The 144,179-nt window shown below is 43.1% G+C and overlaps 1 protein-coding gene and 1 long non-coding RNA gene across 7 annotated transcripts; both read right to left on the bottom strand.

The window, feature by feature from the left end:
- Positions 1 to 3,752: 3,752 nt before the first annotated feature.
- Positions 3,753 to 116,477, bottom strand: LOC311432740 (tumor protein D52-like). 6 transcript variants are annotated; one of them, XM_084511216.1, is made up of 8 exons: positions 97,932 to 98,131; positions 92,966 to 93,081; positions 91,177 to 91,325; positions 90,255 to 90,356; positions 89,264 to 89,290; positions 85,006 to 85,047; positions 83,593 to 83,641; positions 81,070 to 82,487 (listed from the first exon to the last, which is right to left on the bottom strand). In XM_084511216.1, exons 1-8 carry the CDS (start codon positions 98,053 to 98,055, stop codon positions 82,371 to 82,373), a joined length of 726 nt encoding a protein of 241 aa, XP_084367342.1. In that variant the 5' UTR covers positions 98,056 to 98,131; the 3' UTR covers positions 81,070 to 82,370. The 6 variants fall into 6 exon arrangements, with proteins under 6 accessions (XP_084367343.1, XP_084367342.1, XP_084367344.1 ...); XM_084511217.1 differs by lacking the exons at positions 81,070 to 82,487; positions 85,006 to 85,047; positions 89,264 to 89,290 and adding exons at positions 3,753 to 4,045; positions 63,421 to 63,602 and having other exon boundaries at positions 97,932 to 98,260; XM_084511218.1 differs by lacking the exon at positions 89,264 to 89,290 and having other exon boundaries at positions 97,932 to 98,260.
- Positions 78,400 to 79,446, bottom strand: LOC311433094. Its single transcript, XR_014690562.1, has 2 exons — positions 79,201 to 79,446; positions 78,400 to 78,890 (listed from the first exon to the last, which is right to left on the bottom strand). It is a non-coding gene; the product is annotated as an uncharacterized lncRNA (long non-coding RNA).
- Positions 116,478 to 144,179: the final 27,702 nt, after the last annotated feature.

Here is a 144,179-nt window from a genome sequence, read left to right on the forward strand (position 1 = left end):
TTTTGGAAAAAAAAAAATAAGGCCTTCAAAACAAAACCTAAATAACAAAGAAGCCAAAGTAATGCTTCATCTAAAAACCTAACTGGCTCTAATTCAGTGTTTATGGAAGCTAACTTTGCTTATACATACATCTATGAAAACAGAAAGCACTGCATTCAGGTGTTGCATCTGGGGGGAGCAAGAAGGGGATGTGGGCTAGGGTGAAGCTCACGGGCACTTCAGTTACAGCTCTAGGAAGTGTCTGGTTAGCTAAACGTGTGGAAACATTTGGAGTTATGTATAAGTGAACACCTGTACCTGCCCACAGCTGCTTGCTGCTAAATCACAGAGCAGCCGTGGCCTGGGTAGAGATGTGGAGGCTGAGAAGGCAGCCAGCCCTTCCCTGCTGAGGATGGATTTCATGCTCTTCTCTGAGCATTGCGCATCACATCCCTGGGTGTCAATTTTACACTACACCAAGGGTGAATTACTACTGTTGCAATTTGCCATGGTTATCCAGATGTGTCATTTTGGAAATGCATGCATGATACAAAGCTGTATCTGATAGAGAGGAATGGAGAATTGAATCTCTTTAATGAAGCAGGGTCTGTGTTTTGACCCAAGAATTTTCAGAGGAAAAAAACAAACCTTAAAAACTTCTGAAAATCAAGACTCTTATAGGAAGCTCTTTTTCAGAAGCTCTGAAAAACAGATCAAGGAGAAAAGACTGAGATCTGCTAACACCACATGTCTTCACAGCTGCATATCCCAAAAAAGAAGTTTAGTAGTTATCTTTGATCATCTGATCAGTCCTTCAGAGCAAGTCAAAATTACTACTTTAAATGTAAACACAATGTGGTCTGTAGAAAAATTCCTGATCTTGGCGGTCACATGAACTCTGCTTTTACCAGCCTCAAAAAAGAATTCTCAGCAGAATTATGTATTTATACCTACAGCTACATGACCTTAAAGCCTCAGTACATTGAATCAGCAGCATTAATTTGGTTAATATTGGTAATACATTTAGTATACTTGAGATGAGTATTCAAAGCAGGACTCCTGAGCCAGGCACGATGCCATAGAAGCTGTTGGGGTGGCTGTTACCCTTCCTTTTAGCTAGTAGAAATGACGATCCTCATACATGAAATCATAACAATCTCCAAACAAAAACTCAGATTCATGCAAGTACCCGAGCAAAGGTACATGTGAGGCCACTCAGGAATCCGAACTATGCAGATGAAGAGACTTGACTGAGCATTGATGAAGAAGAATAGGTTGTACACATGCTTGAGTGCATTTAGAAACAGTAAAAGCAAAGAGCAGGAGCAAAAAGACCATGCAGAAAGAGGGAACCCTTGGAGATAGGTAGCAGCTAGCACAAAGGGGGCTGTATTTGATGTCATTCTTCTGTGGGAATGACACTAGAAATACCTGTTTGCATTATCCATTCTTACTCTGATAAAAGATTTGAGTGAACATTGAAAATAGTCTTCTAGTCTTCTACAAGACACAGGAACATGCGACTATGCCTTCGTGGTTGTTCTGTAATAACCAACACTGCTGGTTCCTTATGTTGTATTAAGGACGCGTAGTCTACACATGTTCTTGGCATATATAGGTATAACAAATACAGAGCAATACGAACAGTCCACAACAAAGATATTTTATGATTCCCAGCTCTGTCATTGTAATTCTTCATTTGGGAGTTGTACAGAACTGAGGTGATGTGTAAGGGGATAGGCTACCCCACTAGTGTTTAAAAGCCACTTCTCTAAGGACTATCTGGAGGAAGATTTGACAAATTCAGTATCTGACACACTGTTGTGAAAGAAATCTTAACATCATAGCATGCCCCCCACCCCCAAAACAAACACATTTATTTCCTCCTAAATTGCTCTTGTTTAGGGTTGATCAAGCATATAAGGTGGGTCACCTTACAGGATTTCTCTTTGATATTTCAAATCCTTTCTGGCTCCTCTAAAAGGCCTTCTTTCCCTACTTCAGTAGCACCGTAACTCTTTACCTGGAGGTAAAAACCCAATTAATGAAATTCATGTTCAAACTCCCCTAAGTAAGATCACTGAGATGAACGAGCAATAAAGCCACAAAATCAGCTCATATTGCCTACTTCCTCTCTTGCTTGGATCCCTACTTATTTCAGAAATACAACTTCAGTTTGCAAAACTATAAAAACAACCTGTGAAAACATGTCCATTCCCTTCAGAATGATTACACATTTTCCATGTGATTCCTCCTTAGTATTTTGGGCAAATAAATACCTTATATTAAAACATTCTTCTTGACAGATCATGCATGAGATGTGTTTGGGAGACTGTAGCAGCAGATGTCTGCGCTACAACTATTTCTTGGTATTACAAACAGGCAAAGGAAGGAGTTCTGTGGTTTTCTTTTGTCAAGTTTTTCTTTTCGGGTAGGGGGATAAGGAAAATTCAAACTGCTGCGTGACAGGGGCTGTGGTCCTATGTAAAAAAAACTTCGCTTTCCATTTTTCTTCAGTATCTTTTCAAATGAAAGAATAAAAGACAAACTTTATAGAAAGAGAAATGACAAAGATTTTGGAAAAGATCTCCAAACAGACTAAAGCTTTTGCATCCTGAATTTTGTTGACCATAAGGGTACTTGTAGAGATTGGGAGGCAAATCTGACCCACAAGCCAGCTACAATTTAACAGAATGGCTCACGGTTCCTGCTTTCTGATGCCATCTCATCCAAATATCCCTCAGATCCAGACAAGGAAAGGGGTTTAGGGACCTGTTCTCCCCTCTTCCCACATGTGACTGAAACACCAACATACCCAGCCATGAGACACAGAAGGAGCTACACCATCCTTTAGTGCCTCCATCTGTTCATGTGGCAAGCTCCAGCAGAAAGATGAAGTGTCTGTGGATTTGAGTAATACATGGTAAAGCCAGTGTGCATTTTGCAAAATTCTTAGATACAGCTAGAAAGGCATTATCACTAGACTTATGCTGCAGTCAAACAAGGTGTGCCACCTTAATAATTCTCATTTTATTCCTACCTTTTGGCAAAATATATTACAGTTAAACAGTTTTTTTTGTCATTCAGTGGGATAAATAGCAAACCTTCCCTCAACACATCTACGAAACACTATATATAGATCACAAATGACTGTGCAGAATTCAGACTTGCATACACCAGAAACTAAAAATGCTCTCAGATATCAAATACACCATAGCATGGTTCTTTGCTTGTACATTCAAATATATTTACCTTAATTATATTTACAGAAGTCTAAGGCCTGCACTTGCCCTACTACATTGAAACAGGTCGTAGCCTTTTTTTTTTTAATTAAATTAATAACCAGAGAAAATTTACTAACGTGCATTGGAAATAGGAGCTCAAATTAAAGGAATGAAAAATCTCTATTACTTAATGCAGATGGAGATAAAAGCATGATGTATTAGAACAGAGATTCTAGACCAATATCTCCATTAAACGGTCTGCACTGTAACTTGGAAATGAGAAACCCTTATTGCCTTTCTGCATGAAGCATTGTACTGGAAGGAACACTGCAACAAAAAGCTTTGGACTTCCTCCATGGAAGTAAACTGCCTTAGATCGACATGCCTTGGGGATGGGAAGACTAACTCAGGAATTCTTTAAGCCAGAATTTGGAAACACTCAACTATTATTACCTGGAGAAGCTTAGTTAACCTTCCACATTTAATTACAAAGGCAAATGGCTAGAAAGATGGGTGAATAAAAAAAAAAAAAAAGGTAAGAAGCAAATATGATGTGCTTATTGTCTTTTATTGATCTCACTATTTACATAACCAACCAGAAAAAAAAAACTTTTCATTTCCTTCCTGAGGGAACATTTCATTTGTTTAATTTGTCCTAGAGCACAAAATGTATTTATTTATATGAAATTTACTCCTTTTGCTTTGTTTGCTTGCTTTCCAGAAGCCCTAAAAGGACAGCATCAGCTTCCAGCAAAGTTGTATCAGTTGTTGCGCCCAAGAACCTAGATGTGAGCTCAAGGTCCAGCAGTTTCAGGCGTACTCGAGTTCCTTTCTGGTATTTGCTGTGAAGAAAAGGGGAGAAGGAGAAAAAGGTAAGTTTTGTTAAGCAACAGTCTTACATCTTCTAATCTTCTATGGCTGTTCTCCTGTCTGCAGACTGAAGTAGCAGCCCCATAAAAAACGTGTTGTAATGGAACTTAAGACTGAAATATAACACATCAGCACTAAAAGACTGAACTTTGGATACAAAAACATACTAAATTCTGAGTTTCCCCAAAACATTAGTGTTTAGTTTTACATCTTTTTAAAACCATTTACTGTCATGCATATGGTATTCTTCAAACGTTACTTGCCATTGAAACAGCTTCCAACAAAAGGAAAGTACTAGACAGACAAGTACTAGACAGAAAAGCTTTACACACTCAGAAGATTGAGAAACTGAATTGATATATGTTAATAACCCTGTGCAAGAATCTGCTGGGACACACTCTGTAGTACTGCAGAGCCAATCTTTGTTGATGTAATCCCATCCAAGGAAGAGCAGATAACACCAGATCCCAGTGAAGGGTAGTTATTGTATAGGAAACTGTTTGTGTCTTCCATAAGGATGTTTTACTGTATCATCTGGCATCATACACATGATTATCTGCTTGGCAACACGTCATTAAAGAGAAGGACAAGCCATTATTAGATCACTGGTGACATTGCTATTATCAAAGAAGCATAACGCCAGCTGACTGGTTTATATTCCCAACTCCGGGCCTCAGGCAAGATAACTTTTTTTGTCTTATGACCTCCTCCAAAGTGAGGTAGTATCTGCAAGTTTTTTACCATGTATTATTAAAAAGAAACCCCAGAATTGCTGTACAACACTTGTAACGAAACATTCTTCCTACAGCTTTGGGTTTTATTGTTCTATTCTTTTTTAATTTCTTTTGCCCTTTACGTCATACATGTAGAATCATAGAATATCTTGAGTTGGAAGGGACCCACAAGGATCATCAAGTCCAACTCCTGGCTCTACACAGGACAACCCCAAAATCAGACTCTATGTCTGATAGCGTTGTCCAAATGCTTCATGAACTCCAGCAGGCTCAGTGCTGTGACCACTGCCCTGGGGAGCCTGTCCCAGTGCCCGACCACCCTCTGGGTGCAGAACCTTTCCCTAACCCCCAGCCTGACCCTCCCCTGTCCCAGCTCCATGCCGTCCCCTCAGGTCCTGTCGCTGTCCCCAGAGAGCAGAGCTCAGCGCCTGCCCCTCCACTCCCCTCGTGAGGGAGCTGCAGGCCGCCATGAGGCCTCCCCTCAGCCTGCTCTGCTCTGGGCTGGACAAACCGAGGGACCAAGATGCTAGATTGACTATGTTTTTTGGTGTTTTTTTTTTCATTTTCTGACTATTCTATCTTACATTATTTTGCTTAATCCTATGTAAAATACTCAGTTATGTTATAAACAGCAAAGGAAGATCATTTGATAACTCTAAGCAAGTAGCTACACAGGATACTTCAGTGAGCGAGAGAGAGTTTCTGAAACCCAGTCCCGATTAATCCTGTGATGGTCTTCATGAATCAACACAGTGGAAATCCCAAACACTTTCTTAAAAACATGAAATTGAAAACATTTATCTGCCCAAAATATGAAGAAAAATGCTGCAGCGAAGAGTATGTCACAGGTACTAAAACCAGAGAAAAGCTTATGGGGGTTGTTAGCCCAATAGCTGGAAACAATCGGTTCTGCTCCTTTTCTGTGTTTGCATTTCAAAAGAGCACAGTTACACAACTGATGATAATAATTCATGAAAGCTGACACGTGACTTTTAAGAATAATAATACAAAGGCAAAACAAAATTAAAAGACAATGTGCAAGACATTAAATATGGAAGGCATCTGTTGGGATTTGTTAGTATTACTTAAAAGAGAAAGTTCCCCAAAGAAGTCAGGATGTTTTGACATAAGGTGAATGAAGAGGAAAGCTACTCACTGCTTCCAGCAGCCAATGCTGAAGAACCTTAAATGATACCTACTGGCTAGTGACTTTTAGCCATTTGGGCAAATGGGAGAAATATACAGAAAATTCTCTAGTGTGAATCCAAACTTTACCTTCTTTGATAGCTGCTGGCTAGCTGGGTTGCCTTAGCATGATCTTTGACATATCTTTGTCTTTGACATAGATTACCAGACTTTTCTGCCTTTATTTATGAGTGTAAGGAATGGATGGGGCATGAGAGAAGACCAATTAATATATATATATATATTTATATATATATAAATATATATATAATATATAATATATATTTTATTTTTTTTGAGAGAAGTCAAAAGAAAAAGCAGAGAAGAAAATCTGAGAGGGAGAAATGGGCTATGGAAACAGAAAAGAGAGGGAGCAGACAGCTTGTAACAATACAAAAAGGAGGCTTAGGAAAATACGAGGGAGGGAATAAATGGTAAAGCAGGTGACAAGAAAATATTGAAAACAGTGTAAGAAAATAGACCAGAAATGAAGGAAACTGTATACAGAGGAGAGCTGCAGAAGAGAAAAAATCATTGAAAAATAAAGACTGCTATAATGCCTGAGTAACACCGAATTTAGAGCCGTAACCTACAACGTTCTGTGCTATTTTGAAAAAATGAAATGTTTTCAACCTAATAAAATTTAATACTAGAACTAGTGGGCTTGTGACAAGCATTAAAGACCAGTTGCCTCTCTCCTTCTTCCTCCCCACCTTCTACAGGAAAAACAGCTCTCCAATGATGTAAAGCAGAATGCTGCTGTGAAATCTCTCTTCAGAGTCCAACACTCTTCTATGCAATATTGAACTCAACGAGATTTAAATGGAATTAGATGTCCTGTCTATATGTGAATATGTAGAATGGAGAAGATACTGAGTTATTTGCAACTGAAATACAAAATATTACTTTCATCACACAACAGCTCCTTTTGGGGTCTGGCTGCTTGACTATAAGGGTAAGTGTTGCCCATGTGAATAGAAGAAACTATTTTTTTCTTATCAAACATCTAAAAGTGCTAGTCAGAATGAAGGAAGCCAATGAGAGAAATCTGCAAAACCTGTTCTTCTCACAATTAATAAATTAGATATAATTTAGAATTTTATATATTAGAAATAATTTAATAATAAATTATTGATCTCAAGCATGACTCCCCCCATTTGAGCATTATGAAGACTTTCTTGTAGTTTGCAGGGGACTGTGTAGTTTGCTGGGGACTTTGCTCAAGTTTCCAGACATTAGCATATATTTGTAATGCAAAATCCAAGGAATGGTATTTTTGTAGGAAGCACCACAATCTTAAATGTTGCTTCAGTAACTCAAAATGATTCCAGATAACTTTAATCATGCGTAACTCAATTACTAAAGAAAGTTTTCCAGTCACAGCACATCTGCTTACAGAGATCCTGAAGAACATCACTTTAAGGAGCTGACACAACTGCCAATTTGTGTGAATATAAACATTTGGTTTTGTGACAGATGTTCCCTAGAGCTAAAACACTTTAGAATAAACGAGAAGTGGAAGATGTAGGAAAAGTAGAAACACGAATACAACTTGCAGTGGTGGTCTATCCACCACATTTAGAGCAATATGAAATGATAGGTTGCTCTACGCATAGTAATCATGTTCTATCCACAAAGGTATTTATCCTTAAAACAGACAAAATTATCCTATGTTTAAAGCAGAGCTTTAAGCAGGACCCAGAAACAAAGCAGGCATTTTATTATTTTCAGAATGTCTTAGGAGACACAGAACACTAGTGGGAAAGGAAAGAAAGTATCTACTGCATTTTGCAAAAGGACTTGCTTTATTTTTAAATAACAATGCTGGTATTCAACATCATCCTATCTCATGACCATCAGCAGGAACCATTAACCTTCCCCCAACCCCCAAGCATGGTGTTTGTCAAGGGTGCACACACATTTCTTCTACCACTTCCTACTGGCAGGTAAGAGCACTAAACTCACTTTGAAGCAAACAAAAATAGTTTGGTTGACAAGGCGTAGGAATATTCTAAAAACTTAAAAAAATATTTTTAACTTTTAAAAATATTTTACAGGTAGAGTCAAATCTTTCTCCACTTCTACAGACCTTATTTATAAAACAGTCAGCAGAAGGGAGTAGCAGAATTGAATTCATGGAGGTAAGGCACCTGGGATAGATATTTCATTCAAACTCGATATTCTACAACATTTCTACACATAACACACATCCTCGTGAGAAAGCATTTCTCCTCTCTCCTTCCTCCTAACTGGCAATATCCCAGAGCACAGGTGGTCTCTGAATCCCCTTGCTATCAATTATGCTTTATCAACATCCTAACCACCTAGGAGCAGTAGCCCAATTTTATTGCACAGACATCCTTGAAAATATAAACAGACACTGGGACCTTGCAGCCAATTTTTTCTTTTCACTAATTCATCATTTCCTAACAAGAGCTATAATTTCTAACTCTGGGAATGCCAGTTGTGGTTGGAGGGACCCAGCCTTGGAGGTGGAAACCCAGCACTGCTGCTGCCAAGCCATGACCCCATACAGGGTCAGTAGAGATGTGGGCACCCACTGGAGCACCTGCCAGAAACTTTCGACTGAATTTAAGCCAAGGATCAATGGGCTACAAAAAGCTTTCTGTCATATGAACAATTACTCACAGGCTTCTCTCCATCTGTCCTCAAGTGGGCAAACTGCAGGGGACAATGGCACACCTCTTCTCAAGTGTCCATTTCCACAAGATGGCTTACAGCTAAGTTGGAGGCAACCCAAATAATTGTTTCAGTGCTCTTTGCATCATTTGGACTGTTGTGGAGAATTTGAGAAGACGCAAAACAAAAATCTGTTTTCTTCTTTGAACCACAAGTCTATACAGCCACACATCACCAACGTATTACAGTACGTAGGAGCACAGAGAAAACATACAGTACAGCTTTGTGAACACTACTTAAAGAAACTTTAAAAGCAAATAAAAAAAATAAAGTTCCATTAAAATTCCATTAAATGTAGGGCCTTTTATCTTTGCTTTTTTTTTTTTTCCTCTTGAACATACAATAAATACAGTATACACTTCCAAACCGAAGCAACATGGAAGCTTTCTTCTGACTGACTACATCCCTTTTATTGCCATCTGTTCTTTACCCTAATCCTTTCACTTCTGCACTGAAGCTTTACATCTCGTAAAATCTTAATAAATTAAATGAAACATCACCAAACCCACAAAACTCTACAGTCAAGATTTTCAACTTGTATTTTTTACAAAGTAAGCCATTTTAATATGTCCCCTTAAAACATATGTATAAACAACAACAGCAAGAAATAAGACGATGCATTTTTACATAATGAGATTGGAAAGGGGGAATATGGAATGACATATTTCAGCTCTTGCTAACTTTCAAGAAGGCTGGGGGAAAATGTTCATTTTAAAAATTATAAGTCATTTCAGGCTCCAGCAAAAGGTTTACCAAAGGAGTTAACTTAGAAAGCAATGAGCATGTAAAAATGAGGAGGCTATAACTAAAAATGTTTTTTGATCCTAATTATACCATTTGCTACCATGAAAATGGGACACTAGCTTTGCAGGTGTGCAATTTCACATGTCAAGGAAGCATCCTCATTACTAAATGGCATGAAGAATTTTATTCAAACTCTAAATTACAGGTGCAAACATTAAAGCGTTTTGTCAAACTATCCAATGTTTAATGCTGCATGTGATCACAAATTAGCAAGCAGTCCTTTTTCTATTAAAACTACACAAGTTATTATTTTAAAGTTCAAAGTAATAAACCTTTCATTTTGGGGGACAGTGCTTCAAAAAGAATAAAATTGCAGAAATTTTTGAGCCTCACCAGGTCTTGCCTAGTATTTCTCACTCATTTTAAAAATTCACTCACACATATCCTCTATTTCATATCATAAAAATACAGGGCTGCAGTTTTGAAAGACAAAAGGAGTATGTTAGCTTATATTCCTTCTATTTCATTACTGTTTTTCCATTTTCACTGTGTTTGTTTTTTTTGGAACAGTAAGTAGTGAAATTCAAAGATAAATCCAGGGCATGCTACAACCATCCTCACCCACCGTTCGTTCCTCCACACCATCCATCCGACCCCTTGTAAGCCTGCCCCTCTGAAGGGAACAGGAAGGCAGCTATAAAACCTGGTTTTGCATTCCTATGCTAAGGGCACGATTAAAAGAAATTTAATTCGATTATTTTACATTTTTGCATTTTGCATCTTTTTTTCTTTTTTTTTTAAACATCTCCCAACACATTCCAATGACGGCTTTCCAAAACGGAAATCAAAGGAATCTCTAAATTATCTTCTACACAAAATATATTAATATAAAACACTCCAAGACAGAGCTAGAGTTGAACCACAGCGCTCCCAAAGAATGCTATAAGAAGCTTTAAAATCTTTCATTTTCATACTATCAGAACTTCAAAATGTGTTTTCAGATCTATTAGTCAAGAGGTTTTGTTTCTGTGACCTTCAAGTTCATCAAGTCCAACTACCACCTAACACTACCAAGCCCACCACTAAACCACGACCATGTCTCTCAATGCCACATCTCTTAAATTCCTCCAGGGATGGGCACTCCACCACTCCCCCGGGCAGCATGTTCCAATGCAAAAACCACCCTTTCTGTGATTTTTTTTTTTCCTGATATCCAATTTAAACCTCCCTGGTGCAACTTGAGGCCATTTTCTTGCAACCTATCACTTGCCACCTGAGAAAAGCGACCACCACCCTCCTCACTGCAAAACAAAATTCTTGTTCAGAAATATGAATGAAACAAAAATTACCAAACTGCTTGCAAGGCAAAGGCAGCACAGTTTTACAGAGCAACTTACAGCTTGGTACAGTGGCTTGTTGGGGCAAAGAGGTCCCAAATTAACTTCATATGTATGCACAAAGTTGCAGAAAGTGAATGTAGAGAGGTAGTATGAGCTCTGCCCTGAGCAGAGCACGAGATGGTACAATACCACTGTATGGTATCTTGCTGCCTACCTTTCCTTAAGGGCTACTAAAGACAGGAACATGTAGAAAACTAAATAACCACTTACAGATCTTGACCTGTTAAGTTATTAGAAAGATTGAAGATTTCCTTTACTGAAGGAAAATACTGGTATTAAAACATACTTAAATCTATCTGGGAAAAATACATATAACTGCAGGAAACTGAGGTCAAACAAATGCAAACTAGAATCACTACTTTATCAATAATATTGACTAAATACATGGGGAAAACAAAAATAAAAACAAGCAAAAAAAAACACACAAAACAAGGAAGCTATTCAGCCCCTGATGGCTTCAGCCAACGAGATGCCAAAACAAATGCTTTACTTCGGTTCAGGGCAACCTGCTGAAATGTAACATCTTGTGATGCAGTGAAGTCCAGAGAGATAACCTGAGGGTCTCCTTTGGCTTAAATTCCATTCACATGTGATTCATCATCACAACAGCCAGTCATTCAAAAGAAGGATGGACTCTCAACATAGGATTTTCAAAGCATCCCTGTTTTCTTCAAATAAACATTTCACAAAAATGTTCCGAGGTTGCTGCAGATATTCCGTCTGAAAATACAACCTTTCTTCCTGTGATTCACCAGCCCACTGCCACTTCATGTGTTTGTTTTTTTTTTTCCCAGTCTTTGTTTTCAACTTTCCTTGAACTAAGCGAGAAAGCATGCCCTCATTTCTACTGAACGTTTACTTTTTTGTGACACCTGATTAGTATTTTACCAGAATATTTTTGCTTCACGTGTCAGGATAAACGTGTCAAAACCATCCTTTTACAAGGGAAAAAGCTATATGCTGATGTATATACACATATACACTCTGCTAGATAAAAGGATCTCATGTTCTTGGCAACATTTACTACAATACTGTAAACCTGTATGAAACCATCAGCTCAGACAAGTCACTGTCACCTTGTGGTTTTGAACAACAGCATGTAAGTAGAGCCTGAAGCAAGCACTGTCAAATCAACAAGTGCTTTATGTACCTGAGGAAGTTCACAGGCAAACCCCATTTTGTTCTGGTCACTGCCAAGCAAAAACTTGAAGTGAACACCAGAAAAAAAAGTTTGGGGATAATAGCTAGATCCTGAGGTGTGAAAAACATTCTGGAGCACCTGCCAGTATTCCTGGCCACCAGCTCTACCTCTGCAAGGTAGAGCTTGCAGAAACATTCACAAGCACACTACAGTCACTGCAGGGTCTTGAAATTACTAGCAATTAGTATAGATAATTACCAAACAGACTGGCAAAAACAGCAGAATGTGGGGGTACCACTTATCATTAGTGGTGAAGTGTTATCTCCATTTATGCACACGGAGCTGCCCAAAACCATGGCGCGTTGGTCAAGCCCTGAATATCTTCACCCTGTGGGACTCAAAGTTCAGGGACCTTGTCGCCCTTCCCTGGGTTTCCACTGGCTATTGAGGCACCTGGTAACCAAATGGAAACGGCACAGACATAGGTGAATGGACAAGAAAATTTCCAAGCACTGACAGCTAAAAGAAGGTAAATGCAAAGCCCGACAAAAATTATTTTGTGATTATCACGGAAAAGCCCTGAGCAAACCGCAGTGAACTGCTATTGCAATGATACCAATCATCAATGTTTTTAAAATAGCAAAACCAGTAAAAAATGCCAAATATTCACTCAGAATGGTGACAAACTTCCAAAACGTAACATGCATGCCTTTGATTCAGACAAGAACCAAAGCACACAATGTTTACAAGAACTGACAATTTTTTTTCCTTGGTATTTTTTGTTACAGACTGCAAAAATGAGTTTGCATTAACTAAAACTTTTGGGGCCGGATGATTCCATTTTTAGAGCAAGAATCCAAATACTAATCTCTATTTTCAAATGCACTTCATATCACACCAAAGATGAATGCTATAACCTTTTCTCTATGGCACAGTGAGGTACGCTTTGACAAATGAAACCTGCAAAACGTGGCTCCTGTCATTTCTCAGAATGTCTATCAGATATGGATATGGCATCACAACCAGTAATTTATGCCAGTTACTTTGTCAGTCTACACTGTAAAACTTATCCTTTAACTTGAGAGCAAATGTCACTCCAAGGGAAGTGAACAAAAGAAATCCAAGTCCTTAACCCAGATTGTTTTATTTTTTCTCCTGTTTAAACTAGGCAATGAACTACTTTGATAAAAATATTGCTTCATGAGGTACAAAATGCTAAAAAATAAAGATTATGATATACTCCGACTTCTAATAGATTTACCTAGTTATACTACAAAACAGTTCAAAAAGCATAGCCCTTCATGCTTATGGGCACCAGAAGCCTGGCAAACTGCTCAGAAGATGAAAGAATAAAAAAAAAAGTACTGATGTGAAGCCTGCGCTAGCAGATACTCTTCTGTCCATCACGTTCCTAGTCCCAGCCCATTTATCCAGCGAATCTCACTCTCCTCTTGGTTTCTTACCCAATCACAGCCTTTTCTTTCACCACTACCAACTAAATTCAATCCTCTTTTTTTTTTTTTCCCTGCAATTTCTCAAATCTCTCACTCAGCCAATGCCAGTCCCCTTGCACCAGCAATCCTGACAGGTCTCTCGCAGGGGATTAAAAATAGCAGGCTTTGATAATCCAGACACAGCTTTTATGAAAATTCAGACCCCACCGTTTCCCCCGCTTACTGTCTGAGTGTGTCATTACTGCATGGGAACAATGACAATGCATTTAAAATCTTGCTGAACCTTGGTGCTCAACCCTCGAGCCTTGTACAGCTTGGAGAAGCTGTCACGCAGGAAAAGCATCAGCAAGACAGGATGATTCACGTACTGTCAGCAGGTCTTTGCAGGCACGTCTTTTAAGTCTGCTCTGATGCTCCCATCTGGGCTGATAGTAAGTACTTCCATGTCCTTTCTTTGTCTTCAAACCCCATCATAGCCATAATCTAGATTTATTCTTTTACTGGGAGAGGCTGGACGCAGGAGATGGGTGGGGAGGTTACAATGGCAGGGAGTGCTGGCATATCCAGACAGACAGAAAATGGAGCTGCTGAACAGCTGACAGAGATAGCTGAATTTCCAGCTGCACGTGAATCCAAGCAAGAGATGAGAAAGGAACTAAAGAAGGGGGAAGGTCAGATACAAATGGCTTTGGGGTCTCTAGGAAGGGAAGATAACACACTGGGAGGAAAGAGTGGGGTCTGGAGGAGGTGCAGTTTTAGGCATACAGCTTTGGAGAATTTGGGTGAGGATTTTGGAGAATCGTGGGATGGTAACAATTGCTGTGGAAGAACTGGATGGACTTAGCACATGGTTCCCATTTATCTATCAACTACGGCCACACGCTGAGGACTGCTCCTTGCCAAAGGATTGCTGGAAAGTACCAGTCTGTCCCCTCAACCTCCCATGCCTTTCCCCAGTTCTCCTTGTGGCTGTTGGTACCTGCAAAATGCCCCTACCCATAACAACTGCCCTCTGTCAAAGGTCCAGTCCAACACAAAAGCTGGTCTGTAAAATGCAGCACATGCAGATCGCCCAGGCAACTGCAAGGCACTCAGAGAAGAAGGAATCAAAGATTTTAGCGATGAATATCGGACAGTATCAACAGCATGCTCAAAGTCTGACAAAGTTAAAAGCAGGTAAAACGGGATCTTGCAGGGGAAAAGCACCACTCTAACAACAGATTATAAACCTTACTGTTTTCAGGGCACACAGGTCATCTTGGAGCATCCCTGAGTGTGTAAATCTTGAATATATACCTGCATTTAAATACCAGGGAACAGGATCCACATTTAAAGGTACGTCAGACAACACTGTTAAAAGTTTCCATTACTTGTTAGTGTCCCTTTAATCTGAATGTGTGAAGAACAATCTCAGCTGCCTATGTTATGAATAAACAATACAGACTAACACAGAACAGACTTTTTGATGAAAAAGAGGTCATGGTGCTCCTGCAAAAGGGACATTTTCAGATTCCGTCAGGAACATTTCTTTGCATGCTACCACTTGCATTATTCATTCAAATGGCTTTCAAAGTTCATAAAAGCCTATTCAAAGACAACATGAAAATCTTGCTGGGGAGCTGCACCTTAAAAATACAAATGGTTTGACACTGTCAGTTCAATTTTCAAGAACTCGCAAGGAAGAGTGTGAAGCATGGGGCAAAATTACTCACAAGGCTGGCTTCTCTGCAGAATGCCATCCAGCTATCGTTGTGCAAACCCTGTATTTGATTCCCTTTCTGCTAAAAGTAACAAATATTAGAGATATTAGCTGGAGATGGACAGTTTTGTAAAAGGTATATTCAGATATTTTTTTTAAAGTGTTTCACACATTTGTGAATAGGAAAACACACAAAGAATATCTGGGAAGGATCCTGTGGGTCCAGGCAAGGAGCTGAGGTGAGGCAGCAAGCCACTGACCGGCTGTGTATGGTGATGTCAGGAGTGAGCACAGACTGCTGCAGGCAGCTTTCAGAAATACTGAAAGGAGGAAAAAGCTGTAAGGAACAGCAGGAAACAAGGTATTACCCGACATGATCAAGATATTAGAAATAACAAAGATCATCCTAATGCTGTGATGCACTCAGAATCTTCTTTAAGAACAGTAAGAAGTGGGTGTATTCAGGGCAGTAGAGCTGCACCCAGTATGTGGAGACCACCTTGAAATGGACCAGTAACACCTGCCATGAGATGGTATAAGGAGAACCATCTTCCCAATCTACTTGCTTGGCTTAGGCATTCTCTAATAACCACTCACGAGTCTTCTGTCACTTATTGGTCAACAGAGAAACACCGATGAATTCTCATTAAATGCAATATACGAACATGAACTCTAGCTGGGAAAAGAAGTAACAAAATAGGCTTTTTTTTTTTTTTTTAATAACTGTGGAAAGATCCACAGAAAATTAAATCATTTCATCTTTCTCTACAGTGAGGAAATTAGAGATAGTTTAAAATACCTGGGCAAAAAGGGAAAAGTAGAGATTCTGTCATTAGAAGAACACATTGAGAAGCAAAATTATTAACGGGTATCATACAGAGTCAGATAACCTTATCCTCCATAGTAGTGCCTCCAAACTCTTCCTAGAAGCAGCTTTCTCAAGGAATTTTTCATCTACAAACCCACTTTCTTGGGCCATTTTGGAATGGAGCCATACATCATTTTCCCCATCTACCTCATTCGTGTGATCTTTCAACTGGATCTGCTTGAGCAGGCCTTTCCAACCAAAAGGTACTTACTGGATCGGTTTAGTGCTGTCAACCAGAATGGTTGAAGTCATGACAAAATCCGGGCATATTCCAGGAATGGAGATAAAAAATGACATGATGTGGACAGAAGGAACTTAATCTATACCCCAGCTGACAGGTCTGTGCCCCTCTTGCTCAGTACCACCAACAACAGAAGAGCTTTTGGTTGGCAATGGCATCAACTGCTCCCGATGGAGGATGGAGTTCTCTGATGGGCTGTAGCACAAGCAACAATTTGAAAAGGCTATTTCCTTTTCAGTATGAAAGCTCAAGCAAACACTTAATGCTATTAGCTTTGTATTTTAAACCATTTTCTTAGAACCATTACATAGAGAATCCAGAGTAGAAGTCCTAAAAATGACATAAAGAGAAGGCATGCATAGTTTTAGCTCTTCACACAATTAAAATTAAGAGCTGAAAGTACTACAGCTCTACCTGTAGAGTCAGACCACTTTTGTTGGATCATCAAATCAGGCTGCTAAGACTACCAGTACATGGCTGGGACAAACCTCGTGACCACCCAAACCATGCCAACCATACCTTGTGAGACTGCTTGCCAAGGAGAGAGTGTTATTAGCCAGGCTTGGCTCAAACAATTCACTGCCCACAAAGCTACTTTAATGTACTGTCTCTACTGGAAAAAGAAAAAAAAAAAAAAACACACACAGTAATCCAACAATACATTGCGATACTTTCCCATCACTGCAGCAGTTCCCACCACAGGCAACACTTTGTCTCCAACAAAGAAGCCTCACATTCTGTGTCTGCAAAAAAACCTATCCATACTGTAGGGATGCCAAGAGGAACATCTGTGTGCTCAGAACTACACAAAACTGGCTTTTTGTGTGCGTGTGTGTGTGTGCGTGTGTGTGTGTGCCCGTGTGAAAGAGCCGGGGGTGGGGAGCCTGCAGACAATAGCTCGTGTGACTGCCTGGTAAGGAAATGCTCTTTCATTCCCTTCCTCCTTCCTTTAATTTATTTTTTAATCTGAACAAGGGAGTCAAACAACCACAGCAGCTATCAACTACTTCTCCAAGCCCAGGGAAAAGGGTTAAGTTTTTCCCACATTGCTGCTTTTAACCTAGACTTATTCTCCCCATAAAGGATTTCATTAACTCCTAAGCATATATTATCTAATTTTCACCAAATAATCTGAGGATTCCGGGTTCACTTTTCCACTTAGCACAAATTATTATGGCTGTAATACCGATCTCATTCATTAAATGCCAAAGTACAGATAGTATAAAATGCCTCCTAGTATACAGATGCATTCCCATAAACAGTGAAATTTAGAAAGATGAAAAAATCAAAGACAACAGAAAGTACATATAGCACTGCCTTTCTGAATGGGGGGGGGCGATCATTTGGAGAGCAGCACGAGAGAATGTGAGCCAGAAACCTGCACTGTAATGAAATTAGAGTTATAAAGCAATGGAAAGCCCGGCATAAGCTGGGTCATTGTAGAATGACCCTCCATGCAGGGCAAAGACCATTGCTTACAGGTGAGCATATTTGTTTCAATAACTAGATGTTTCATCAGCTAGTTAAATAATTCAACAAATCTCTGCTGATGGGCTGAAATACACTGTTTTCTTCTTCTCTTCAGAAGTTGTGCCCCTACTGGTCCTGAGGACTTGAACTTAGACACGTTCAAGTTCCAGGTTACAAGCTAAAATAAGAAGAAAACACAAGTTTTTCAGGAGCTATGTTTACTAATGCCATATCCTCTTCTTTCTCCTGCCTGTTCAACCTGTGTGGTGCAATTTCCAAATGTGATGTCCATCAGTAACCCTGCCTCTTCCATGCCTCAACTTTAATGCCTGCATTGCCTCCTAAACTGGGAGCAAATGGCCCAGGGAATCCATTAGCAGTGACTTACCTGTTTCCCTAAATTTAACCAAGGCTCTGAAATTACAACACCCTCCCTATAGTGAAAATGGACACAGGAGATGTAAATCTGGAGTGGTGCTCAGCCTTCCAATCTGCCTCCGAAATACTCACCTGGCTGGGAATGTGTTCAAGCAGAGCAAGCTCGAGATCCTGTGGCACATCAGACAAAACATATATATTTTTTGCTGCTCATGGCGTGCAGGGTTGCCTCCGTGCACTTTTTCCAGAGATGAAATTGAGTTACAGGAGCTCCTACAACTTGTCTGTGGGCAAGCAGAGAGACCAGCTCCATGAGCTGGGAGAGGCTTCCATGGCATTTTGCTCTGGGTTTGGGCACCAGCTCCAGCACCTCTGCTTTAGGAGAATCGGTACAAGGAGCGCTGAACTTGGCCACACAGACTGAGGTCTAGTGGGGCTCCCACGCTGTGGAAGCTGTCCCAGCACCTTTATTGTGCAGATCCTGATTACTAAACCATGCAGATCTAAACCACTTCTCTGTGGTGCCAAGTAGTTGACTCTCAACATTAGGAGCTCTGAGGGGCATGGCAAGTGCCAAGAAAGGTTTCAGTCAAAACTAGGACTCATTTAGATAAAACACAACTAAATAAGTGAATAAAGTTAGAGCATTTACTTCAGCTTAGTACTGAAAAAAAAATAGTTTCACTTCTTCTACGCGTGAATACGTATTACCAGGGAAAATTAAAAAATAATTTAGTATAATCTCTGTGCATATACAAACAAAGGATTTTAAATCCCATTTTACACTTCTGAGTGAAACTAATTCATTTGAATGGTTATGAAAACAAGGTAAAGGTAGTTCAAGTCAGTCTGATGTAAGAAAGACATACATACATGTTTTAGAGAATTTTCCCACTTTTCTCATTGGTATTACAAAATCCTCAACCCATTTTGACAGTGTGACGGAGCTGCACTTTGAGCAAACAGGCAGAAACACAAAATCCTAAAATATTTGCAAATCAGTGCGCAGAGTCCCCAGAAGTTTTGGTCCACATCACTGATGCGCATAAGCTTACTGATTACTGATGTGCAAAGCAAAGTTGTGGATGTGGTCTACCTAGGCTTCAGTAAGGCTTCTGACACCACCACCTCTGACAACATTCTCCCGAAGAAACTGGCTGCTGAAGGCTTGGATGGGTGTACACTGTGTTGGGTTAAAACTGGCTGGGTGACTGGGCCCAAAGAGTTGTGGTGAATGGAGTTAAACCCGGTTGGAGAAAGGCCGAACAGTAGTGCTGTCCTCCAGGTCTCAGTCCTGAGGCCAGTTCTCTTCAATCTCTTTATCAGTGATCTGGACAAGGAGATTGAATCCACCCTCGGTATGCTTGCAGATGACACCAAGTTGGGTGCAAGTTTTGATCTGCTCGAGGGTAGGAAGGCTCTGCACATGGATCTGTGTAGGCTGGACCGATGGGCCGAAGCCAAATGAATGAAGCTCAACAAGGCCAAGTGCCAGGTCCTGCACCTGGGGCACAACAACCCCAGGCAATGCTACAGGCTGGGCGAAGAGTGGCTGGAAAGCTGCCTGGTGCAAAGGGACTTGGGGGTATTTGTCAATAACTGGCTGAACATGAGCCAGCAGTGTGCTCAGGTGGCCAAGAAGGCCAACAGCATCCTGGCTTGCATAAGAAGCAGTGTGGCCAGCAGGTCTAGGGAAGTGATTGTCCCCCTGTACTCGGCTCTGGTGAGGCTGCACCTCGAGTACTATGTTCAGTTCTGGGCCCCTCGCTACAAGAAGGACATCGAGGTGCTCGAGTATATCTTAGAGGTCTTTTCCAACCTGAATGATTCTATGATTCTGTGGGACTGCACAAACAGTTGTGCTATATGCATGCATGAGTGATTGCTGAGTTGGTGCTAAAACCTTTTTATTTTTAAACTAAGAGCAGATAGAACAAAATAAGGATGTCATATCTCACTGCTGTACATTTTACAACCAGTCCTTGGTAATATGCAAAGCATGTCACAACCTCCTTAATTCATCACTGCAGTGCCTCTGTGGTCCCTCTAGGTCTTGACCTTTCTGCCAAAGCCCTTCTGCCAAACTGCTTCCTACTTCACAAAGTCCACACCTCCTTTGTGTGCAGTAGTTCTGCAAGGGTCTGCGCTGGATCCATCAGAAATTTATTTTCACTGCAGCTCTGAAAGATTATCTGTGAAATCACGGGAACAGACTTAAAGCCCCCTCCACTGTTTTTCTTCTGTTTCCTATCAAACATTTACTCTTATGTCCTTAAAAACATCAAAAAGATATTTCAAGACTCCAAAGATTTAACCTATAAATACACTGTATGATTTTCTACAAAACCAGGAAAAAATTCTGCAGCAAACTGAAATGGAATGTGTGGATTAGTACGCTCACTTTTAGTTTATGACAAATAAGAATGAATTTTGTATTTCAATAGGTTTTGAAGTTTTTCAGGAATAGGAAGCTAGATACATCCTGCCAGTGAATTAGACTCAGAGAGGTGGCATGCAGCAAAACAGAACATTTTTGAAAATATTTGCAAAGAATCTTAAGCACATTCACCCATCACGCTTCCATACACTTCCCTAGGTCACGCACCCCCTTGTTTTCCATTTCTAATCTTTCAGTCTTTCTTTTCCCAAGCTACCCTGAAAACCTGCTTAACTTATCACCCTCACACTCCTAGGAGCTGCTCTCCAGAGAGCTGCCGCGGAGGCTGTGCACGCCGTGGCTCTGTAGCGGTGCATTACTGCAACCACACTGAAGGAGAAGGCTGCATTCATTTGCAATCCTTACTTTTGTCCTGCCTTGTAAATAGCAGGGATCTTGAAGTCTGTGAGGCTAGGACCTCCTGGGTGCACTAACCCAGCATAAATCCAAGCTGCTAAATCCGACCCTTCTCCCTTCACCCAACCTGCTCCTTGTGACAGCACACGCTCGCTGGCTGCCAACCAGGTCAGGGAACTGGATCAGTTTGAAAACTTATCAAAGCACAAAAAGAAAAAAAAAGTCAGTTTTCTTCTGTATCAGCTCTCTGACAGAGCCCCAAAGGCAGCGTGCACAAGCGAGGTGGCAGTGCAAGCAGCTGAGGATAATGCCAACACGGATCCTACCTGCTTCTGTGCACAGCAGAAGACAATGACATAAAAATGTTTTAGACCCATCTCTCCCTCTGTCCACTGTGGAATGAGATCAAGAGGAATCAGCTGGAAAATAAGGCAAAGGACAACGGGCTTTGCAGGTCTATCGTATCAGAGGATTTTCTTTAAAGCAAATCAAAACCAATGGAGAATTCACAATTTATAAGCCAGAATAAAAAGGATACCTGAAATGTTAGAAACTAGTCTCGCAGTAAGGTAGCCTTTGGTTTAAATGCCAACTTTTTGCTCAAGCTTCAGTAATATTAACAAAACAAGAATTGTTTTGTCTCAATCAATGTTCAAATAAGCTCAGTCATTGGAAAGGGAGCTACTTATCACTTCCATCTATCTCTGAATTCAGAGCTTGTGCTTATATTCGTTAGCAAGAGCAGGAGAGGTCCCAAGATTGCTTCTGCACCTTTTACTTCTTAATCTTTCCTTTCTCCCTCTCGTTCAAGAATTTCAGCTCCTACTATTGCTTACATTCTCCCGGAGTACGGTAAAACACAATTAATCACGATAACAAAATGCTATTCTCATTTGTGAGTAAAGCTAATTGTAGCACAGTATTTCTTTTCCATCATCTCAGAAGGTGCCTTGCAGCTTTCCCACAGTATCGAGTTCCCGACACAAGCCAACACACACAGAGTGCCTAGGTGACAATTCATTCCAACCTAAACCACTTTTTCAAACAACCTTCTCCAAACAATGTATTATCTACATTTTAAATGGGGGGTGAAATTCTACCACTCTCTCCATAAAAAAAAGACAGGGAGGCTTATTGTGCTCAACAAAAGATTTAAGGGAAGTATTGACAGTACCAGCAATCTGCAATACTCTTGGGGTGGAAAGAATCGTTCTAGAAATTTTCTCACACTGAGAAAAAGAAAAAAAACTACCCCTTAGTGATTTTTTCTATTAAGATGTTAATCCCATTACAATATTTTATTAACTCTGAAAAAAAGTATTTATGTCTGCATGTTAAACGATCGTGCCCGCAGTAAAATGCTTAACAAGCTGATGGTGTTACAACAAGAAGGAATGATGAAAAAGGAGAAAAATAGGCATTCAGTTAGGCAGACGCAATCAAAGAGGTCAAATTAAGTTTCGCTTATACCTGGGAATAAACTCCGATTACCTGGGTGATAAAACACCCACACAGCCCAGAGCGCGATTCAGCACCACGAAGCAGGAACAGGTTGATGTTGTTACAGGACTGATCTCCAGTACCTGCTCGGCAGTCTGTCACCTGCAGATGCTGAACCTGAGAGCAGGACCCACACACAGCCTGCCTCCTTCCACACAGACCGATGATCAGCTCTGCTCCACTGCCACCATACACCTTCAGCTGAACTCTGCGTGCTTATGAAGCTAGGTGAATAACTAGAAGAAGCACAGAAGAAAGCATGCTGCTGGAGGGGAAGTTATTTAACCCCAGTACTGCTGGATGTGTACGACTGACATGCAAAAAGTTCATTTGGATGAAAACCTTAAAATATAACTTTTTGCTCAGGAATCAGTTTAATACATGAAAAGTCAAGCTATTTATTAAACTTACAGGATTTTAGCAACATACCACACCTACCACTCACTAACACAGCAAACAAACGCAAAGAATGATGTCCTTGCTTCATCAACTGCAGTAAAAATCAGAAAGAAACCGCTGTAGTTTTACAGTTCAGCTAGCACTGCAATTACTGTTAGATAGGGTTTGGAAATTCCTTGGCAGGGGACTTAGGTCTGTGTGTGCACTGGGCTAGCAGTGACCCGAGAGCAGTTTCTGAAAAGAAGTGAAGCAGCAGCAGGATTTCTGACTGTATGCTGGGGATCAGCAGCCAGGCTCACCTCTGCACAGCTGGGGCAGCAGCAACCATAACCTTACGCTGCAAATGGGACAGCTAAGGGGCTGCCCTTTGCTACGTGAACACTTGGTTCCCCGTGTTCCTGTCATGTAATAATAACACAGAGAACAGATTACGCTCCAAATAATTATTTTGGTGTTTTTCTTCCAGCTTTTTAAGGCATAACACTGGTGTTTCGCCCTTACTTAGGAAACCCGATTTGCTTTGCAGGAGAATGGACCAGGGCAGCACTCACTGCATGTTCTGGGAATGTTGTCACAGCTGGCAAGTCAAAGTCCTGCTCCTCCAAACCTTCTGAGAACCAACCAGCTTCTTGATGCAAACAGAACAATTCATAACATTTGCATCATTTCATCCTGCAATATAAAGACTCTGACTATAACCTTCATTTTGTTTTATATTCAAATAAAACAGCTTCTGAAGTAACACTCATCTGAAAATGGTATATAACACTAATATTTTAGTGGAAAAGTGTAAAAATTAATTTATGTTCGTTAAATAATTTACTAGTCAAATTCTTATTTTCTTTCCATCACCTTGTGCCTGGGATGCTGCAAAAGAAATGTTTTACACCAAGCTGTTCTGTGCAGTAATTGTGCAGGTTGAGCAGTAACCTGCAGGTGAGTAGTATTATTTCAAATACAAGTAAGCAAACTGCATCCCCAACAGCACTAAAATAATCAGATTTCTCTGTGTAGCAGTGCAACAGTCTTAAAGATGCCATCCTCCAACACAAGCGTTTGAAGCTGCTCCAATTCCAGTGGCTGGAGTCTGTCACAATAAGTGACAGAAAAAAGTTGCCTCTAAGTCAATATTTTTTCTGCAATTTCAATGTATTACCTGACTTTAAATACTTTTTATGAAATGACTAATTGATACATTCAGCGATAATAAAATACTTTCCTACAGAGGTTCCCTTTCAGGAGTAATCTGTTTTGTGCATGTGTGCACATGCAAGCCGGCAACCAGGAGAGAAACAACAGATTAAAATTAAATTATAATGTGTGTGTAGGCTTGCACCAGATACTGCTGTACAGTGGTAATACTGAATGTTCACACATTCATGTTTTTTTTTTTTGTTTTTTTTTTTTGTTTTCTCTAACATTTTCTAGCTTAAACAGAAAAGGAGGGGGGAAAAAAAAAAACAAAACAAAACAAAACAAAAAAAAAACCACAAAGCTGTAAGTAGCATATTCACTCTTCAGTGAAGAAACACTTTTCCTCAGAGCATGTAAGAGAGAAGCAGGAAATTAGGGGAGAGAAGCTCAGAAGACAAATCACGAGGTTATTTGTTGTTGAATAGTGCAAGAGAATGGTGAGGCAGAAAATGCTGATTTACTCAAGTTACACTTTAGCAAAGCCTGCTACTAAATTGTTTTGGAGATAAGGTGGTGTGATTGACTGCCTCAGCTTCTTCCAACAGTTACCTGGCAAATGCAAAGGAATGAGAGCTACGAAAACGCGCAAAATGAAAATGAGGGAGTAGAACAAGTTTCGAGGTGCTTGCTTTATCAATATTTCGCCCAAATGCTTCCCCCGTCTTGCTCCTAATTATTTCATGGTCATATACAAAAGAAAATGAGCAGATTATTTTGAGATTGAGTTATTGAGTATTTCTCATCCATCCAGGTCACTTAATAAATTATTGGAAAAAAAAGCATTTTATTTGCTGTACGCATAATTATTTATTTCAGGAATTTTGTAGTGATTACTGGCACCTATCGCATTGGAAAGCTGGATTTTCTACTTTCCTTGAAGTGTCTCAGAATCAAGCCTTCTTTATTGACCAGCCACTTTTTAAATGTTTGACCAAATCAGAAGAACCAAAGCTTGGAGGAGACCTCCAGTTCTACCTTTTGCACTAAAGGAGGTCAACCCTGACAAATATTTACCTAACCTGTTTTTAAGAAACTTCTGTGAAGGAAAGGTTTTTTTTAAACAGCCCCTAGGTAAGCCCTCTCCGAGTTTCACCACCCTAACAGCTGAATTTGTTTACCTAATATCTAAGATAAGCGTCTAAGCTAATTGTCTAAACCAAGCCAACTTTTTTTCTTCTTCCTCCAGCAAAGATCAACAGATATGACAATCATTTCATATACTGGAAATGTTTCAAATACATGCACGGAATATTTTCATACAGAAATATTAATAAAAAAAGAATTAAATACAAATACCTTAGGTATTTAGATATTAACAGTTCCTTTAATACTTTGCTAATTTTGGTATTTTTGACAGGAAGGAAAGCTGTAAGGAAGTTAACGTGGGGAAGACAAACTTTCAAAAGCTGAAGATTAAATCTACGGTTCTCCAATATTACCACTTCCATCCCTTCAATATACATTAAAGTTTGGTTCAAGATCAGTGGTTCTACTGCTATAGGAAGCATACCATAGAGCAGAAAATAGAAGCTAACTTTTCTAAATCCCAGCTCAGTTTTCTAATTCCCTTCCTCCCTTGAGAAAATCGGCAATATTACTAGCTGTTAGTCCTGGCTCCAGCAGAAATCACCCTGTGCAAACTCTGTTATCCAACACAAAAATGTATTTGATTCCCTCAGCACAGAACTGCTGACTGGCACGTTAATAAAAGGACTGTGAAATGCAAAACATTCTTATTCATTCTTATCCAGAAGAAATAAACCAAAAAGAAGTCTAGAAATCACCATTTTTTCCTGACTTACTATCCATCCATCCTTCTTCCCTGGGCTGAAGGAAATGAGTTTCTGCTGTCACAGCTCAGGTCTGGGAGAACAGGCAGCAGGGGCTAAAGGGTACTGAAAATACTGAGTGCTCTCTGGGGATGACGATGGCTCAGAGAACCTGATGCATTCAAAGATCCTCACCAGAAGCACCTCTCAAATCTCTGTGCGTGTCCAAACACTTAGCATCTGAGCCCGGTCGTATCAAGCAAGTAGCACCGGGCACCTTGCTGAAGCAGGGCAGGATAACAACGTGGCAAAAAAAAACCACAAAGCAACGTATTTCCGGAAAAGTTTGAAACATTTCTATAATACAGAATGTAAAATAAATAGCAGACTCGAGGAAAAATGATGATGGATAATTCAATTCCAAGCATTCAAAATCTGACAATTTTGAGCAACCAGAAACAGGGATTACAAAATAAAGCGCATGTGGCACTTAGGTAGCATCACCATCGGTTTTGCCTACGTAGTATAAACAGATGTATTCATTTAGCAATTGCTTGCTAATATTGAACTGCACTGAAGAATTGCTTTGCTATGGGAACAACTGCCCCACATCAAAAGAACCTCATTTGTACATCAAAGTAGAAATTATGCTCAATCATAATGCCAAATAATGTCTCTTTGTATTGCCACCTAGAAAACAACATTGGACAAACTTAATTTTTGGCCTGAAGACTTTTGAAAGGAGAAATCTTCACTGTAGCCGAAGAAATGAAAGAACACTTTCGCTCTGCATATTACAAATATCGTTGGAAAGAAGGGAAACTATTTTCAACTGTACCGTGCGAGGGCGTGAAAAAGAGGAAGACTACTTCTTACACGTACTCCAAAACCTCGCAGCAACATCAAAGGAAAGCATGCCACGTTTCTCCAAGAGGTGTTTGTTTATGCTCCTAGAGCAGCTCACGGTGTGTAGGCCTCCGGGGCACAAGGAGGAATACACTTCCATCAGCACCAAGATGCTCTCAGGCTTTCCTATTCACCCTTCAAACACCTTTATTCCACTAGACTTATGTTGAAGCTAGCAATAGACTCAAGAAGTGCACGCTGCTGTGCCACTGAAGTCCGATTTGCCCTCTCACAAAAAATATTAAATACCTTCTTGCTCACTTTCTCTCTGCTGCTTTCCTCTTTCAAGAACAACGCTGGTGTTCCTCTGCAGAGTTTTGCTACTTCACTCAGTGCCGGCCACAAAATGAGGTAGCTTGGTGGTGGGCTTTGTCATTTACCAACGATGGCACAGTTTGGTCACACACAGCACTTCCAGGCCTTTCACTAATCCCTCTTCTTTTCTTCTAAGCCCTTGAGAATTTGACAGGAGGAAGTTTCATACAGACAAGGCCTTCCAAAACCGGTCTGCTGCTGATGACCAGATCAAACACAGCAGAATGGAGCTTTCACTTGTCACAGGCTGCACATACTGCACTGCAAGCTTTCATTCTTCTTCTGTAAGTAAGGGCAGAAGTGAAAGCTCCAGGTTCAAATCCATTTGGGCCTTCACACCCCGCAGATGTGCATTTAACAAAGAGCCACATGTTACAAGCAAGGGTGGCAAGGAGCTACTTTCCATTTCACCTCTATGTGTATGAGAATGGCAAGAAACATTTTTTTTTTGTGAATAAACCCTAACACTAACTGTAAAATTAAAAGATGGTGTTACAAGATTCTAAATTTACTACAAAACTTCAATGCAATTGGCTAAAATTAAGCAATAAAAACATTTCTGCCTAGAAAGAAAAAAAAAAAAAACAAGTCACTCAGTGACTTTGTCACCAGCATAAACCTGTTTAATGCAGAAGGAAAAATGGTAGGGAACTTCAATGTACTCAATTACTTCCATTAATTGTTTATACTTCCTAATGAAATCAAACAGTTTCGCAGCCCTGAGCAATATAGCTTAGAGATGAAAAAGCAGGCCATACCCTCCTTGTTTTGAAGTCTCCCTGCCCTTATTAGCTGCTGCTGGTAGGAAACACCCTTCCTCCAGCTGTAGGGACAGTCGAGCAGCTGCCTTAATAACCAATGCCAACTCTACATATTCATACATAAAAGCAGCTGCCTGCCTGCCCATGCAGCTGAAGGAAAAGTGCTGGAGGCGCAGGCCAGTATCTAATACTGGCACTGATTGCAAAGGCAGCTGCTGGGCTCGTACAGCTGCAGGAAGAGTGCTAGGTATCAAAGTGAGGGGAGAAATGGAAGATGGAATGGCTGGAGCTGTGTAATCATAATTCCCAGAATTTATAATAGATACTTGCATCCTTAATCTCTGATCCCTAGCTGCCCATTTGTGAATCAGGGATAAATATGACTCTCTGCTCACCAGATCCTGAAAAAATGAATTCATTTGTGACTGTGAAGCATATCAGGATAGTGATATCATGCTGATGCCAGGAAGAAATAGGGGATTCTATCCTTGCAAACTATTCCAAGCACAGGAAAGCATAATGAGCAATAAGCAGGACACTTGTTACAGCATAGCTGTTCGTTACATAAATAACATTCATTCTATGCACTAAACAGCATTAGAGACTTAAATAAATGTAAGATGAAAATAAACCATGGATAGGCAACCTAAGCATTCTTCTACTTGTGAGTGCTAGACAGATTCTGTAAACAGTTACGAGGATCTTCCCCTTTTGGTTGTTTTTCAAGTACACATTTGTTCATGAGAAAGGAGTGCATGAATACACAACACATACGTACCAGGGAAACGTGCCTTGGTTTCCCTGTTCTGACTCAGAGGACATATGGAATAGTCTGTAATTCACAACATAAATACTGTAGGCAGTTTGTCGTGCTGCATTTGGAAAAAAGGCATCTCCAGTGATACTCTGCAACTGATGACAAACACCGAACAAGCCATATTCTCCTAAACTAGTAGAGAAATTGCATTAAATTCCTATCTCCAGGGACTTTCACATCCCCTTCCTTGTTGAAAGGGCACCTACAGGGTTAGCAGAACTGACAAGACTCCTGGGGAAAAAGCATGACGAGGTATGTGGAAATGAAAAAGAGATGGAGGTGTCCCAGAACCCCAGGATACGCTGGAGTTAACTTCATTCAGTGTACAGGGCACAAGGAAGGGACAAACCACAGGACAAGCATCAGAACTGGAGGCAAATCATTACATTTGCTTTACAATTTCTATAGGTTTTTGGTAAAGTTTAAAGATCAAATATTGAAAGCAGTATAATAAGAAAGTGACCAAAACTACTTGGCAGACACTTTGTGTCCCAGCCTTGGCTATCTTTTAAACATTATTCCTCAATTTTGCTACACGGTGATTATGAGCACGCCCGCTCTGTAGGCTGCAGCTACAAACAACTCGTGACAGCTTGGTGATGCATCACGTAAGCTGCTTTGGCTCCTCTTGTTATCTGTTGACAGCAGTCTCTTCAGGTCAAGTCCCATACGAGGTGATGGGTTTCTCTCCAGTGCTGACACCACAGCACTTGGGGATGTGCTATCACTGAGCAACGCCGTATTTCATACAAAACATTCCCTTGCCTACATCCCACTCAGGAATAATATTACTGCAGATAAACTGGCACTGATAATATAAACGCTAACAGCTGCATATGAGATGCTAGCAAGCAGATAACCATGCTCACGTGTAGCCACTGTATAAATACTGCGTGGTCAATTCCACCAAGAAGCACTCCCCATGGTAAGCTAGGTATGGTAAGCTACACAGACTAAAAGAGAACATCAGTGGTGTCTTCTCTGAGCTGAACACCAGGCTCTTATTATGACAGCCAACATGCACCAGCACTATGGAAGGGTCCATCATTTGCCCAAAATCACCATGAAGGATCTGGAGACTCTAAGTGTAATTAAGGGCTTTCTTCACTCTTCACTTTAGTTAGGCTTAGACAAAAAAAAAAAAAAAAAAAAAAAGCTAGTCTGTCAGGCTGCCAAGTGAAGTACTCTCTGCTTTCCTACAGAAAGTGTTGAAGACTCTCCATACAATTCCTGCCAGGCAGGTACTGGACTGTCACATCTACAATATCTGAGGCACAACAGGAGGAGTGGCTGATAGGGAACTGGAGGACACACAGGATATGGAAGAAATAAGAACAAAAATCTGCCGCTCATCTCTGAAACAATGACTACCAGCAGAATATGCAGTCCTAAAACTTTAAGGTTTTACCATGTACACAGCCTGGGAGAACAGTTTCGACTTTCTCCATTTTGTTTTCCTGGGGACTGTGGACCATATGCAGAATTGCTACCTTAGCATCCAGCAACGCTTGTTGCTTATGCAAAACACCAGTGAGCGTATCACTCTAGCATATGACTGAGGCATGACAAGGTAATCACCCACTTTTATGCAGCACTCAATATCAAAACATTATATGAACTTATCGGAATTTGTTCTTACAGATCTCAAGCAAGTCAAACACAAATTTAAATACTAATGAAAACATCAGTGTTAAGGTCTTCTTCTCATGATCAAGCAGAGGAGAAGAATCCTGCCTACACTGTCCATTGCAGCACAGCTCTGCAAAGCCAAACAAGCAGAGAGGGGGATGCTGCACTAGCTACTATTCCCTCTTCCATGTGACTGCCAAAAACAGGCCCTGAGAAGCCATAGCAACACTTGTGCCATTTATCAAGTGTTCTTTTTAATTATAATGTGAATCACCAAATTTTAGCCAGGAAAAATACCTTCTCCTGGTTAAAACACAAAAATAATAAATTCAGTTATTCTAGCTCCTGCCAAGAGAGACTCTAGTCATGGGTACCTTACAGTTTCCAGGCTTTATTTTTTTCTTTCATAGAACAGGAAACATAGTTTATTAAAGCAGCAGGATGGTAAGAAACATATTTCATTAATATCTACAACATTGCTCTTGAGGAATCCCAAGATGGCTACAGAAATTAGCAATTCGATATCACAACTTGAAATACATTTAGAGTATGATAGAAATACATCTTATTGATGGTTACTCATACAAACTAGGATACGTATGTGTAACAGACCGTTTCCCCAATAATGTTATCAGTTCTCCATGTGAACCTACAATCTCAAGTAAGAAGAGGCATTGTATTTAACAGTGATGCAAAAAAACAGGCAAGATGGTGCAATTCCTGCTCTGAGAAGCCTATAATTTTATTTTTTAATAAAAGAGTAATCAAGCTTAAAACAGAAGGATGGAAGGATAAGTGAAGATGAGAAACAGGCATCACGTTACTTAGGAGAAATGTTAAAAAATACAGATCTTGATAATTTGGAACTATTTTAAACAAAATAAATACAGTGCAAGATTCGTTGTATGGATTATCCATATCATGAGGAGGTTGTGATCCAAATGGTAAAAAAAAAAAACAAAAGAACAACAACAAAAAAAAACATTACTATGAAAAACAGCCAAAATAAGACAGATAGAAAAAAAAAGGTCAAAGAGACAAGGATACAGAAAACTAAACAATTTTTTTTGCAGCCATGGTAGCTGGCACATTTCCTTGAGGTTCCTATAACCGTGCATCCAACATCAGGTACTTCTGGGTGGGCTGATGCGGCCTAGGCACCCAGCAGGCCTCATGGTAGACCAGCTGGCTCTCCTGAGCCTCCTTTTCTAATCTCCCCGTGGGGAAATGCCTTTGGCAAGGAGCACCAGTCTCTGGGGGTTTGTTGGTGAGGAACTGGTGGCTGCAGGTAAGTCTCCTGCATGGCTGTGCAATGGGATGAGAGTCACCACGTCTCACATCTCGCCCGGCCTGCCCTGCTCCCACCACAGGCCTTGCCTTTGAGCAAGTGAAAAGGTTTTTACGCTTCAAATGCAGTGTGTTTTCTTCCAGAAAGCCCACAAACAAAGGAGGGGACGTCTATACGTTTGGTGCGGTTTTAAAAGCCATTCAGAAAGTAATTGGGTTTTCAGGAAATATTTCAGGGTGCGGCGGAGTCACGATTTACAGTGAGCCGCCGCCGGTCCCAGAGGAGGAGAGGAGGGAGCTAATGCTTTTATCTATAATGAACTTGCCAGACTCGGCTTCTGCTAGCAGCGAGACCGGGGAGGCAGGCGAGCCTTCCTCACACAACGGTACTTGTGTCTTCCCCAGGCTCCTCAAGTTCCTATCAGCTCCCAGTCGGTGGCAGAGAACAACAGCCTATTTGTTCACTTAAGCATACTTTTTCATTAAAGAAGAAATTTTGATTTCGGAGGCCGTCTCAGAAATGATTATATGAAACAAAAGCATCTCTTTAGTTTGGGATTACTACCTATGAAAAATTTAAATTACCCTTCCACATGCCAAAACCGTACAGAATATGATAACACCAGATACAGCACTTGGAGCACAATTCAAATCATCAAAATTAAATCTACATCCATTAAAATGGCACAAGTTTGCTGCAGACTTTAATCTCAAATTAGCTGAATTATAAAAAAAAAAAAAAAGTACTGAAATACACAATCACGAGATCAGAATCAAAGCCTATAAGCCTATGTAAGAAATTATTCATATTTTGGATGCCACCCTTCAGCAGCCCCCCTAATGCATCTTCTCCAGTTCCAACATATGTCTGTGTCTCTGCCTGAGATAATTTCTGATAGCGGGCGAACTAATTAAACATTCTTCAGAAGCCACAGAGCTGAAGTCAGAGCGCGGTGACTAACCACTGCAGCTGTCAGGAGAGGCAGCGCGGGTTCCCATCCTAATCCTGCCCTGACCTCTGCGCCGAGCCTGAGAACCTGTCAGAAAGGTGCTCTCACAGCACAAGACAGCGAGCAGCAGCTGCGTGTGCTCAGCAGGCTGCAGACGGGTTTTCTGGGGGCCTTTTTTTGCCTTTTTGTTTTGTTTTGTTTTAAACTGTCACTCGGCATACATGTAGCACGACACTCACACGTGCACATCCTCGCTCCTGTTGAGCAGGAACTGCCAAGCTCAGCTCTCCATGAGCTCAAAAGCTGCTCAAGCCCAGATGTAGGTGAAAGCCAAGGACCCTAATCAAAAAACACAGGCAGAACACTTGCATCCACCTCACCTTCTGTGCTTCACAGGCCACATGTATTTAAAGGTGTTTCCAAATCCAATTACTTGTAGGTATTTGACAATCTTTATCCTTTTATTTAATTAACAAAAGCATTAAGCTTTTTTTTTTTTTTCACGGGAAAATAAAGAAAATGAATTGGAAAAGTACATGAATAGTGAAAGAAAACAGGAAAAAAGCTAGTTTAATTGTGCTAAAGGAGTCACTAAAACATAACTATGTGGCGGAGTATCTAAGCCATCTTTAATTGGAGAGTGTGAATGTTATTTTTAAGTACAAAGTGGAGTGGAGAGAGAAAGCAAAAATTTTTATTTATTTATTTTTTTATTCTAACTGAGATGCAAGGCATACTTAAGTATAATAGTAACTTACAGCAAAAGTGAGCCAACACAGCAGGAAGTCCTGTAAAATGCCTTTGAATTCGGCATTCCTTCAGACCAACCAACCCCAGCAATTTCAAGTAGGCATGGCCTGTCCATGGAGGCTCAAATTCCTAAATTTACTGGAGGACAGCTATGTCTGTTTGCAGACCAGCAATGGCTGTGGTCTATTGCTATCATACTCTGGCCACCAAGCTGATTCTCTGATCCCTGGTGAGCTCCTCAGAGCAGCCTGATTTTCTAAGAGAGGAATAAACAGGAATCCAAATGTGATCACTGCTCCCAGAAAGCTAATTCTGAAACCAGGAGGCTGGAAAACGCTGTGTGTTTCTTTGGTTTGAGTTACTAGAACACAATTTACAAAATTGCTCAGCATACTAAACAGCTTTATCAGTCTTACTTACAGTTCGCTGCAGGACCTAGTACTATGCACTGCAGAGACCTAACCTCACCAAAAGTATCCAAAAATTGACTTTGCTATCATGATCCCATCTTGCATCACCAATTAAACAACTTGTCAAGTTTCCCTCAGATCAATCCTTGCATATATAAGGGAATAGTGAACAACCCTAAAGGGATTTCAGTCCAACTTTGCCGATTTGACCTGTGTGTTTCCCTGATTCTGTACCAGTAGGACATTTCCCAGTTGGAAAAATCGGTATTTATGTCAGTGAAGAAAAACGTCTCTGTCACAGTTACAAAAGTCACACCTGCACTAAGCTCTCTCATAAAATGTAAAAGAATATATATTGATAGCCATAACTGGATATAGGGGGAAAAAAAGTCATGTCATGACTGATACATAAACATATTTTTATGACTTTTTCTTGCTGACTTTTTCTGAAGTAATTTTTAGACACACAGATTTCTTACTGTTTCTCAAAGGTGCCACTGCTTTGATGACAAAAAGGTTAGATATCCTCTAAAATGTGGGAATTGAGGATAATACTTTGAATTCCACCTTCTCCTCCCTCTCCCATGAGCAGCCTTTTCCTTGTAATTTCTGGGACTCCCAATTTCAAAACAGCCAAAGACTCAATTTACCATCTTTCAGGGTTACAGGAGAGAGCTATCAGGCTCTTAGACAGCATCATCATAGCTTCTCTGGCCATCAAGTTATTTGGGGGGAAACAACATTCACAAGTTCCTCAATAAAAGTTACCATGAGGACGTGAAACCCACCATTCGAACAGCACACTAACTTATAAAGCACAGCACTGCACCCCAAAATCTTTGACTCTTGGACTTAAGAGGTGTTTCAAGATTCTGGGCTTGGGTATACTAAAGATCATCTAGTGGGCAAATTTCTGTTATTTAAGGTATTTTTGCAGAGGAAACACATGGAGTTATTTACTTCCAAATGCAAATTTAGGTCTCCGAGGCACAGACTGTCTCCTGAGGCCTCTCCAGACACATGACAAGAGTGCCTCCTCAAGCAAGAATCACCCGAGGCACACCCTTTTGTTTCAAACACAAACTGCATTACTTCAGCTGGGGCTCCCTCTGTGAAGCAAACTGCACCACCGAGATATGAATTGAAATCTGCAAAAACAGAATTCCATGTGAAATATTACCCCTGGGAACAGGAAACAGAAACAAAGGGTGGATTGCATGTGACAGATGCTAGTCACGCCTCTTACTGCATTGCTGGAATGTGCATGAGTGTGCAGCGACGGGTGCAGGAGATGGGACCTACCCAGGAAAAAATCCCACTGTCCTTGAACTACAGAAGGATGTGGGTAAAACTTTGCTTTTAATACTTAGAGTGCAGTTGGGATCATTAGGCCATATTACTTATCCAATATTCAAAAGTACGGAAACCTTACTGGGATAGGTTTGTGTACTGTGAGTGGCTGAGCCCCTGAATGTTGATGAAACATGGGGCACACTGCTATCAATGGTCCATAAAATACTTACTATAGCTCTGTGTAAAAAGTTCTAGACTTGGGAGCAAAAGTGAGCACAGATGACCTCTGTTAAATAAAGAAATGCTCTTGCCATAAATGAGAATCCTGAGTAAGTATGCAGACTATTTGTTTCCAACTAAGCATTTTTAACAGCCCCATTATTAACTAAATTACAAGCTGCCTTTCTTATGTATCAAAATTTTGACTTTTTTTTTCTTAAACTTAGAAGTTGCCTGATTTACTGATATGAATATTGGAGAAAAATTTTATACTTTTGCCAGCACTTGCCACATAGTTCACGATATATAATTCATTATATATAATTAATACTTTATCGTGATTAAAGTCAGCTAGAAGATAAACTTCAGTGAAATTAAAATTTGTACCTTCAAATCAAGAAAGAAAGAATACCAGAATCCGAGATACTCTGTGAAGGAAATGATTGATTGATAAAATGACATATCTGCTATACTGCCAGCTGGCCCAGGTGTTTGTCTTCACAAAGAGGCCACACCACTGTTCACATAAATATAATCATTTGTTAATTTATAGCTGACAGGTGCCTATTTCAAGCCCCGTTAAAACAAAAGCATTCTTAGTTGCTTCTTAACAGAAATTGTTCTGTCAGCTGCAGAATGCAAAAAGCTAAAATAAACTATTCAGGTAGGTGCTAGCCACACTACTAGATTGCATGTCACCAGCATTAATTGTCAGTTTGACCAGTCAGAAAGTTTTGAGTAGATTTGATATTTCAAGGGGGAAAATAACTGAGGATTTCTGTGAGGAGGCTAGGGGAAAGTATCTGAGGGTTTTTCTTTACAAAGTTTAATCTTCTGAAACCTCACTTTTATTGACTAGGTAATTATATTTTTATCTCCTTTCCTCGTCAAACAATAGCAACTTCTTATTTCATAGCCACACAGAAACAGAGTAGTGTTCTTGTTCTCCATCTGCTGGCACCACAGCAGCAGTTGACCAGGATTTCCACATTACTCACAGTGCTGATAAAGCGGCAAGAAAGAGCAAGGAAACAGATGCAAAGGTTTTATCCCACACTCCTTACTATTAATATTTGATGAAGTTGTGTCTGTAATGAAATGAAAGCAGACATAACAGAACCAGAAATAATCCCAAAACTAATCAGACAGAAAATATGCAGGTGATGACCTGGGCTTTACGACGGCAAAGAATTTGCTGCTTTAATCATACTCACTTCTGAGTGAATTTACTTTAGGCTGGCAATCTGTTAGCAATGCTATTTATTTTTATTTATTACATCGTTCTTTTGATCACCACTGATTTATATAATTGATATCACATTACTGATCTCATAGCTTACATTGTGTCATACCCTGCAGTCTTTCTACTTGACCCAAGCTTTAACTTCAAATTAATCCCCTACACAGCCCCCCCCAAGAGTGGGTATCTAAGCAGTTTCTAATAATCAGCACTGGGAGCCTAAATTCTTTTTAAAAACAAACCCCAAATCTAAAGTTGTATATGTATTTTTCACCTTTGTAAGTAAATGTCCCGTGCCTGTAAGAGCAGTAAAATTAGGTCATTTCACTTGTCAGTGATCTGTAAGGTGCAGTATGATTAAATTTCCAATGGGACCAGTCCAAAGAAACAGTTTCTTCATCTTCCTCAACCAGCCCTGTACCACACAACATCGCTCAAACTCTGCACGAGAATGACCCAGTTGCAAAGGAAACGGTTGCTTTTAAAGAACATTAATAATGATTATTAACATCCTCTTAAGTCTTCACACATCTCATTTCCCACTCGCTGGATTTACCTAAAGTCCTGGTTTCCTTTCCCTTTGCCCATGAGGATAAGTACAGGGTGTATTAGGAAAGAGACACGACCTTTTCTGGATGGCACACCCACAACCCCTCCAGTTTCTATGGGGAATAAGAGGCAGCCCTTAACCTCCTGCCTCAGTTGTCAGTGGGAGACCTAAGAGATGATACAACTGGGATCGGATGGTTTGTTGCAAGGCTAAAAGGAGCAAAACTACAAGCCTGTATCACTCCAATACAGTTTTCTTGAATTTCCAGTTTTCTGAAGGTCCCTGACCTGGAGACCATAAAAGAAGCCACTCCTGCAAAGAACACTACATTAAGTTGTCATGGTGTAAGAAGGATATCATCACCTAGACCAATATAAGGTGGAAGACAGGAAATGAAGAAAAACATGGTTAATTTTCTCAATAAAAGGAAATCATCATTGAAATCCCACAGGAATCTTACCATTGAATCATTTAGGTTGGAAAAAACCTCTAAGACCATCAAGTCCAACCATTAACCTAACACCACCAATATTAATACTGCTATTCGTATACAGTCTCCCCTCAAAATGAATAAAGAGATTGTAACATTTGCTCACAAGACTGTTTACATTAGTAAAAAGTAAAGCTAGCTGCAAAAAGGTGTGTGAGCAGCTCACGGAATAACACAAATGGGACAAGTGCAGCCCAGCGATGTCCGTGTAGAAAGCTGCACCTCTCTGGTTGAGCAATGGAGGTCCTGGTCTGGTCACGTCCACCCTCCGGGTCTGTCTGTTTCATGTGACCCTGTGGCCAGGAGACAACCCTCCTGGGCCAGCCATGCCACCCATCTCGTTGTGACATGGGCCACTACCAATGTTCTGCTCACTGTGACACGGCCACCACATCACCAGGGCTGCTGTAGCACTGAGACACGGCTGTCACCTTCCACCATTCAGGCAAGAAGAAATAGTCACATAATTAAATAATAATAGTAATAGTAATATTCAACTGATAATGCTGGGGAGGGGAATTAAGTAGCTGTAGTAGCAATTTAAAGAACAGCAGCTTGGGAAAGGTTAAAGAAGAATTAAAAGCGGCAGGTCCTGTCCACTTGCCAGTTTTAAAGACTCATGCTGTTGCCTGTTGCTGGGCACTGTGGGCTTGAAGGCAAAGTTCTGGAAGAAAAATGCAAGTCAAGTTGGCTGCAGGTAATATTTCATATCTTTGGTATTAAAGACATCCGTGGGGACATTCAGTGTGAACTGTAGACTCGCATCTTTCTCTCCCTGACACGAACAAGAGATTTTTGCCAGGGACTGTCCTGTGATACACACTTCTTTTGGACACTGGAACAAAACGCATCTCCTTGGTACACTGCAAACTATTACAGCCTCTTCAACTGACAGGACAAGAGGCAATGGGCACAAACTGGAACACAGGAGGCTCCCTCTGAACACCAGGAGAACTTCATTGTGAGGATGACGGAGCCCTGGCACAGGCTGCCCGGAGAGGTTGTGGGGTCTCCTCCTTGGAGATCTTCAGCAGCCACCTGGGTCTCAGGTCATGGGAAGCACCAAGTGGATAAAACTATTCGCTGCTTCTTCTATCACAGGAATAAGTGGGCATTAAAGAAAACTGGCATGACAAGCTAAGAAAAAGTAACCCCCTTTATCACAAAGGCTATGACACTCTGTTGTAAGTTACTCTGGAGGCTAGGTAAGTTGGCAGAAGTTCAAAGAGTGTTTTGCTGGGGCATGGAAATCAGCAGAGGGTGCTGCCTTGAGCTCAGGGAGCCCCTGCAGTCACAAGCTGCTGGACCCTGAAAGGTGATTTGGGAAAGCACTGCTGCATCACTGCCTCGTCCTTAAAGCACTGCCCACTGCTGGCAACTGGGCACTACACGAGGTATTTTTGTCTTACGCAAAATACATGTTTTTACATTCTGGTTTCTGCCACCAGAAGGCTTGGGCAACCACACGGAGAGCCTCTGGGATCCCAGCTCAGCCTCCACGGAGGCTGGAGGGAGAGGGATTCAATGGGAACTGGAGTCCTCAGCCCAAAATCCCTCGCTTTAGCCTCAGTTCCATGCCCTGAAGCCATTTAAAAACAGCTTTAATACCTCAATTATTTTCAAATACCTCCAGATATGAGTCAAATTGTTATGATTTGAGGGAAGCAAAGTTTTTAAAAGCTATCCTTACATTTAAACTGCAATACGTGAAGACCACGTATCTCATTGCTTACCTGAGAGCATAACTCACTGTAAAGGAAAACACAGATGCACTGGCCACTCTCTGTTGTACAAACAAATATGAAAAGTTTTTAAAAAATCATTGGTTTAAAAAAGCTGATGCAAGAAAGTAAGTCTGGATCTAAACTGAAGGTAATTCAGAAAAGAGTTCTTCTTTTTCTTTCCAGGAATGTTATCTTACTTTAGTTTTAATGAAGCTCTTTTTTGCTCGCACAGCCTCTTTCACGTGAGGTAATAAAAACCTAAGCAGTGACTGAAAATCACGTGCTCAACAAAGTGTCATTGCTTTCACGTATTTATACGTATTAAAATGCATGCAACTGGGCCAGCCCTTGTTTTAACATAATTTAATCAAAACCAACAGATCCCACAATAAAAATGTGCCTTTTCTGTCAGTGAATAGCTGTAGGACGGTTTGTCTCATCACCAGGCCTACGAAATGCTCTGAACAAAAGGACGGGCTCCGGGGTTTCTAGGGAGACTGAAGGAGGACAGGAATGATGGAAAGAAGGGAGCTCCATAAATCACCAGTGTGTAAAGGGTGGAAAAAAAAATCAACATTGACCCTCAAAATATTTTCATTTTTGAGTTATCAGGTTAAAAGTAGATGTAGTAGATGCAGAACAGCAGGGAGCTTGAGATGTCACACTGTCCATCCTGCATCCACCTGGGGGGCCAGCTCCATCCACCTAGGGAAGCAAATTCTACGTATCCTTTCATTTAGGCAATGAACCACGCACTGTTACTGATACAATATGGTTCTATAACCAGTTTGGCATTTATTGTGTAACTCCTGCCTTCCTAGGTTGACAAAAACACTGATGTCAAGATTACGACGTGCATGGTTTCTCTTCTGTCCAAAACAACTGTCAAACATCCCCCTTTTATTTTAAATTTTTAAAGAAAATTAAATTCACTTAAAAAAAAAAAAATCATAGGGACTGTTACTCATCTTTTTCCATGTTTTTGCAAGATATAATGGGATAAAGGAAATGATTTAATTTCCTAAAACAAAACAGCTATCACACAGTCAGTGACATTATACCTCTAGAAGTTTACTGACACCAATGACTAGCTGAATGAGTTTCTATTAAAAACAAAAAAAAATGAATTAGATTAAATGTAGCTGGATTTACCTAACTTTTCAAACTCCAGCCTTTGTAATTTTGCTTTCCTTGCTCCAGCTATCAGATTTTAAAATCAGAAAATGCCCTGGACAGGAAAGAATTAATTTTCTTTGTGGACAGGGGCCTGCAGGCCAAGTGCTATATAAAATGCTGTGCAATTACACAACAATGCTGAAGATCAAGTGTTGAATTTTCCACCTCTGAACTCACTTCCCCTTAACATTAACTGAAGTCACCCAATTACAATGTACAGCTACTACACAAAGCACAGCTCTGTGTGAGGGCCAAATCTGCCCAGCTTTCTAAGCTGTGAAGCCTCATTGAAGCTAAAACGGTGCTAAAGTTTTAAATTGTAATACAAAGAGTGTCCATCTGTGTTTGAAGTACTTGAGTTTGGTCTAGAACGATACCATGCACATTTACACCACTAGACAAATTTATTCATTTAGTCTTTGAGCTGCATATAACGCAACACAATGCACAGAGGGACCACCACATTTGGTCATAAAATACAAAACCACAAAGCATACTGCAGAAAGTACACCAGCTCTTTCCCCACAGATGCTTGCTGATGCTAAATGTCCACACTACCTGCAGGATCTCAATTTCTACTTCATTCTTGCAAATTCTTGTGCCCCGTTTTAGCATGTCAAAGGTATGTGGAGATGGCAGAAAGATGGGTTTCTCACTCACCGTTAACTTTTACAAACCCACATAACTACAATTCCACAAAACAAGAAACAAGCCTGATGACCACTGCAATTTAATAGTCTAGCTGATTTGTGCTCATCAGCAATTCAGCTGCCACCATCCCCTGTTCAGCTGAACTGGAAATAAAACACATAATCCAAGAAATAATATCTGAATTGAATAAATTTACATATAAATGTACAAATGCATGCGTATAATTTTCAGACGCAATAATTGTAAATCTAATAATACTCATGCAAATGGTTTCCCTACAATGCATATAATAAAATGGGTAAATCTAGTTCCCAGACATGTACATCTCAAAAGCAAATATTTTTCCAAACACTTTTCTCTTCAAGACATTTTTTAATTCAACCTCATTCATTACCATACTTCACAAGCTAAGGCTCAAATATGAACCTTTCTTTCTGGCTCATGAGAATCACAAACAAAAGAGTATTATTAAAAAGAATGACATTAACCATTGAAAATATCAGTGATATGCATGTGCTATATACCTAATTTCAAGTAATTTAGATGTGGAACTTTTCGTTGTAAATATTCATCAAGCATTCTAACAAATATATTCCAACTGTCTATCTTAATTGATCCTCAACAGTCCTTTCATAAACCAACTGCTCTCAGATAACTGGGTCAAACTGCTATTTTTACAAGCGTGTAAATAAATACAGATTTACACAGACCTGCTACATTCCTTAGAATAAACAGGCATGCATGCAAACTATCTACAATAATACATCTGAGTGTTGACTTTGCTCCTCTATTTAGATCTAAAATAATAGCACAAACATTTGGAAAAGCAGAGCGGATCATTGACTATCCAAATATTTCTCCTACAAAACAAATGCAGAAAATGTAAACACTCGCAGGGCAGAGTATAATTAGCTTGGCTGGAGCTGGATGCATTCAGGACCAGCCTGGTCAGAAGAAAACATTTTCATGCTGAAGGACACCATCCGTTTTCCTGTGTACTTTCTTAGGAAGGAATAACCCGCTTTCGCCTCCATGGGCAGGGAAGAGAGGCTTCCACTACCCATGGGTGTATGTTCCTACTGAAACACCCAAGAGCTGTGCTTATGTCTCAGAGACATAATGCAGGTGGGTCACTCCCTGTATTCCAGTCATGTACCCTGAGTGGGTGAGTCTTCACTGCCTGTTTTTTCACAAGACCCAATATTCTTCACTATCTGTGTCCACCATAAACTGAACGTGATCACCTTCTTCAAGCAGTAAGACCTAAGCTGGTGGCGTTCTCCTACACAGAGAAGGTCCCTGTGCTCTGAAGCAGCCTGCACATTGAAGGATTGCTGTGGAAGCAGGCCCTTTTTCTGCTCTGTGAGGTGGACTTTCTCTGCTGGAAGCTTCCAGCACGTTCCTCTGAAATGATGCATGATCCCAAGTGAAAAGGCACACTTGTGAGGAGGTAGCATAAAACAGGAAATAACCTTCCTAGGGTCATCGTCATCTTATTCCAACAAGTTTTTACTGGTTCACCCTACAGATTAATCATACCTAACTTTTAGACTTCTCTTCATACAACCAAGATCTATGGCTTGTAAGGGCACCTGGGAGACATGCCAGGGCCAACACCAGCACCGGCACTCCGCAGCCACTCAACGGGGAACTGCAGAGCTACAAACCTGAGCAATGCTGGAGCACCAGGTTTCTGTTAGGCACAAAACCCGCTGGGATTAAATGACTATTCAGTACCTAACTAATTAGAAGGGCTTCCACCCTGCTGCGACCTGCAGCAGCAACTCTGACGTGATTTACTGAGTGCTACAGAGTCCCACCAAGGTGACTAGGGTCCACCTGGACTTTTAGAGACGTATAAGCATGTTTTTGATGCACTCTTGTTCCTTATTATTAAATATTAAGGCTAGTAAGGACTATTTTTCCTACTAAGGTTGTGTAGATGCAATCACACCTCAGAAGGAGATGACCTTCAGACCTCCCCAGAATGGATTTTGGCACTGAATTTCCACCAGCATTCAGGGAGAGATGGAAGAGCCTAACTACCTTTTACACCTCTGTAAACTCCTTCAGACTTACAGTACATTTTTCCTCATTTCAAATACAGGTATGAGGCATGCTGACATTCACACAGACCCCAAGAAGAAGACTTACAATTTCTGCTCTACACATTAAAAAAAAAATTGGTTATATATGTGCTTTTCTACACACTTTAGAAACATAACCAGCTTGAGGAGTAGTACTTCCCCTGCTGTCTCTCTGAATATATGTCTATATACACACTGTGTTATCGGGTCAATTTTATCACAAGCCTCTCTCTTTACTTCTCATTGTAAGATCACAGAATCACAGAATCACAGAATTTCCTAGGTTGGAAGAGACCTCAAGGTCATCGAGTCCAACCTCCAACCTAACGCTAACAGCCCTCCACTAAACCATATCCCTAAGCTCTACATCTAAACATCTTTTGAAGACTTCCAGGGATGGTGACTCCACCACTTCCCTGGGCAGCCTGTTCCAGTGCCTCACAACCCTTTCAGTGAAGAAGTTCTTCCTAACATCTAACCTAAAACTCCCCTGGCTCAACTTAAACCCATTCCCCCTCGTCCTGTCACCAGGCACGTGGGAGAACAGGCCAACCCCCACCTCGCTACAGACTCCCTTGAGGTACCTAAAAAGAGCGATAAGGTCACCCCTGAGCCTCCTCTTCTCCAGGCTGAACAAGCCCAGCTCCCTCAGCCGCTCCTCGTAGGACTTGTTCTCCAGGCCCCTCACCAGCTTCGTCGCCCTTCTCTGCACCCGCTCAAGCACCTCGATGTCCTTCTTGTAGCGAGGGGCCCAAAACTGAACACAGTAAGATCCAACAACCAAGTCCTGAAACTATAAATAATTTTACCGTTTGGTTTTAAAAATAACAAGTTTGGTGTTAATTTAACCTGTACGATTCACTTGTCCATGCTGTGACAATATATGCTTAACTGGGCCAGTTTATACTATACATGTATTTTTCCCTCCAAATATTATTGTTGAACTATAAGTAAGTCGCACTCTTGGGAAAACAGTGTAAATTAATAATTCCTACAAATAAATCATCAATCTTATTTTAAAAAATGTGGTAACTCCCAATTGAAAAAGCATCACCACAAATCATCACTGTTTTAAAATTCGTCTCAGCCTCAAACTTCAAATTCTCCCACTTCCCCATTTTAAGGCAAATATTCAGCTCATTCTTGACAGTATGCAACAGAGTTGCTCTGAAGTTTTAACTAACCCCTCCTTTAACTGCAGGCTGCTATGTGCAGCAAGTCGCTGAGAAAGCTACTTTCATTGACAGGTATCTCCCCCACTCCCCGCATCCCCGCATCCTTTCTTTTTAAGGATATAATGGCGAAGCTGGATGGGAAAATGCTCAGCCGCTTTGTTTCAGGTCTGGACAGCATCTTGCTTTCCCACAACAGGTAGGCACAAGCACAGACCGCTGCTGAATGCATGAGACCTTGCCAGAGGCTCCAACCACCAGTGACTGCTGCTGTCTCAGGCGCAGCGTATTTTCTGCTGCCTGTGGCTCTTTGCCAAGCTTTAATTAAGACACTTCAGCTTGTCAGAGTGTTAACCCTCTGCTGCACCTACCTCTTCTCTAGGAGAAACCGAAGCGTAAGCATCCGCCTAGAAATAGCTGAGGAAATTTCACATCATCAGTATTGTGAGGGATCCAAGCCCTCCACATTTTTACATCAAAGATTCTATAAATTAAGATGAATTAACCAGATAGTGGCACTATTATTTTTATCAGTATTTCTTAAATTGAGTATGTCTAAGAGTTCATCCTGCACGGATTTGATGTGTAGTGCTCTGTTTAGTCTCCTCCAAATTAAAAAGGAAGGGTATCAAATTTTCAAGAAGTAGTAATTTCTTTAACAGAATAAAGGAGGAATCGTCTATTGGAAGTTCTTTACTTTCTGAGCAGTATTTTGTTGCATTCTTGAAGGCTGTACAGCAGCAATTTTTTCATTAGGGAACTGAGGAACCAGAACTGCATTTCTGTATTACAAGAGACGAAATGTGAACAACGTTTGCTGATCCATCAATACTATCTATTGGTCGCACGCAATGAACAGCCCCCATGCTGAATGGGGGGAAGCTGTGACAATAGTCAGAGGGGGTAAAAGGAAGCTCGTGTTGAGGCTGACTGGCACAGATTGCAATCTGTATTTTCATGTTCCAAAAGTCTGTTTAATCGCTGCATCCTGCCTATATGCGGAAATCTTCCCTAATGAAAAGCAATGCAAGTCACAATGCGACTGAGAGCTGGAATAAGCTCACCTCATTCTAATAACTGGGGGGAAAAAATAGCTTCACTTGAATGTGAGATGTTTCTGCTTGCAACAAAACCAATACCGACAAGCCAACTGTTTGGATGTTTTTAAAGCTACAGAAACATAGAAAAGTTAGTTAACTGACCGACTACAAGCTGCTCGTAGAATATTACAAGACATCCATAAGGCTGGCTGGATTTAATTACTACAGGGCAATAAAACTGGATTTCACACCGTCTAAATGAGGTAATTTGTGAGCCAACCCCACTCCTCTGCTCTTACTACACATTAGCTCCCACGTTAGGAGAAAGCGAACCATACTCCAAAGCTCCTACTCATCTGAGCTTAGTTGCACAGAATTCTTCTTTCTTTGAAGTTCTCTTCTCCAGACAGTATGTTAACAACTGCAATATCTGATCCTCCCCATTTCTGTGTTTCTGTAAATCAATATCTGAACTCTTCATTTTAACACATCCAGAAAACAACACTTTACATCAACACGCTCATAGCTTTGTCTCAGTATTAGATAATACATTCATTATTAAACTGAAAGTAAATAAGCAACCTAGTGTGTTTTTTTTGTTTGTTTTTTAAGTTAGAAAAAATAATTTCAAATATTTTGTCCTATTCTAGTTTTCCACTGGGATAATCACACTTTTGAACCTGAAAAAAAAAATGCATATAAGAAAACCAGTTAACATTCAGCTTTATTGCAAGTTCACAGAACCACGAATCATTTTCTATAGGCTGTACAAAGACAAATCCTAAAAAGAGCAGTGGTGACAGATTAGCCTTAGTCTATCGGTATTTTCCATTCTTACACTTCACTACCGTACTTTTCACTGTAACCCTCAGGAGCTATTTATCAAAAAAGGGCTGTCCCACATGGTACTATTAGAACTCAAAAGGTATGCCCTCGAATGTATTTTTAGAATGGTTATTTCAGTTTCCATAAAGTTCTTTTGAACTTACAGAGGCAACATGTGCCAAGTTTACTATTGTTTTTACACATAGGTTACGATATCCCGGGGCCCTTTGTTGAAGCAAGCCAAATAATTTATGTTAGAAACCTTTATTTTCCTTATTTTCCTGCTTTGGTTCACACTTCATTCTCCTTGTGAGGAAGGTACACAAATTATGTCCATTTAGATTCTGGCTAGATACGTGTCATATATAAATTGCATATACATGCATCATATTTAGGGCTGACTTTACCAGAAAGTATACCAGTTTCAGAAAGAGTATTATTTATTTCCATTCCAACGCAAAATGAGAGATACCAATAGACAGCAATGTTGCATTGTGAATGAAGTTTCAGATAGCCTAACTTGTGTTGAACTAAAATAGAAGCAGAGACATAAAAAAATTTCATCATTAACTAATCCATTATATAAACAACCGTCTTGAAAAAATCAAGCAGAATTTTTGTAAAAGATGTAATATGTTGTTATCAGCTTTTTGTTTGATACATGCTGCTACCATGAAAGATAAAGGAAAATCTGCCAAGGGTTGATCAGAGACATCTTCTTTCCCTTTTAACATTAAGTATTCCAAGAATTACCACCTCAAAGAAAAAAGAAAACAATCATTACTCATTTCAACTGAAATTCTTTACGCCTATTTCTGTTTTTAATTCTGTAAGCTACTGCTTCTCCAAGAAAATGAATTTGACCAATTAAGTCAAGAAGGATTCTTCATTTTGGGAAAACCTAAAACCCACGTGGAGGTTGTTCTCTGAGAAAAGCGGCCACGATGTTAAATGAGCATTTTGCATGCAACCAGGTGACCAGCTATCTTCTGATCCTCAACCAGGCAATCAGTCTGCAGAGCGTATGTGAGAAGTTTGGATGTACAGGGCATCCAAATTTGAGTACCTGAGTTAAAACTTTGCTCAAGTTTTGCTTACTAGGAAGGGGGAACAAGAAAAACAAACAAACAAACAAAATTAACCAGGAAGCTTTCATTCTCTGCTGGGAATTCTCATCTCAAGGTCTTGACATTTCATATCTGGAGTAAAACATTTTTTTAGTCATAAAGTATTTTAAAGAGTGTACAGCATTTACAGATTTCTATAGGATTAATCTTCATTCTCATTTATGGACTCTACAGATAAGACTGCTGAGGAGAACCCTTTTTTACACAGACTGCATCCTTTAGATAAACATTCTCTGGTCTTTCCTCACAGTACAGAAAACCAGTGGATGCTGAAGAGGATATACACTAAGTATTTTATTTAAGTAAAGAAATGGGTGAATGGTTTAGGAGACAGCTAACCTTCTAAGACTCTAGTATTTTTTATAAAGTTATAAATCTACTGGAGAATGCAAACATAACATTTTCAGCATATTTGGAAAAATTGATCTTAATGTGCTTGAAAAAAAAAAGAATGTATATAGCCTGGGTATATCCTAGAAAAGTCCCAAGGGGCGGCTTATTCCTTTCTACCACAATGAGTACTGAACAGCCACAGAGTAACATAATTTTGCAGATTCAAGCATAATTTAACTGTCTTTTGGTAGTATATGGACTGTCTCTTTCCTTTTTCTAAGATGCTAACGCCGACTCATTTCTGGATACATTTAAATGATTTCTGCTTTTGGCTTTTTCACCATTGCTTCTTGCCTGCCATGTGAATGAATAACCAGCCCGCTGCTCAGGACCAGCAGACATGCCCTTGCAGGAGCGAGTTTCACACTCTGAGTAATTACAGCCCTCCCACACCGATGCAGGACTATAATAGACATCTGCAGCACCTGCCCTCCCTGCGCATCACATTCCACATTGCAACAGCGTTTCTGAGCCATCGCCTGCTAAGGACCTGCAGTAGGATGCAAATGCAAAGAGAAGCAGTGAATCAGTCCTTCCTGCAGGCAGTGCTCAGCTTTGACATGCCACGGAGGAATATCCCTCTCCCGTAATTTTTCTGGTGTGTTATGTAGGGAGCTCTTCCCTCCCAGCAGAAGGGGGGCGGAGGGGAGGAGAGGATGTGTCAGACCAATTTACATGCAAATACTACTACGCATCCGCTCCAAAGCGCATTAAAAGAAAGCAGTTGCCCTAAAATATGGCCAGCAACATTTTATTACCTTTGTATGCTTTACTGCTAGGTTTTGAAATGTTGGCTAGTGATAATAAAGGCTTGTTATCTGGAAATCCTGGCAACCTGGCCTCTAAAGGCCACAGCCATTGTGAGCATCCTGGTAAGAAGAAATCAATTCGTTACCGTGGTTGGTGTTTGCAGAGCTGTTCAGCAGAGGCACTCTTGGAAAACAGACTACTGAAGTATTTTGCAGACTCCTGACATGAAACTGCACAGAGACGTAGAAGGAAGGCAGCAGAAGCACACCAGCAACGGAGACGGGGCTTCTGCCAGCCTATGTGGGGTAAGTGTCTGCCACGGTGCCCTGTCAGCCTTCCTTACAAGCGTGTTTAAGAAGAGCCCTGTGGCACAATGTCATGGAATCACAGAATGGCTTGGGTTGGAGGGGACCCATAAGAATCACCCAGTTCCCCCCCCCGCCATGGGAAGGGACAACTCCCACCAGCCCAGGTTGCCCAAAGCCCCATCCAGCCTGGCCTTGAGCACCTCCAGGGACGGGGCAGCCACAGCTTCTCTGGGCAGCCTGTGCCAGTGCCCCACCACCCTCACAGTATAGAATTTCTTCATAATACCTAATCTAAATCTCCCCTCTTTTAGTTTAAAGCCCTTCCCCCTTGTCCTATCACTACACCCCCTGACACAGAGTCCCTTCCCTGGCTTTCTTCCAGGCCCCCTTTAGGCACTGGCAGGCTGCTGTAAAGTCACCCCAGAGCCTTCTCTTCTCCAGGCTGAACAACCCCAGCTCCCTCAGCCTGACTTCACAGGAGAGGTACTCCAGGCCTCTGATCATCCATGTGGACCTCCTCTGGACCCCCTCGAACCGGTCCATGTCCTTCTTATGCTGCAGGCCCCAGAGCTGAGCACAGTACTGCAGGCAAAGCTGTTAAGATTCATCTGCTTCATATATCCCAGTATAAAACCAAATAAGCAGGACTGAAGTCATTGCTTGCAAAAAGTGTTTCCACTTTGGAATGATTAGCACCAAGATTCAGATTTAATAAGGGTATGAGCAAAGGCTCTACCTCGTGCAGACCACGGTATCGGTAAAGTCATTCATGATACAGTCAGAGTGAAAGAAATGTTCAGCATGTTTTAAGACTTTGAATTGGTTTGAAAACAATATTATTTTTTTAAAAAAGCATTTTAAATTAAACAAATCCATGGACTTCCATGAATGGAATACCAAGAACTTGGTTCATTTTAGCATTAATAACCAAGAAGATAGTACAAGTACTTTTTCTACTGCTTTTTCAATTTTATTTTTTAAGCTCAAAATGCTGGACTCTCGTTATTACCCAATAAGAAAAAAATAAACAGTTATAGAAGAAAGACACAAAATATTAAAAAATAGTGTTGTTAATACCAGAAAATAATTAAATCCTACAAATTGAAAGTTTCATTATGTGTGAGCTCAAGATTTTTTCAAATCTGAAGCCATGACTTTTGCTCTTGGCAAATGAGTTGTGAACGAGTAACCTGAAAGATATGTGAAGACAATCACCATTATTTTAAAATAGCCCAATAATTTTTACGTTTTATATTTACATATGGCTTTATTTAAAGTAGACACGCCTGCTTTGAACACTAGATATAAGACATGTGACTGCATTTGAGCAGGCTGGCACTGAGTACATAAAGTAGGCAAACGTTTGTGCGAGTGCCAAAGTATGCCTGCGAGCCTACCAAGAACCTGATCAATCACAATCCCGAATGGACAATTTTTAGTTCGCTTCAAAGGAGGAAAATCCTCACCTTTCAACTACTGTTAGCGCTACTGCATACCCTAGCACGGAAGTGCTCACAGATCCACAGGCTGGTAAATGAAGCAGGAACACAGAGCACAATTTTTGTAATGAAGACAAACCTTCATATCCAAGTTTGCCCTATGATGAGAGAAGAAAAAAATGGAGAAATAAACTGCTCCATCTTTTTTTTTTTTTTTTTCCAACAGAGTAATTCTGATTTGCTGCAAAACTCTTTTTTTTTTTTTTTTTTTGCCTTTAGCTGAAATCACTGCTGAGCAAATTAGACCTAGCCTAACCACCCCAGCTATGCAGCAGTCCTTCCCACTGGCTTCCTATAATCCACAGACTTAGCTAAACCCATCAGTGAAAATTGGCATGCACACCAGGCCAAAGCTTAGCGTACTGTTAATACATCGTGCGGAAGCAGAGCAATATTTCAAGAACCTCTGCCTTACAGCAATGTGTAACTCAAGCGAAGGAAAGACCCCAAAAGGAATATTGTTTTCTGCCGTGCATCACTGCGGCTTTGTGTCCCCCACAGCACTGGCAGCCGTGGCCAGGCAATGCCCTGCCAAGCAGAGGCTCACCATTTGTTTACGGAGCTCTGTCTGGAGGAAGCAGAGAGCATTTCATTCTCATCTACAGGAACCCTTTCAAAGACAGCTGCCAAGAACAGCCTCGAAGGGCTTCAGGGGGAGAAAACTCTCGTAGTTAGTCGCTGAATAGACCAGACTGGTGCTGGGCGCCTGAAGAGGAGTGAGAGGGAGCAGGCTCTACCCTATCTGAAAAGTTCAAACGTTTTTAGGTAATTTCAAATATATAAAGTCATAGGAAAAAAAGGCCATGAACTCTGTAGGTGGAGGTCAGATCAGCAATCAACTTATAATTACCCTTCAGATTAAGATCTCTACATAAATATTTTAAGTTAATGAGTACAAATTACAAATAAAATAAATTCATATGCTATTAAATTCATATAGCTACACATATTTCCTTACAATGTATGGAAAAGACCTAAATAGTCTGATTGGGACTTAATGTTGTAGAGGGTTATGATGTAAGTATTTTAATTTTTAAAACTGATACTCCATTAGTCCTGGAAGATTTCAGAAGTGTCAAACACGTACACTATGCATTTCAGTAAAGACAGCCTCTGCATAGATTTATACCAACTGTGAAACTGGTTAATAAGATCTCATTATCTTTGGAAGAGCCCACTAATTACTGTGACAATAAAGACTAGAGCAAGAGGTTTCATAAAGAACAAACAAGCAATCCTTCATTCCTCCTTCACTCCTCCTTGTAATATCATTAATAAAGGAAAAATTGCCTAAGCTCTTTTCCACATACACTACTAACAAGAAGTCACCAAACTTTAATAAGTGAGAGGCAATTTTTCATTTCATCCAGTGGTTCTTTCTCCACCTTCAGAGACACATCTCGATTTCTTGGTTAAGTGGGTATATGACCACGCACTGTGACCAAATCACGTGCACTTCTCCATGGTATCAGAGGCTGCCAAGTCTCAATGCAGTTCATTTAAACAACATCTCCAGGATTTTTCAGAACAATTCCTTCAGGACTTAGAGGATATGGTATGTGCTTGGGGGGTAGGGGACTAGTTACTATTTCTTACCCATGCTGGGTGGCTGGATGTTCAGTTCTTTTGATAAAAATGAATACTTCTGAAATGCTAAGCAGGGAAAATGGGAAAATTCCATAAATTCCATCTTGACAACTATCACAAGGGAAAAAGCTTCATTTCTGTTAGGAAAAAAAGTTCCATGACTATCATACTTCAGTGTCCACAAATCACAGGCATGTTCAGCAAGTCCACAAAGCAACAACAACTTGCATCTCCTCTCGGCTGCTGCCATTCCCAGGCTGCCGACAGCACCATGGCAGCAGTGACCACACACAGACTCCAAAACGTATTAAGGCAAGTTTTAACAGCTATGGAGTACTCACAGACTAGTGATACTTTTTTTCTTTTTAATAAATGAATCTTATACTGCATATCTTCCAGCACAGTAGCAATACATGCCTAAGACTTTAAATTTCATCTTGAATATTTAGGAAAATCAGGTAGGCAAAAACAGTGGTAGCAATGCTCTGTCAGAAGCTCTTTACCCAGTAATTGCATCAAGTTGAGTGTTGCTTCACTACTTCTGCTACCTCTGCTTCTTCTACGAAAATATCTGATAAAAAAAATTATAGTCCATTCCCATTCTAGTCCCACACAGATGTATTATTTTTGCCTCTAAATACATTTTTTTTCTTTCTATTTAGACTTCCAGAACTATTTAATATTAGCAAAGAAGTTGAATCCCATACACAGCTTCAAAACACTCAACCTTAGAAGATTTACCTGTCCTATTAGGAATTTATCTGCTTTTGTGTCCAGGCTGGATAATAGCAACTAAATAGGCTGTGAAGGAGCTACATGATGCGTCAGTGGATGACGAGCATCTTTCAGGGATTCCATGTGTAGGAGTAGCTGACAAAGTTAATTTTATCAGACTTTTCAGCTTATTCCTAATGGCAGACAACACCCACTGCTCGCTTTGATGAAACATTCCCCTTATTGCAGTTGACAACAAATACAAATGCATGACCAAAGCATCTATGGCCTGCCTGCTTTCGGTCTGGCAGGCAGATTTTCTATCAAGTTATTATCTTAGAGCTGCAGAACAGCATAGGTTGGAAGACACCTCTGGTCCAACCCCCACTCAAGCAGGGACACCTACAGCTGCTTGCCTAGCACCACATCCAGGCAGCTTTATAACATCTCCAGAGGAGTCTCAGCAGCCTCCTGGGCAACCTGTGCCAGTGCTCCATCATCCTCACAGCACAGAAGGGATTCCTGATGCTCAGACAGATCATCCTGTGATCCCGTTTCAGGCTCCCTTTAGGTACTGGCAGGCTGCTGTAAGGTCTCCCCAGAGCCTTCTCTTCTCCAGGTTGAACGACCCCAACTCCCTCAGTCTGTCTGCATAGGAAAGGTAGAAGATGCTCTATTGCCTTTTTAAAAATGTTGGTTTAATTAGAAATTCCTAGTCTACAGTGTTTAAGGAAAAAAAAAAAGTGATACAAACCCAAAAAGAAACTGGGAGAAAAAAACAAGAAGCCCAACTTTAATTTCATGATTTGTGGAAGGCTTAACTAATGCTGTCTGAACACCCTGAGGTTTGTATATCAGCTGCAGAGCATTCCTCTAGCTGTGCTAATCCCCTTCTCAGACTCTCTGTTCCGAAGGGATGAATAATTACCACTCTTTGGTTTAGAGATATACGATAGCATTAATTTTGCAGAGTGGGATCCATACTATACGAAGCCTTGCAATTCACATTTGGCCCTAACAGTAATTAATTCAATTTCTCAACCTAGCAACTCAACAGCTTCTGTCTTTGGGCAAGTCTGCACCTCTCACCGGACTGCGCCACGAGCTAGTTGAGGCGCAGCTAGCTCCCGAACTGAAACCAAAGGCTGCAGCCGGGCAGCACTGCAGCTGAATTCGTTATGCTAAGGAGAGGGTCGAGGCCTCAGTTACACCTGACCAGTTACACTGCTTCAGCAACCTGGGCTGGTTTGCCCTCGCCTGTGCTATGGGAATGCATCAGTGTGGGCAGAAATTAAGCCAGGAACATCTGGACCTTGCTCTGCTGCGTGGTGGAGCACAGCCCAGCTCCCTGCACCCCCGAGGAGTACAGGACACCTACGTACCTGGCGCGCTGCTACCTCGCCAGCTGCCAGCCTGAGACCCTCAGTCCGACGGGATGGGGAGGGCCAGGGCTTGCACCAGGAATCGCAATCTTCTGCACCTGGGATGGCTGACATTCCTAGAGCCTTATCTGGCTGCTGAGGTAATTGACATTACTACAAGTATTTCAGTCGGGCAGCACTTCCCCACGTGCCAACAGCAAGGCTTTATCGTAGTGTGGAAAAAATAGTTTCCAAACAGATTGCATATAAAGATTTAAGTCACCTACTCTCATGGGTTTCAGAACAAAATACTAGGAACAACCTTAATAATGAGTGTATAATTCTAGTTTCTACAGTTCTTGACATCCAGTATCTGAATTAGGGCAAAAGAGAGAGTTAACCTACCTCGTCTCCTACAGACAGCACTCAAGCCTTCCAATGCAGTAGTAAGTTTCCCAAGCTTTGTTTTCTATCGTGTGTGTGTGCACGTCCACATATGAGAAAATGTGTGGCTTAACGAGTATTTACAGGCCTTGACACTGCCAAAAGAGCCCCAGGCCACCTATAGACTGCTTTGTTCTCCCAAGATGTTTTATACAGCATATTCCATCTCCATTTATCATGATGCCCTGGGAAGGCAGGGCTGGCACAAAGTTTTCACCAGTAAATGCTGCTAGTTTTTTGAGGTTTGCTTTGTGTTTTTTTTTTTTTTTTTCTTGTTTGTTTGTTTCCTCCAAAGGCCATCAAATCTCATAACCCTCTGCTACTCCAAACTGATGACAGAAATGAAAAACAGAGACAAAAAAAGGGATTTGCAGGACAGCATGCACTGCTGTGGCAGTAATCCTGGGTCTATGCTGATGAATTGTACGTGTGATAACCAACACCTGTCCCATGCTATTACTACATTAACCAAACCCCGGAGTATCTATCTGTGATGAAAAATTTACAGTCCAAAAAATGTTTACACGCTTTGGGCTCCAGGAACTCTGGAAGCAGAGTCTTTGTGTATTACAGAACCACAAGAAGCCAACACCTCAATTTGTGGTTGAGAATAACCACTGAAGAACGATCTACAGTGGGTGGCAAAAACAGGCACAATTGTAAAGTAACCAAGCAAATAATAAGCTATGTCCATAGGGGATAAAAATGCTATAATTTCAGCAATGCACACTGCTATAAATAAGTTAGAGGTTATTTGCCGAAGTACACAGCCTGAGTTTGCAATCACATGGCTACTCTGTGAGCATGCTTTTGAAAAGAAAGCTGAAATTGTTCAGCAGCAGACACAGTGGCACCGCATGCATTGTTTGGGCTAGGAGCAACAGCGAATTGCACTATATGGAAGCTTTGTAGAAAAGGGAGTTCGTGCCACCTCCTTGAGTTTAGCTGTCTTAAACATAAACAATAAGGCTTCCTTTTCAAGTCGCAGAAGTGGTATGTGGGAACAGGACGACAAGATCAGTCCTGCTTACCATTTCTCCCTGGAATTCGGGCAAAGTTTGTGACCGAAGGCTGGCTGGAGTGCCAAAAGCCAAGTTTGCTGATGACTGGTGCCAACCACCTTGGTCCTAAGAGAATTTCAACATGACATTCTGGTACTTTTAATCACAGCTAGAGACTGGTTTTCACAGCGTGGAGTCTGGCTGTCTGATGATGTTTTCCATAAAAGATACAACTTGGAAAAGATTCAGGAAAGCGTGTGTGAACTTCATTTTGTACTTCAGCAAGTTTGACCTGGTCGCAATTATTCAATAAGTCAAAAATAAGATGTTCTAAGACCCTTCAAAGTACAGAGGAATTTGTCCCTGCAATAAACAAGTGCTTACTCAATGGGTAGCACAGCTTTGAGGCTGAAGAAGGTGAGGGTGGAGTAGGCAAGTACAAAGACTTTTTGACTTTGGGGAGTTACTTGGTGTTACAAATTTACTAGCAACATGGCACCGATGGGCTTATGGACTTAAACCATTTGAAGTTATAGTTGCAAAAGAAATCACAGTTATCCAATCTTACCAAATCCTCCTTGGCTGTTTACTTACGCCACTATGGGTTTATTGGTTTTGTTGACGCTGTTTTCAATAGGCAAGAAATGTTTTAAAAAAATCTGATCTGATGACAAAATAATAGAGCAATTTGTGTGAATGGTAAGTTCTTGCTGATTACATGCAATGTTAATACGTATTTTAGTAAATCATGCAATTTCTGCTTTCATTATATATAAAAGAGCAAAAATGATTTATTAGTTTTTACAAAAGCATCATTGGAAGGAATACATGTACTGCTACAATACAGCCACCCCTAAAACATGGTAACTGCTTAAAAGCACAAAATAAAACTGCAAATTCTAACAGTTCATTTGGAAAACTCACTGGTAAAGAGGTGAGCAATAATTCATGAACCAAAAAAAAGCTTATTAACATACAATACTGAATATAATAATATAAAACTGCAATTAATGATAAATGAACCAAATTGTATATTTATAATATGCATTAGAAATCAGCATTGGAAAAAAGAATACAGAAAACAAGACTGCAAGGAGCTTAACGTACCAATACAAATAGCAGTATCAGAGCACATGAACGAGGAAATGCCATCAAAAGATTAAGGAAGGACGGAAGATAATTTAGTTCATGTAAGAGAATGGCTGCGCATTTACTTCATCTCATTATAATTTTCCTACAGTGTGCTTACTACTAGAAAAGGCTTGAGAGGAAAAGGCCGATCTGTTGGGAAAAAAAACTATAACCGAAGGAGGGAAGCAGCAAAGGAGGAAGGTACCAATTTAACACCAATGAACTATCAGCAATAAATCATATACATAAATAGAATGAGAAAATGCTGCTAGCATAGTTGCTGTTGTCATTTTCCTCACTTAACACTGGTGGGAGTTTAAAATTTTCCTCAGCAGTCCTAGAGCCTTTTCTATGCCAACGTTACACCATGGAAATAAAAAGTAATTTTGCACATTGATTCAGTAAGGCGTGCGTTTTTTCAGTACCTTCAATATATATTAAGATTGAAAAAAACAGTACTACGTTTCTATGGGTTTTCAGTCCCTTTCAAATGCCTTTCTTTTTCTGCATCTGCAGGAATTTGAAAATTGTACTTGCAAAAGCATCACTCTTATTGTAGCCTTCATACTGCTTGTTAGCAATTTCCTTCTTTCCCCTCGAGAATTACACACCACACATAGATGGCATTTAGCTGGCGACAGATAGTAAAAAGGAAATAGACCACTGTAAAAACAAACATGTAAAACTAAAATCAGCATTGCTGCAGCAAGACTTGCTTCCTTTATACATCACATTACTCTTTTTTTTTTTTTTTTTTTTTTTTTAAGCAGTAGTACCATCAACATTACAAGTTTGACGTGAAAGCTGTACGATTTGCCAAGCTGCCAGAAGGTCATGAATTTCCTGCGTCTCTTTAAATGATGCTGACCTGACTCTGCCCTCCTTTTCCTCTGGAGCATGCCTCTGTGCATCACCTTCATAGCTAGCTATGCAAAGGTTTCACTGGAGATTCCCCAGCCTTACTTTTCTTCTTCTCCATTCATTTTTCCCAACGGCCAGGATGTTTCTAGCTTCTCTCTCCCCTATCCACATGTTCATAGAGCACCTTTGTGATCGTGCACTTATGATTTCCAACAAGTGCCCCCCTTTTCTCATGTTGAAGCCTATCTCATCCTCTCTCTTCACCCCTTACAAAGGCCTGGGGTACGAACCCTCTCCTTTCCTCTCTCCATACCATTCTTACCTTCCAGACAGAAAAAGAGGGAAGTCTAACATCACTGTTTTGAAGCAGAAGAGAAGACATCATCACCCATGCTCAGTGAGACAGGGAACCTTGAGACAAGGTGCATGGAAAAGGCTCAGGTGTTCAACACCTCTTTTGTGCCAAGGTTTTCACCTTAAGGCCTACTCTCGAGTACTGTAAGGGTTAAAATGAACACTTAGAGCAAAAGAAAGGTGCACTGAAAAAGGACAGACAGCATCGCCATGCTTTATTTACAGCGTTTAAAGCAGCACTCCAGACATCTGAAACAAATCTTTACTTTCATAAAAATCTCTTCATTTTTTGGCCTAAATGCACACTGTTTTTTTTATAAGGGAACTGATGACTCAAGCAGCTAGCATCGATCAGAAGGAAAGCAAATGTTTTAATTTTTAAAAAGCCCCTAATGAAGGAAAAGCCACAAAGTATTAAATAGATTAATGAAATTATGTCAACGGGAGTATCTACAAACATTAACAGAACTCAGCTATGAAAATGCTAACTCCTGCCAGTTGTCTGGTCTTTATTTAATTTGAAAGAAAAGAGTTGGAAAGATGATGTCTTTACCACTGCCTCTCTGAACCTTCCCACAGTAATCTTGCACACGACAGTCAGGGAAACAAATGCTCAGTAGGCAAAGGGTGAATTTCCTATACAGTGGCACCTTTCCTTCTGTGAGTGCACACTGGGGGCAAGGCAGATTGCTCTGTACTGTGCTTTATGTCAGGTTCTGGCTGAAAGGGGCAGTAATTGCTCAAGAAGCATACTCACATGGAATGGCAGTGGAGTAGCTAACTCCAAACTCACGCCTAGCTTAATGCACAGTAACTTAAGCTGAACACACAAACTGGAACTAAACCAAACATTGTCTTATTGAAATCCTCCCCCACGCAGATTCCTCTGTGCACCTTTTTGTGAAGAACTTTTTTTTTTTAATCATTTTTAAGAGCTGTTAAAGTTTTGTCTAAGTTAAGACAGCCTCAATAAATGAATTTGCTATAAAACACCCAGACTTACTCTCCTTACCCAGACTCAAAAGATACAGGATTTTTAATCGGATTCCACTCTGCCCTTATCTGTAAAATATTTTAAAAATAGAACAAAAAGTAGAAGAATTTAAAATGTTTCCCAAATAAAATTCACTCTGGCAACCATTCAAACGGCATGAACATTTTGATACAGTTTACCAAAACAACATTAGGTAATGTTTTAGGATGCTCATTAAGCTGTCATGATCTAAATCGCAGCCGGCATCAAATGATTTCTTCCCTTCTCTACTATTTAAGTTTGGCAAATATGCACAGTATAAAAGGTGTCAAGTAAAATTGCCACAGGACATACTGGAAATCCCTGCACCAGCTGCACACCCAAACCTAAAGGAAGTGTCTTTCTGATCCTATAGCCTGATAATACTGGAGTTGCTGGAGGGTTTTAAAGCAGGCTTTGAAAATAAAGCTTCATTACCCTGGCATGGAAAGGTGCAGCTTAATCCTCTCTGGAAGCTGGTCCTACAATCCTGCATTTCAGAAAATTGCTGAAAGCCTTTGTGCTTTGAATGGGAATTGGTCATTAACAGTACAGGTGCAGACCATGTATCAGGCAGTGTCAGCACAACCCCTTCCCACATTTTCTGGTTCTTAAGAATTCCATCTGATAATGGCAGCAGCAGGTTATAACAGCAACTTTTCACCATGGATTAAAGTGTTGCTCATTTGGAGATCGAAGAATGACACTTCATTTCCTCTGCATGTTAAAAGAAAGGGGAAAAAACATCATATTCTTCCTAGAACTGAAAAGTTACTTTACCCTGGCTTTCTTAGAGACCCTTTCTGCCATTCGTACGATCTCTGCATGCTTCACAGAGTTCTGTATAATGTTGTCATAACTCAAAATTAATACAGCATTTAAATCAAAGCATAACAAGAAATGTGTATTTATTAATTAGTCTATGTTTTAAAAGTACAGCACATATTAAGTAAGACCCTGAGATCATAACGGTAATAAGTACTTTTGTCACATGAAGTAAATCCCAGACAGCAACCTGCTGTTGATATTTATAACCAAATACATCCCTGCCTGACGCCTGTGACGTTTCTCCAACAATACCTTTGGTTTCTAAGCTGATTTATGCTTACAATCTCAAAACAATCAATACTGATAAAATATGCTTTTTGCAAACCTATGAAACAGCTTCTGCAAAGACGGTGGGAAGAAAGAAAACAAGCAGCAAAAAAGTAATTCAAATGTTCATTCAGTTTAAATTCCATACCACTACTGTTTTAAGATTTCTTTTACTTACTAGCTTACCTTTTTTGTTTTTAAGGTTGAAAAATTACTTTAGAAGAGCTAACACAAAAATATATTCAGGTAGCTGCTTCAACTTTGCCAAGCTAAGGACTTCTGTTTCTATAGTTACTCCTTCAGCAAAGACAGTGTTAAGGATGAAATCCTGATTGCCATGGGGCAGTAGAACTGCAGGGTCTTTCCCTTGCATGTCCCAAGAAATCACAGCTGTCAGGATCAGGACTTAGCAGGTTAAGAGAACCAGATTTTCGGAGAAGAACCTCAAGCAGGATTTTGTTTTTTTTTTCAAGTAACTTCCAGCACTTTCAAAGATCAAAGAACATTACATAAGAAAAAGCAAACTAAATTATAGTATCAAAGCAAATAGTTGAGTTCTAGTGAGAACTCAAAAAGCATAACAACTAAGAAAGTACCAACAGCACATGTTCTCATGAAGATGCCTCCTTACAGAAATGGCAAGAGAAAGGGTTCTCCCCCATAGCAATTTTGGGTAACTAACATTTTGGGTAAGTTACTGAATGTCTGAAGAGACAATATAGAAAAAGCAAGGATCAGCGTTAGAATACAGATACTAGAATAGCCATGCTCACAAGGCAGACTGCATAAAACTTGTATTAAGTATTTCCATATTTGAAGATTAAATCTGATTCTTTGGTCCTGAATTGATGGCCTTCTAGAAATCATCTGTTTTCTGTAGATTAATGTGCACTTCTTTCTCCTTGGCACAAACAATAAATATTTTGTGAACAAAACAGTAAACAGTCCTACTGATAACATGCCAGTAAGACACAGAGATAATGTCACTTCTGTCAGCAAGGGAATTCACAGAAATAACAGTATCAAAGTCTTATGGCAGTCACCAAAGTAAGTACAGACCTAAACACACATTGCAAATTCTACTGAGTTCTTTTCAAGTTTTGGAAGAAGGTACTGCAGCACTGTTTTGCCCCTTTTTCTGGTGATCTAAAACAGCTATACCCTTCCAAAGGGAGTAACGTCTCATTTCAAGGTGCTTTAACAAGCAATGCACAAGACATTAAGCCTTCACACTTACTAAGAAGCCAGTATATGAAAAGATTATATTTGTTTTTGTAAGGCAAACTTTACTCAGGGAATCAATGAGCTACTGTCTTTACTAAGTACACAGATCAAAGCAATTGTACAAGCAACGACATTTGCTTGCATATTCTTCCCACTACATTTTAATAAGTCATGAGATCCAAACTCAGCAGCACCTAGGTACTATCGATGATATATGCAGCTAAGATAGAAGTTTGCTGGGTTTATTTTTGATTCCACAAGTAATCTGCAAGTTTCACATTATAAATCCCCTTAGAAATGGACTGGAGCTAATATGTTACATGACTCAGCACCTTATGACAAGCTAACAACAAACAACAGAACAAAAGATTGCCCACAACTGTGTTCCTTGAAAAATCCAGATAAATTTTAGGAATTCCAATTACAGAGACATAATGAATTGGAAAAAGGGTGAGATTTATTTCAATTATTTATTTCCTAATAAAAATATTTTTATTTAGAGGATTAGGTCTGTATGGCATTTAAACATTTAAGAGACCATCAACAAGGTCAGGTTCCAAGACTGAACTGATGAGAAACAGGATTTGAATCAATCTCCTACACCTCAATGAATGCTGGGGGGTCCATGGGTCCATCAGTACCAACACTGCCACAACGTTCTCGGTGTTGTGGATATTGCCTGTGCCATCAGGTGAAGTACCTACCAACTTTAGCTCCAAATCTTATTTCATTAAAAATGCCCAGACTCTTTATGTCCCTCTCTCTACTGCCACTCAAAGGCAGGGGACAGGCATGACCAAGCCTTATGTGGATTGACTTGTTTTTATCATTAGGACACACAGCCAAAAAGTTTTATTGGCCTAGATGCTCTCAGGGCCAGGTTTATGCTCCCAGCGTTCAACAGAGAACCCTGAAGCACCCGCTCCTACACATTTCCTTGGGCCTCACTTCCTACACCAGTACCACAGCCTGTGCTGACAGAGCAGAAACACAGCATTAGGAGCAAAAAGAGAGGAGTTAAAAGAAAACCATGGCCAGACCAAAACACCTGTCTACTTGTGAGGTTTTTCAGCAAGACACATTTCATTGAAATACCTTTATTTCCCACACTTCATCTCATTACCCCGCTATTACAGAGCACCAGGACAAACCGAGACACACAGGAGGAAGCAGGGAATGGTGGGCTTAGCACTCACCAGGTAAATAAATTGTGCTAGGGACTTAAAGACAATACGAGAAGTTGCCTGTTCCCCAAACCTGGGACAAGATAATGGGAGCTGCACCCTAAGCAAGGAGCAGCAGGAACACATGCAGCTGTGCTATCCCACAGGCAGAGACAGCTGAGAGTTACAGGTGAGAATCAGAGAGAAGACCAAGACAGAGCCATGGTGGGTATCTGCCATGGACTGTCTGATCAGCCAAATAACGTGCAAACTCCCCAGTATGTCACCTCACGTTCGTATATTTAGAATAGATAGTTCCTGCACAAGAAGGCTTACTGTCTGCACAGGACTAAAGTTCCACATTCACAAAGCTTCCAAGTATTTCAAGAAATAATGCTTGTTTTACCAACTCAGGTAATAACAATTTCCCTTTTCCTAGTGACAAAAGCCCCACCGGTCAGAAGGTGAAACCTACTGCACAAGTGGAAATGAGACAAGAGACAGGGCTCTCCCTTTAGGGAAATTTAAAAAAAAATAAAAATGAAAGCTCCTTCTCACCTGCAGCTGCTGCAAAGCAACTGAGAACTGAAGAAAGCAAGACTCGATCAGTCTGCTTTCCATTCACACATCCTATGCTCTCTCACAAAGAACAGAGGTTTCTCCCATGGAATAAATACTAAGCTCATTTTACAGAGGTAGATGGATTAGGTTTACTACCTTTACTATGAAAAGCTGATGCTTCTCTTACAGTAATAACCTCTTAAACTCAGATCTCCTTATCTGTAATTGAAGCAATATTATAACTAAGTTTCTTTAACTGAAATTCTAACAATCTAGTTACTTGCACGGAACAAACTGAAGAACCTGTTAGCTTTGTTGAATCAAACACACAAAAGTGAAATCATAGACACACATAACGTCATCCTATCACAAAACTATGCAGTCCATTATCAATTTGCTGCCAACATGCACTTCAGCAGAAGAAAAATGCTGTTAACTTGTATATTCAAATGAACACAGAACAGAAAATGCCAGCAAGTTACTTCAGAACTGTAACTGGTGTTCTGTGAACAACCTACATCTCAAAGAAAAGTAACTTCCTTTGGTCTTCATGAATAATGTAGATATCAATAAAGCAAGTTTACAAAGGAATTTGCATACAAAAGAATGATTTCTGAGCTAGACAGATCTGTCTGTGATAAAATGCTGTGCAGAATGAACATATTAACTTCCCTAGTTTAAACCACACAATTCACACAAACTATGAAAGTTCAGCCCTGAAAAATCATCAAGTCAAATTGCTTAGGCTCTTCAGTTCATCATTCCCCTATTTATTTGCTTACCATACCTTTATTACTTACTTTCCATCTACTTCTGGTCTTTTGCACACACAGTGAAACTTGCCACCAAAATCTATGTAAAGGTCGTCTTCTACAATGTGGAATATTTGACCAATGGCAATTTTATCTTTGGCAGGCCCCATCTGAATCAAAGGTGAACGCCTCAGCATGGATGCAAAGGATTCCGACTTGTCTGAAGGAACCTAAAGATAAATAAAGGTACTCATTTCACAAAATATACAATTCGGAGGAGGAAATATATTAAACCTGTAACATACAGAAAGGATTATTGCAAGTAAAGAGTTTATGTATTTCACACATTTTTAGTAGTACTTCTATGGAGTCATTTGTTCTATTCTCCAAGCCAAAACATTTTACACACTGAAAGCAAAGGTTTCATTAACTCAGACAAACATACCCAGTTACATCAAAGTGAGACTCATTCTCATGTGTTTCCTCTGATACACTAAATTTGACCACTTTTTAAGACTGTCACCTTTTAAAGGGGACACACGTTTTGGAAGCAATACGTACCTGAAATCCAAAAGTGAAACCAAGTGTTTTATTGGATGGATGGATAAACAAATTCACAAAAAAAGAGAGCACAAACACACAAAATGAGAGCCTATTAATTTTTCCCTCACCTTTAGTGGTAATTAACTGGAGAGAACAATTACTTCATGCGAGATTTCAGACTATTTTCACGCCGACATAAGAACTAAACAGAACAACACAATGAAGTAATTAATGATTTAGAGATACATTGGCTTCAAAGTAAAAAGCTCTTCTGAAAATTCACTCCACTTTACCATAAAGCCTGGAAGAAGAGAGAAGTAATATTGCTAAGGATTCTCACGGTGAATTGCTATTCTATTACAATAATCCAGTGACTAAGGATGTTCAGCACAGTATGTGATTGTGGTAAGGATACACGGGCACTCTGGATTTTATATCCAGATTTTATCTGGATATATCTGGATTTTATATATTTTGTGACCTTGCAAGCTTGTGACCTTGCAAGGCTCTGCTCGGCACACAGGAACTTGGGGCTGAATTCACAGCATGAAGTTTAACTAAACTACACTGCCCTCAACTGTAAGAAAGCAACCAAAATCTGAAATTTGTAAATAATACATGATAGATTCCTTTTATAGTTACCATGTCCTCAGAACAGAGGCTAGCATTGACTGTTCCTCCCTGGTTTTCCATGACACTGATGAACAGAACTGTGGGAAGCAATCGCATCGTGGATTTTGCACCAGGACTGTGGAAATAGCACCAAGATATTTTTTTTCTTCCTGATTTAAATAACATAATTTCAAATGGTTTAAATCAAAGTATCAAAACCATGCTTTCCTAGACCGCAGAAGAAAGATGTCTCATTTCTGCCAACCAACTATTTACCAAACATGACAGAACCAGGGGGAAACATGTCCCCATTGACTACTGCAAGCAGATGCTGGAAGGCCGTCTGCATTTCGTACCAGCAGGGAATAATGCCATCATTTTCCCTTCGCACACTTGGAAACTTTTACTCTCAGGGAAGTCAAAACAAGGAAAGGTTTTGAATTCCAGATTCGCTGGAATGCACAAACAGCATGGGTTGTTCTGACATGACATAACCTCAGGAATTAAAAGCTAGAGATCTGACACCTGGTCAATTTGATGCCTCAGAACTGGGGAAGTTTAAACGTAGCATCCCAAGGACAAGGACCGAATAAAATGCCTTCTAACACACACATATGCACATGCACGCACGCTTCACAAAAGTAAAGCTGCTGGTGATGGAGAACCACAAACAGAGCAGTGGGATTTCATACAGGAGAACTAATATCAGATAAAGCTTCAAGCACGGGAATTCATAATGCACTCTAAATTCAAATACACAAAAATTAATTGCACGGAATGCATTTCTAAGTGCTGCAAGACCAAATGCAAAACACTGGAAGCAGTAAGAGGAATATTTAAATGGGATCATGGAATCATTACGGTTGGAAAAGCCCTCCAAGATCATCTGGTCCAACCACCACCCTACCACCAATGTCACCCACTAAACCATGTCCCCAAGCACCACGTCCAACCTTTCCTTGAACACCCCCAGGGACGGTGACTCCACCACCTCCCTGGGCAACCTGTCCCAGTGATGACTGCTCTTTCTGAGAAGAAACGTCTCCTCCTTTCCAACCCGAACCTCCCCTGGTGCAGCTTGTGGCCATTCCCTCTAGTCCTATCATTAGTTACCTGTGAAAAGGCCGACCCCTAACTCCCCACACCTTCCTCTCAGGTAGTTGTAGAGAGCAATAAGGTCTCCCCTGAGCCTCCTCTTCTCCAGACTAAATGATGTTCAAGACAGAGAGAAAAATGCAGGACCATAAAGTGGCAGAGATGCTGGCTTTTCAGAACACGGTGTTTCAGAGATCATCCTTCCATTCCAAATACTTCACCTGCTCTGAGAACAAACATCTGACAAAAATCTCTCTAGGGTCCTCCAAAAATTCCTTTCAGTCTTATTAATTTAGGATACCACTCCATAAATTGGTTAACCAATCGGTTTAAACCAAGGTGGCACTGCCATGTGTCACCCTGCCTCCACTCTCCACTCCCTCCCAGACAAAATTCCTGTCTGGGAAAGTGCCCACAAAAGTGTTTTTTTTTTTTTTTTTTTTTTTTTTCCAGAAGACTGGTTCCCATCAGGTCTTTTCCAATGGGGTGGTGCCTGCCCAGGTGCAGGACTTTGCACTTGTTGAACTCCATGAGGTTCCTGTCAGCCCATTTCTCCAGCCTGTCCAGGCCCCTCTGGATGGCAGCACCAACTTTGATGTATCTGCTGCTCCCCTCAGTTTTGTGTCACCTGCACACTTGCTGAAGGATCCCTCTGGTCCTTCGTGGAGGTCACGGATGGAGGAGTTTAACAGGACTGGACCCGGCACTGACCCTGCTTTGTGCCACTGATCAATCACATTCACCTCATTCTTGCTGCTTTCATGCCATGACACAGGCAGCAGCTAAAGCTACCCGAGAGCTGTCGCTTGTGACATTTTAATCTCTGTGTTGTGAAGACGGGTGCACGAACACTGTATGGATTTCCTGTTTTTATCCCCTACAAATGGCCCATTTTAGTTAATAACATCCCTCTCCTTTATCTTTCTGGCAGGAAAAAAATTAGACAGAGTTCTCCCATCTGAAAGCCTGCTTGGGAAGAAATCTCTGTACACAACGCCTGAGCACTATCTTTCCACACCGACAGATGTACTCAATTCTTACTGCAACGGAGATTGAAGTCAGTGAGCTCCGAATGCTAATGTACCAGGAACCCCTTGGCCATCCTTCACTGTGGACAGTTTTCCAAGCAGCCACCAGGATTTTATTTGAATTATATCACTGGTCTGCAAGTCTGCAGGTTTTTTCCATTCAGCTTCCTGCAGAGAAACCTCTCAAGAATATCATGAATATCTAATTCAAGTACACAGGAATCTTCAAAAGACTCCACTGGTTACTGCCATAAAGAACATGAGTGAGGACAGCCAAGAAACAGAGAGTGAGCTAAAGCACAGCATCTTTTCCTTTGCATAACCCACAGGAGCTCTCTTATGAAAGTAACTTATCTAGATTTTTAAAGAGATTTAATGAGTACTTTCCTCCACCATTTCCAAATCTCCTTCACTGCATTCCTCACAGTGCCCCTGCAGAAAAATAGTAAGACAGTTAAGATAACAGGGCAACATACTTTATGAAACCCTCCGTACGTTTTTGATTCTCGATGAGTGCTGGCCGTACAGCTGTGATACATGCAATGCATTGATCACTCACTAGTAGCAGAAGCTGGAGGCCACTAAAAAAGTCCAGAAGCACAAAGGGAACATTCTTCTCAAATACCTCAAGTGCAAAGACTTCTTTTTTTTTTTCTTAAATGCCCAGCCTGTTTGATTTTCCTTCTAATTTTCTAGGGTCGAAAGTTATTCGCAAATATCTGGATGCCTTCCACTCTCTCTGGACATAGGGAAATAATAATAATAGAAAAATGTAGCTCTTTAAATAACAGAATATTCTGCAAGTTGGAAAAGCCATCATGGATTTAAGCCCCAATAAGATCCAACTGAAAGAAGCAACTCCAATGGAGGAAAGCCTATGAACCATACAAGCAGGGTGGTCCTGTCCCACCCACTGAGCAAGACATCTTTAAAACCCTCGCTGTATGCTTTAAGTTTGCTTGCAAAGACAAGTAGCACACATGTTGGAATGTGAGAGATACGGATGCGACATGAAGGAGGGAGATGGGAGATTGGTAATCAGAGGGCTACAATTAGAGGGTGAATGACAGACGAGCATCCAGCAGCATGCAAGGAATGCAACCCTCCACAACCATCAAGGTTGTCCCCGCAGCACTGTCACCCACAGCCTGCAAGGTTTTTCTGCCCAATGTTAGTTACACAAAACATGAAAATGGAAATAATAATTTGGAACAGGGAGCTAGCGAGATGCCACAATAGCTAAAGGCACAACAGCTTGGAGATACCCAAACTTGACTGGGAAAGGCCCTGAGTCGTCTGCCCCAAGTCTGTGCTGCTTGGAGCTAGGGGTCTGAACAGACAGCCTCCCGAGATCTCTTTCAACACACATTATTTTATTCAAGAACCAGACTGAGATCCTGTTATAAAGAATATTAAAATGTATTAAGCTTCCCTCTGATCAGGTATCTATTGACAAGGCACGTGTTTCAACCAGCAACCTAAACAAACTCACTGCTATCTACTAGCCCAGCAAACTTTGCTTTTCCCTACACAGTAACTGCTACGAGTGTGCTGCCTTAATTAGCCATAAGCCTAAATCCCAGGAATTGTTTAACAGTTTTTGAAGGCATTACTGGGGCAACAGATCACAGTGCTTCACAGTTAATTTACTGAATTCCTCTCCAGTGTTTTTTTTTTACTATTTTTTAAATCAAATGAATAACCATTTCTATTTTTTGCCAAAGTGTCATCCCTTTGAAATCCACTTTGCCCAGTAAACAAGGCACAACTAGATATTCATTCAAAAATCACCAGTCTGCAGTTGTTAAAGTATTCAGACAATACGAGCAGTAATTGCAGCCTACAGTCACACAAGACTTCTGGCTTGGACACTAAGTCAAAACCTCATTTTGCACAAAAATATCATCCCGAAGCCACCAGGACTAACTCACACCAATGCTGCCAACGCTTACATCAAGCAGCTAATGGCCTTCCACCCAGAAATAGATAAGCAGCATTAACAAGCGAAACTCAAGAGTTCTCCTGAACCCATCAAAGAACACGCTTTGTTTTCACCACTACTTTTTCCCTACACGCTGAAGCTTTTCTGAGAAATGAGGGTAAAGCCTCGAGAGGAGCACTGCGAGGGCTGCCGTATGGTGACAGCGACTGAACCCTCAACACACAAGCAATCGCAGCTCAAAGTTGTACAGCCCATTTCTCTGGCTGTCACCTTCTTTTTATACATTAAACTATTTGGGCCGAATGCTTACGGTTCATTACTGAGAAGCTCAATGCTTTTTATTCTGGTCCCAGAATATAATCCTCCAGGCTTTTGGCCCCATGCCTTTCACTCATGTCAAAACAAAGGCGTGCAGCTCCGTCTCCTCTCGACCAAATAGTTCAAGTACCTTCTATACCTCCGACCCCGAGCATGTTCGCCACATTGTGCCCAGCAGTAGGCGGTGATTTTAGAGCTTTCTAAAGCAAAAGCTCCGCTACTTGCATTAGCAGAAAGAAAAGCTTAGATAAAACATATTTTAAGAGTCGAAGCTGTCACTAATACTTACTGTCTCTTTCCTTTAAAATAAGTAAGTGCCCAATGTAGATTTCTTAAACACCAACTCAGTCTTGCACTTCCAGGCTGATGCCACCGCAGAGCTATCTGCCACCCTGACAGCACCCCCACGCAGCCTGCAGGGTCCTCCCAGCCTCCTCCCTCCCTCCCCAGCCTTTTTGTCTCCTGCTCCGAAGTAGCTCAGCACTTGGCAAAACACCTCTCGAGGTACACAAAACACCACCAGTAATCGCCTCAATATAGAGCAGTCCCTGAATTATTACACATGCCACTCTCTCAAGGGAGACTGGTGCCTACTTTCCCTTTTTTACATGGCACGAGCTATAGCCCTGCGTACCAGGGGTTCACAGGCTTATTATCAGCACCTACATTATCAGAAAGTTGGAGCAAAATCTTAAAAATACTTATGCTTGTCGTATGCAGTAGATGACTCGCTCCTATTTTGCGTCACTGGAAGAAATCACAAACCTGACTCCAGAGCATCACTCCGGCTTTTTCGTGAACAGCAACGCAAAGTCAGGAATTATCCCCCAGCGTAACATGCATCTTTGCCATCTCCAGTATGCCATTTGAAAAAAAAATACCAACTTAGTTGCTATCTTCTTAATTCCAGCATTAGTTTCAAGTAGTATTGAAGAAGACGTCTTGCATATTGCCAGCTACTCTGCAGTACTCACGCACGGAGAACACACACCATACCCATCAGCCTGATGCTCCACCAACGCATCTGACTACTGTTTGCAGCCTGTTTTGAAACCTGATGTTTAATTCTGCAACATTCAACAAGATAAGTACTAAAATATCAGCTATTATTAACAAAACACGTCATGGATACGGCAGGCATAGATTTACAGCATCATTAAGGCTGGAAAAGACCTCCAGATCATCTGGTCCATCACCCTACTACCAACCTCACCCGCTAAACCATGAAACTACACACACTCAAAAAAAACCAGTATGATTCTTCTTCATACAGCAAACTAGGTCACAAGTTTTAGCTGATATGCAAGTAATTAAACACAACTGCCAGCAAAATTCACCTGGTAAAGTTTACGAGCAGTTGAGCGGGACTCAAAGCTCGAAGTCTCCCTGACAGCATTACCAAAGCCAGCACAAATTCAAGAGGTTGCTCTTTTAAGCTCCACTGTCTGTTTTGCATTTTTTCCCCATTGTAACATATCTGGATGTCCTCTCCTGTTCGTGGTCAGAGGTTTTGTCCTGTTTAAAACAATCACACAAACAGAACAACTTAAGTTCATGCTGTTTGCCAACAGATTCGACTCACAACCCAAACTGGGCAACCGCGAAGACGTGGAAGATCTCTTCAGTTTCCTCAAAACCATAGATTTTTCCATTTTATTCTGTGAAAAGAGATAACGGCAAGCAGCTAGCACATAGCTCTTGATTCTCAAGCCCCTTTATTAGCAACAACTGTAGAAAACAAACAAAAGCAAGATTTGTGTTATTTAATAAAGCCGCTGAAGGCAAACAGTGCCAAGCAGAAAAGAAGGGCCCATGATTCAAAGCAGAAATAAAAGCAGTGATTCAGGGAAAAATCCAAGATTAATGACTGCGAAGTCACAAAGGACAGCTCTGAAAGCAATCGAGGAGAAAACTGGAAACTTCTTTGCTTGAAAGCAAAAAGATCCTAATAAAAAGCTTCACATGATGTGCTTGTGTTGCAAAGACTGTTTCAACGTCCAATTTACAAAAATACTTGCCCATCAGCTTATGCTATGACAACCTGAGTTCTTTAGGGGAAGTGTTTTAGCTGTAAGGATTTTAATATATTCCAGTGTTCATCATTTAAAATCTGCAGGCAAGCTCAAGACCTATCAGTGTAGCTAAAAAGCTCTATCTGGGATCACAACAGATTAGATGCCAAACATTCTTCATTCCGGCTTAAAAGTCTCCTTTGTTCTTCTGAACATGGAAATACGCTCTGGAGACACGGGGACTTGCAGATAAGGGAACAGCAGCAGTTCAGAAAGCCGAGCAATTCCTGCAGACACCACATCCACCACGCTCTGTCCATGCCTGCGCGATGACTTGAGTTCACCCTCAATGGTAGCAAAACCCCGATTAGTTTTAGAATAAACACACACGGTGTCTGTGTACGTTTTTTAAAGGCAAGTTGGTTGAAGAAAACAGGAGAGAGAAGAAAACACAATCATTTTTCAATAAAATATGGAACTACAAAACTGGTATTCAAGACGAGAGCAGTGACTGCTGAAGGCTTTTCCTCCAAAACTTTACAATTCAAAGGAAATACATCTCAGATTTTATGACCAAAAACCAAAAAGGGCAAAGGAAAACAGGTTTTTGTTTTGTTTTTTTGTTTTTTTTTGCCTAGAACAGGATAAAGGAAATTGACTGCTATGTTTTCATTCTTATCTTTATTAAATCTTTATTAACTTTCAAAAACTCACATATTTAGGGCTTTAATTGTCCAGAGGTATTTCCCATCACAAACTTGAAGCTACAAGCATCCCTGAAGAACCACCAAAGAGCAAACCTTCAGTTGTTCCAACCGAAAGAGGAATATCCATACATTTTCCTCAGTACAGAAAAAAAATGTGGTTTCATTTCATAAAGCAAAACAAACAAACCTCTTCAGCCAAGAAGCCTGGAAGTAAAAAGCTGAAATTAGACATTTAAGCATCCCTTGGTGAGAAGCAGTGACTAAGTGCTTTGGCAAAGAGTCATTTAAATTTTGCTGAAGATACTAGGATTTTTGGCAACTAATACAGTGTGCAAGTCTAATACTATTTTGTAAGGAACTCTTCATTAAAACCCTAATATTTTTGTTTTTATTATTTTTAATACTGCAGGATCAGGCTTTAGGCAACACAGCTATGGAAGCCGGGGTATCCCCATATTCACCACTAACCTGACAGTAAAACCTGGCAGTGATCTTGCCACACACAACGTGCAAGGAGGAGTCTCAGAGCCCCTTGTGTGCGCTGGGAGCACACACGAGCTGAAATCTCTGAGAAGACCCTCAAGCCCCCAAGGAACTACTGAGAAAGCATCACCTGCTTGGTAAGGTTTGTGAGCAGCCTGGGCAAAACATTCTGGCAATATTTTACAGCTCAGCTGTAAGCTGGAGAACTCAGAGCTGCTCTCACCTATCCACTTGAAACTGGCTGAGCTGTAAGTCCTGGAAATGAAGTATGCCTTATTTTATTTTTCAATCTAGTCTTAAGTAAACCATAATAATACTGAAAAAAAAAAAAAAAAAGCCTCTAGGTAATGCCATTTGGAAGACTACTTTACGTGGATATCCAAGCTGCCTTCATAAGGCACAAAACACTGCAAGAAATACTGGAACAAACTCTGAGGTTGCGTTCTTACGTGCAAGTATTATGGCTGAGACTTTTTTTTTTTTTTAATTGAAGTCCAATAGTCTCTGGCTGAAACTTCAGAGCTCTATGTCAGTTAGACTAGATGCTCACAGTGATCTTTTCTAGCCTAAAAAAAAAATTGTTTAATCTTCAGTTAAGCAAGTACCCATATACTTTCAACAGTGCAGGTACCATTTTTCCAATCTCTCATGCAAGCAGCAAGATCTCGTGGCGTATGACCCCAAATAAGATCTGCAAGAGCTGCAGCTGCTTCATTGACTCCCACCTCTAAGAGTTGTGACAGGCTAATACACAAAAACATGCACAAAGCTAATTTGAAATGCATGCTATGAGGAAATGACTGATTTCCACTGAAGAATACCTTCACTTTGTGCACTTTACAGTTTCTACTTGCCAACCTTTTTCAACCCCAAAAGAAAAAAGAATACCAAAAGCATCAAGCATCAATTATACTAATAGTACAGTCACATTTTGTAGCGTTATCCAAAAGGGACCAAACACGGTCATAGGAAGTTACAAGTTATTTGCTGTCATACTTGGCAAAGCTCTCTAGGTTTTGCTTTGCAATTCAGTGCACACACAATTTTAAGCCAAATCCCACATACTGAAATTACATTTGGGAAAAAAAATGTTTTAAAATTGCATTTTGATTGGCGATTGGGAAAGGACTACACTTGTATTTTTAAAATAATGAAAGATTCAGCACACACTATTTGAAAGCAGTTGATGTTGGTGTTTAATGTTCAGTCTTTACCTTCTGCTTATCTTTCCATCAAGCTCCGCATTTTGGTACTCACTGCAATGCTGACTGAAGAATATAATCTTATTTTTGCATACAGAATAACTTCTAATTAAAAGCTTTTCAACTGCGCAGAGAAGAGGCATTACATTTGTATGTCAAAATATATTTGTATATATATTGTCCTCGTAATAACGAACAATGTAATATTGTGAACTAAGCAAATTTTTAAAAGAGATGCAAATAACAATTAACCAAATACATGTAGCACTTAACCAGGAAAATACCATGGTGAAAACTACCCTTCTGTCTCTCATAATTACACGTTTCAAGTAGGATCATGCAGACATCAAAAAAAAAAAAAGATCACAGGAATATGATTTGTACGCTGTGCATAATATGCAACAGGTTTTCCTGAGCTGGACTTTAAAAATCAAAACTTCTCTGTTGTCTGGTAAGCTCTTTACATTGCTTTCTGAAGCTTTTATCTGTCTGAAGATGGGTATTTCTTAGACTTATCATCTAGATGTAGCATGAGAACAGTTCTGTAAACTCACGAAACACACTAATTATTTCTTTTGTGAAATGACTCATTACTGATGTCTTACTCTGTGCTGCTAAATCAAACGTAGTAGCTCTGTTCATAAAAGAAATTTAAATGTTCTAATTCAAACTACCCTTGTAAGTCTTGTAAGAAATGCTGCATGCACTAGCACAGTGAGTAAAAAAACTGGAGCCTTCTGACTCCATTATGGCTACACCTGCCCCTTTCCAAAAGTGCCGATGGTATGGTCTGTTTTGCTTAAATCTGGATTTTTTTAGTATACAGAGATGTACATGACTAAAAATTGTATTTATACTTGTTTTCTGTGACTTTAAGCAACTGTGTTGAGGAGGAACAGCATAAAACAACAGAGCACATTTGGTGAGAGGAAAGCCATCACAGCTCTATTTCACAAGGAAATTAAGCATCTACAGCTGCTTTTAGTCCCTTTTTTGAAACTTCTTGTGAGGCAAAACAACTGCCCATTTATAATACCAGAAAGCAGCGAAGACACATTGCTAACACACTGTAACGCTACCGAAACCTCCAAGGTTTACTCCCCAAATCTTATAAATGTACATATAAATCTGCTGCACTGGTTGACTCCACAGCAACTGTGTTGTAAGAAGAAGGTTCTCCAGTTATCTTCACATTTTCATTAGGTATACAGTGCAGAAACTGGAACACAAGACTTCCATAAAGGGTTTCAAATGCAGCTTAAAAATATACTGGTTAGTAGCTGGAAGGATCACGTACTAGGAGTGCTGAGTGAAGAATGTATTTGATAACATAAAATTATATATAATTTGTTTGCAATAAACCTGCCTGGTTTTTTTGGATGTAAATAATATCTGTATGCAATTTAAACAAAGTATATCTATATTTTTCTTCAAGGATTATTTTATAGCAATTTTATAACATTGTGATTGTGTCAATATAAGGTTAAAATATGAAGCCCTCGGAGAACAAACAAATAGGTCAAAAGAGGTGAAGATCATAGCAGAGATGAAAGTTCACTGATGTTCTGCAAAAGGAGAGATGAGTCTCAATGCAGTATCTTCACCAGTAATAGGAAAAGAAGCCAACTCAAACCACTTATAGTTATCTAAATATTTTTACTGCATTTTGTTATATATGGGAAGAGATGGGAAGAAAACGTAAGAACTAGGAGGTGATTCCTATAAGGCCCTGACCCTGCGTGCCCACAGCTCTTCACATTCCTCCCAGCTCTCCCCCAGCTCACATATACTCCTCCCTCGTGCCTGCACCCGCTCCTACATGAGCTAGGATCCACTCTCAAGAGCAACATTCCTCCCTGCGCACATGCTGAGCGCACCCAAAACATCCAACTCTTCAGTTCACTTCTGAAAAGAACTGAAATTCTCATCTCCGAAGAAGGGAAATGCCTAAGCCAGGGTGAGCCCGCTCCATGGGTCACATCACAAAGAGTCATACCAGAGCAGCACGCGCAGTGCTAAGAGAAAACGGTGGTGCCTGAGCCCAGCACCTGCAGCTAGGCTGCTTCAGTCATCACTTAGATAGCAGTCTCAGAGCTATCTAAAGAAGTTCCAGAAGACAACTGCAACCCGTTCCCTAAGTGCTGTGGTCTCAAGGGAGACCACACTCTCAAGGGAGGCTGTAGCGAGGTGGGGGTTGGCCTGTTCTCCCACGTGCCTGGTGACAGGACGAGGGGGAATGGGTTTAAGTTGAGCCAGGGGAGTTTTAGGCTAGATGTTAGGAAGAACTTCTTCACTGAAAGGGTTGTGAGGCACTGGAACAGGCTGCCCAGGGAAGTGGTGGAGTCACCATCCTTGGAAGTCTTCAAAAGACGTTTAGATGTAGAGCTTAGGGATATGGTTTAGTGGAGGGCTGTTAGCGTTAGGTTGGAGGTTGGACTCGATGACCTTGAGGTCTCTTCCAACCTAGAAAATTCTGTGATTCTGTGATTCTGTCTTCTTGCTGAGGAGGGAGCTCTGCACGGTGTTAAGGGCCTTGCCACACAAGTCTGTGCTCCCAGGTCACTGCACCTCTGTGTTCTGCCAAGGACTGTAATGCAAATCAGCCTTTAGAGCAGAGCTGAGAGGATGCTGAGAAGTCTGCACTGTAGCCCTCGTCCTGCATTCAGCCTCAGGAAGCGTTCACAGTGTAGCAGAAGCAGGCATAACCCAAGGCTCTCAAACGCACACACAGCCAGCGCAGGCCTGGAGAAACTCACAGGTAAAGCAAACTCGTTCCAGGTCCCATAAATTCCATGAGGGGCAAGTTGTGCTCTCTGCTAGTCAGCAGCGTCGAGTACTTGAACGCTGGCCAGAAGGTAATCTGCCTGAAACAGTCACCTCTGTATTTTCTGTACAGTGCTATTACATTTGCAATCAAAACAAAAACGTTTTTAAGTTTTTTGTTAAGACTGAAAGCGCACTCCACCCACAGTTTACAGGGGCACTAAGAAACATTATGCTTTAGTGAAAAATGCCCAGAGTAACTATTTTTGTTCTCAAATAACTGCAACTTCAGTAAAACCATCTTCTAGACAATATCCTAGGTGGAAAGATAGATTAAGAAAACTATTTCCCACCAGCAATTGCACTATAAGTAACTCTGGTATTTTTTTTCCAAAACGTCCCGTGTTAGGCATTATTCCAAACTGAGGTTGAGAAGACACTGCATAAGTAGGGCAGGTACGTGTCCTTTGTAAAGAACATCCACCTACCCTTTCTAACAGGGCAGTACATTCATTTAAAACTATTGCTTTTGTGTCTCAGTTTTTAGTCTCTCGCCTTAAATATAAATAGCTAAGACAGCTCTTTATATCATCTGTTACAACACTTGTCTTCTCTTTATGACCATGGATATCTTACTTTTGAAAACAGCAACCAGAAATTTAAATATGTGGATGCCCTCAAATTCCCTAATCCTTTCAGAAAATAGCATCTGGCTGGACAAAAAAAGGACAAACATTTTTGATGGAATAATTCCTAATCTCTTTCAGAAATGAGTTATGATTACGTACTGATACCAATGCCCTGAAAAGTCACCATTTTGTAGATTTCTGATGCTTTTCTTTTGCAGAGATCAAAAACTGCTACAGAGTTCAATCTGCAGCCTGCAGATTAAACTAATTACTTTTCTCTCAGTGATCCTTGTGTTTAGGCATACACGTTAGTATACACTATTGCCTAAGGTTGCAAAATGAGGATTGCGATCCCGTAAGTGAAATTTAAATTGAAACACATCCACAACGAGGATACAATTGGCTCTCTTCAGCATTTCCATACGCATAACGTGTAAGAATTCAAACAGACAGAGAAGACACGATGCACATGCTAAACTTTGTGTGTGAGAGCTGTGGCACCGAGGAGAAGCAACATGAAATCTGTACGCCTCTGCCAAGGTGAAAATATGGAAATAAAGCCTGAACGCTGCAAGGTGACACTCTCAGCGCCGCCCAGTTCAGACGCAGGCCAGCTTCTGCACGGAGCCTGTCCCCGTAAGGCCAACTTTAAAAAAATAGACATAAAAAAGAGCGAGGTTTGCTCTGACCCTGCGCCTCCCCTGGAGCTGCCTGTGCGCGACGCGACCCCCCCCTGCCGGCCGCCGCAGGAGAGGCAGGGGCAGGGGGCCCAGACCCTCTCAGCGCCCCTCCGTCCTTCCCAAAAAAGGGGCTCCCTACCTGGATGCGCGGGTAGCACCCAAAGCATCTCCCCCACTTCTGACAGATTTCCTTACGGGGCTCCACGCAGAGGAGGAGAGCTCCAGGCTTGTCTTTTGGTTTGGTGTTCTAGGCTCGGCACTACATCATCACGAAAATGCAGAAGGAGAAAGCAGTGAGAGGTAAGCCGCCCGCTGTAGGCAAGGTTAACCGGCACGCAGGGTTCCCAGAATATTTTGCTTACCGTGCTGCTAACTTTTAATGACTTAAAGCAACATTTACGCACCTGCTCCATAGATTTCCCTACCTGAAAAATAAAACATGTTACTCTGATACATTACCAGCCAGCAGGGAACAACAGCAGGCAGCTAGGAAGCAAGGTCGGCATCACGCATTTGCTGCTGTGCCCTGAAAAGTTAAGAAGCTACCCAGGGAAAATACCATCATGCTTTTTTAGTTACCTAAAACAACTGCAAATCAGCATGTCCATTTGCCAAGTTTTCTGCCATCCATATAAAATAAACCTTTGCCTGCAAAACTCCACAGCATCCCAAACACCGCGGCACCTGTGCAGCTTCAAAAGTGAGAAGAAAAAAACCCTATACATGAAACCAGTGCAGAAATGCCATTGAATCTGTGTATTTCTTCCTCTATTGAAGCAGAATCACCGAGGACCCAAATTACATCCCTGTGCTGTTACAGCTGCTGTGTCTTGCAAGAGCAGATCCCGTGGATGCACAGCACCCCGGAAAGGGACTGCAGCTGGAGCCACTGCACGCTTTCCTCAGGAGAGGAGCATGTTGCTCCCCTTGAAAGTATTTTCCTAAAAAGACTTCATATGCTTTGAGTATCTTCCATGAGTATCACAGAACTTCATGCTGCGTTACCATCAAGGTTGCACATACCTGCGGGAAGTTTATTTATCCAAAAACACGCTTTCTAGCAATCAAAATAGGTTACAGTTAGTGAGACAGAGAGCTAAGAAACCTGGAAAGAGCCAACAAATAACACTGGGTGTTGGACCCCTTGTGTTCTCCTCCTGTTCCAGTATCCCACCTTGCATACTCGCTCACTCTCATCAAGCATGCTCCCTCTTCTGCATCCTCTTAAAAGAGAAGAGCCGTGAACAACCAGCGGCCACACTGGGGCTCTCTGAGCGCTTTGCTAACTGGGCTCCGAACAGCACAGAAGCAGGCTTGAGGCCGTCTCACTTCAGCTCCTTGTCACGCTCTTAACATCCCTGTGACATCACACAGCACGGCACTGCCCTTCCTCTTCCTCACGTCAGGGTAATTCAGTACAGCGTAGAAAAATCCAGAGCCGTGGTCCAGCTCTTCATTTTGCATTCCTACGCTGAAGTCCAGATTATATTAGGTGTTTATATTTCTACACATGATTACACATAGAAATGACACTGTGAATACCACATAACATTTCAGTTAGTTCAGTATACCTACACAAATTTGAAAGACTTTCTGTAAAGACGTTTTAAAGATTTTCTATAAATATATACAAACAGAAAAAAAAAAAAAAAAAAAAAAAAAAAAAAAAAAAAAAACTATGTTCCTAACTTGTTACTTTAACAGGGCAAAAAAAAAAAAAATCTAACCCCTGAAGCAAAGTTTGCTATATTCTACAGCCAGGTCAGCTGGATCCACTCTTAAAATCTTTTGCAGACTTCTCCCTTGGACAGTACCTGAGCCAGCTCACAGCTTCATCCTAGCACAGCCAGCCTCATTAGTAGGGATATTCAATGGAAAGCAGAATGTTACAACATAATTTGGGCTATCAGCTCCTGGATCCAGTAACTGGCATTTCTGCATTCCCCGCACTGTGTCAGTCCTGCAACGTTAACAAACAGCATTAGCCTCCACATCCTATTGGGCACACTCTAACATTATCCCAGCCACACAGAACTGGAAAAAATACAAAGCAAAGCGCAATGAGGGTGACCAGCAGTATGGAATATCTTCCACGTAAGGAAAAATCAAAGATATTGGGATTTTTCAGCCTGGAGGAGATATTCTGTGATATGTTAATACACATCTACTGCTTCTTCCTGTAACTAGGTGCCTGTTACTGGCCACTATCACAGCTGATACTGGGGGAAAATCAGCGTGACAAAATTCACTGCAACAACCACAGAGGGTGACTTAGCTGCTGCTCACCGTGGATCTCGCCATGCCTGTCTAAAGCACCTCTGCTTCGTGGTGGGGTAAGAGGAGAACAGCAGGCAGGTAAGGGGATGCCAGCTGATTGCCCTCCTGTTGTTGGGATGCGGGGTCTGCTCTCCATCCAACCTCTGTGCTGCTGGGCCTTGCCTGGAACATCACCGCCCCCTGCCACCACTGTGACAGCACCAGGGAACCAGCACCCAGGGAACGGTGGCTGTCCTCCCTCATAACTACCTGTTTAACCCCCATATTGCAACTTCTGCTGCTTTCACATGCGAGTACTTTCACGTAAGTGCTTTCCACTTATTTCTCTCATTCCTGCCCTAATATTTCTGCTGTAAGCCACTAGAGTACCATCCTCAAACGTCTTTGATCCCACCCACTGACGTTTCATCACACTTTTCACCTTCTTTCTGCCAGCTTATAAAACCCCACACGTGGCTTTGCTGCAGACCTGCACCTCCTATGTTAAACCCATGTGTTTCCTACAGAAACAGGACACATTTTTGTGGGAGTATGTTAACGAAAAGCACGAGAACTGCCAACTTTTCTGGAGGATATTCACTACAGAAAGTGAAGGGATGAGAGGTGAGATAGGTGAATGCGAACAGGTAGATCAAATAATCATTATGGTTGGAGAGGCTCTCCAAGATCATCTGGTCCAACCATCCCTTACCACCAGTGTCACCCACTAAACCATGTCCCCAAGCACCACGTCCAACCTCTCCTTGAGCACCCCCAGGGACGGTGACTCCACCACCTCCCTGGGCAACCCGTCCCAGTGCCTGACTGCTCTTTTCGAGCAGAAATGTCTTCTCATTTCCAACCTGAACCTCCCCTGGCACAACTTGAGGCCATTCCCACCCCCCCACACCCCCACCCCACCACCCCTGAGGCGCCCGGGCTCTACCCGCCCCCCGCCAGCAGCCCCGGTCCCGCCCCGCTGCCCAGGGGCGGCCCCTCCCCGCCCTCACCTGCCGCCCTGCCGCCGCCACGGCGCCTCCCGGCCGCCTCCCCGCCTCCTGCCGAGGGGCTGCTCCCTGCCCGGGGGGGTCCTGCCGGGGCCCGTCCTGCCTGAGGCCGCCGCCGCCGCCTCCCCGCCCGGCCGCCGTCAGCAGCCAGTGCCGCGCCGCCCGCCATTGCCGCCAGCCCGGCGCCGCCATCTTGGGCCGCGTGCAGGGCGGGGCGCTGCGCCTGCGCGCGGGGGGCGGTGAGGCGGGGCGGCCGCCATCTTAGGGCGGGGAGCGGCCGCTGCGGGGCGCCCGGCACCGCCCCATGGCGGGCTGAGGTCCCTCAGCAGCACAGAGCCCCGCTATTTTCACATGGAAGTAAATTTATTTTCTTATTTTTAAGTGTAATCCTCTATATTAACAATACATTCCTCACACTTCTGGTTTTTAATTTATTTTTTTATTAAGCTTCTCACAAGGAACTGAGCATATATACATGACAGCTGGCATGCTAATAAAGTTGTCAGGAACTCTTTTATTTTTCTTCCACACCCTCCACAGCAGGGGGAAGTTTCAGGCTTCACGCACCTGTTTCAAACCTGCTTCCAGTTCTAACCGTGGTGATAAAACACATGCCCAAAGCTCTAATCTTGCCCACACCAGGTGCCAGAAACATAGAAAAGACAAGCAATTTGAAGACAACAATCCGATAAAGCAACAGGTAGAGGAACAGACCTTGCCAGAGTGCCGTGCTGCAATGTAACACTCTGCGCAGCAGAGTAAATGGGAGTAGTGGTACATCTTAAGGGGTTCAGGCCCTCAAGACCTACAGAAAAAAACAGCTATTGTAGTATGTAGTAGATCTTTTCCAGTCAGTCTACAGGGGAATGAACATTAGCATTTGACAGCAGCTCTCTCCCACTGCCCAATAGAAGAACCACTTTCATGCTCAGGCCTATTCTTACCATCCCTGCTCTGTTAGTGTCTGACACCTCTGCATCTGAATTAAGATTCGCAACTGATAAGAAGTTCAGAACAAAACGCGATATTGATCACGTTATTGTAACTGAACTAAACCAGCATTAATAGGCATTTTGCTTCCGGAGTCCTCCTAGTTAGATAAGCCAAAGACAAATCAGTAAGTTTTAGATGTCATGTGTTATACTACCAGTATCTTTTGTACAAAAAACAAGCTCTTAATACAGTACATTCCAACAGATCTGTAACTGTGCTACAAGTAACTTGTTTAAAGCCTGTTGAAGTACAAGTCCTTTCTTTAGCTGGGAGTGATCCTCCTAGTCTGGTTCCCATGCAGGCAACACTTAACTGAAATAATCACAAGGGAGTAAAGTTTGGCAGCAAAAGTAGATTCAAAATGATCGAGTTGAACAGTAGTTACAGATTCAGAAGCAATTATGTATCCACAGTGTATGTACAGTATAATTAACTTCTCAGGAGAGTTTTCATTGCTATATTTTAAAGGTTGCCTTCAAATTAGAGATAAGTCCTTTAAATGTTTGAAAGGCATAAAAATTCCCCTTCCCACACAAAACCCCAAACAATGCATTTTAGTTTCAAAAATAATTTGAACCCACAAACAAGCTTGGTATCAGTTAACCTGGTAAAATAGCTACGTGCTAAATAAAAGCACATCTGGTGGAAAGAGCGCAAAGAATGTTAGAAGTGTGCTTAGGTCTTGCTTGCAGCATCTGGCAGTGGGTAGCAGGACAGAGGCAGGAATCTCAGTGGGTCTCCTCCTGTGTCTGTTCTGCAATTGTTTCTGTGGCACTGGCATTGGCAGCAGAGTTCAAAACTTCTCCAAAGTCTCCCCCGGCAGGTTTGTTTCCTCCAACTTTAAACTAGAACATAAAGAGAGCCTCAACATAAAGGTATCTACATAAAACCAGTACCTCTGCACAAAGAAGCTTAACAACTCTTCTCAGCAGAGCAGCTTTTCCAGGACTGAGCTACCCCCACTACATTTTATATTACTTAGAAAATACTTAAATATCACGGACACACCAGCTTCCCTGTGACTTCGAGACACAAAGAATGAAAAAGAATGAAGCAGACCTAATTCTGGGGAGTGTGAAGGCTGACACACACACACACCCTCAGTTACGAACAGTACAGGTATGCCGCCTTTTAAGCCAGTTAGGCTTTGAAAGATTCAGAGTTAAAACTAGCTGCTGTGTTGTTCAACTAGGAGCCTTGAATGGTTTTCAGTCTCACGAGCAGATCTTGAGTTCTTTCATGGAGCCTTGCAGCTATGCTACTTTCTCCAGGCAGTCTGTTCACCTTTTCACTTCTCTCTACAGAAGTTATTTTGTGGTATGGCGTGGCCATTAGTGACAGTGAGCTTGCAGAAATCTAATGATTGTCTAATGCTTGTATGCTTCTCATCAAGCCCAGTGTGCCCCTGAGAACACTGGAGTCTGTATCTAGTTACATGTTTTAGTTATTTTTGAAGTTGGTGTTGTTTTAGGTGGTTTTGTTTGGTTTTGTATTTTTAGGGGGGAGGGGTAGGAAAGAACCTACTAACGGTATTAAGGCTTTTATGAGTAAATTTATTTTTACAAATATTTTCTGCAGAACTAAAGTACAAAGACCTTACATAGTTTAGAAAGAAGCAACCCAATCTGTACTCCTACATATGATACCTGTCCTTAGGAAGGCACAGAAGTAAAAGCCTAGACTGTTTTTGATATAATACTACGTGTGTCATACTATCCACTTGTACAGGTAAGATAGCTGTTGATCCATCTAGTTATGAGCATCCTCCTGTTTTTATTCTGAAATCATTAGGCAGAGAAACCATTTACACAGTATTTCTAAAGACGTCATCTAAGCACCTTCAACGACTTACCAGCAACATAAAAAAACCACACAGGTTACCCAGAGCCCACTTAAGTCTTCTCCATATACACAGCTCCACAGTCACCAAGACTTCTTAGTAATGCTTACCTTTAAGTTCTCAACTTTTTCCTCAAAAGATTTGAATGTAGGAGAATTTCTAGGGACAAAAAGGAACCACAAAATTAAAAGTGTATCCAGTTAGCATATAAATACCAGAAAACAAGCAAGCAGTTGCTTTTTCCAATGTCAACATGCATTTTGTTTATTTGGGGCTTTTCCTTTGTTTTTAATTGCAGCTTAAAAGACTTTACATCTGGATCTCTATTTATAAAATTGAAGAACACTCAAGCTGCAACTTATTCACGTCAATTAGCCATTGCCAGTCTCAGCTATAGGATCCTTCATTAGAAGATGGAAGAGAGCACTAGCAACTTCCCCACACTCGCCCACCCCTCCACACACAGTGATTTCAAACAGGTTTCTGGCTTAAAGGGTTTGTTCAGAAAAGCTTTGTCATCCCTTTTGGATAGCCTACTGTATTACCGCTGAATAAAGCTCGTCAGATTTTTTTTCGCTTGTTGGAGAAAAACAACTTTAATTTAACAGGCTGCGTTTAGATAACAAAGTAGTTCACAGTGACATTTTCTGCTAACGTAAGTTTGAGAGACTCCCCCTTGTTTTTTTAAGTGCTGGAGACAGCTGTGATTACAAACAGTGCGTTCTGCATATGCAGAGCGGGACAGCTCACAGTGTTCAGTGCTGAGGGCCACTGTATTTTTAATACTAGGGTCAAAAGAGTGCCTGTCACTGACACTTGCAAACTTGTGCAGTAGCTTTTACACCTTTTCTGCCTTTATGCAGAATGGAAAATGCTTGCCCTCCATGGATCAAGGCTAAAGGATTCATAGCAGACAAAATATAAGTTACATAAAAATTGAAGAAGTTTTTGTCAACAGGTTAAGCTTCCTTCCCTCCCTTTGCTTGGTGTTTGTGTCAGTCACCCACACCTAGCAGCACTCTTTCATTTAGGAAAGCACACAGTGACATGTATATTTGAAACCAGATTCCCTCAGGAGATGGAGGGACACAGTGCCAAAAAAAGAATGCAAAGAGAAAAGCAAGCAAGCACTACAAGTCAACAAAAAGACTTCTTAGGAAACCGCATTTTCTATTCAGTTCCAAAAGACAGTCCTAAATCAGATGGTGAACTACTGTCTTTCAAACTTGTCAATTACATTTCTAACAGGAAGGTAAAGTGTTACAGTTCTCCAAACATCAGGAAAGTGCACTTAGTCTCATTCCAGATGTCTGATAACCATCACTGTTAAGTAGATTAAGTAGAAATAAAAAGAAATTATCCTACATAGTCAATTTCCTGCACCAATATGAAGTCTTGTTCTTTCTTGGGTTTGTTTGTTGTGTTGTTTTTTTTTGTTTGTTTTTAAATCTGTTAAATTCAATTTTACTTGATCCCACACATGACAATACATATACCCAACAGCTGGATTATGCATACGTTACCTCATAATAGGCATGCTAATTGAATGTTGTATGGAGCGTATACTAAGTTGCCAGCATTAAGAAAAGAGAAAGCAAGAAGTTAGTCGAAATGATAGACAGCAGAAATTGGCTTAGAAAGCTGATTTCCAGACACCATCTTGGGTAAACAGCCAGGCTTATACAGTCTTAAATAAGAACTGCTTCGTTTTGCTTTTTTTTAATTGCTTAGCCATGCACGCATACACATACAACAGAGCAAAAGCTGCAACAATTTTTTCCTTTTTAAAAATATCCAAGTGCCATGCTCATTAGTAAGTACATATTTTTAGCTGAAGTCTGTCTGCTGGTAAGTTTTTTCAAGTGAGACATGCTGCATTTACGGTTTTGACAATATCAAGTAGAAAGCAAACAATCCGGAGTTATCAACCAATCGACCTTCCTACTCAAAGAATTAGTCCAAAGGTCAGAGGGCTCCCACTTCAATTCAGTATAATTTGTATTGATAAGTGTATAAATTCTATCTAGAGAGAGCAGTTACATCAACCTATATCCAACTTCAGGCTTATGGTGGGGGCAGGGAAGAAGCCCTCATTTCAACACTTCTGAAATTCATGGAGGATTTCTGTAACCTACCAGCGTTGCTACACTGGTACTGATTGGTGAGAACACACCTACTCCTAGAAGATGGCTGGAGGTAGGTTAAGGGGCTCCCAAATAACTTCAAAACCATTGGTTTCATACTCTGGGACATCCTTATTTACTCTTGATACAAATTAGCCTTAGTGTTAAATGTTTCTTGTCAGCTACCACAACAGTAAATTAGAAAAAAGTGATGATTTTTCATAATTGTTTGGAATATTGTTTTTTTGATAGGGCTTGATGATGTCTTTCAAGAGAATCCTTTCCACGCTTGCTGGTGTGGGGAGGAATAACAAAAAACCCTCACATTTGATGCACCTCCAAAGCTCAAATTAGTACCTCAGCACAATAGAATATACGTTCACAAAAGCAAAAGTGGTCATTGCATAGGAAGTTCTCAGAGGCTCGATGGCCAAACACAACGATAGGAAGAAAAACACACATGTAAGAAAACTTGCCTTAAGGTTGGAATCCCTTAAAGCAGATGTAGAACTCAAGATTTTGTAGGTACAGTGCACTGGGAGTCAGATTCATTAAGGCCAGCTGCTGTCCTGCTACACGTCAGTAACGTGTGGCCATGCTTTGTTCCTTTACCCTAAACCTCTTTCTGCTGTTTTTCATCTTCACTGATGGTCTGGCTTCCACAAAGTTTTTCAGAGCACACAGAAGATGACTATCTTCAGAAGCATCTTCATATTCCTTTCTCTGCTGTGGATTTCTAGTAATTCTGGTTTCACTGCTCTGCGCCAAGTTTCAGCACAGAACTAGGCTGGTGCTACATAACTCTTTGTGCAGTCACGCTGAGCCACTTCCCTTCACCTGCAAGAAGTGCCTCAGTAGCTGAGGAAGTTTAAGGCTAAAAAGGGTGAAAGTTACCTTCTTTTTTCTCTGTTTACAATCTGCAAACCTGCTTGCACGGAAAAGCAACAAGTATGGTATATTGCAGATCTTCTAACAGGTGCCTAGAGAGCTTTAATCTCAGATCACTTAATAGAAGAACCATTTGCATTCCAGAGTTTACTTCTCATGTGATCCACTTGCACATACTCAGAATGTTTTGTGAAGTGTCACCGTAATGTATAGGTTTGGCACAGAATGGTTTGGTTTGCAGGAGCACTGGGTAATCTTAAACATCACATCATTTGTTCAACGAGTGCGTTCTAAGAAGCAAGATGAAGTCTTGAGAAGCTTTACAAAGATGAGTCAATTTTTCTCTTCCCAATTAACAGAATACCACAAAGCACTCACTCAGCTAGACCTAGAAGCAGGGCAGCTTGAAGATGAGAAGCCCTTTTTTTTTTTTTTTTTTTTTTACAACACCCAGAAGTTAAGACACTAGCTTACCTATGAAAGCAAAACCAACACAGTAAGTTCCTCCCTAATCTTCCATATAGTTTGTATTACATTAAAAGGCTTCTGGTCTATTAGAAATTATTTTTATAATTACTACATTGCCTCACATTTTGAGAATACAGAACCATGACAGAGTCCCTGTCCTGAAAATACGCTTAAGAGCTCATAAGCACTAATGCCTTTTGTTAATAGTCAGGTTTTCAATTGATATGCTGACAAATGATGACATTTTGAAGTCCATGATCACATCACGTTTCCAAAGCAAGCAAAAGTTATTCTACAACCTCAGAACAGGGGAAAGATGAGGATTTCTGCTCCACGGTATGGACGCAGTGCAAGAGGAGCCAAGTGCAGAGTTATGGTAGCTCAGGAAGTTTGGTGAGAGCTGCATCGTGGTACTACTGCTATTTGGCACGTAGTACTCATGTTGCCCACATGAGGATGTCTAGCTAATCAAAACATTCGTATAAAGGAGAATAAAGGTATTAAGAAAAAACTCAGAAGGGACAGAATTTGTTTATAGCACAACAAAAAGCAGAAGAAACACATAAAGAAAGCAACAGCTGCCTGACTTTGCAATACCAGTCCTCCCTGTTTCAATACTTCTCAAGTTCACAGCTCCATTAGCTAGCTGCCTTATTCCTTTTTACAACTGTCTCCAGTCCCATCGCAACAATGAACACCTGCATACGTTTGTGGCATGGAAATAATCCAATCATGTCACTACAGCTAAAAAATCCCTAAGCTAAGACAGCACAAGAGGAAGCCACAATGAAGAAACCACTTTGAAGAAAAATGCACCCCAATATTCAGTACTTGTTCAAGTATCAGACCCATAAATTCGCAGTTCTAGGAAAAGACTTTGACATCTAACGCTTCCTGAAATTCAGGCTTGTGCCATCTTAAAAGTAGACACCGTTTTAGGGGTTACATAACCACAGGACCTGAATTCACTGGTTGAATCCCAGTTGAACATGATCCTCATGAAAGCAAAAAATTAAGTGTTTCTAATCTCCTAAGTGCAATTAAGATCTAGTACAGCACTAATTCCCCTCCCCCCCCCCTTTTTTTTTTTAAATCCATCTGCTCCTGAGTTTATATCCATACCTCGGATTTCCATTGCCATGATTTCCCCAGAGCAGCACACAGACAGTGTGACTCCCCAGGCCCTGTCACTCTTGCTCCCAGCGGCCTCATTTCTGATCATGGCCAGGTCGCTGTTGAATACTCTCTACCTTGAGCAATTAGGACGCTCTTGTTGGGTTGGATATTGAGGTATTAAGTTTTTAAGGCCAGAAGAGAGCTAGGAGTCTGCTCATCCCTGTCAAATAGAGCACTCCAACAGCAGGATGAGAACACCACAGCCTGATGGAAGGAAGGTGAACCCCGTTAGTTAAGCAAGCAGCTGAGCCCTGCATCCCAAAGGCATTTTCAGTCTCCCTCTGTCTTGCTGATGGCTAGAGATGAGATATATTGCAGATGTTCTTATCCTTGAGCAAACTGGGCTCACTGTCTGCCTCCTCTGCAGGCACAGCAGAAGGGGCTAGAGCTCCTAGCTCGCGTTCTAGCAGCCAGATCCCTACATCTCTAGAGATCCTATTACCATCTAAATGGGTACATAATGAGAGAGCACGAAGAAGATGAAGCCAGACAGAGGTGCACACAAGAGGATGAGGCAATAGACAGAAGCTGCTACACAGGAAAGTTATCTACTGAAAACTTCACAGTGAATATTTGCTTAGAGTAAGCAGATAAAAGACACTGCAGCAAAGGTAATTAAAATACTCCACGTCCAGAGATGCTGAAGTAATCAGGTCAAAGATAAGGACTGTTTCCATGAACATGTGAATGCACAAACTACCTCACACTGCACCTGTAGTGATTTGATTAGTCACAATGCTGAACAACTACTGTAATAGACACCAGAAAGGGAAAAAATTTACTCTCTCAAGGCACAAACACTGTACAGACAAAGGAGGAGTTCCGCATGCCATTGACCTCAAAACCATATTCCGCTTCTTTAAAAAAGAAATCCAGAGTCACTTTAACAGATTCCTTTCTTATACAAAAGGGAAACTATTACATATTATCAAGATTTCATGTCCTGGGACAGTTAGCAGATGAACTTGACGAAATGTCATCTGACATTAGAAGAACTGCAGCTTTACATCAACTGACAGCAGAGAAAAAAAAATTACCTTTTACAGACACAACTCATTTAAAGCTTTTAATGGAGACAGTCTGACTACATGCTTAGTTTCAGAAACAGTTCTTGTGCCCACCTTACCTAAAGGAATGTGAAAATGCCTGTAGTCTGCACAATGCCAGAGTAAGCATTAAAGAGAGAAAGGAAGTTCTGATAAATCTGAAGCAAAATAAGTAACTGAAGCTGCACCTCAAAGTTTTTTTTTCACTAGACTTCAACAAGCAAGAAAGAGGTTAATGGCAGCACTTCAAAAATCAATGGTTGATTTTATTACGTTGCTCTCCAATGCAGCAATATTCTGTTCGAATGTGTTTTACTTGTCCAATAATTGAAAAATAAGTTTGATCCACTATTCATAACAAGTTACAAGTGGAGATAAGTTTTATATGTTCCAGCAGTAAAAATGATATAATCAAAGAATTCTAAGCATATGATTAGATTGCACCCAGGAAGAGCTTAGTTTGCACACAGTTAACAGTACATGTAATGATAGAAGTTACCATCAAACTTACCTAATTTGTATGAAAGGGCTGTGTCACTTCACACAGTCAAAATACGCTGTTACATACCAATGTTTAGGAATTAAAATAGTCTGCTAAAAGGTAATAAAATCAAGCCACTGCTGTGAGGTAGAACAGCTTACAAACAAGTAAGGCACCATAAAAGGAATTCACACACACAAAATACAAGAAGTCTTTAACTGTTTTTCAAGTGTGGCATTCCACGAGCTGAGAAAGGGAACAGAAGTGATGGTGCTACTCGCATTGGGCACACAGAGGCAGACAGGGATGCTGCTATCTGCAATCCTATCAGAAAAATTGGAGTGGCAGTGGAGGTAATAGTATATGTTGTGTCTCTTGCATATATAAAACACACCCCACAGAGCTCTTCCACATCAGGGAGGACATACAGGCACATTTTGCAGCAAGTCACTCAGCACTCCTAAGGCATGCCAAGGGTTCTTGGTAGATTAACTTATAGAAGTGCCAAGAATGTTAACAGCATAAATTTGTTTCAGTGATCTGCTTAAATAGAAAAACGCAACTTTTTGTTAAAAACTAAAGACACCTACTTGACATCTTCTAACTTCTTGGTTATGACTGAACCAACAGTTGAAAAAGCAGCCGAAGCCTTCTGACCAGCCTGAGACAGGGTTTCTGATGTTTTCTTGTATCTGTGTTCAAATAAAATTAAGTCTGCAGTTATTTTAACAGAACACATGAGAAACTTTTGGTGTATGTATGTTAAGTTTTATCAAACCCAGAAGCATACTTCAACTTTTGGGAAGAATGGACAAGCTACTTAAGAGACTATTTTGAATCATTGCTGTCTCTTCTGGCTACAGTATCTCCGCCACCTCAGATTTCAGATCAGATTCACCAACATATCTCTACTGCTCCAGCCCCAGAACAGATGCTATCTGCTACTGTAGGGCTTCAAAAAGAGTAAACAGCACAAATACACATTAAGAAATAATGTTATTTTTGGTACCAAGCGTCTGAAGTCTTATCCATAATGGTTTTGTAAATAAACTTCATAGCACAAGATTCTGTATTAAGAGGTACATCCTCACACATTCTAGAAAGTCAGTGACTGCAGAAAATGAAGTTGACTCTACGCCTTAAAGTAGAAGTTTTTGTTTGGCTAGAATATTAACTGTGACTTTGTACTCCTCCTGCATGAGCTCAGTTTACAAAGTTTTCCACAGTAGAAAAGGATACTCTGGCTTGGTACACCTTGATATCTTGGTAATGGTATCTCAGTTCTGTTAGTCAAATGTATTAGAATCTCCCATGTTATGGTTCATTCTTATTTTGCATGAGGTAGTATGACTAGTAGTGGCCTCAATGAGATAAGTCTATGAATTATTTACACAAATCTTAGTGCAACCTAACTTTGTGTTATCAACACATCGTATTTCACAGAAATAGATGATTTAGACACAAGAACTTCTTAGTTTTCATCTCAGACTACCATCATGAAGAGGTACATACGCTGCAGTTGATGTAACATCTTGCCAACTTTTGGTAATGTTCTGCTTTAGTTCCTGTAAGGAGTTAATTCCCAGCTTTCTCTTGATTTCTGCTAGGTGCTTCTCTTTGGCAGCTAGCACTTGTGAGAGTGTCTGGATTTCTTCTTCCACCTATTGCAGCAGAGATGAGAGAATCAAGTCAACAAGTGATCTACACAGCCATTTAACTACGTATATAGGAAAAAACATCTACTAGACACCAGTAATGGAAGGGATAACAGCTTTTTTTTCTTTTAGCATCGCCTCAGAGTTGTTTCTAATTACTGAAGGGGAAATCAAACAGTCTACAACAACAACCAGTTAGTCAGAAATAAGCCTACTTGCAGCTAGCTCTCTTAGTATAATAGGCATAAGCAACTGGGTAGCTCTGAAAGACTGTATAGTTAGATATTACTACCTTTAGACTCCATGGGCCTACATTGAGCTTGAATATTAGTCAAACCTGGGACCACCAAGTCTGCATGCTCTTTCCACATCAGAAGAGATGCTAGCTTACAGACAGTATGAGGAAGCTCAGAGCATGTCTGTTCCACACATGAGTTTTGTCTCCTTTCTTGGCCATAAAAATTCTTCTGTAGCTGAATTCAGCCACAGGAGTGTCCTTCCCAGCGCGTGCTGGGAAGGAGTTGGAGGGGTGGGAATAGTGGCAGACTGAGTGGTTTAAAAAAAATATAACCTGTTCCACAACTAGAAGAAACTACAATGTCTGTGTACTTTCTTATTTACACATATAGTCAATTAAGTCCCTCAGAAACATGGACCAGGTCATAGTCAGAGGCTTACAGCCTACAGAATAGCACTGTAGAACTGTTTGACAGAGGCACTAAGGCAACACGTACAAAGGTAGGCATCCAAGCCTACTTTCTTCATCAAGACTGGACCACCCTACTTCAGGATATCAGGCTGCCTACTCATTTAATCCCCTTTGAGGGAATACCAATACCCTTAATGCACCTTGGGTTTGGATACCTGTATGAAGATCAGCATGACAGCTCAGCAAGACCAGATTCCCCTGCCACCTTCAACTGACCATTTCAACATGGAACAATACTCAGGACTACTAAAAACAAAGCCTGACTGAAAAGCTGTGTGCTTATTTCACAGCTAACCTTGGTATGCCTAACTTTTAAGATTAAACTAATTTCTTTTAGGACCCTAAAGGGAATAAAGTCACAGGGAGCTACAAAGGAAAGAAGTCCACTCAATGAAACTTGACTTTGATGACTTATGAAATGCATTTACCAGGCTTGAATATTTTACTGTCCCTCAACAAGTGCTACTTTAATTGCTCTTAAAACTTCTGCTACTGTCAAGTATAGACAAGAATAGACAAGAATAGTTACACAGTTAGCAATTAGCAAAGTAGTGTACACATGGAGTTTACTACAAAGCATCCTTCATGAGAACAGCTTTAACCACACCATAGCAATAGAGATAACACTTGGTACTGGCTTCTAACCATGTTCTCTGACAGCTTTTTTTTCCCCACCCTTAGGTGAGAAAGGGGTGGACAAGAGTTAGACATCTATAAATTCTGTTTTAAGCTCTGTTTACTACGCACTTTTAGCTTAATTCCCCATATTTATAACTGGAGTTTCTTCCTGACATGTTCCCTTTCTCCTCACACCCCACAACACAGAAGAGTGCAGTACCCAGCTTCACTCAGAATGAATACACATAGCATTATTTGTGTGTTCAGAGACCTGGATTTAATTCTCAAAACCAACTTAAGAACTATTTAAGAGATTTACCTTAGCAAGCTCTCTTCTTAGCTCATCCTGTTCTTCTTCTGAGAGTGTTTCTGCCATACCCACTGTAGCAGCAGCATCCTCTCCAACCTCAGGTATAGAGTCAGTTCTCAGCAGCCCTAGAGGTGAACAAACCATTAAGAGTCAAATCACTGTGCGTTTGCCAGACAACTACATGCTGACATACAGCCCTTTCATGCCAGTGTATAAATAAGACCGATGACAGGATACAAGAGACACACTCCAAGTACTACGGCATACAGGAGACCAGAAGATATCTTACTGTTTCATTCTATCAAGTTGCAATAAAACTCAATATAATTTCAACTTCTGCTGTAGGAGGAGACTGGAAACTTGTTGAGAACAACCTGGCCCACTACTCTGATGAAAACCAAGGCTCAGAGCACATCTCAACCACAGAGCAGTTCATACACATGCTCCGCCCAGGACTTCATATGATTACTGCTCTGAATTGCCCCTGCAGCACCAACTCTGGAGACATTAGAGGTGCTTGGAACCAGAAAAGAAGGCTCACTCCCTCCCTCCCTGCTCTCTAGATCAGAGAAAAGTGTCTGTTCTCAGCAAACTGGGAACTGCCATGGCCACAAGCAAGTTCAGCACCACAAGTGGGGAACTCCTCCCCATATGCAATGCTTGACCTTTCTGCCCCTCATAACTGGAACTGCCATGGCTAGGAAGTCACAGAGAGCCTGGAACTAGAAGTAAAATCCAGCCACAAAAGAACAGCTTAAGACAGATGAGAAGCCCAGAGAAAGTTTAAGACCAAAAGGCCTCCACTGCAGACAAGGTGGTGGAGTGCTGAGAAGGGACTGATGAGGATGTCAGTCAGCTCTTCCACTCCTCCCCTTCCAAATCCAGAAACCAGAACTGTGCCAAGCCCCTCTGTATGAATCTCAAACACCCCTATGACCCTTCCCAGCCTTTGTCTTCACACCTTCATGAAGAGGAGGGAGAACAACATTCTTTGTATCACCACGATGCGCTCAGTTTTAAGAACTCCATTTTGAACTCCAGCAGGCTCGGTGCTGCGACCACCTCCCTGGGGAGCCTGTCCCAGTGCCCGACCACCCTCTGGGTGTAGAACCTTTCCCTAACCCCCAGCCTGACCCTCCCCTGTCCCAGCTCCATGCTGTTCCCTCGGGTCCTGTCGCTGTCCCCAGAGAGCAGAGCTCAGCGCCTGCCCCTCCGCTCCCCTCGTGAGGGAGCTGCAGGCCGCCATGAGGCCTCCCCTCAGCCTGCTCTGCTTGGGGCTGAGCAAACCAAGTAATGCAACAAACAGCAAAAGATTTCCCATTTTGTATCTTTTTAGCTGATATGTAAACACAGTTCACCAAAACGAGGGAATCCTGTACTAATTTGCAAAGAGACTAATTTGCAGAGAGATCGGATGCTGGAATGGTTACAGGATCCCTGAACTAACACTCACCAAGAGGTTAAATAGCTGTATATATAGTAAAATAGAGTAAAATGAAGAGCCTAACGATTTAAACCACTGAGATTTTTTTTTTTAGTTATAGTGGAGGGTGACAAACCAATAACTCAGGAAAAGCAGAGTTATGGGTGGATCTTCTCCAGCTATTAGCCAGCTGTTCTGTTAACAACAGCCTGGCACTGAGGCGTTTCAGGGGTACCAGGAGAACAATTGCCTCCTCTATCCTTTCACAGGGCTGGAAGCATGCATCCATTCAGACAAGTTGAGGACACATTAGCGTTCCCTTGCTAGCACCACAGTGATTAACCAGATCAATCCCACCCTGGTTTCAGCAGCTGTTGATGGCATTACGTGATAGCGTTTGGCTTGAGAATCCACCAACTCATTAATGAGCAATGTTACATCACTGTTAATTTCCTTGTGAGGCTTGGTATCAAACAGCTACAACACAACACACCGAAAAAGCCTGGGGAAAAAAAAGATTCTGCAAGGCTGTAATTCTATAAAATATGCTCCCAACAGCTGTCAAGTCTATAAGAGACGATGACTTGATCAAGTTAGACTAAAGCAAAGCTCAATTTCCACAAATTCTCTCCCTAACGGTATGTTTTCCACCTCTATTTGTGCCCAGAACAGTAGAAGCACACTGCTGTATGGTCAGAATGTGTGTAAGTGGCGATCAGGAAGCACACTAAACCCTGCAGTTATAAAATCAGCACCACATTTTCCCCAGAGAATTAAGTCTGTCTTAAACATAAGAGAGCCTACAGGTTTCCCAATTACTTTCTGGCAGAAATCTAAGGGGGACACAGAGGGTTCAAGTCTAATGCCCAAACAAAACATAGCACTTCAACCCAAAATACAGAAGGATTACAGCTCATGTCCCACAGCCAGATCACTTATTTATACACCAACACATTTCCTTGTTGTAACACCAAGCCATTAGGAATGCCTTAACTTTGTCTAATTGCTACTTATGCTATTATATATGCCCAAAAGAAGGAAAAAAATCAAACTGCACTTTTCCCTGATGCACTGTCATCCTCAGCAAACTGTCCTCTTCCTGACAGCAGGTTTCGAGTTAGGTTAGCAATCCCTTTAAGGGCTACAGACCTCACCACTTCAAACCCAAATTTGAGATGCTTTTCAAGCACCAAAGAGCACACTGCCTACAGAGCATTAGCACATCCTGCTGAGAGGCTGCTCAATCTGGTTAGGAAGGGTCATCTGGATTATCTCACCAAAAATAGATCAAATGAACTCAGGGGCAGAAAAACAGGCTGGATTGCCTCCCACATCATAAGCTTGCATTTGGGGAATATCCTTTGCCTTTGGAAAAGTGGTGTTTCAAGGCAGTTTCTGCTGCTTCTTGCAGCACAACGCTGAACTTGAGGTTCAACACTAAGCAGCATGGGAAAGATCTCACCTCGCCTCCCCATTTACAGATGGTTTGGGAAGATAGGAAGTCACTGCTAATCAAATGCCTCCACACCTCACCTAGCTCATCTCGTCACACCTTCCCTTCTTGCTTTCTGTCCCCCTCCCACATGATACTCCTCTTTCAGTCCCATCTGAAGCATGCAGACACCTGACACCCGCGCTCTCACCCCACTACTGTTCACCTCTGCCCTGGCATTATTCCCACTCTCACGTCACTACTTGCAGGACATGGTGCACCTGCAAGGCAGTGCTTGGCCTCTGTTCTTATTTCACAGTGCCTTACTTCTCTTTAGAGTTGCAAAGCACTTAAAACTCAGTCATTGGATAACCTGCTGTAACCAAGTTTAGTGTGAGCATTTCAAATCTCTTCAGCAGAGGGGAAATTCTGCAGAGAGAATCCAGTAGCTGGAAGTAGTTAGCCTGTATTGGGAAAACTTACCCAGTTTTAAGGTCAGTTTTTAGGTGTCTGCTTTTCTAAGACTGAGAAATTATCCCAACAGTTGATTAGATCTAGTTAAACGAACCAAATAAAGACATTGAGAACTCAGTTTGTCAGGTCTCTGCAGATCACAAGCAGTCAAAGAAATAAGACTTAAAGCCCACGTTCCTCTTACAGGGCAGATGAAGCATTCGGTTCTCACTCAGGTTTTGGTCTGTGCTTTGCTGTTTTCAACCCGAGTTTGTTACCCATCTTGACCTGAAGTTCCTACCACTTCCTGGCTCGAAGGCAAGATTAGCAACACACACCAGCCATTTCAGGAAGCACTGGTCACTTCAGATGAGCAACCTTTTGGGTGGGGAAGGGTTCGCCTTTACAAAACCTTACCTTTAGACAGACCTTCTGTGCCAAAACACTCATTGCAAGTGTCTGATGATCACTATGCAGTTGGCAAAGCTAAAGAAAAAGCTAAAGGTACTCGTTAGAGCCCAGAAGAACAAGCTGCCAGAATGATCTTAAATTTATAATATGATGTGGCTAAAAGAGGGGATTTATTTCACAATATATAAGAAAGATTGAATATGAAGTGCTTCCCCTTTCAGTGAAAAGGCCAGTCCCATTTTTTCAGCTTCAGGAAGGGAATCCTTTGGCCTCTCCCAAACACCACTCATAAAACCATTCAAAGTGAATGAAGAAGGAAACAGCAGAAGGTTGGCACTTGCTGTGATGCATCGCCACTAGGTACTGAGGGCTGCTGCTCCCCCTTTCAGAGGAGGACAAGGTGCAGAGCTAGAGCTGCAGGGCGCTGAGGAGCAGCGGTCAGCTCATCTGGGTCACGCAGAGGTTTGGTTTCATTCACACCCCCAGGGTTTGCAAGACTTTAAAGAACAAGCCCACAAAGAAAAAAAAAAAAAAAGCCATCACATCTAACTTAGCTTTGCTTTCTCACGCTGGAAGGAGGGCTAACCCTTCTGTTTTTCATTATTCCAGAGAATCGAGCACTGAAAAATCCTGTCCCGCAGCAAGGAACAGAGGTCACCAGCTGGGAGCTGCTCAGGGTAGGCACTAGGCACCAGCACAGGGCACCTGCTGCTGCAGCACAGCACCTAACAGCTGCTTCCTCCAGAGCATGCTAAGTGAGGAGAGCTGAGGATTTACAGGACATTTTTGTCAAGTAGCTTTTTTTTTTTTTTTAATATATATATATATATATATATATATACACACACACACACACACTCAGGCAGCAGCAGGTAGTGTAATTTCAGAGCTCCAGTCTAAGCATATAATTCCTACACTTCCCCCCCCCCAAAAAAAAAAAACAAAGTAATCTAATCAAACTAGCCTGGCTACATCAATCTTGCAGATGTTGCCCTTTTGTTCCTAATTTTTTGCTTTGTTTCCCCACAAACTGCCTTCCTACAGAGTTGATGAGTAAGATAAAGGTGGTAGATGCACACAAGATATTACCTCCATGAGATCCCAGAGCCCACAGACCATACAGATAACAGCAGTACTTCACTTACGCTGGCCTTTCAGCCCAGCCACAGATCCCTCACACGAGCAGATCCTTTCTACAGATACTAGCCACTAAGCTTCCCACACCACGCTGTGACAAAGAGAGAACAGGACATTACCAGGCTTCGTCAGCGTCGGCGACCCAGGCGGAGAAAGGTTTATGCCGGGTGAGAGGTACAGGTAGTTTCTGTCCACTCCCGAGTTGAAATCGAAGGGCGACTTGTAATCCTCGGCCAGATCCATGTCAGAAAGCTCAGAGCACGTAGCCGCCCTCTGCTGCTGCCGAAGGAGGCATCCTGGCTTTCGGCAGCCACAGGGCTTCCTTCAGCCCTCGTTTCCTCACCTGGCACTCACCGTACAAAAACTCCTCCTAAAAGTCAGCCGACACCTCTCCCGTGTTTGATAGAGCCGTCCAGTGAGAAATTTCTTAACCACGCCGTAGCTTCTGCTGTTTACATGGCACTAAATTGAGTTCCTGTAAATTTATAACTGGGGCTGGACTTAAACAGACCGTGCCTTTGCCAAACAGAAGCCCGGGAGCCGTGCACTGAACGGAGAAACCTTCGCCCTTACTGCAAGAACGGCACCAAGAATTTTCAATCATTTAAATAAAAAAGGGTCAGCTGACAGCAGCCACACCAGGATATCCTTAATCTTCTAGGACACAAAAGGATTAGTAGCCGTAATCTACCCTATATACCATCTGGGGAGGACTTTTTCCTCTGATTAATGGAAAATTCTGCCTGTGTAACTCTTGTCTCTCCAGCTGTGAGTGCCAGAAACCCGGCTCTGCAAGCTCAGGAGGTGACAGAGCAGCCCTCGTCTCAAGGGCTGTGCTGGAGACACCACCCAGCTCCACAGAGGTGAAGATGTGCACTGCGGTATTTGACGGCTTCGTATCTACATACGAAGCTGTGTTTGGGGCTTTTTTCCCTCCCTTTTCTTTAAAAAAAACCCTGTTGAGGTGCACTGCCTGTGCCCTTGGTGCGTCAGGCAGCCTTACGGCAGGAACTGGTAACGCTGGAAGGCACGGCCCTCATCCTGGTGTTTTGCCACGTGTACTATGAAGAAATCAGCAGTGATTTCCTGAACGGAGCCCTCCCAACCCCACGCCCTCACCTGGGCTCCGAGCTGCAGGCAGAATTAGCCAAAAGGCAGTTCTCCTTTTCCTCCGCCATGGGAGCAGAGACAGGAGGCCACTCTGCTCAGAGCCACAGCAGCGGAGGAGCCCTGCAGCACAGCCACCTCCATGAACTCCCCAGGGCTACCAGAAGAAAGCACACCACTTAAATTTTTAGCTTCTCACTTCCACCGCAGGAGCAGGCCTTTGGGCTAATTAAAGAGCAGCTCCTTTGGGCTGCAGACCTACTTTGGTTTCTGGCGCAGGCTGCCTGCAGGCTCCTAACAATGAGCGCACGCAAGCCCGAAACACAGCTCTGCTATTGCCTGAAACCACTCAGAAGATGACAATACAACATCCCTCTGCATTTCTGACACGTGACTGCAGCAGCAGCCAGAAATATCATCAAGTTCACCCCAAAAAGTACAAAGCTTTGGTGGGGGTGTCCTGCAACCACTCCTCGTGCAGCTCAGAGGCAGCCCGTGCCCTGTGCAGCAGCTTGGAGCACGAGGCGTACTGGAAAGCTGAATGTTTTCCACCACCACCTCCCTGAAACAAAAGCACGAAGGGGAGTTTACCACCAGCAAGTTGACAGCCCCAGAGAACCACTCACTGGGAGCGAATGGATGCGAGCTACTTGCAACTGTCCTGACGTGCTGTTAGAGCTAAAAACATCCCTGGTGATCCATTCATGCCACCAGGAGTACCATTTCCTGGGCTAGGGCATGAATGAGAGTCAACATTGATGTTCCCCTCGCTCACAGGAAACGCCCCGTGCTGTTTTTTCAATAGATGGCATGTGGCAAAACTCGATCTGGGACTCTTCCTGTATCTCTGCTATGCAAAAGGCACTCTCACACTCTCACATCCCGTCTGGCACCTGGCTTGCTGGTCTGAGGTTACTGCCCTGGCCACCCACTGCAGCACAGACACAAGCGTGTGCCACACGTCCTCACTGCAGCCTGAGAGATGACGTCCCCCCGAGTGAGGCTCCTCCTCGGTCACCTCAGCCAGGTCACCTCCAGCCCTCCACAGCCCCAACACTGCAGGGATCGGGATTCCCCTAAGCTATGGGAACGGCTCTCTTCTTTGGTAAGGGCCAGCCCATGACCAAAACGCACCACGGCACAACCTGCCTCCCTCCCCACTCTCCAGAGGAATTTGGAGCCCACACAGCTGGCTCAAGCTGAGTTGAGGCTGCAAAGCCATGCCCTGTTAGATGTGCCTTGCCCTCCTCAATAGATAGGGAAGTCTAAAAGCACTTACTTGCTCCACAGACAGGTAGCAGTGGGGTTCTGCTCACGACCCCTGAGATTTAAACTGAAGATTTCGCTGTGGATGCTTCTGCTGCTCCAGAACTTGTACTGCTTTGTTATCCTGACTGGCTAAGGACAAATAGGTTGGCCCTTCAGGCACCTGCACCATGTTAGAAGACTGACGCGAAGGTAAATTACTTCTGTCAAGGATGCTTGAACCAATTACTGACAAGTTCAAGCGAGTATCACAGAGCGCTCAGCAAGGCATTACCACATCTCCCACCACTAATCACCCCATCATCAGTTCTGTTAGGGTCTGAGTGCTTGAAGCTTTCCCAGGTAGCTATTTAGCATTCCCAGGTAGCACAGATTGTGCTCAGGAATTATATGGGAAGAAGCACAGCTAGCAAAGCCACGAAGGTTGAGCAACCACCACTAACCAGACATTTGCCTGCTTACTGCCAGGCGCTGCTCTTTCTTCAGGTACCCTCTGCTCCCCAGCTCTCTAGCTGCCACCCCAGCCTGCTGCTGGCCAGCACCAATTTACATCAAGCAGTGCTGTTCACAAGAGCTAAAGAGCCACTTAAGCAGCTTAAACCAGCGTAGGCTCTGTAGCATCAGGTTGATCTTCAAAGCCTCACCACCTTACGGACACGTAAAGCCTTTCGGCGCCTGATCTGAGGCCTTAAGACTGCTCTAAGAGGAAAAGATGCCATGAGGCAATAAGACAGAAAACCAGATACTCGGCAAGCCTTAAATCGGTGCATTTATACTCTAATTTCCATGCTGTGCTCTCTCCCCCTTCCTTTAGAAACCAGAAGCCCCCAAGATTTGTTAATAGGGCAAGTGGAGCTGTGGAGATACAGCAACAGATGAACAGTAACAATTGGGGCTCCTACAGCCCTGTTAGGGACAGCCAGCAGACCTGCAGGTGGAGGTTTAGGTGTCTGCTGTCTCCTGGCAGCACCCAACTCACCGCCACCACCCTCACTCCAACACTTCAGCCTCCCCCCAGGACCTCCTCTGGACCAAACCTGCACGTGACAGCACTGCCCAGGAGGGCTCTCTGTACAGAGACAGCTCCCCCAACACTTTCTCAGCACTGAACTGTCCTCATTCACCCACGTTAAAGAACAGATCTGTTAGAATGACCAGGTGAGATGGTTAGTCCTGTAATGTGGATGCTTTGGGGTTCATGACTTCCAGGTTACTGGTGCTGCTCCTTTTTTAAGGCCACAGTCTCAGCCTGCAGCATTTCAGGCTGCTGAGGCAGATCTCAGCAAGGGCAGCAGTTCTCATCCCTCCTCCTCCCGGTCCAATTACAAACAGGCTGATTTCCTGAGATGCTGCAAAGGATTAAACCCATTAGATCAGTGCTGCAGCATATTCTGCAGCCAGACAAGATGATACCATAAGATTCACAGCCTGTGTATCTCAGATAAAAGTCACACAGCTTCTCCACTACCTTTTGAAGCCATCTCCTCTAGCATTTAAGGTTTTTCTTAGGGAGAACTCCCTGCCTCATTGCCAAGTGCCGTGCCTCAGTGGCCAGAACAATCCCATTTGTCCATTCCAGCAGTAATGGGTGAAAAACGTTTCCAGCCCACACCAAGAGCCCAGGCCAAAGGACGCTGAGTGAGCCATCAGGTAGGCACTGCACGACCTTTGGAGAAGCCAGGCCAAAATGAGAACACAGAGGAACACTTCCAAACAAGATTAACCGAGTCAAAACCCTGCCAGGTAGGTTTTAGAGCAATTTGTATTTTGTTATTTGATTTCAGCTTCTTATCCCAGCTCCGCTGCCATTCTCTAGAGACTCTGATCCCGCGTTCAGAGACAAATGGGGAAAATGTCAGAAAAATATTGCTGAGCTGCAGCTAGATGGCACTTGGAGGAGATTAGAGAGAAAGAAGGCTGTGGCGTGGAACAGCGTTGTTTTAAAGTTTGAGCATGTAAGTTTGCAATCTAATTAAAAGCTTTACTAGAGGGCGTTTGATTGGAACGACTCGCAGCTTCCCCCAGAAGGCAGCTCTGATCTGTGCTCTGCAGCCTCCTGCCTCTTCCAGCTGCACATCGGCGCTTCTGGCTCTGGAAAGCGACTCCGGGAACCCACAGCGCTAACCTCACAGCATCAGGTCCTGCCACAAAACGCTGCTGGGAGCGATAGAAACAAAGCAGGCTGAGTTACTGATTCATGAATCATGTGTTATGAGATTCAAAGAGGAAATTTAAAAGGCAAAGCAAGGAAAAAAGCACTATTTGTAGATTTAGCAAGGCTGCTCAGCAATGCCAGCAAACACTGAGTGCTTGAGGTACGGACTGACTCCCCCAAAACCAGTTACTGGGTTTGCACCTGATCTGGCACAGCAAAGGGTGTAGATGTGCTACGAGGGACAGAAGCACAGCAGGCAGCAGTACCAGAAGCACCTCTGCAACCAAGCAGCACGCAAACAGGGCTCAGAAGCACTCCGCCAAATACTCTGTATTTACACCAAAAGGACTGCCTACATTTTGTTCACAAAATGAGCAAGCAGGCAGCTTGTTGGGCATAATACCTGACTTCAGACCTTTAACTCAGAAGTAGCTCCTGCCAAACGTGTTGGAAAGCCACTCACTTCTCCCTGAGCCCCTTTCTGCAGAAGACAAGTGAGCATCCACCTCTTGGGCAGGAAGAATGTACTCTTGTAACACAGAAAAGCTGGAAGACAAGTTACCTGTCAGTGCCACAGAATTCAACTGAAGGTACTTCTGACAGGACATTTCTGCCAGACCATGACTTCACACTTGGCTAAAGAGCCTCCTGTGAGGACATCAAAGAAACAAGACACCACACGTGCATGTTCCAGGGTAACCCAGAACCTCCAGAAGCTACAGAAGTGAACAAGAAGCCAGGCTTCTCTTATCCTTTCTTCCCAGAGCCCAAGCTTAACCCCCCAGCATGCCTCTAATAAATATGTATTAAGATGTGGAAGTGAATTTTAAAACTTACAGCCCAATCTAGCCCTTGCTGTACTCTCAAACCAAAGATATGCTCACATTCCTTGGACATCAGTTATTTTCAAATGGTTCCTCTTGAGAAGCACAAACCTTTCTGATTTCTCAAGTCAAGGCTCCTTTCAGACACACCATGCTCTTGAAGACCACAAAGCTGTACAAATGTACATTTTTTGCCAGAACTTTCCCACAGAAGTTACTGGTTGTATGGTTAAGCTGCTCTCCTGCTGCACCGTCTCCTTACTCAGTTATCCACTACAAAGATAAAGGTTTTGCCAAGCCAGCCAATGCGATAGCAAATACCAAGCTGATGCACTTCCCTATTTCCTCTTCCCAGGCCTTGACTAACCAAACTTAAGATTTAATGTTGTCAAACGAGTGAAATCTGGTTGCTATTATTGCACGACACTTCCAGTTTGATGTCTACAAGCTCATTATTCACCTACCTCTCTCACCCAGTGCAGAGTTTTGGTGAGCCCACACAAACTTGAGGAAATAGGAGCTCGCCCAGGCGCGCCAGCACCACCTCCGCGCTTTTGCACAGCAGCTCCCTGGTCCTGGGCACCTCTCTGAGAGCACCGAGTAAGTCGTGGGCTCAAATGTTTTTGCACTGCTCTTCATCTCATTGAAGAGCCGAGACAGAGCCCTGCAGCTGTGTGTGCAACAAGCTAGGTGCGATTTGCTAACAACAGGCAGCCAGTGCAGGGGGTTGTGTTAAACATAATGCAGCTCGTGCACCTACCTTTAGAGTAATACCACCACCGAGGTTCCCATTATATTAATAAGCACGCTGAGACTTGATCTGATTGATACGTCCTTGAATGACTTTTAATGCTGCCTGAGCTGAGTAAATCGTGTTAAGAGACATTTGCTCTTCCTCCAAGTCAGAGCAGGACAGTAAATTAAATGCAATGGTTGGCCCGCAGATATCGCTGTCACATGAATCACCGGCCAGCCATAAAGCACTAAGCACTCCAGCAGCAGGAGAAGGTGAAGAAAAGGGTCGAGAAACCTTGTCCAGAGATGATTTCCTGCCAAGGGGGAAAAGCTTTCAAGGATTTCTAGATCCTGGAGGAACTCGAGCATCCCCCGCCTCCATCAGATCTGGCTTTGGGCAGGACACCACTTTCTGGCTCGGGGTGACATTGCAGGCAATTTATCTTCGCTTTTTCACAACCTAAATGGGAAACTCCTTCAGATAAGAAGAGCATTGATCTCAAGCCAAGATTTCCAAGCTGCATTCATGTATTCATGAATGACATAATTCTGTCCCAGTCTACTCCATTTAAAGGCAAGTTCTTCTAAACACCAACATACTTGGTTAAGCTGATCTCCAGTATCCTTACTTACATTTCTAAAAGAGAAGTAGGTAGAGCAAGTTAAACCCTTTATTTTACTGAAATACGGGGGCCTCACAGTATTTGAGCAGGATCTCAGCATCAAGGAGCAGTGAACAGCTTTACTCTCAGGGTTTGCAGGGAGGTCTGCATTTAGCATCATCACTTCCTATTGCACAAGCTCACCCATCACATGCCCCATTTCACAACTGTAAACATAAAACACATCAATTCTAACCCCCCCCCCCCCCCCCCCAAAATACCGTCATGCTCCAGTCCACGTAATGAGTTGTCATTTAATGGATTAGTCTGGTAAACCTTTCAACCTGTGTTTAAGGAGTGGTCTAGCTAAAAATACCCTGCACATCAGTGTTACACCAGGTTTGGTAGCTCTGCCATGGGCACAGAAGGTGCTCCAGATCTAACTGTTAATAACGCAACTCCTTAAATTTCCCCCTGATATCTAATCTAAGCCTCCCCTCTTTTAGTTTAAAGCCATTCCCCCGTCCTATCACTCCACCCCCTGACACAAAGTCCCTCCCCAGCTTTCCTGCAGGCCCCCTGTAGGCACTGGCAGGCCGCTGTAAGGCCTCCCCAGAGCCTTCTCTTCTCCAGGCTGAACACCCCCAGCTCCCTCAGCCTGTCTGCATAGGAGAGGTGCTCCAGCCCCTTGATCATCCTCGTGGCCCTCCTCTGGACTCACTCTAATACTTGTGTCCTTGTGCTGGGGCCCCAGAGCTGAACTCAGGGCTCCAGGTGAGGTCTCACAGGAGCAGAGCAGAGGGGGACAATCACCTCCCTCGTCCTGCTGGCCATGCTGCTTTTGATGCAGCCCAGGATGCGGTTGGCTTTCTGGGCTGCAGGCACACATTGCTGGCTCATGTTGAGCTTCTCATCCACCAGCACCCCCAAGTCCTTCTCCTCAGGGCTGCTCTCAGTCCATTCTCACCCAGCCTGTATTTGTGCTTGGGACTTTGCAGATGCAGGACCTTGCCCTTGGCCTTGTTGCACTCCGTGAGGTTCGCACAGCCCCACCTCTGGAGCCTGCCCAGGTCCCCCTGGATGACATCCCTTCCCTGCAGCCCTCCAGGGGCCTGCTCCCAGCTGTCAGCCTGCACAGGCACACTGTGACACGAGTACCTGGGGCACCTGAAGAACCAGCCAGGTCTGTCGGCTGCCATAAGCCAGAGGACAAACCCCTGAAGAACGAGAACAGACAGGTACCTGCCAGGCAGGCGCTGAAGCTATCCTGGACGAAGAGAAGACAGGAACTCACTCCAGGTCACCGTGTTGGGGCTGGCTGTGTTGCAGGGGCAGCACCCCAGGCTGTGACAGAGCTCAGAGCCCCTCAGTCCCAGCCCTGAACTCTCCCCACCTTGCTCAAGGCTCCCAGGGTTGTCCCAGGTGATCCTCAGGAGAAAGCTAGGAATCAAGAAGCCACTGTGCTGAGAGTGCACCAAACCCAGCCCCGGTCACATCCCTTTGTGCTTGGCTCAGCTTGGCAGGCTCTGACAACGCTCCGCTCCCTCTAGCTGCTACGGAAGGGAAAGCAAAACAGGAGAAAAAGTCTGCCTGGCTGCCTCCTCCAGCCGCTCCCACCGCCCACAGCAAGCTGCAAGCTGCTCCCCGGCCTCTGTGGGATATTCCCGCAGTGGGGTATTGCCACTGCCCCAAGCTGGAGACCCCACAGCTACGGGGACGTCAGAGACCTACAGTGGGAGCAAACTGGATTTCAGAGGTAACAGGGCACAGAAATCGGAACTAAGACAGATAAAGGTGTTAAATAGAGTGAATTTGAGTGTAACGTGGAGCTTGCAGACCAATGAGAGAAAAGGCAAAGGGGTAAAAGGCATGTTAGCAGACACATGAAGAGGATCCTAAAGATCCTAAAGCGATGAAGAAGCCACCAAAGGGGTCACAACACTGCCAGCTTGCTCTCAACACCCCTGCCACCACCAAGGTGACGTTACCAGCCTCAGAAGTCGGTCGAAGGGTGAGAACAACACCAGAAGGTGCAGAAACTGTGTGTGCAGATAAGAACTTTCGCTGTATTACTAGTAACAAGACCCTGTCAGTATAAGTAATCTTTCTGCAGTAACTAGATCCTAATTAATAATTATTCTTCAGCTAAAGCTTCATGGGAGCGTCAGGAATCGTCACTGCAATTGAAGTGTGCCTCCTCTTTGCCCACGGAGGTTTTAGGCACAGCACACGTGGCTCAAAGCAGGGGGACAGCTCGGAGCCCACTGCTGGCTGCAGCTCCGCATCTTCCTTCCCACAGAGGAGCTCAGCTGGGCAGAGGTTCCTGCAGCACCTCAGGGTTTTTGATCAAAGGCCCCAGCCTCCCTGGCTGCTGCTAATCCAAACCCAGACAGGAGTGACTCTAAAGACACTCGCTGCCTTTAAGAGGAACATAAGTGGTCCCTCTGCAGCTGTAAATTGAAGCTGACAGAGGAACATTTTTGGCTGCACAGCAGCATTTCAACGTAGTGTTTAATCTCACTTAATGCTCGCTTTCCCTTTCGGTCATCCTTTGTTTGACATTTTTCTGCTTACTCACTGCAGGACATCAAAAGGACAAGGGTGAACACCTCCCCTCCTCTGGTGGGAGAGCCTCCACACACAGCGCCCACGTTACCAGGACTGCAGCAGAGCTAAGAGTGGAACTGTCACCAGTCTACCTACCAGTGACTGGAGGGGTTGTGGGTTTTTTTTTCCACCCTCCTTTTGAGAGCTGGTCATCAAGATCTTGGCTTTCAAGACAACTCCCTGTTCCTGCTGCCATGGAAACATCACTTCTTTGGTACAGCTGACATCCTCCCTCACCTGCACGGATGTCCAGCACTCTCTCACTGATGCTACGTGGTGAATCTCATCCCTTGACTTCACGCAAGGCTCCTCTGTGCTGCATGGGGGGCTCCTTCCCCACGAAAATCACCTGGGCCCCTTCCTGTTAAAAGAGCAAGGGGTGAGAGGAAGAGGACACAGCCCCGAGACCTGCTGGTGAGGAGGAAGGAGCCCAGTTCAGCCCCGCACCACTGCTCTGGCCAAAAGAGGAACCTGGCAGAGGCTTGAGGCAAGGTCATCTGATGATTGCACTCACGGCGAGGGCAGCAAAGAGAGGAGGAAGGAAGGAAGACAGCCATGACTAAGGCTTTTTTCCTCTGTCCCCTATGGGCCTTACAGAGCATCCGACAGCCTCAGCCAGCTGTACCACTCTGCCACCAGGCACACGGATCCAGCAGAGCAAGGCACTCACCTCATTCACAGCCCCATGGTCCCAGTTTGCTTTGAACTGGCAGGGCCAGCCTCATCACCACCCCACCTGCTCCTCCTCCTGAAAAGGGGGTGATTACAAGTGACAGCTTCCCGTTACCCTCCGATTCCCAAATCTCTGACCCAGCAAGAACAGCTGACGCTGCTCCAGCCACCCACGCTGTGCCAAAACACAGGCAGCTGCACATGTCAGCTGCTGAAGGGCCCCTCCAACACCGTGCACTGATCCCCAGCAGCTCAGCACCTCATCCAGGCACCCGCTGAGGAGAAAAATAGGACAGAAACATCATTAAATAACCCACATAACAACACCCAGGACCCTCAGAACAAGACTTTCCCCTCCCAGAGATTTCAGGCAGCTCTGCTCCTGTCCAAGGGACCCGCTGATGTAACAGGTCTTCTGTTTTTCCCTCCTCCATCCTGAGGACACAGCTAGAGATGCTCAGCTCAGTGAGCTAATTCCTCCTTCGCGGTTCTGACACCAGCTGTCTTATTTACTTACAAAGCCTTTGACTTTTACAACAGCAAGTTAAGAAAAACCTCACCTCCAGTACTGCAAGTACTCAGTGATAGAGAAAGCAAACACAGCAGAAGAAAGAGGTGCTCCTTTGTTCAGTCGGACAATGAGGTAAGCTTTGTCCCACTGCCAGCAACCAGTTCCTTCGGCATATAAGGAACGTTAAAGTCCACTTTATCAGCCCCAGAAATGCAAGTCAAGGCTCTAGGAAAAGAAGGGCTTACGTGCTCTCTTAAGAGATCCCATGCAGTGTTTTGGGACTCGTCCTGAAAGTCCCCCAAGAACAGGACATTTTGAAAGTCCCCAGTTCACAGAAATGAAAAGCTGCTGAATATACAGCCACCTTTTATCACCAAGTCAGAGTTTCTGTATCACCAGATCATGGTTTGTGCTGTGTGGTCACCAGACTGCTCAGAAGCAGTCTCCTCAGTCAGAGCACCGCAAGGTGCTGCTTCTGTACTGCGGGGGCTGCTCCATCCTTGTTTTCCAGTAGTGCATGGGACCTGCGCTAACAGTATCAGAGGCAAGGCACACAGATACTCTTTTGCTGCAAAACCAGGTACATTATTTATTTTTTTTTTAATAAAAAAAAGAAATTAGAAACCATGCAACTTCAGTCGTTAGCCCATTCAGCTACTCAGCCCACGCAACAACAGGATTTTTGTTCATGGCACCTTGACACAAAGCAATAGAAGGCTCGGAGCACTACGTCCCTTCAGCCTGAACTGGCAGCACTGCTTTGGTGCCTGCAATCACACAGCAAGAGACTCCAAGCACTCAAAGCCCCGGCTATCTGGAGTGATTGGCAAAGGAGTGTGCACTGAGCATCGTTTAAAGGAATGCCAGACATCCCTCTGCTGAAAATGAAGCCTCTCCAACTGAGAAAGAAATTCAATGATTCTGCTGCTGCTGGTCACAGGCTAGTACCTTCCTTTCCACTCTTCTCCAGCATAAGGGCTCAGTGCACAAGCTAAGCAGAGACTGCTTCTTGACACGTGCAGATGGTGGGTGGAGGAGGGAAACACAGGCAGTTTTTAACTCTTCTCTGGTTAACAGAAGCAACCCAGGATGTTCACACCAGCCCCAGGGCCAGGACTTGACAGCCTGGGGCTTAGCGAAATGCATGTCATTGGTGAGTAACGCTGCATCACCAGATGGGATTTCCAGCACAAGCACTCCAGCTTGCCAGAAATAAAGCCTCTGAGGGCTGGCCAGCAGAGCACGACCAGCCACTAAGTGAACAGGCACAAGCGTGGTGCCTTCCTTAGGTTTTTCTCCTTGTACCTGCAGGTCTTCACCTCGCCTGAAAGAGGAAATAGCATATTCATCCCCTAAAATGAGGCAGCAGAGGGTGTTTTACCATGGATGCTTCATGGCAGGTTTGTCACACCAGATACACCGCTTCGTTACACAGCCTGGGGTGCAGCACCCTCCTACCCAGGGCTGGATTTCAAGCCACAATGAGTTCAGTAACAGGACGAGCCCATAGGAAGTGTCAGCACTGTCTCTAAAGCTCTCGAGGAAAGCTCAATAGCTTGCTTTTCCCACTAGAAGCTGCCCAAGTCTCTGTAAGCACAACAACTAAACCTGAGAAAGCTTCAGGCACAACAGCAGCGGCCCGAAAACATCACAACAGGCCCGGACCCATCGAGGCCGGTGCTCGCTTTGCTTTTTTTTTTTTTTTTTTAAAAAAAAAAAAAAAAAAAAAACATTAGGAAGGATTTATGGACCCACGGGGCCAGGCACCAGCCGTGCTCCGCGGTCCCCTTCCCCCTGCAGCCCCCGGGGGGTGCCGGCGCCAGCGGGACGTGGCAGCCGCCTCCCCCCCCCCACACCCCACCCCGGGTTCCTGGTCTGGCCGGCAGCCCCCCCGTATAAATAAGCACCCCCCCCTGCCCCGGTGGGGTTTCACCGAGCAAAGGGCAGCGCCCTGCCCTGCCCGGCCCTACCTTGCTCCCGGCGGGGCTCCATGGCGGCCCGGCTCCGCCGCTCCCCGCTGCCGGTGCCGCGGAGGCGCCGCCCGCGCTGCCAGGCGGGGCGGGACGCGTCAGGGCCGGCCCCGCGCAGGTGAGGGCGGCCCCCGAGGGGGAAGGAGCCGCCATCAGCGCCCGGCCCCGGGGTTTCGAGGCCGGGCAGCGGCCGCACGGAGGTGTCGGGGGCACGGGAGCCGCTCCCAGCGCTGGGGGTGCCCGGAGGGACGCGCCCCGGGGCCGCCGCTGGGGGCTGGGGGCGCCATTTTGTGGCCCCGCCGCTGCCCCCGGCTCCCAGCCGCGCGGAGCGATGGCTTCAGCTGAAAAAAGGCTTCAAAGACCTCAGCCACGCCTCAGGGAGGCTCAGATCCGCAGAGCGAACACGCACAGGGGCAGTTCTGCACATCCCTTAGTTTTAATCCAGCATTAGAAGCCCACAGGCTGGGGTTACTGGCTTGTCCAACCCAGCCCCAGTTCCTCCAGCCGCAACCCTTTTCCCTTCACCCAAGTCCTTATAAAGCATTTTTCTCCCCAGTGTGGTGTCTCGCTGTCTGTACACCTTGTCTGGTATGCGTGTAATGCAACACCAGGACTTCTGTTCCTCGACATAACTTCACACAGGGTAACAGGGCAAGAAAAACTTGCTCTAACACCATTAGCATGAACAGGCTTCACGGTATCATAACCAAACACACCGCCTCGCGCTGCTGTGGAAGCTGCCGTCCTCAGTGCTTCCACCTCCTATTTGTTATATATTTGCCAGCAAAGCACAGGCACGCTCACAGATAACGCCACGTTACTGAAATTAAGCTGTGATTTGGTTTTAGCTTCAGAGATTCCCCCATGAGACTTGCTAGCACTTAAGAACAGGCAAGCCAGTGCCTCGTGGCTACATTACAGAGAATTTAACAGCTGAGGAGAAAACAGACCACCAACTGTCCTGCCTACAATCTGAGCTCTTCCTCCTAACATAGAACATTAAGCACAGAGTTTTCATTATGTAGTCTCACAAGCAAACCGCTTTAAGAGACCGTCAAGAGCATTAAGCTACCTAACACATCTCTCGCTGCACCCTTTTCAAGCCCCTGGCCTTGCCATCGATGGATGTGTTTGTTCAAAAAGATCGATGTGTGCAGCGAGTGAGCGGCAAGGCATGCACGGCGTGGCTTTGTGAATAGCCAGCTTGTCCCTGACACGCAGCATGCACAGTCACATGGCGAGGCAGAGCACAATAGAGAGTCAGGAGGTGCCAATTCAGGGGTGCCCTTGCTTCGGATAACAAACAACAGCATCAAATCCAGGTATTTTTCAGCCTACAAAGCTTCTGAGGACACGAGCTTTTGCTGGGTAAAGGAGCACTGGCTTAAATTCTGGGATATGCACAGCTGAAGCATGAGGCATTTACAGTGGTGCCATAAAAGCGAGCAAGTAGATAAAACAAAATGAAAACACAGGAATGTTTCCTTATCTCATAGCACAGCAATTTAGACACATGATTCTCACCAGAACAAGCTCATCCTGCGCATCTCAGTTAAGACTATTTCAAACAAAAGTTACTTGAAAACATTCTTTTCCCCTAAATATATGTATTTTTTTCCATGGTACTCCACGTGAAGCCCCGAGCTTCCCCACTGATCAGCTGCTGTTTCCTCCTGAGCTGTAGTCCCAGTGAAAGACCACCAACAGCACTACAATTCGCATCCCTTTACTTTGCAGCTGCTTTACTCTGGCAGCACTGAAGCATCTGCCAGGAGCCAACCTGCAGAGCAGGGAAGCTGTCAGCATTTCTCTGCTGCTTTAGCAGCCAGGAATATTTAGCCAACACATCCCAAAGTGCAAAAGCTAGTAGCGAGGACAGCAGTACTATCCCGAGAGATGACTCTGTGCCCCTTGGCACAGCTCGCAGGAGTCACTGGCACTACACCAGTGTCTCACCCATGGCTGTCACACTGAAGAAAACCATCTGCAGCTTAGGTGTAGCCCTAATGTATGAAGTCCTGCACCAGTTTTGAGGAACTACAAGTTCACAAATCCCTGCTTTCCAGCTCACCCTGCAATTTGGCTTCCTTAGCAGCTGCAGGCCACTCAAAGTGAAGATAGGGCTACCTCTAGCATATTGGCCAAATCAAATTCCTGTCTTTTCCAGAAGGGTTTTAGTTGCAAGAAAGACACTCAGAAGCCATAGGCCATCTCCAAACACAATGACAAATTCCTTTTTACACAGTGAGGAAGCTGAATCGTTGTAACAAGCATCTGTAAGTAGTGCCTATTAAAAAAAAAAAATCAGTATGACTATTGCCTAAAGGCTTAGGTACAATCACAGATTATAAACAAACTCAGAAAAGACGACTGGGCCTGCATTAAAGGCTTCATTGTCTTTATGAAAAAGGGTAAGACAGAAAGGCAATGGAACCAGCAGCGCACTGAGCTACTGTGCTTTGTGCAGTGACTTCTCTCTTCCTCCAGGTGGTTATAAAAGTACCAAACACACACACATATAGAAGGCAGGCCTGGAACTATCCATGTAAATACAGGACTTCAGAATATTTTGTCCTTGGTAGGATGGCGCCCATCCCATGCAAGTGTTGCTTGTATGGGAACGCAAGTAGAGCACCAGAGGCATCTCCTGTGTCAGGGTTTCATTGCACTGCCACAGAACTGGGGCTACAGTACAAGTAACAGGCAAAGCAGCCACAAGTAAAGGTAAAGGTTTTGGAGAATTAATGCTTCCACGAAGAACCCAGGCTTAAGCAATTATTTTTCAGACTCACTCTGCACTTTGTCTCCTCTGCTGTAGTCACAGATGCAATTACCTCCAAAGAACCCATCGTCCTGCGTGCAAAGAGCTGAGTCCAGTGGTGAGCTGTACTCGTTGAGGGTGGCTGCTGTGCTCATGTATGGCCATAAACAGACATGGTTGTGCAACCAAGTGCTGAGCTGGCCGTGGCTACTGAGAGGGCTAACACATTTTAGACCTATGCCTGTGGACATAGTTGGGCAACACAGCACAGCAAGTCATCTGCTGCAGCTTGCAGAGTTCACATGACACCTTTGGTTGCCAGATTGAGGGTTCGGTGCCAGTAAATGGGAACCACAAAAGCACACAGGACACCTAGCCTAAGCAATAGAAAGTGCTAGAGAGCTGTCCTGAATGCCTCTTATTTCCAAGGCTATGTACTTCACTTGGCACCAGAAGAGCCCTCCGTTCATTCAGAGCCTTGAGTCATCTGCCAGAAGCAATCTGTCTTAAGGAACACGTCCAATGTTTTTATTTCCAAACGCAGCAGAAGAGCACAGTCAGCTTGGCTCCTTTTTAAGGCAATGCCTAGAAGGATTTAATGACCTAAACCACAGGATTTTGTTAACCTAACTGAGAAGGGGAGACAAGCGCATACTGAACCATCAGGATCACAGGAAAATCAAAACTAGATACTCAATGAACCTGTACTTCCTAGGTGGTTATCCCCTGTTATGAAGGGTAGGAAAAACAGACAAGCAAGAGGCTTTTTTTTTTTTTTTTTTTTGGTGTGGTTTATCAGAAATACCCTGAAAGCACTTACTACATCAAAGCCCTGGCAGCCAATGAGGGCCATACATTGGGTCAGAAATCCTGTGCAGTATGTCCCACCTGAGGCAGTGTTAGAAATCCTCAAAAGCACAATTCCACCTTCCCAATTAGATTTGCTGTCAAAAATGGACACTTCACATGTGAGTGCCTTTTCAGGGTCAGGTAGCAGCTGGCTAGCAAGTAAGAGAATCTGTACTTTTGACTTGTCCTGCTGAAACCCTTCAGTAGAAAATGAACCTTTCACACCTTTCAGTGTCTACAGATCAACTTAAAGATTACATCTATGTACGTATTGGCGTAGATAAGCAGGCTCCTAGTGGAATTCAGTAATGCCATAGGCTCCCATCTCACCAGAAGAGCTGTAGAGTGCTGAAAATATCTGCAGGTGACTTTTACCTCTAAGCGCCTGGGTGTCTCCAAGTCCAAGGTCACTTTTGCAACTCAGAGTTAAACTCTGAATTGCTCAGATGCTTGATAAGAGACTTTTCCTGCAGTCCTAATCATTCAGGTGTTGATACAATTTGTACAGGGCTCTTAGCTGAAGACCTCAAAGTTAGGAGGTATCTCCAATGAGCTCCGAAAGTCCACCATAGTGAAGCTTTACATTGCACCCTCACCATTGCAGCATGGCCATTTAGGTGTAGCACAATTATTTGTCCTGGAACAAAACCTGAAACACTTTTGGGAACTAAATCTTCCAGAGGACCAGGCTCCATGACACCCACCCGCATGAAACTCATTTCTTCTAACCAAACCTGCTTGGTGCATGCAACAAGATGTTAGCTGAGAACTCATACCTCTCCTCCACAGTAGGATGTGACACCCACCCTGCACAGCTGCCAGCAAGCATGTGATAAATAGACATTAGGAGAGTTCATAAAAAAATAAATAAACTAATTAAAAATTAACAATAAAATCAGTTTGTGGTACCCATGGTGCAGAGTCGCTAGAGGGAGCGTTGGAGCACCCCACGGGTGCGGAGTTTGCCCACTGGTTATTTCGGAATTTCCCAGTGAGGGGATGGTACCTGCATGCTTCTCTTAATGAAGAGCCCAAAACTCTTAATAAGGCTTATTTTGCACGCAAAAGACTCGGCATAGATGTACACACAGATACATGAACAGTACAGGCTTTACCTCATCAAAGAATGATCTGTAACTATTAGTTTGACGTTAATGTCACTTTTTAATTTCCTTTGCCAAAGTTACTAAACCTCACGCCTGTCTAGGAATATCCCATCTAGGGATAGCCTTCCCACCCCCAGTCTTGAATTCCTCCTGAAAAGAGGGGAAAGCATTTCTAACTTGTCACTTCTTTGGTAGCACAGCTTCCTCTGGTAGTGTTGGTTCAATCACAGCTCCAGGAATTCTGAGTCCTCAAGCCTCCAAGCTATCTCCAGTTACAACAAGTATATTGATCAGGGAAACACGCTATTTTTTTTTGCCACACACGTTGTTATCTGCAACTAACATCTTTATTAGTGCATTAAATACACTGTAGCCAAAGCTTCAGTTAAATTATATCTGTGTCAACTAACCACTGCTAATTAGTCATAAATATTCCATTGCAGAACAGGGGCTAACTGGAACATTTTCACCTTCAAAAAATTGAAACTAGGGATAAAATGAGGTCACATCTTCAGTAACTCATTATTAAGCAATTTTTAAGGCTGCAGTGCTGTACAGTTACCACATGGTAATTAAGAAGCGGGGGACCTGGTTGCTTTTCAAACTGTAGTTAACTTCCAGCATACTCCTGTGAGATAACTAGGTAATACCAGGTCCACTTCATTACTGGCAAACCAAAAAACCAAAACACAGAGGCTTCTTTATAATTTGCTAGAAACAGACAAGAAAACAGAACCAAAAGATTTGGTTCCAAACACTGGAATACCGTTAAAAGCTTACAAGGAAGGAAAAAAGGAGTGATGACCTAATTAACTAGAACTGCTAGAAGTGTTTTTTTTTTTTTTTTTTTCCTTTTTATAGGTTTTTATAACAAGAAAAAGACTGTTTGAAAAGCCTGCTCACTTTCATAATGTAAGCCACAGAACTTCAGCCTTTACATTCATTCACTAAACATTTTTTCCTTCCTTACTTTGCAAATAAAGTCATCCCTTACAGTTCCCCAATAGCACAGCATCCAATCTTTTTAAGAGAGGCATTTTTTGAGATTCTTAGCATATGGCTGTTCTCACTGATAAGACACTTCGCTGAGCCAGCCAACATGAAGTGAAAAGATGAGCAACAAATCAGACCATAAACACCACAATTAAAGATTCATTCATCTCACGAATGTTTCACCAGCAGTGTTGTCTACTTCCTGCCACCACCACCCAGTCAGGAGGTGCTTCCACCACAGTCTCACTTAAAAATACACTTCCAACACAAGATGCACAAAAGCTGTGATTTGTGTGTGCTAGTTTCTCCTTCAGACTGCAGTGAAGGCAACTATGCTACATCTCCCACTAGTACCATCTAGCTCCTACCTGATCTCACAAAGCTCATTTTGAAACTTCACTCTTGAAACTTCCCCCAAAGTAGACAGACTGTATTTCTGATTTCAGAAAGAACAAAGCAGATCAACCAAACCTCCTCCCTTCCTTCCTTTCCCACCATTTATCTGTGTGTTCAAAAACAGCATGGAGATCACCTGATTTCTCAGTGAACCCAAACTTCCACCAGAAGGCCTCAGGAACTGGGTCAGCCACCTCCCCGTTCAGAAGCAAACGAGGTGCAGGTGTGGTTGTGCAAAGTGAGCCATATGGCATCCCCTGCCTGAATGGCTTTCTTTTTTTCTTTTTTTCTCCCATCAAAGAGAAAATCTCTGCAGTTGCTGTGTTTGAAGAGACTGTGTACTTTGCGCCCGAGCTATACATCAGTGCATGTGTTAAATGCAAACATGAGGGTGTTCTTATTTGCCCATGCAATTGCTGAGGCTGCTTGCAAGTAGTGAAGCTTGCTGCATGCTTTGAGAGCCCTACAAAATCAGTCCTCACCACAGCAGCAGCTCTCCACAAATAAATGCAAACTGGGGGAATAGCTGAGAAACCTCAGAGCCTGAAACATGCCCCTACTCTCCTGGAAGAGTATTTTTGTGTTACCTGTTTGTCGTTTCCATTACTTCAGTAAATATACAATGTAAGTCTCTGGTATGAATCCAACTAATAGATTTAATGTCACTAAAGATCCTGTTCCTTTCATGGCTGCAGAAGTTAACTGTCTGTAAGGTAACTTATGCAGGTTTGCATGAAAGACATTGCAGCGTGCTGGTGTACCCACACTACAGGATGCTCATTGGAAGTGCTGAAAGATGTGTTTCCCTCTGTAATGCAGCCATTCACATATGCATTTGGCCCTGTCTGAACTCTCGTTTGCCCTCCCTTTTGCACATGCATCAAGTCCCAGCCTTTCAATTTCTCCTCCATGCAGCCACAAGCATACTTGATCACTCCAACCCACAGTTCTTCTTATTTCCCTCATCCTCAAAGACAGCATCTCTGGGTCAGGTGTGCAGGGGCAGGACCCAGCACCGCAAACCACAGAATCACAGAATGGCCGAGGTTGGAAGGGACCTGTGAAGATCATCCAGGTGGGTTTTGAATATCTCCAGAGAAGGAGACTCCACAACCTCTCTGTGGCCTTACCAGGGCTGAGCAGAGGAGGATCACCTCCCTTGACCTGCTGGCAACACTGTTCCTAAAACACCCCAGGACACCATTGGCCTTCTTGGCCACCAGGGCACATTGCTGGCTCGTGGTCAGCCTGCTGCCCACCAGGACCCCGAGGTCCCTCTCTGCAGAGCTGCTCTCCAGCAGGCCACCCCCCAGCCTGTGCTGGTGCTTGGGGTTATTCCCACCTAGGTGTGGGACCCTGCACTTACCTTTGTTGAACTTCAAGAGGTTCCTCTCAGCCCAACCCTCAGCCTGTCGAGGTCCCTCTGAATGGCAGCACAGCCCGCTGGGGTCCCAGCCACTCCTCCCAGCTTTGTGTCATCAGCAGACTGGCCGAGGGTGCTCTGTTTCATCATCACTGATTAAGTTAAATAAGACTGGACCCAGCACTGACCCCTGGGGGACACCGCTAGCCACAGGCCTCCAACTAGACTCAACCACTGAGCACAATGCCCAGAGCTCTGCCATTTTTTAATCCAGTTTAATAAAGTTATTAACCCACCCCACTGCCAATTCACCTGGGCCACATTTCACAGCTTGCCTGTGAAACCAGGCCCTGGGCCGAGCCCTGCCAGGTGGTTGCATCGTGCCCTGGGCCCATGGTGCACCTCCTGCCGCCCATTTTGCACCTCGCTAAGGGACCGCTGCCAGGGGGCAATGTTCACCTGTTGTGCAGAGCCCCGACAGCTTTGGTTGTCAGGTTTAGTCATAGGATCGTTGGTTACTTAATCGAGGGAGGTCTTTGCAGCAGCTTTATGAACCATATTTCTGTTTGCTCTGGAGGAGAGAAGCATCTGAACGGCTCTGTTGCTCAGGTGGTGGCCTCTGCCTTCCTACCATGGTGAAGAGCTGATATTTGCAGCTGTTCTCTCTGATATCTGTGGGTTTATTTCCCTTGTTGTAACAGCACACACTGGTGTCTCTAGTGTGCTTTCCACTTAATATATTATCTGCTGCTGTCGGCTTAAAACAGCCTGGGACAAAGTCCATGTTTTCTTTTCAGCTCTTCTATGCTTTATCCTCCAGCGTTTATGAAAAAAATCAGTGTGTGTCTCTGTGTCTCTAGCCAATTTCAGCATTAAGAAAAAATATCACAGATAACACAAATAATTCTCCTCTTGTCTATGCCAAGATAAAGTCAGAGTCAACTGACTGGTGTGAAGCTTTCACTGCTATCAAAACAGAAAAGGGAGGAGGATCAAGCTGCCCATATAACATGTGCCTTGAAGAAATTGAAGGCATGCTGCACAGTTGTTCTCCGTACCAAACAGAGCAGCAATAAAGAGGTTTATTTAATTGTGAAAGAGCAATTAACTTTGGAAGATGTGTTCCCTGTTCCTGTGAGGAAGCTTGGTTTTGTGCAGCACGTTTCTTTCATACGGCAGTCTCCGAGTGCCTGGCAGTATTAAATATGTCAGCTGAAGACCTAAATAATAAATAAGGCCAGGGGAAGACAGACCTTTTAGCAAAGCTTCCTCTGTCCTTAAGTGGTCTTTTATTTCATATTTAAACAGCATGCACACTTCTCTCCACACCCCACTCTTCTTCCAACCCTCCCTCCCCCCCCCCCCTCAAAAAAAAAATCTTAAATTGCCTCATAATAATAATAAATACTCCACCTATTTACACTCTCCATCTGCCTACAGGAGGTGTGCACGCTTATGAGGTGTGATTACAGGTGAATGATTCCCTTGGCTTTTACTCACCTAACTGCTTGGCTTTTCTGATGCCCTTATCTGGCATAAACTGGCCCTTATCTAACATGGGGCAGCTTCTAGACTCTTCTCACCGAGGCCACCCCTGCAGCCCCCCACTACCAAAACCTTTCCCCGTAAACCCAATACACCCCTTCAGTGCCCCTGGAGGCTGCGTGGAGCCAGACGTGGAGCAGAGCAGGGGGAGCGGACAGCAGAGCAGTCAGCAGTCCTGAGGCCAGCAGCCAGGAGGGCACGCTTAGGTGGCTCTGGTGGGGAGAAAACAGAGGGCACAAAGCTCCAGCAGGCTTCCTTCCTTGCAAGGCTTCTCATAAGACACTTATCTTGTATTTCCTTCTTCAGAACTATAAATACTAAAGGGAATTGGGAAGAATGTGCCCTTCTGCAGCCTTAATATAACTGCGTGTGCTGGAGAAGAGAACAGCACAGAGAGGCCAGCCTCATGTGCTCTCCCTAAATAGCCTCCTTCTTGTTGTCACTGCTGAAGACAGGATAAAATCTCCAATACTGTGCAAATAATTTAAAAAGGGTGTTTGATGTAATTTTGATTCTTTTCACTTCATTTTCAGATCCGGAAGCTCAAGGGAACATTCTGGTCTTGTCCTCAGACCCATCTCTGCCTCCTGGCTAGTTTTAATGACGCTGTGCTGTCCTCATCTAGATCATATCCACGTTGCAGCCAGAATTGTTTGACTCTAACCCATAAAGAAAAAGAAAAAAAGAAGAAAAAAAAAAAAAAAAAGGGAAAAAAAAAAAAAGACGTTTTTTCTTAGTTATGGGTTCCCTGTCCCTGGAGGTGTTCAAGGCCAGGCTGATGGGGTCTTGGCATCCGTGCCAGTGGGTGGCATCCCATGGGATGGCAGGGGGTTGGAACCAGGTGATCTTTAAGGGCCCTTCCAACCCAAACCATTCTGTGTTTCTATGTCTCTGCTGCTGCTCCTCTTGCCCCATGTCAGGCCAGGATATGGCAGCACAATTATGGAGCCCAGCATGAGCCCCCTGCTTCCCAGCTTCACATCATCAGCCCCTCAACCAGTCTGGGTATGCCGACATGAGGCAGGGTTTGGGCAGGGGTTCCAGCATCGTGTGCTCTCTCACAGAAAAGAGAACATTCTTTGTCTTCTGTGAGGTGCACACTGCCATCCATGTCCTGGTAATGTCCATGTAATAACACAACCGAGTCCAGGCAGAACTGGGTTCAATAAAGCAGATCAAACTGAGAGCATTTCTTCACATGAGAAATGGAGTGAAAATGGTGGCTCTAAATATTTGTTTAGCACTTGCTATTCCCACCTGGAGGGTAACACTACTCTCACACAGACTGGGAATTCCTAAATTCTGTGCCTCATGGATCCCCATGAAGTGGAGGGGTGGGTTTGAAATTCAGGGTCCCCGTTCTCACCCCACTGCTGGCCTTGCACCCTTAGGGCCCCACAAAGGCAGTCATGTAGGCAGAGAACATTTGTATACATGCACTAGACGCTCCTGAGGATCTGACATTGTGCCACAGCTGAAAAGTACTTCTAATAAAAATATAACCCTGTCTTCAGCCTGCTGACCCTGCTGTTCACAGCACGCCCGGTGCTGTCGGGAAGCTGTCAAAGGCTGTCAGAGGTGCTGAAGGAAAGTGCCAACGCCATTTTGCTGCTCTCTGACCTCCATAATGGGGAATATTAATACAGAGCATGAATGCATATGAAGACGGTTATAAAGATGCAGAGGTTTTTACCTTGACTGAACTGTTTAGAAAACGTGGACAGCTTTTCAGCCAGAGTCAATAGCACGGTTTATATTGACGTCAGCTTAAACAAGCTGTCTTTTCCTGTGGGTGCAGCATAAATATTGGCAAATCTGCTGTTACTCATTGGAAGTAACGAGCCGGGGAGAACCAGATTCATCCCATGACTGCACGAGGCTAATGCCATCTCACTGAGGCTTTGCATGGAGGGCAGAGACTGCCAGGATGCTGAGCAGCCAGCCTCAGGATCAGGCTCACGGCAGCGAGGGGGTCAGGCATTGCCTTGGGCTGGGCTCATATGAGTGATGGGGAAGGCTGAGGGGCTGTGCTGGGGGCCACGTGAGGGCCAGCATGCTGTGAGCTTCCCAGCAGTGCTTCCTAACAAGGGAACTGGCCTCGGCTCCATTTTTCCACCCCCAAAATGAAACATTATTTTTGCCACCTTCTCCTAATCTCATGGGATAGATATTACTCCAAAGAGAACTGTATCTCATTAGTAGAACCAGAATTTTTCCAAATCTTCAGCAGTCTAATTGCTGGGTGAGTTTGCAATAAAAGGAGAAAGAAAGTGTATTTTAATTTCCAGACTAAAACAGAGGGATTAGGAGAAGACAGATTGAAATAAACCAGCAGGAAGAACTTTTTAACATACTGCTCATTCTTCCTTACAGGGAGCGTGAAAACCCAGGGGGTTATTCTTATGGATTGAAGAAATCCATTTAGAGAAGCTGGTCTCTGCTTGGAAAAAAAAAAAAAAATGAAATCACAAAAACAAATGTTAATGCTTCTATTGCTCCCATTACTAAACTCAGTGTCACCTTACCTGGACTGTGTGGAGGGGTTGAGAAATGGCTGAGCACAATGATGCTGGGGTTGGGTTGTAAAATCACAGAATCACAGAAAAGTTTGGATTGGAAGGGACCATAAAGCCCACATGGTTCCAACCCCCTGTCATGGGCAGGGACACCGCCCACCAGACCAGGTTGCCCAAAGCCCCATCCAGCCTGGCCTTCGACACCTCCAGGGATCGGACATCCACAGCTTCTCTGGGCAGCCTGAGCAGGCCTGGATTGTGTCATGATGGAAATGCACATGGAGCAGGATCTCCTTCCCTGTTTGTCTGCACAAATGGTAGAAAACCTCCAACTGATACACTTGCTTTCATTTTGTTCATTTTATGCTGTGTGCTGGCATAAATGTGTGTGGTGGGGAGGAAGATGCTCTCTGGCCCCAAAACCTGTTTTTCAAAGCTGGATTCTGGTGGGGATAAGAAACAGCAATCAAAAAGGCAACAAACACACGGAGAGCCAGAGAGGGGACAGATGGCCCAATTAGAGCACTAACCATGCTAATTTTCCAGTGCTTATCTTATTATTGAAATACTGGCAACTCAGAGGGAAGAGGTTATGTGCTGCAAATGAGATGGAGCCTGTTAGTTCTGGAGAAAAATTACGGAGTGTGCAGAACCAGCCAGGAAAATGCTGACCTGGGGGTTAGGGCTGATGCTTCGCAGGGCTCCTCGCTGCAGAGGGGCCACCTCCTGCTTCCTTCCAGGGAAGAAGTGGGAGCAGCCCACCCAGGTGTGGAGGCTGGCTGCTCCGTCCTAAGCCAGAAGGCATCTGCTGTCCCTTATCTGAGGGACACTTACGGGGACCTGGACCCTGTAGTGAGCAGACTCTCAGCTGTGGTGGCCTGGAGGGATTCGGGGGCTTCTACAGGGGACAGCAGGCAGGGCCATGGGGTGTGTGGGGCAGCCTGCCCACGGGAGAGGTTCTGGCGACCACTGTCAGAGCATTGAACCTGAAAGGGTTGAATGAGCTCTCTCTGAGCCACGTAGTGGTGGATGTGGCTCGTTCTGGGGACAGGGAAAATGGGGGATGCTTTTCCCCACTCTCATTCCACACATTCCTGAGACCTGACAAGGGGCGCCCACGGCCAGCTCCTTCACACCCCCCAGGCACCCCACAGCTGGGAGAGTCCAGGTGGGTGTTTGGCCCATAGTGGATTTTTACATGAGGTAGGAGGGAACAGCAAAGTTTTAGCTGTAAAGTTACACAGCTCCAACATGTTTCAGAAATATATGTCTGAAAAGTTACAGGAAATGGTCAAGGAGAGTGCCAGCCATTCAGCTTTCAGGCATTCAGTGAGTTAGACCTGCATTTCTGGGGGCAGACTTTAAAAAAAATGTATAAAGAAAGAAAATGCTTACATCTATTTATTGATCTAACAGCTTTCATTCCATGTCTGGGCAAATTGCTGTGGGAAAGGAGCGGTTTGAGCTTTTCTCATCTCAATTCCCATATACTGGTCACTGAGCAAGTTTGGTTTGTGGCAAAAAGACCTTGATGAATGAAATCTCACATTGAGAGTATGTGAAGGGACAACAGGCAAAAATGTCTGTGGAGGAAATTTTGCATGTTCACATACTCTTCACAGAGACTGTGCTGGCCCTGCATATGCCAGAATGGAAGATTGAGGTTTAATAAAAGAGAAATAATTAGCAAAATATGTGTCCTGTGTTTCTTTCTTTTCCCAGAGCAGCTGCTATTCCAGCCCATGGCAGGAGATAATAGTCATGAAGAGAGGTGAAAAGGAGAAGGAAAGCAAAGCTATCATAGGCAAAGCCATTGTAGATGCTGCTGGTGGAAAGGGGACTGAGCTGGGATGGAGGCAGATCACATGGAAAAGGCTCCAGGGACGCAGTGCCAGGCCACCAGCTCGTCGGCTGAAGGGAGCTGAAAGAAGACATCGTGGGCATATAAATACCAGCAAGTAACAGTGTGCTCAGGGCACAGAAAGGAAGCGACTGCAGGGATCCCTCATTTTCCTTGACCTAAATAAGTGCGTGTTCATTCTTTGAATATTTTATGCTGCTCCAGCTTGTAGCATGCATTCCGCTTCTGTGCCTTGGGTTGAATGCTTGACTTCATCTGCAGTTGGTAACTGTCTCAAGAAAGATAATGTAAAAAAACAATAATAATAATAAAATAAAGGGAAAAGGATGATCCCCTAAAAGAAAAACGAGTAAAATGGGCATTTCTACCACTAGCATCTGGGGCCACAGAGGGGGCGGTGAAAAATGTGCCTGCAGGGCAAAGCTCTGCACCAAGCACTCCTCTGCCCACAGCACACAGCTTTTCATTTAAAGTGCCAAGAGTTATGCAGTATGGAGCTACACTTGGTTAATTTATTGCCCCCGCTTTAATCCTGCGTGTAAATCATGACAGCAGGCAAGCACGTAGCAAAAGGTGTAGACTGCTCTGCCCTGGCAAGCAAACAGAGCTACAATAAGAGGTTTAAATATGAAGAAACCCTCACATGCCAGTTTTAAACACTCCCACGTTTTCTACGTTAAAATGTCCCATCAGCCCAACAGCACTCCTTAAGCAACAAGGCAGAAAGTCCTGTATGCAAAACAGAGAGAGGGAAATTTTGATAAATGAACTGTTTTCAGCATCATATCTCTGAAAATTTTTCAGGATGAGATTTAAAAAAAAAAAAGTAGTTCAGAATTAAAAGAAAGGATTTGGATGGCCACTTTTTAACCAAAAACATCAGGTCAAAAAGAGAACTCTTTTTTCACTTTTTATTTGAACAGTTCCATGCTGTATCAGTAGCCTAGTGATGAAGCTTTTCCTTTGCTATTCCACACAAATTTGCAGAATCTGGCATCTCCATCCTGAGCTGTGAATCCTCCTGAGTTAGGTTTCTGCCATAGATCTGCTGGCACTCCCTCATGGCGGTGCCTCTTCTCGCTGACAAAGAGCCTGATGGTCTAATTTATGACCAAAACTAGGTCTAAAGCCAAATGAGACAATTAAAGCATTAATCATTTATGTTAAGCAGCTGAAACAGTTGTGTGAATTCCCTGTGAGCAGCTCCCTGTTTGACAGAGCGATATCTATGAGCCTCCATACTTCTCACGTCTCAAGCAAGAGCTCTGCCTCTGGTTTCAAGCCAGGTGGATCTTCAGACAGGACAAACAGGCTCAGAAATCACTTGGAGGTCTCAGAAAACTGCTAAAATTTTTCTTTGATGTGGCTGCTTGGAGCTACTGAAACCATGGAATGGAGAGGCAGTGCATGAATAAGTTACTGGGTCTGCAGACAGGAGGCTGCTATCACAAAATGCTGCCTTGCTGGGGGAACAGTTCCTGGACGCTTCCTCCAGTGTGTGAAGAATCCAAAGGAAAAGCTCAAACTGGCAAAACCATCTTTGTGGACAACTGGTGAGCAGAAATTTCCTGAATTTGTCAGCTTTGTAGCAGATATTTTGTCTTCCCATGGGGAAATCACCCTGCACATCTACAAGGCTCTCTGCCTTGTTTGGGGAAGATGGAAAAAGGGAGCTCCCGTAACCCAGTATGCACAAAGGAAATACTCTGCAGAGGTGCCCATCAATAAATGATGAATTGCTCTGGGCACGTCTCAATCATACCAACCGTGCTCCTCTGGTAGGAAGATTTTGCTTCAGGGTACATCAGTGAAAGCTGCGTGCACAAAGTGTATGGGGTCCGTACAGAAAGGAGGCTGGGGGAGATAAGCAGAGAGCAACAGTGGTTATGGAGCTGGGAGGTACTCCAAAAGGGAGACAAAATCTGAGAATAACAGAGACTAAGTAAAAATTAAAATACAGGGAAGCAGGCATGATATGGGGCATCCCCTGGAATGGCTCTCACAGGAATAAGGGGAGGCTGCTGGTAGAAGAAAAATAAGAGAAAACAACCTAAGTTTGGGATTGCTCTGGTCCGTTCCTAAAGGATAGATGCAGTTGGCTCATAGAGTTTTTGCTGGTGTGTGACGGGATGCAATGCTTGTTTAGTGTTGGGCTGTGGTGATAATCATTGCTTTTGAAAGAAAAAAGGATCGATGTTTGCATCTGGTGATGGTGGTGATGATGGTGATGACGATAAGAATATAAAGAATGCTTACACCTAAGTCTAACTAATAATTCTGGGGGAGGTGGGTGAGTAGGCTACAATATAATGAGTAGACTGCAGCATAAATGGTCAAAGGTACCCGAAAAATGTAGTTTCTGGGCTTTGTGCACTGCTAGTGTGCTACCTACACAACGGTTTGACTGTCCTGAGCAATATGCTAGACTTCCCTAGCTGAATGGTTTAGAAATCAATGGCTTCATTCAAAATCTCAGTCTGGTGCTGTTAATTTACTAATCCCCTTGCGTGCTGCTGGTTGCAGGCCTCCGAACAACAGCTTCCAGCTGCGACTCAGCTGGGCTGAGAAAGGCAAAGGTGGCACTGCCAGGCGTCCCCCTGCCTGCCTCGCAGATGTTTGGAGCAACAGTAGCATCCAGCGGCCAGCCTGTTAATTACACGATGTGAGGGATCTGCGTGAGGGCAGCATCTTCCCAGCGGGGAGAAGTGGGTGAGAGCGAGCCTTGAACGCTGAGGATTGCACTGGAGGATTTCCTGGGCAGCCAGGAAAACAGGAAGACGAGGCAATTAGACCAGGATGTTTGAAATTTAGCAGATGGTAACCACAGTCAGATATCTAGGGTCGATTTTTTTACCCCTGGAATTGTGGCAAAGCTAGGAAGGAAAAGGAAAGAAAAGAAAATAAAAAGAAAAAAGAAAAAGAAAGAAAGAAAAAAAAAGAAAACAAATAAAATAAAATAAAATTAAATTAAATTAAATTAAATTAAGTTAAAAAAGGCAGGGGAAAGAAACAGCTTTTAGGAAGCCCAAAGTTCACATCTTTGTGCTGTTCCAGCATCAGAGAGGAAGAGTCAGTCCTGGCTGCAGCTCCACAGGCGCCTGGCTGCAGGCAGAGCTCTGCCCTTCCCCAGCAAGTTGCCGTGGTCCCCCAGCACCGCCAGCCTCACTGCCTTGCACTGCTGCTCCGTGACCTCGAGGCCACAAAACCTGGTGGTTAATGGTTCTCCAAACCCTGCTAACAAGTTTGTGCTCCCGTGCAAACATTAGCTGAGGTAGAGGGGAACCCGCAGCGAGGGCTGCCTCGCTTGCTCTTCCCTTCTCCTTTTCTAAGAGGGCATCAAGGCAGAAATCTTGCAGCTTTCATGCGGAGCTGTGCTTGCCCAAAATGCCAGAGAGAGAAATTGTACCTCACCATCCTTCTTGCCATGTGTGCCTCCCCCAAAGTACCACGAAGTGGTCAGACACGAAGACATCTGCAGGGAGACACCGAGGGCAGATATGCTATTCAGATTCCTATCAGCTTTCAAAATTATTTCCTTCATCTTGCTCTGGGACATTTTCACTCCCCCCAGCAGGCAGCTGTGGACAAGGCAGGCCCCCATGCTGTGACCCTGCTAGGGCAGTAAATGACTTTGGCTGTGTCACAGGACGTGTCAGGTGTTTTCTCCAGTGGGGGAAGTGAAAACCAACAGCACGCAGCAGCCAGAGGTACCGACATTGCCACAGGGCCATGCAAACCTCTGACACATCCCCCTGCTTGTCTGGGAGCCCGAAGCCCCATAACCTCTTCTGCTGCTGATGCAGGTGAGAAGAATAAGCCCTCGTGCTCTTACCCTGAGCACCCTCTCCTCACCCACAGCAAACAGTGCCACCTCCTACTGCATCACAGAGCAAAACTTGTTTGCCTGTCCTCTCCGAAGCCGAGACTGAGAGTTGCTGGGAAAACGAGCAGCACCTGGTAGCTGTTAACAGGAAGATGCAGGCAGCAGAGCAAAGCCTGCTTTACCTCACATTTGTGCGCTGCATTCTGCACGGCACCTGGAAAAGCACAGAAGAGGGCTTTGCCACAGCAGGGACATCAAGGCTCAGTGGCTTTTCAGACGTTTTGATGCCCCTTGTGAAAAACTATCCACATGGGACACATGATACAGGATGCATATATCCCCTGGCTCATGCATACTAGGGCTGCTCTCCAAAAGCTTTGTGGATCCTGCATGGGAAGCCCAAATTGTTCACAAACAAATATGTTCACAAACAAATGCAACTTCAGTACCACTGAAACTCACCTCCTAAAAGAGCAGACAGCACTAAGTGTGCAAGCACTGGTGACACACGCAGCTGTGGAAACAGAGAGGTTTCAATTACTGGACAGAAGTGATTTATACCATGACGATGGATGCTTGGGAGAGGTCTCAGAGCTGCTGAGGGCAGCTTTTTCTCTTTGGGACTGTGCAGGGATCTTGTGGCTGTAGCAGCAGAGGTCTGGAGATAAGGAGAGCTGCCTCATTCCAGGTTGCTTAGTTTCCGTGGTAACGATGATAAAACTCATGTCACATCCCACTCTGCAAAACCATGTCCCAAGGCCACTGCACAGATTTGCAAGGCCCTGGAGGCTGGGAGCCCTTCTCAGATATTTCTCTCAGGTTCCTTGGTAAGCTGATACACGAAGTGCCCTGGCACAAGCATCTGGTGCAAGCCGGGCCACACATGAGCTGCCTGCTGCGTTGCCTTGCTGTTCTTCCCGGCTGCAGCTGTGGTGGTTCTGGGGCAAATGGGACTTTGTAATTAGCAGGGTAAGGCAGGGAGGTCTAGGAGATCCTCTGGGTGAGAGCTGCTCATGAAGACAGGCCAGCAGATGTTAAGAGTTGATGCTCTGAGAGCTTTCTGGCCCATTAGGCACCATATTCTGAACCAGGTAACAAACAGACAAGTGTGCTTATCGACAGCCACCAGGAGCCGGCACTTCTGAAGTGGGGTGCTGCCTCCTGCCTGCACCTTGCCAAAGCCCTCTGTGAATCTGAAACACCACCTCTCCTCCCTTGTGGCTAACATCAGGTTCCCATCCTGCAAGGAGCTCCAGAGCCAGAGGGGTTCGTGGTGTCTGTGCTCTGCGACGTGCTCCTCGCTTGTACTTCACCTGCTACCAAAACAAGGCCCACAGTGAACTTAATGCAACATAGGAAAGGCTTTGCTATCAAAAGCTTTTTCGTAGAATCAGCTAGTTTGGAAAAGACCTTCATAAAATCCAGCCATCAGCCTGACCTGGTGAGTCCCACCACTAACCCATGCCCCTCAGTGCCGCATCCATTCCCGCGTGGGGCCTCCACCACCTCCCTGGTCCTCCTGCTCCAATGCTCGAGCACCCTCTCTGTGAAGAAATTAATCCCAAAGTCCTTTCTAAACCCCTCCTGGAGAAACCTGAGACTGTTTTTTAGCACAATACGTTTTCAGCAGAAAGCAAAATAAATTCCTGAGATTCGTGAGGATGGCACATGAACCCTGACTTCCTCCGCTGACTTCCTGCAGCAGCTCCCAGCCCCGTCAGCCAGCACAACTCACACTTCTTCTGTCTGTAAACACGTTTCAAGGCCATTTGAGCAGAATGAGGTGTGGGCGTTCAGGCTGATCCGTTCAGCGTTTCCCAGCTGGCCCCATCCTCCTCTCTGTCCTTGAGTTTCCCAGCTATGTCTGCGATAAAGTGCGATTCCTCTCTGCTGCCTCACACCAAAGTCCCTCTCCAGGGCGGCTGGCACTGGCTTTGGCTGGCAGCACACCTGAAAGCACTCGCACTCAAAGGGAATACTGTGGTTTATGGGTGCCGGATAATTATTTTCACCTTCTCCGATGGAAAATTATTCCCAAACAGAGCAGCAATAAAAGCCCTTTGCCAGGTGTTCAGTCCCACAGATGTGAAGACATGCACGCTGTTTGAACCTGCCTCCTCCTCTAAAATGCAAAAAGTCTTTGGCCCGGTGCAAAGTGCAGGGAAAGATAAGCCCCAGGCCTGCAGGTGGAGCACTGGGGCCATTGCACGGTAGCATCAGAAGCTCCTAACACCTTCACATTCCTGCACACAACAAATACAGCTGCAGAACGCAGCCCTCTGAAACTAGAGGGCAGCTGCGCTTTGGTGGGGAACACGGTACAATTGCTACTAAAGAAAGAAGAGTCAGTGAAGAGAAACAGCAGCTGCAAGTATTAAAAACACTTTCCTGAATTAGATTCTTTATGTAAAAGCCTTGAAAGTAACATTTTAATTCTCCGAAGTTCAAAACCGCCACCAGAGGAGTCACAGGAATGTAGCAGCAAGGCTTTGCTCCTCCTTGCCGTTCAGAGCTGTGTGTGGTGGGTCAAAACCTCTGAGCCAGCCCCAGCTTTACATTGCTTGCAGAGCTGGTTCAGCTTGGCTGGCAGAAGGTCAAGGTCTGGCTTTCAGGGCTCGGATATGCGTGTTACCCTGCACAAAGGCATTCCTTCAAGAGAGAAAACTCTGGTGCAGAATAAGCCGCTGGCTTTTGCTTTTATGAGTAAGACACTTTGTGACTCCGTGTCTTGTTAAACACACCTGGAAGGATTTGGTACCTTTCTGTCTTTCAGTTCATGTCCCTCACAAACAAAACAAACAAACAAACAAACAAACAAAAAAAGTGCAGGGGACTTATGGCAGAGGTTGATAGGATCACGGTTGATGTAGCAAAGAAAAACAGGCAACAGCCTCCTCTTACAACACCAAAATGAAGAGGCATGAAACAAAACATTTAACAACAGCAGAACAGTTGTTTTGTTAACAACAGATAACAGCATGGAAAATGCTTCTTAGCACAAGACAGCATTAGCTGTGGAGCATCCTGTGCGTGATTAGAGGAGTTATTGGAGGAAAAAGGTATAAAGAGATATCAAATACTGTTCTGTACAAATCATCCCTTCTATCTAAGGTACCTGCTATTGTTTGGTAAGCACGTTTACTTTTCTGAAAGAAGGGATGGAGATGGAGGTTAAAAAATGACACCTTTAAAATGTTAGAAGTGCAGACCACAAACATGAGCATCCTCAACAACAGCCATTGCTCCCCGACAGCATCCAGAGAGTTTTTGCAGCTACCTGCCAGTGTACTGGCCAGTGTTATCAGCTTCTCTTGTTGGATGCCAGTCTGAATAAAAATAAATGCTGTCCTCTTATGTCATTCCACCCAAAATGGGAAAAGATGAAGCATGGTGACACGGTAGGTTACAAACACTAGGAATTCTTTGATTTTCCTTCCCATTTTTTATTTCCTGACTGACTGAAATTTCCTAATCCCTGAAATATGAAGCTATGACTCCCTGTAGTTTAAATTCCTTAATTGTGGTTTGGGTTTCTTGGAAGAGAGAACAAGGTCCACCCCCGTGGTTGGCTCACACCCCATCCCCACCCCTCCTTGGCTTCACTGAGCCCCGGCGTTGAGAGCTAAGGTAAGTAGGGCCAGGATGTTGTAACACTTGCAACACTTGCAGGATATTTTGCCTGTCTCTTTAAAAAGAATCGCTCTAACTGCAAGTCTTTAAAATTTTATTACTCTTCATGAACCTTATGCCCTTTCCAAGGCTTGTCCGTGTTTGTTTTGTGGAGCAGCGCCGCGCTCCCTGCGAGCTGCCAGCACGCTCCTGGCTGCAGGGCAAGCTCGGGTGTCTTGTCTGCACTGCAGAGGCATCCTGACCCCAGCAAGAACGGGCCCTTACTGTACCAAATCAGATCCCAAGAGCTCACAGGCTACATTTCAAGACAACAGGTATCCTGTTACTTCAGGCCATCGTTCACACTGGTATCTCCAACAGCAGCGCTAGGCCTTAAGCATTCAAACCAGCGCTGAGGAAAGGGATGCTTGACCTTCCCATGCTTAGCTCAGGCAGCAAAATCCACTGTGCATTTTACCAGACCAGTTGTTTCAGCCACTGTCTCCGTTACCCCAGACCCAGTCCCTTGCTGGTTGGAGCTGCAGGGTGTGCAGACCCACGGCAGCTTTTCCAGCTGCCCGACGATGGTCTGTAACTCCCCTTCCAGTTTCAGAGCCTCTGCAGGCACTTGAGATTCCCAGATGCAGCAAAAGGCAGAACTTGGCGCAGGATCTATTTTTGCTCCCGTTCTTTTTCAAGAATATAATCTGTTAAATTAAATCAAACATTTCCTCCTGAATAAACAAACCACTACATATTTTCCTTTTGCTCCAAATGTACCGTTTAATTACAACAGAAGAGGGTTTGGCAGCTCCAGCTGAAGACTGCCCCTGAAGCAAACAAACAAGCGAGCAAATAAAAACCTACAGAGCTCCTCAGAAGTCTATTTTTATTTAAGGGACTGCTTTTTTCAGTCTAATTTGGCGATGAAGCTTATGTATAAGATACCAAAATAACAGAATAGAGGATAATGACTATTTTGAGGTTAGCAATACCACAGTCATAAATCACAATTTATAGCCAAAACACAGCAGGGGAGCAGCTTCAAAGAATCTGATGAAGGCCACCTCTCAACCCCCAGACTTTGAAACACCCCCAGATCAATAACTGCATTAGAAGAACGTTAGCGTTGTCTGAGAAGTCTGGTATAGTTCCAGGACCGTATTGTTTTCCCAAAGATCAGATGTAGATAAAGATGGTTTTTGCTCTAAGTAACTCTTTCAAGCCAATGATATTTGTTTTGCGTTTTTTGAATTCTGCAGAATGTGTTCCAACGTCCAATGTTTTCTTTAAAGCTCAGCTTCCAAGAATTATTTGGTTTTGAGGAACTTAAACTTTTGCTTTTCAGTAAGATTTTAGAGAAAATTCACATTTGAGAAGGCCTGAAAATGTGAAGTCCCAGCCACTAGAGTTTAAAAAAAAAAAATAATAATAATCCATTGTCAGATAAAGACCTGGTATCTCCTTTTATATGTCAAGATATATGGACTGATCTTCAGGAGCAAAACTTACCGGTTTGGGGGTTCATCCATAGTGTATTTGAACTTAAAACTCTACTAATTCTGTTTGGAAATTATTTTAAACTTTTCCAACAAAGTGATTTAATTAAACTAACAAAAACAGGAAACAAGTTCATGAAATAATGAAGGAAAACATACAAACCACTTAAATGTGTGCTATGGAGCCCATGATATGTATTCCTAAGTGCTGAACGATGTCCAAAGGCAATAAAAATTCACTATAGGTGACAATATTCTGAGTTTTTTAATCATACTTTTTTTTGGGAAGTCTTTTTAGCAGTTTTGGCTCAGTCCTGCCCACTACTGTCTCAGCAGCGTTCTGCCCTTTTGGGGAAAAGACACCCAATTGTTTCTGGCTTCAGTCAGCATCATTTTCCCAGAAAAGGTTACTTGGAATAAAAGTCTTAAAATTATAGCAGTGGTTTCATTTAAGGTTTGGTTTGGTTTTGTTTTAATTGTTCAAACTGAATTGGTTGCATTGCACGGGTAAGACCTTTTGTTTTGTAAAATAGCCAAAAGGAACCAAAATGATGATTATGCACTCCTGATTGCATATGCAGTAGCAGAGGAGTAAAGAAGGAAATCATTTTTGTTCCAAGATGCTGAGGCAGAACTGGTATGATCAACCACAAGATAGACCAAAAGTAACACGAGCTGCTTTACAGCTCCAAACAATCAGTGCTTTAAAATGCTGGCCTTCACATGAAAGGAAAATAAGGAGAAAACAGAACCAAGATTATTTTCCTTTGAAATACTTCCAGTAAAGGTGACTCCCTAATTTTGCCTGCCAGAGATAAGAAAGTATTTAGTGAACTAATTAACCATCCCTTCCCATGCAAACCAGCACAATGTCAGATTTCCATACCCGGCCATAAAACCCTCCTCCCAACATGGGGCACGTCCCAGCACCAGCAGCACAGGGACCCCCAGCACTGCCCAGCTGCAGAGTGGGGCAAGGGGGTGAAGAGAGGGGCTGGGGAATGGCAGCAAGTCCAAATGCATGAAGGAATTGGAGGGGAAGGTGCCATGAGGAGGAGTGTGCGCACTGGAAGGCAGTGGGTATCCTTCCAGTGTCCTGTTTGCACCTCCTTTCACCCTAAACCTGCCAATCCTTCCAACCTGACAGTAACACCCCTACATTTTGTAAAAAGTAATCATATTTATTGCAGGATTTTCAAGACTGGAAGGAAAAGCAGCTTTGGCATCCAGACTGTTCCCTGGGGCTAGGTTCCTGCCTCTCCCTGCAAAGAGGTGCTAAAAAGATGATGGCACATCTGGTAACGAACTTGGGTTCAAAGGCACTTGAGCATACAGCTGTGCTTGTCCTTTTTGGTCTGTTTTTTTTTTTGTTTTGTTTTGTTTTGTTTTGTTTTGTTTTTGTCATTTTGTTTTGTTTTGTTTTGTTTTGTTTTTTTCTCTTCTGGAAACAGAATTGCACCCTAGCTACAGCAGTGAAGCCCTAGATGTTTGTTTGCTCTTTTCCTCTTTATTAACCCAAAAGAATGCTCCTTTCCATCACTAACCATCCCATAGGCCCTTCCAAAGTGTCTTTTAATATTCTTTTAACCCTGAAAGAAATTATATGATGTTTTGTTAAAATGATATTGCTAAAAATGATACAAATTACCTATTCTAACTACCTTTTCTTTGTTTACAGGATTTTGAATAACAGATTAGAGATTTTATAAAGATGGTCCTCACCCTAGGAATAAGCGGGCTCTCACCCAAATCCCAATCTCCAGTCCAAATCCCTAATAAATACTTCCAACCACAGCAAGATCATGTTTCCAGCTTCAGCTCTGTGGCCCATTTATTCTATCAAAGCTGACACAACAGAGCACGCCTGAGAGGCTTGGGAAGTGCTGCACTGAAGTCTGATGGAGGATCAAACAGCACAAGTCTCAGAGTGAGCACAAATTCCTTCTCAAGTAGGAGTCTGCTCGTCTCGGAAGAGGTTGCTAAAAGAGCGCATGAGAAATCTGCTCCTTTCTAGCTCCTCTTGCTTGCCTGATTTATTTCTCTCTTCCATCAGCAGCATCTCAACTCCAACTATTTTTCTTCTTAACAATGTCCTTTCCTCAGGCATTTTTTTTCTAAAACCACAATGTAAGACCTTTGTGAACAACAATCCTTAGTTTCTCTGGGAAAAATTAGTGAAGATGCCGCTTAAATTATCAAAAGTGCTATTTCATTAGTGTTTCCAGTTTCCCTACTCAACTATACTGGCAAGATAATTTTCATTATCCTTGTGTAAGTCCACAGTATCTTTAGGACTAACTTCAATCCGTTTCCTTTGCCCGTGCATAGATCTGGTCTACAGTTGAGATGTTTTACCTGTTCTCTTTGGTGCCCAAGCTCTGAAGAGCTCCAGCTATACAGCCAACTGCAGGCATTAACAGCGACGTAGTCTTACTCAGTGCCTGCTGGCCAGCTTTCTCAGGAACTTGGCTGTACGTGGTTTCACCCCATAGGCAATGTCTCAACGCAGCTGCAGCTTCGCAATGCTCTGTTGCCGGCGGCTCTGTTAGCTTCTAGCTCTGCAAGTACAGTCGAGCACGCTTCTATCATGTTTCTCTCTGCTTTCCCCTTCCCATCTCCCTGTGCTCCATTTCAAAGCTGTGGGAAGAGAATCCTTTAGAAGCCATCCTATACAGAGCAGTGGGTTCCCTGCAGAAATCAGAGGCAGAGGTTAACGCAGAGGTAAGTTGCAGTCCATACCTTGCTAAGCCACAGCGCACTCGGGTTTTAAAACGAGCAGTTTTGATGTGGGATGTAGTTTAAAGGTTGACTCGCTAGGCCCCAGGGCTTCCAAGCAGCAAGAGAGCTGCAGTTGAATTTGAGCTGTATTTTCCATGAGAACCTCCCTACCACTTCCAGCTTTCTGAAGCTGAATAAATCCTCTCAGAAGTCCGTATTTGCAGAGGCTTTTGCCTTGGCACAGTGATTTAACTTCATTTCCCAGTGTGGGTTTTATCTTCTGTTTGTTTGTGCAATTTTTTAATGGCTTGGACTTTTCAAGTGCTCGAAGTGCTGCAACAGATGGGTACAATAACATTTTTATTAGAAAGCCTTACCAATTTGCTTTCTCCTTCAGCCCTTCCCAGCTGCTGATTTCTGGTACCAGCAACTGAAATGTACATCCAGAGTGTTTTCTGCTATATGGATCAAAACAAGAGTATGGATCCCATGCATTCTGGATGGGTCAAATTCATGCCTTTGAGGGCCCACATAAAACCCCAGTAACATCCCTCTAGGTGCCTAGCTCCTATGTCAGGGCACAGTATGTGTCCACCAGTGTACCTGCTTCGTAAAGGGTGAGGACACCCAAGCTTTACAGCCTGCTTCTTTGCTTGACAGTCCCTTTACCATGAACCTTGCAGCTCATCCCTGTCATCACCATAAAGTTCCCCAGCCTCAGCTTCGGTCTTTCCCTGAAGCCTGCAAAGTGGGAGCTGGACCAGGTTACAGTGCAATGACCTGGTATTAATGACAAATGCCAAGCAGCTTCAAGCTGCTGATTTTTTGCTAGAAATATTCTTCTTCAGCAGGATCCCAGGCTGGCCTGATACCACTGTGCCTTGCTTGCCAAAGAGCTGGGACAAAGGGAGAGGAAGCCCAATGACAGGTGAATTCAGCTGTTGTGGTTAATTTTGAAGAGCATCAAGGTAAATTGTCCGCAGTCCTACCTCACAGGCCCAGCTCCAAGGAGATCCTCCATGCCTCATGTATTTTAGGCCTCCCTTTGTCTTCTGCTTGTAAAAAAGCTTGCTGAGCTAATACTGTTACTTTGTCTAGACTAGGCAAGTGCCCCTTCTTGTAAGCAAGGTATTAATCAAAGAGCTATCTCATTAGCATAGCTGCTACCAGTTCTCCAAACAAAATGAGTTGCACCAAAAAAGTACTATTTTTGTCCAAAATAACCTCCAAAATTTCAAAGTTCCTAGCCTCATTACGTTTTTCATTTATAGTATTTCCCTACATCCCTACCAGAGCCATAATAGTAATAGCCTTCTCAATGGCAGACCCAGACTTCAGGCAAGTCTTGCTGCATCTAGCAGAATGCCTGCAAATTCTCCTCATACAGGTTTCCAATCGCTACCGTAGTGAAAGGAAGAACAGCAAGCCAGGTGAGTGCATCAAATATTTTCCTTCCTTCTTTCCTTCCTTCTTTCCTTCCTTCCTTCCTTCCTTCCTTCCTTCCTTCCTTCCTTCCTTCCTTCCTTCCTTCCTTCCTTCCTTCCTTCCTTCCTTCCTTCCTTCCTTCCTCCCTTCCTTCCTTCCTTCCTTCTGACAGTCTGTGAGTCAGTCAGCATTGCACTAGAAGCTCAACTCAGATATGTGGACTTTGCTTCTGTATCTTGCTATGTGGGTTTCCACAGTAATTGTTATTACCGAAGGCAAATTCTGAAAATACTTTTCACACTATTGCCATAACTCCTTGAAAATGCGTAATATTTCTGAATGCCCATAATGCCTAAAGTAGACCACAGAACAGTAAAATGAGCAAGAAGACAAAGTTAATGCTTTACTTTGCTGAGAGCTCCTAGTGAATACTCTCACACAACCATGTAACTTGTAATATTTTTCATGGTTAAGAGTAAATCATACTTTGAATTCATTCCAATCCTTTTTCCTTTTGACAAATAACTGCTTAATTGCAACTTCTTACAAGAATACACTCATCTGTTTAGCACACATTAACGTTAAACAAATATAGGAGTGCAGAGATCCCACTCTAAAGAGAACAAGTGAAAAACATTCAGCTAAAGAATATAGTAAGCCTAAGACTAAACATATGGCAACAACAGGAAATAAATTACACAGGGGGTCCACATATTCGTCAGCATCATTGTACAATGCAGCAGTGTTGTAGTAACCCTGACCCTGGCATTTGTCAAGGTTCTTGCTGCTTTGTCCCATATTCCACAGTGATGTTTGCTAGTAATGCATTAACAGAATTTACATTCCCAAAGCATGGAAATATTTTTTATTTTTTTTTTTAGTTCCTGACATTATAGACGTATCTTGAATCAACAGAGCTCACCACTTACTCAATAATTAGAAATACTGCGGAAGGCAATATCTTCACAGCAAATGACTTTACATAATTAGATAATTGCTAGGTCCCAAACATTATTCTTGCTGGTAATCCATTCTGATTCGTTTGCCATTTCTACCATATTTATCATCACATTATTGTTCCAAGGTTCTTCCTGATCCTTGGTTTTGAGCCCAGCTGTACATTTTATTGCTCACAGTTTAAAAATAAATAAGTAAATAAAAAATAGATTAAATATCAGTTGAAATGCTATGCCAAAAGAACATGTTTCAACTGCACTGTATCCGGAGGGTTTCCTGAGCACTCCTCTGTGATCTTTCCATTTTCCAGTCCTCTTGGTAAGTCAAAGAGAGTATGTAAGTGTGACTGCCCTCTCCGGGGTAATAGTAATTAGATTTTACTTCACTTCCATCCTGGCTACAAATGCATAGCACAGTGCCTCTTCGTTTTACAGCTGACATTTATTGAATATGTGTGAGAATGTTTTGAAAATAGTTTGTTATTCAGTGCTTGTGCTTTCCATGCTTCTTGGGTATTAAGGGTTGTCAGATTCAACAGCTTTTGGACAGCAGATAAAGATAGTGCTCACTGACACTCATTTTCTTCCACTCTGTTTTAATTTAAGTGTTTCATTCTTGTTAGTATTTCCAGTGAGAGTTACACCTTGGAGATGCCCTCAGGTCCTGCTGAAGGTGAGGAGAGGCAAGAGTGACCACAGAGCAGCACAGAGCTCTGTGCATACCCCTGGGGACAGGCAGACCAGCCCCAAACCACCCCTTTTCTTGGGACTTTCTGCCCAGAATTCTCATGACACACTTCCACACCTGTCATAGGTGTGTACGAAATGAGACTTTTGTACCAGTGACAGTGTCCTGTGACAAGGTGGCAAGGATCAGTGCTTGGGCCTTCAGCGTGGCATGGGGCCTTCTGTCGGCAGCAAGGCAGAACGTGCAGACGACTGCACCAGAGCTGAGTAACCCCTGATGCAGCTCCTCCTAATTACCTTTAAATAAAGCTGAAATATCTGGAGCTGAGCTACGTAAAGCTTCAGAACAGAAGAAGGCAGCTTCCACCAGCTTGGTCTAGATGACCCTGCAGGATGACTCTCTCCTTTGATACCAAAGGGGTGGCCTGAGCAGTGAAGATCATTCACCATCCCCGCTGGTTGTGCAGTAGCTGGGCTTTTAGCTAGGTTACTCAGTCAATGAAGTTACAGGAGGAAAAGGCATCTTCTCTCCCATGCCTTCAGAGTGGCAGTAGGTTTGCCAAATTGTTGTTTCATTTTTCTTCCAGGTGAATGCAGTTTCCCTTGTGTTATACACAGGCTCATGGCCTAAGTTTGTGAACGTGTGGCCATTAAAGACACCCAGGAAGGTAGGTAAAGCTTTACACTGTCGACATTTGTTTTGGCACAGGTTCTTTCAGCCTAAATGAGACCTTTGTTTCAGCTGACAACCCAACAGAAGGCTTGCCGGTGCTTTACATGCTTGACATTTTTTGTGGCTAAACCCCATTTTACACGGCAGTGATATATCTATCATCAGGAGACTACGGAGCTTTCTTCCTTGACCTTCTACACTTCCTGTTCTCACTTTCAGAAGTAATTTCAAATGCTGCTACCTGTTATGTTCCATTTATATCCAACATGCCTCTCGTGCCATTGTTGTCACTCAAACTGGCTACCTATGAAGCTGAGAATCAAGATTTTTCTATTGCAAAGAAAGTGCATTTTAAGCTAATGTATCTCTCTTATTAATGGAAATTTCAGCATTACCCACAATATATTGCTCATTTTCCTGTCTTTATTTATTGCATGGAATATGCAAGTTGCAAGCAACTGCTCACGAAGGGATTTTCCTCCAGTGCAACTGATCATAACCTGTGACTTCTCTGGACTTCAGGTTAAGTCCGTAACTCTTTGATAAACTGTGACATAACGATCACCAACCAAGTAAGGGTGTTCAATTCACAGCCTCACAGGTCCCTATGGCTTTGCTTTCTACCAGTTTTTGAAGCAAATGGTGTCACAGCCGTGGTCATGCCACTTTCTGTCAGGAAGGGCTGAGTTCCCCCTCTCCTCCTCCTTCCTCCTACAGCAGAGATGTGAGGAGACGAGGAGACTCTCGCCCCAGGCCTGCCTGCCAGGAGCCAGGCTTGTCACCACTCGTTGTCTGCAAGTCTGATACAAATGCCCATTCACCTGAGGGATGAGAGTCTAAAGGTGACAGCTTCATTACCCAAAGACCTTCAACTGACAGGCAAGTCTGTCATTAAATACATCATTTTATTTCTTCTGCCACAGTCATTCATTTTGCCATAAATGTACCATTAGGCAAGGTATTAAAAATAGACTTAATTTATGTTATAAACAGAAGATTTATTGCTGCACATACTGGGACCTTTATGGAGCAGTGAACAACACAACCATTATCCTTGCAAAAATGATCTGAAGGGTCAATGGGTTCCCACAGAGGACTCTGTAGGGAACAGGACCTCCATCATATGGTCTTAAATCAGTATGTTTCCTCAAAGTTTGCTTATGTGAAAGAGAAACATCATCCATGGATGCGTGTGGGGACAGGGGAGTGTCCTCGCTCATTCTCCAAGATACCATGTCATTTGTCCTACCTCCTGGAGGCGAGCAGACTTGTTCTGTGTTGTGCCACTAGCGTCCCAGCTCACGCCTGGCAGACATTCATTTGTTACCAGCTGCTCTACCCTTCTGGGCCCACACTGGCTAGGTGAGAAAAGCACAAAGCATAAAATCACCACACCAAGGTCTGGCCATAAGGGGATTGAATATGGTTGAGAAAAGTCTAGAAGGACCTGCCTTAAGACATCTATGGGAAAATGAGCATCTGGTCTAGAGAAGGACGAGCTACACCCAGGAAAACCTCCCAGGTTAAACCTGATTTATCTCACTTAAAGGTATTATATCAAGTGGTTGTGACTTTTTTTTTTTTTTTTAATTTTCTTTGAAGCAGCTGGTGTTTTCCCAAGATAACCCACTCATGGCCAAATCAGAAGAGTTATATTTAGTGTTAAATGGAAAGTGGATAGGCAGCGATATTCCTTTAGAGCATGTTATATTATGACTAAAATATGTCAGTAACAGCTTGCTGAATCAGAAACTAAAATATCCACATATTTTACTGGAGATCATCAAGAGGGCTGTCACCCAGTATGTGGTTTGCACAGTCACCCCTGAAACAACCTGACCTGTGTGACTATATACCATGTATAGCCCAAACCAGGCTTTGGGCTGGTTTTAAACATTTTTAAACAAATACTAATTTATTTTTTTTGTCTGTGTTTTCTGAGTGCCAAGATCTTCATCGTTCTTCAGAGCAGTAACTTGGCACACCAAATGAACACAAGTAAAGGGCTCTTTTGCTGAGGTTTCCTTTGCCTGTGCACAATGCATTTGGGAATGTTGGTTCATGGTTGTACTGGGCAAAGACACAAAGGAAAGGGGCAAACCTGCCTCCCATGATGGGCAGGGAATAGGAAGAGAGGCTGGGGGAATGGCTGAGCAGGCACAAGCCTCGTCATGTCAGGTAGATGAAGAAGAACTGAATGGCAATAAGCCTATGCAAGTCATTGAGGTGAGCTAGCTGCCTGGTGTCAACACCAAGCACTAACATAGCCTGAATCCCTTTAGCAGCTATTTACCAGGTTACTTGGAATTCAGACATCAATACTGGAATTTTTAAGCAAGAAAAAGGTGTTTGATAGTCTCAGAGGAGACATGAGCTCCAGATGGTTGAGTGTGCTGTTCACTGAACGATGTTCAGTACTCTAGACAGAGGTAAACTCGGGGACTGAGGTGGCTACAGTGGAAACCGTATCTTACAGCTTTTCCATGATGCCTTTGGTGTGAGGTCCCCCTGAGATACACAGGGAGCCCTCCTGGGGCAGGCACCCTAGTGCCAGCGTATACCACTGCCAGTGAAGCAACGAGGTTAACTCTGTGGGTACGAGCCCAGCTTCCTGTGCCATGAGGAACTGTAGGTGCACTGTGCGCCTGAAATATGGACCTTCAGGTGGTATTAAAGGTCCAGACCGCGCAGACTGTCAGGGGACTTAGCCTCAAAGGCACTGCAGTGGGAGGATCGTGAGGGTGCTATAAACAGGCTGAGTACAGCCCTCTGCCATGGTAGCAACCACACCATGTGAGGGCCTGCACAAATTCAGCAAGGTTACTCTTGAATGAGCTGGATTTCTGCTTCCACCCTTTTGTTGTAAAAGGCTGTTGTAAAATATGTTAGAAGTCATGCACCCTAGCAAACAAACTCAGGCAAACTGAGCAGCAGCAAAGTCTGTGCATCTCCTATATTTTGTTGAGTGTAATTTTTAGAAGGACGACACCTCCAGCGTCCTGCCTGCCCAGGGAAATATGTCATTTCCAAGGAGCTACAGGGAGGATCTTTGTCACAGAAAATTACCCTCTTGGCTTTGTTCCGAGCCTTTAAGGCTCGGAACTTCACTTACATCAAAGACACTCAGTAGAAACACACACTTGGCTTGCAAGGTAGCAGAATTTGGGAGAAGCAATGGGCAGAGTGTTCACTTGCTGACTCTAACAGTAGTAGAGCTGTCTCAGACATTGCTTCTTGGCTGCTTCCTGCTCACTGAAGACAAACCCAGACCTGGATGTGCAACCAGAAGCCAGGAGGTGGGCTGGTGACTTCCCAGATGTGTCTGCTCCAGGACCCTGCTCCACCTGGACTCCCATGTGTGAGGGTCAGATACAGGTTAGGGCTGATGCAGCAGGAGCCAGCTTTCCAACATACTCCTGTTGTATGACTGTTCTGTTTTGGACAGGCTGTATTCAATGGCACTGCAGGTTTATTCCTAACAGGAGCAGAAAATGATCATATGAGTAAGGTGGTCCTTGGCTGTTCAGTCATGCTTGTTTACAGGGAAGTGCATACCTGTTTATGTCCCCAAAACAACCTGGACTTGAACAGTCCACAGCTGTGTTGCTCACTCTTTCCAAGGCTGCTTTTCACCTCAGCTCTGCTTGCACAAATTTTCTGTCTCCAGGAGATCTATCTCAGGGCAACTTTCTCCATTACTTATTTCTTAATTTTCCTGGCTTCCAGCCCCTAATATACTTCAACAGCCAACCTGATTTCCTCAGCACTTGCAACCCATTCCATCAGGCCATGTTTCAGTTCCTGATGATTTTTCAGGTCATGTATTATGTAAGTTCCTACCGTTTTTATCTATCACAGCCTTAGAGGCTTTCAATCTAACTCCGAGAAATCATACACAGATTTTCCACTGTTTTAATGACATCTGTGTTATCTATCTAGAGAAGGCTATTTAATTTCAGCTTGAACTAGCCCCTGTTTGAGTAGTAAGATACACTTATAATCACTTTGCGTGGGTGGTAACTAGTAAAGGCCAGATCGAACAAGACTCAGGAGAAAGTTTACAGTGAAAAAATGTTGTGAAATAAGCAGAAGTCTGTAGTGCTGTGTACTAATTATTCTGTACTTCCTTCTCCACTGCTCTTAACATGCTGGGAGTTCAGAGAGGTTATTCCATTTTGGAACTTCAGGTGCCTAAAATGGTATTCATTGCAACCTGTTCAACTTCCATGGCTCCACCTCAGCCAGGAATTTCCTAATTTCAGAGCTTGTTTCCATTTCCTTCTGCATTTCATCCTGCCACAAACACATGAAGTGCTACCTCTGAGCATGCTGTGGCAAAGCCCAGCCTTGACAGTGGAGCTCAGCACCTACCTAAGGCTGAGGTGCCTGTGTTTGGGAAACCAGGTCCTTCAGGCCCATCCCCACACAAGGGACACCATCTGCCATGAGCACACCTCATGCCCACAGGACAGCTCTGCACAAAGACATTCCTGCTCCTTATCCCTGGGCGCACTCCTCTGTGCAGGTGATGGCAGCTGGGCCTGGGAGAGAAGGAGCCACTGGCCAAGCTAGGTGACAGGAGCACTTTGAGACCTAAACTGCCCTCGTAACTCTGATTTTCTGAACTAAACAGAGACTTTTGGTAATGTAGGGTATTATATTACTAATCATGTACTACAGGCCTGAGGCATGATAGCATGGATTTGCCAGAAATATGTCCTTCCATGCACTTCTCTGTTAACAGATTGCTGAGAGTTCAGCGCGTTAGTGATTACACAGCTACGGGGAAGTGAAGCAGATGCTTATTAAACTTTTTAAGATGGCCTCAAGTTGCACCAGGGGAGGTTCAGGTTGGAAATGAGGAGACATTTATTCTCAGAAAGAGCAGCCAGGCACTGGGAGGGGTTGCCCAGAGGGTGGAGTCACCGTCCCTGGGGTTGTTCAAGGAAAGGTTGGACATGGTTCTTGGGGACATGGTTTAGTGGGTGATACTGGTGGTAGGGTGATGGCTGGACCAGATGATCTTGGAGGTCTTTTCCAGCCCTAATGATTCTGTGATTCTGTTTTTCTTACCAGTCAATAAAGTGCTGATTCTCACTGTCTTTTCCATAACCAGGAGACTTGATATTCACTAATTC

The sequence above is a fragment of the Aythya ferina genome, assembly GCF_964211825.1.
Source record: "Aythya ferina genome assembly, chromosome: 2".
NCBI lineage: Eukaryota > Metazoa > Chordata > Aves > Anseriformes > Anatidae > Aythya > Aythya ferina.

What these genes read in the sequence shown, in the direction of transcription:
- LOC311432740 (XM_084511217.1), bottom strand. Translation starts at nt 98,055, where the DNA reads ATGGATCTGGCCGAGGATTACAAGTCGCCCTTCGATTTCAACTCGGGA. An exon ending in AAGAAGTTAGAAGATGTCAA is followed by an intron (nt 83,642 to 90,254) that starts GTAGGTGTCTTT and finishes TTTTGTCCCTAG; the next exon opens with AAATTCTCCTACATTCAAAT. An exon ending in AAAAAGTTGAGAACTTAAAG is followed by an intron (nt 63,603 to 83,592) that starts GTAAGCATTACT and finishes ATTTATCTTTAG; the next exon opens with GTTCCTTCAGACAAGTCGGA.